Source organism: Molossus molossus, unplaced genomic scaffold (genome assembly GCF_014108415.1).
Source record: "Molossus molossus isolate mMolMol1 unplaced genomic scaffold, mMolMol1.p scaffold_m16_p_7, whole genome shotgun sequence".
NCBI classification, from domain to species: Eukaryota; Metazoa; Chordata; class Mammalia; order Chiroptera; family Molossidae; genus Molossus; species Molossus molossus.
The window spans coordinates 91,746,774-91,888,422 of NW_023425401.1; the positions used below are offsets into that span (position 1 = coordinate 91,746,774).

The 141,649-nt window shown below is 47.4% G+C and overlaps 3 protein-coding genes, 1 non-coding gene and 2 pseudogenes across 11 annotated transcripts; 2 read left to right on the top strand and 4 right to left on the bottom strand.

Annotated features, from left to right (window-relative positions):
- Positions 1-2,282: 2,282 nt before the first annotated feature.
- RBM28 (RNA binding motif protein 28) lies at positions 2,283-36,047 on the bottom strand. 3 transcript variants are annotated; one of them, XM_036247546.1, is made up of 19 exons: positions 35,839-36,047; positions 30,116-30,274; positions 29,697-29,791; positions 29,221-29,296; positions 28,651-28,743; positions 27,056-27,127; positions 26,063-26,255; positions 25,753-25,895; positions 24,795-24,867; positions 21,420-21,529; positions 17,763-17,836; positions 16,815-16,950; positions 15,526-15,590; positions 13,422-13,580; positions 11,165-11,314; positions 10,757-10,831; positions 6,910-7,163; positions 6,212-6,311; positions 2,283-3,690 (listed from the first exon to the last, which is right to left on the bottom strand). In XM_036247546.1, the coding sequence occupies exons 1-19, from the start codon at positions 35,954-35,956 to the stop codon at positions 3,556-3,558; spliced, it is 2,280 nt and encodes a 759-aa protein (XP_036103439.1). In that variant the 5' UTR covers positions 35,957-36,047; the 3' UTR covers positions 2,283-3,555. The 3 variants fall into 3 exon arrangements, with proteins under 3 accessions (XP_036103439.1, XP_036103440.1, XP_036103438.1); XM_036247545.1 differs by having other exon boundaries at positions 2,284-3,690; positions 6,910-7,166; XM_036247547.1 differs by lacking the exons at positions 30,116-30,274; positions 35,839-36,047 and having other exon boundaries at positions 6,910-7,166; positions 28,651-28,796; positions 29,697-29,726.
- Positions 36,048-40,683: 4,636 nt separating this feature from the next.
- On the bottom strand, positions 40,684-51,137 carry PRRT4 (proline rich transmembrane protein 4). Of its 3 annotated transcripts, none has more exons than XM_036247111.1 (5): positions 51,018-51,137; positions 49,086-49,809; positions 48,896-49,000; positions 48,423-48,542; positions 40,684-43,050 (listed from the first exon to the last, which is right to left on the bottom strand). In XM_036247111.1, the coding sequence occupies exons 2-5, from the start codon at positions 49,735-49,737 to the stop codon at positions 41,225-41,227; spliced, it is 2,703 nt and encodes a 900-aa protein (XP_036103004.1). In that variant the 5' UTR covers positions 49,738-49,809; positions 51,018-51,137; the 3' UTR covers positions 40,684-41,224. The 3 variants fall into 3 exon arrangements, with proteins under 3 accessions (XP_036103004.1, XP_036103005.1, XP_036103006.1); XM_036247113.1 differs by lacking the exon at positions 51,018-51,137 and having other exon boundaries at positions 41,454-41,789; positions 42,824-43,050; positions 49,086-49,738; XM_036247112.1 differs by lacking the exon at positions 51,018-51,137 and having other exon boundaries at positions 40,729-43,050; positions 48,417-48,542; positions 49,086-49,738.
- Positions 51,138-70,783: 19,646 nt separating this feature from the next.
- On the bottom strand, positions 70,784-88,779 carry IMPDH1 (inosine monophosphate dehydrogenase 1). Of its 4 annotated transcripts, none has more exons than XM_036246950.1 (16): positions 88,510-88,779; positions 84,451-84,549; positions 82,349-82,397; positions 78,299-78,400; positions 78,078-78,152; positions 77,570-77,776; positions 77,347-77,434; positions 76,327-76,526; positions 75,611-75,701; positions 75,278-75,373; positions 73,922-74,065; positions 73,665-73,809; positions 73,200-73,343; positions 72,735-72,818; positions 72,154-72,170; positions 70,784-71,520 (listed from the first exon to the last, which is right to left on the bottom strand). In XM_036246950.1, exons 1-16 carry the CDS (start codon positions 88,677-88,679, stop codon positions 71,408-71,410), a joined length of 1,824 nt encoding a protein of 607 aa, XP_036102843.1. In that variant the 5' UTR covers positions 88,680-88,779; the 3' UTR covers positions 70,784-71,407. The 4 variants fall into 4 exon arrangements, with proteins under 4 accessions (XP_036102843.1, XP_036102841.1, XP_036102845.1 ...); XM_036246948.1 differs by having other exon boundaries at positions 84,451-84,552; XM_036246952.1 differs by lacking the exon at positions 72,154-72,170 and having other exon boundaries at positions 71,429-71,520.
- Positions 88,780-99,533: 10,754 nt separating this feature from the next.
- LOC118620649 lies at positions 99,534-99,698 on the top strand. Its single transcript, XR_004957524.1, has one exon. It is a non-coding gene; the product is annotated as a U1 spliceosomal RNA (small nuclear RNA).
- Positions 99,699-100,823: 1,125 nt separating this feature from the next.
- On the top strand, positions 100,824-102,066 carry LOC118619561 (annotated as a pseudogene).
- A 14,567-nt stretch (positions 102,067-116,633) lies between these two features.
- LOC118619693 lies at positions 116,634-120,572 on the bottom strand (annotated as a pseudogene).
- Positions 120,573-141,649: the final 21,077 nt, after the last annotated feature.

Below are 141,649 nucleotides of genomic sequence, written 5' to 3' on the forward strand. Positions count from 1 at the left end.
TCAAGCCCACCCAAGCTGTTGCCACTTGCTTAACCATAGGATTGGCCTGTCTTGGATCCTGCTTCAGGTTTTTCCTAAATTCTTTCAAACGAGCAGCATCTAGTCTCAGCGAGCCCCATACCTCTGGTTAAGTAATACACTGAAACAAATGCAGGGAGGCAGCCAAAATGAGGAGACAAAGAACCAGGTCCCAAATGAAAGAACAGAACAAAACCCCAATAAAAGAACTAAGCGAAATGGAGATAAGCAACCTAACAGATGCTGAGTTCAAAATACTGCTTATAAGGATGCTCAATGAACTTAGTGAGAACCTCAGTGAACTTAGGGAGGGCCTCAAGAGCATAAAAAAGGACCAGTCAGAAATCATGGATACACAGTTAGAATTGAAGGAGGCATTAATTGAAATAAAGAATAATTTACACAGCTTCAATAATAGAGTACGTAAATCCAAGGAGCAAACCATCGATTTGGAATATAAGGAAGCAAAAAATGCCCAATCAGAACAGCAAAAAGAAAAAAGTATCCAAAAAAATGAGGATAGTGTAAGGAGCCTCTGGGACAACTTCAAGCATGCCAAAATTCGCATCTTGGGGGTGCCAGAAAGAGAAGAGTGAGAACAAGAAATCAAAAACCTGTTTGAAACAATAATGGCAGAAAATTTTCCTAACTTGGTGAAGGAAACAGACATACAAGTCCAGGAAGCACAGAGAGTCCCAAACAAGATGAACCCCAAGAGGCCCACACCAAGACACATCATCATCAAAATGCAAAAGGTTCAAGACAAAGAGAGAATCTTAAAAGCAGCAAGAGAAAGGCAGCTAGTTACCTACAAGGGAGTTCCCATTAGGCTGTCAGCTGATTTCTCAAAAGAAACTTTGCAGGCCAGAAGGGAGTGGCAAGAAATATTCAGAGTGATGAATAGCAAGAACCTACAACCAAGATTACTCTATCCTGCAAAGCTGTCATTTATAATCGATGCACATATAATAACTTTCCCAGACAAGAAAAAGTTAGAGGAGTTCATCACCACCAAACCGTTATTATATGAAATGATGAAGGGTCTTTTTGAAGAAAAAGATAAAATATATAAACAAACAAAATGGCAATGAATACATATCTATCAACAATGTAATCTACAAACAAAAGGAACAGGTAGAACAGAAACATTCTCATAGATACAGAGAACATTTTGTTGGTTGCCAGTTGGGAGGGGGGTTGGGGGAATGGGTGAAAAAGGTGAAGAGATTAAGAAGTACAAATTCATTGCTAGACTGACAAACCTCAAAGGGAAAGGGGTTGGGGGGGTGGGAAGAAATAAACCAAAGAAGTTATATGCATAACCAATGGACACAGACAATAGTGTGGGGAAAAGCAGGAGGGGGGGCGGGAGTGGGGAGGAGGGAGTCAATGGGGGAAAAATGTAGAACATCTGTAATACATTTTACATCCAACAATAAAGATTAAAAAATAATAATAATACAGGGTTCAACTATACGGCTATATTAGGTTGAATCCTAAGAAATTAATATTTGATGTTTTCAAAACACTGAACAAAAAAACTCAGGGATTTTTATGGAACATATTAAATAAAAATCTAAAAATAAAAACAAAAAACAGATTAGTGATTGTGGGGTGGGATGGGTGGGTCACAAAATGTGTGAAGTGAGTCAAAAGGTACAAACTTCCAGCAACAAAAGAAATAAGTTGTGGGGATGTAATACAGTAATGTATGTCAATTACACCTCAATTTTTTAAAAAGTGAGATGAGAAACCACTAGAAGGTTTAAACAGGAGCTAAACCATCTCAACCATGGCACAGACTTAATGAGGACCAAATATATGAAGTATACTACACAGAAAATGATCAGGTTTTCTCTTGAAAGGGGCCTCAGGGTCTGGGGTGAGACATGAGGCTTATTTTCTGTCATCATGGGGCTAAACACTAATGAGCTGACTGATCTTACCACCTCCTTTATCACCTCGACTGTTCCAGAGACGGGACTCATGCCCCACCTGCATTCAAGTTCTCCCTTACACGAGCCCAAATCTGATTCCTTGTGACTTACTCATCTGCCCCTTACGCCCTTCTGGGCTCTACCAACAGCTATCACACCACAAGAATTCTCTTCTCAAGCAGGTCAGTACCAGTTACTCATCTGACTTTTAACTTTTTATTACAGAAAACTTCAAATGTTCACAAATGCAGAGAGAATAGTATACTAAATCTTTATTTACCTATGACCAACTTCAACAACAACCAACTCATGATCAATTCAGTTTCCATCTGACATTTTGATTTCCTTGACTACCTTGATCATTACATTTGTCTTACAAGTGTAGTCTGGCCAGTTCAGAGAACTAGCAACCCACCTGAGACATCCATTTCCACTAACACAGCCACACTGTCTCTCCATCATGCAAAATTAGTTGCCTCAAACTCTCCTACCAGAACTTGTGCAGTATGGTTTTTGGACCCAAGTGGGGGAATTTATATTTGTTCCTGTGATTTTCATCTTATCAGATTTAGTCCATCCCTTCAGGCTATTTATAATCCTTTTGGACCTTGACTCTCTAACATTTACCATCCCTTCCCAGCTTTTGTGACACGTAAATCCTGAAAAATAACTAAAGTTATCTCTACCTTCTCTGAGGTTAAAAAGAAAGAATACAAACATGCATAAGAATGGATTAGAAAGAGTGTAGAATTGGGAAGGAGCACACACACACCTTAGTTAAACTCCTCATTCCACAGACTGTGTCTGGTTCAAGGCCATCATTCGGTAAAGCAGTGCGGCTGGAGCCTAGGTCTGGAGCTCAGTGCTCTGCCTGCCACCCCTAACCTCTAAGCCCTCAGCGGAGGCGCTCAATGACAGAAAATGTACATTACACCAGCTAGGCTAGTGTCTGTGGACCACTGCAAACTGATTTCTTGTCAACTACCAACAATAACCCACTCATTTGGCAAATAATCATCCCATGTTGCTCTCCACCAGACCCCACTGCCCTCAATTACTTTCCAAGTTTCTCCCACCCTCAGAGATTAGGTTGGAAATCATTTTCTCTGCTCTTTCTTAAACAATTCCTGCAGTACGTAGGACTCCGTAATGGAATTAGAGTTAGGAATGTCAAAAATGTTCATAAATAATAAATGGCTTATATATATTAGAAATGAGAGTCTGTTATTCAAAAAGCCACAAAATATCTTATTTGGAAAAAACACTTAAATATACACCTTAAAAATTCAGCACACTCAAGAATGCATTTTACAACTGTTTCCATTTGAGAAACAGAAAGTTAAAATGGGTAATAATTATAAACACAATTTCACGAGAATCTGGATAATGTGCAAGAAGCATCATGTTTTTTCTGATATTTATCTTTATGATTAACTAACCACACAAAGTCCAGATGTGTACAGCCCAGGGAGCCCCCCAAAAAAGTGGCAGTGCATCAGGGGGTTTCTTTCCCTCAGTAAACGACACTGGGGCGTGGGAAGGAGCCTGGGAGCTGTACAGGAGCGCACAGTCCAGCTTCCTATCCAGTCAGCAGGCATCATCAGCTGTCAAACCACTTGCTCCTCTTTGCAAGAGGCGCTCCTTTAGACGGTCCCAATAATTTCTGCTTATATTGTTCGACCAGCTGGTTGAAGCGAATTTCAGCCTTATTTCCCTTAGCTTTTTTCTTAGGTACCTACAAATGAAAGGTAAGGAAACAAAAGATAGTCAGTTTCAAACAGTAAATATCATCTTACCTTAAGGCCACCCAAGAGAGAAAATAAGTAGGTACAGAGATCTTGTCCACCACAAGAAGGGGACTTTTAGAGAGTGACCCTTGGAGAGAAAAACCCTTAAAAAATCATCCATTGGTAAGAAATCAGACCAGGAATGCAGAGAAGGGCTCCCTAAAACACTGCACAGGTGTTTCAGAGGCCACTCCCAAATGCTCACTTGAATCTCCTCACAGAAGAGTCAGCCCAGAATTGGGGTGTTTTCACTCGCCCTTTCCCTCGCCAAGAACACTGCTTATGGGGTTTCAGGAAGTTTTATAAGACAGTGTGTATAGGCCCAACACTTCCCAGGCACACAGATTTCTCAAGGATGATGGGAAAGTAATACTTCTTGTACCCTAAAAGAAAGCTTGACCTGAAATGTTCAAAATCTTAGGACCACTGTTTCCTCCTAAAAGGAACTAGGACCCCTCGGGAAAACGGCGAATGCCAGGGCCAGGGAGGAACAGATTTGTAAGATGAGCTGGGACATCTGGCTGTATTGAAAAGGACACTAATAAAGACAGAGTCATCTCACAAGGTCTCAGAAATCCACCTGACAGGGTTTCTGCTAGCCTAACATGGCATAATGACTGCATCTGATGGAAACACATCAAGTACATAAAAACTCAGGAATGATTTTATAATACTATAAAATCTTACTGGTCACTATAGGAAGTTGATAGGACACCAATGCATTATTCTGGAAATTGATGAAGAGAAAAAAATAAAATAAAACATTTATCCTGCCTTTCCTATACAAATGGTATTTCATGGTAGCCAAAGAGTTAAAAATATTCTTTTTTTTTTTCTAGAATTCTACTAAAAAAAAAAAAAGCAAATGGATTGATGAAATTAGAAAATCATCATTTTGCAACCCATATTAAAATAGAGGATCTAGACAGTAATCGTCAATGGTATTAAAACCATTTGGTGAGAGGTTGACGGGGGACTTTACAAATGGAGGAATAAGGTAGACAATCCGCTGAGCCAAACCGGCCAGGGCGACAATCCCTAAACCTACTGATGAATTTGAGTTATCACCAAAAATGGGGCAACCGGACATTAGGATGCCTTATGATACAATGCAACAGAAAGCACATAGCATTACCTAAGAAATACTTTTGCCAAGCCCTGGCTGGTTTGGCTCAGCGGTTAGAGCTTCGGCCTGTGGACCAGAGAGTCCCGGGTTCGGTTTCTGCTGGGGGTATGTGCCTCAGTTGCAGTTTGTCCCCGGCCCCGGATGGGGTCGTGTGGGTGGCAGCCTGTCGATGTGTCTCTCTCACGTCAATGTTTCTCTCTCACTCTCCCCCACCCCTCTCCCGTTCTATCTGAAGATAAATGCAAAAGTGTCTTCAGGTGAGGATTGAAAATAAGAAAGAGAGAAAGAGAGAGAGAGAGAGAGAGAGAGAAAGAAAGAAAGAAAGACTTTTGCCAAGAAAACTGAACTTGAGTCTAATCAAGCTCTAGATCAAGCTACCAGTATACAGGCAATATGGGCTGTTATAGAAATGAGTTAAATGACAACCCAAGGAAGCAAAGCAGCTAACTCAAAATGTAATACATTCTAAAAGGCAAATGACCTGGTTTCTCCAACAAATTAACAGCATGGGAAAAAGGGAGTGATGAGGAAGACTGGATATTATAGGGAAAAAAAAAAATTTAAGAGATATAAAAATCATATGTAATATGTGGACTTTGAATCCTGATTGATGCTAACCAATTATAAAAATTTTTTTTGAGGCAACTGGGGACATTTTATTTTTTTTTATTTTTTTATTTTATTTTTTATCCTCACCCGAGGATATTTTCCATTTTTTGTACAGATAGAGTGGGAGGGAGAGAGAGGAAGGAGAGAGAGAAACATCGACGTGAAGGGACACATCGAGTGGCTGCCACCCGCACGACCAACCAGGGCCGGGGACAAACTGCAACCGAAGTATGCGCCCTTAGCGGGAACCGAACCTGGGTCTCTCCGGACCGCAGGCCGACGCTCTAACCGCTGAGCCAAACCGGCCAGGGCAACTGGGGACATTTTAATATGGGCTGTGTATTAGATGACATTTAGGGCTTCTTACTAATTTCATTAGATGTGATCATGGCTCTGTGTGTGTGTGTGTGTGTGTGTGTGTGTGTAAGGCCTGAGCAATACACATTTCCACAAGGCACATTTAAAAATGAAGTATTTAATGTACTGGGGGCAGGGAGCGTGTATGGGGGATAGGTAAAACAGGGTAACTGTTGAGTCACAGTAACTGATATGTGGGGGTTATTTCCCTATTCTCCCCCCTTTAGGGCTGTGTACTTCAGTGTCCTCTGAACAGCTGAGTCCTGCATGCAGCCACAATCTAGCAGCCCTTTTTTGCTCAACTGATCAAGGCACAAAAGCAACTGCCAGCCCCAGCAGAGCCTGTCGTACCAACACCTCGTGCACTACGGACTCGCCTGCTTGGGAGATAACTTCTGCTTCTCTTGCTTCCACTGGTTCATCTGGGGCTTTGGCTTTTTAGGAGGGAGAGACTTCACTTTGCCTTTGTCCCGCAACCTGAAACAATATGGTCAAGTGTCACCTCCGCGTTCTTCCTCTAATTGGCACCCCTGAGGTTCTCTGAGGTAGGAAGATAAAATGCCTTTTCTTACACTGGCGTTTTCAAACCCATGATAAGTCATTTTAGAAAGGGATGCTGTAACAGAATGTCCTAAGGTTCAACATTTGTACATTTGTTTTTTTGTTTGGGTTTAAAACCTCAAGAGAATCTCAAAAAACTTTCATGTATTTAACAAATATTTTTTTAAAGATCAACTTTTATTCATAGCATATAGTCTGTTGCCCCAAACAGAACTGCAGGGGAACCTCAAGTAGGTAGGCTCAGTGGACAGACAGCCATCTGGACAGTTGGAAGCTTTCAAAAGAGGAGGAAAGGTCATGAAAGCCCAGCCTGGAAGGCTCCTCGGAGGCCCCTCTGCCAGTCCTGTTCTGCTTCCATGCAGTCCAGGAAGGACACGTCTGCTGTGCTCTGGGACTAGCACAACACTGAGCGTCCCTGTCGTACAAACAAAAGCCACAAAGAGGAAAAGAGCTGAGGAAAAACAAACCCTCTCAGAAACCATTCCCTGTCCTATGCCATTGTCCTGCATCTCACCTGATTTTGGGGCCTCGGTGTGAGGGTAGCGCCAGGACCTTTCTTCTCTTCTTTCCATCAGGCAACTCCACCTGCTCCACCTCGGCCTTGGTCTGGAATCCTGTCCATGAGATAGAGCCCGCCTTCCCCTTCTGCTCTGGGGGAGCCTGGCTTTGCTCCTGTGTGCGGTTTTGAGCTGCTTTCTGTTGTTGGTCTTTGCCAAGCTCTGGTTGCTCCTGCTGTGGCTCACCAGTTGTGGACTTGGATTTCATTTTCTGCTGCATAAAACAAGAAACCACATCTGGTTTCTGGATGAGTTTTATGTGCTTGAAACACTCAGCACAAGGTGTTATGTGTGCTTGGTTAAGAGAGAGGAATTCTTCCCATCAAAAGAGAGAGACTACAGGAAAGTGAACACAAGTGGTTCACAGGCCCCAATAGAGTCACAAATGGTTACTGGGTGGGGGCACAAAATAAACATTTCCCTTCCCACATGCGGAAATGGGGAGAGTACATGCATGCAGAAGACTTGAAAGCCAGTAGGAAAAAAAAGGCTTGGGAGAATTACTAAAGGTGTAACAAACATATAATGGAAATACCCGAAGAAAAAAAGTAACAGATGAAATATTTGAAGTAGTAAGAGCCAAGAATTTTCCAAAATTAAGACAGCCACTAAACCACAGATCCAGGGAGCTCAACAAATAACAAACAAGATAAATACCAAAAAATCTACACCTAATACTATATCAAACTGCAGAAAATCAAAGATAAGGAGAAACTCTTAAAAGCTGGGTGGTTGGGGGGAATCCCTTTACCTACAGATAGAAACAAAGATAATATTACATTGGATCTCTTTTCAGAAACCATGTAAACAAGAAGAGAACAGAGTGAAATATTTAAAATGGAGAGGAGGAATCACCAACCTAGAATTCTGTATTCAGTGTAATTATCCCTTAAAAGTGAAAGAAATGATTTCTCAGACAGCCCTGGCTAGGTGCTCAGTTGGCTGGAGTATTGTTCCATACACAGAAAAGGCTGCAGGTTCGATTCCGAGTCAGGGCACATACCTAGGTTTTGAGTTCAGCCCCGGTCAGGGCACATAGGGGAGCAACTGACCGGTATTTCTTTCTCTCTTCCTTCCTCTCTCTCTTTTTTTTAATCCTCACCTGAGGATATTTTTCCGTTTACCTTTAGTAGAGTGGAAGGAAGGAAGGGAGGGAAAAAGAGAGAGAGAGACATCGATGTGAGAGAGACATATCGATTGGTTGCCTCCCGCATGACCCTGACCAGGGCCAGGGACCAAACCACAACCAAGGTACATGCCCTTGACCGGAATTGAACCCATGACTCTTTGGTCTGAGGGCCGACACTCTAACTTAAGCCAAACCAGCCAGGGCTTCCTTCCTCTCTCTTTAAAATAATCAATAAAAACATTTCCTCAAGTAAGGACTAAAAAAAAAAAAATATTTCTCAAACAAAATTTAAATAAATCTGTCTCCAGTACATATGTCTTGCAGAAAATGCCAAACACATTTCTTCAGAAGAGGAAAATGACCTAGATCAGAAACTCAAATCTACATTAAAAAAAAAAAAGAACATAAGAGAAGGAATAAATAAAGATAAAAAAAGAAAAGATGCTGTGAGAAGAAAGGCATAAAGAATGGTACATATTTATGTTGCACTGAAGTGGAAAAAGAAAAAAAGATTCACATGAAATTAATGTGGTGTTATTTTGTCCTGTTCACCTTAAAAATCGAGATAGGCACACTGATACACAAAGATCTATCACATGCCTGCTATGTGCTAGTCTGTCACTAAGTGGTAGGGTACAGATGGAAAGAACAGTGTCTGCCTTTCAGGACTCACAGCCTAACGGAGCTAAGAGACACATACACAAATAAAGCAAAGTAAAAAACTAAAGGTGAGCAAGGCCAGTGTGGCTCAGTGGATTGAGCATCGTCCCATGGACTGAGAGGTCCCGGATCGAGTCCCGGTTGGGGCACAAGCCCGGGTTGTGGGCTTGATTTTCAGTAGGGGTGCAGGGGGCAGTCAATCCACATTTCCCTCTCACATCAGTATTTCTCTCTCTCGCTCCCTTCTTCTCTCTCTGAAAAAATCAATAAAAACATTAAACAAACAACAACAAAAAACTAAAGGTGAGTTTAAGGAAGTTCATGAAGGTACAAATAATGAGATCTTATCTCTTTTGAAAGAGGTGGGAAAATGCTACTTGAGGAAATACATCTGATATGAATGTGGAAACTGAGTCAGAGGACAGAGGCACTTTTACATAGAAAGAGCAGTACGTACATAAGTGTAGGGAACAACTAAAGCCATCCGAGTTTTTTTAAGTCAGTAGCTTCAGAATCACCTCCTGAAGCAATAGCTTAAAGCAGTAAATAAACCTAGGATAAAAAAAGTTGTCTTGAACCAAGAACCAGATCCCAGGTGTTCCAACCTAGGGCATTGTATTAGCCACTGAGCCTGCTCCTCTATTGGTCATGCTCACTATTGATCACAAAGACTGTAAATGTTTGGTATATATACAAGCTAAGGTATAATAGTAATGTCAGCTGTAAGAGCTTAGGTATCAAGAACAGTCTGGTCCCATATACCCTGGGGAAAAATGGGTAAGAGTATTGACTGTGTGCTGACCATTCACGTGCAAGACAATTTACATGTATTACCTCATTTAATCCTTATCAACTATGTGAAGCAGACACTATTTATCCCATTTTACAAACTAGAAAATAAAGCTGAGAGAGGTAGTAACTTGCCAAGGAACTCAGAAAGCAGCAGAGACTGAGTTTGAACAGAAGGATTCCCGTTTCCAAAGTCCCTGTTCTTTCCTCTACATTAGATTAAAAACAGTACTAAAACTATCAGGCATCACATTTCTGGAGCCACTGAATAAGAAAAAATAATTATGAAAGAGACAGATGAAATCTACAGGTAACGCAAAACTTTAACCTTGGCCATTCATTTTGACATGGACCATCACCAGGCACTGTACAAGAAATGCTGATTGGGAATACCATCAGTCTGCTTCTCTCCTCTCCTTCCTTTCCCTTCTGTGGAGCTATCGCAAGACAGGCCAGCAGAGGAGAAGGTAGCCTGGAGAGTTCTAGGGAACTAAGAATAAAGGGTAACAAAGAACCTACTAAAGTACAAACCTATTTCAAGGTGGCAGAACCACAAACTGAACAAAACAGAAGTTTAAACATGCCCTTTAAAAAGTACCTTAATTGGCCCTGGCCGGTTTGGCTCAGCGGTGGGAGCATCGGCCTGCGGTCCAGAGACCCGGGTTCGGTTCCTGTTAGGGGCTCGTACTTCGGTTATAGTTTGTCCCTGGCCCTGGTTGGGTTGTGCGGGTGGCAGCCACTCAATGTGTCCCTTTCGCGTCGATGTTTCTCTCTCTCTCCCTCTCTCTCTCTCCCGCTCTATCTGAGCAAAAGAATGAAAAAATGTCCTTGGGTGAGGATAAATAAATAAACAAACTTCTCTGTGCCTCAAGTTCCTCTCTAAAAAAAAAAAAAGTATCTTAATTGAACGCCGGTTTGGCTCAGTGGTTAAGGCATTGGCCTGCGGACCAAAGGATCTTGGATTCGATTTCCTGGTCAAGGGCGCATATCTGGGTTGCAGGTTCGGGCCCCAGTCAGGGTCATGCAGGGGCAACCAGACAATGTGTCTCTCTCACAATGATGTTTCTCTCTCTCTCTTTCTCTGCCCTCCTTTCCACTCTGTCTAAAAACCAATGGAAAAATATCCTTAGGTAACGATTAACAACAAAAACAGTTAAGTTGGATGTTATGTGTTATGAACAATAATTGAAAAAAACAAAAACAGAAAAGACATTTCAGTTCTGTACCTGGCTGCGCTGGATCCTCAGTTCCCTTATTTTAAGCTTCCTTCGATCTTCCAAAGAAAACTCCACTATTGGTCTCTGTGTCAGAAGGAGACAATGTCATTCATTAGATTTCTTAACCTCTGAGTGCAATAAACTGAGCTGTCCACCACCATCGCCCTCGTTCTTGCAAGTCAGAGGTGGCTGCTCACTTACTCTACTTAAAGGTAAGGGACCAGTTGTGCAAGTAGTCTATACAATTAGAGTTCCTGCCAGTCATCTTATTACCTGAATCACTGCTCATTGCCTCCACTGACTTGCTACTCTTTCCCATTACTCAAATGTCTGAGAGGGCACTGGACACGAAGGAGAAGAATGGTTTTCTGCAAACGGTCCTCAGAGGAACTGCTCTCCCAACAGGATGAGGCTCACCTTCTGAGGCCCAAAGATGTCTGGGTTGTTGTTGATGTGGCGCAGGGCTGTCAGAGCATGTTCATGCTCCTGGAACTCTGCAAAGGCGTAGCCCAGGGACTGACCCTTAATTTTCCCATGAACTCCTTTGAGGTCTCGCATCACCTTACACTATGACAAGAACAAGAGAAAAAAACAACCAATAATTACAGGATGAGGAGCCTTAACAGACTCAATTATTGGGACAGACTCTTCATCTAGATCAGCACTACAAGGGTTGTACTGAAATAACACTTGTGAATGTCTGCCTTATTAGTATACACCTACTCAGAGCACAGAACAAATTAGATCTTTTCATGCTTTCTAAGAGTTTATAGACCTCAATACAAACCTACAAATAAGCATGAATATAAAATAAACTTTCCAAGGAAAAATTATAATGCTAACTACTGACAATACATACAAGTTGAGAGGTCCATGGTACCTAAAGTTGTGCATTAAGTTATTAAGGAGGATAAAATGTAGTCTCTAGATCTCATCATTGTAGAAACCACTCAGAAAGAAAATTACTACAGAAGGGAAGGAAGAAGGCCGATGGCATTAGATAAGAAAGACATTTCAGGCTTGGGGAAGAGCCTGCCCAACATACAGTATCACAAATACAGGAAAAAGCTTTCGTTGTCTTTGCTTGGCACTGAGACCCTCTCTGACATTACCTTTCCCCAAACCTTAAGCTGACTGTAATAGGCATCCTGGGCACTGAGGTACAGTAAGGAATTTGGGGGAAATTGATCAATCACATGCTGTTATTCCTGAAGCTGAAGTTCTCATTTTGGAGAGGTCTAGGCATGAGGAACACTTGGATACTGCATTTGGTATACGTCCAGTATCTACTCTGTACCTAGAACTATGCCCTCTACTATAGGAAAATCAAGAAAAACATAAAATTCCCTGGCTGGTTTGGCTCAGCAGTTAGAGCGTCGGCCCGAAGACCAAAGAGTTGCAGGTCCAATTCCTGGTCAACGGTACATACCTCAGTTGCAGGTTCAATACCCAGCCCAGGTCGGGGTCATACAGAGGCCATCAATCAATGTGTCTCTCTGACATCAATGTTTCTCTCTCTCTCTCTCTCTCTTTCTCCCTCCCACTGTATCTAAAAAAAAAAAAAAAGTCAATGGAAAAGTATCCTCAGATGAGGATAAAAAAAAAAAAGAAAGTCATAAAATGAGGTTCCCGTCTCCAAGAGGCTTACTATTTGCTGAGACACTACTTACACATATGAAATAATTAAAGAGAAAATTCAATACAATACAAATATTGTAAAACATACATTTCTCTAAATAATGACACATTTTAAACGTGCAGACACTTATTAAGTGTTGTGGATGTTGATATGAGGAATTACACAACTGACTCCTTCACCAGTAACACTTGGAACGATTTTACCAAGAGTAGTGTCAGATACGTGCTGATATGTTCACATTCTCTCACTTAATTCCCCAAATACCAATACCGTACGTTTGGTGAGGCTTTCAAAGATTACGGTGATGAAACAGAGCAAAGCAGATTCACAATATTGGCTATGTTACTTTCTTAATAAATTCTGATCAACAGATTACTGTGTGCCAGGTACTAAGCCAAGCATTCGGAACAATGAGATGACACCTGTCCTCAAAGAGCTCAGTCTGGTTGGAGAAATGACTGACTGACAATTCCAGGACAGTGTAATAGTAAGTGCTATGACACAGGGATGCAAAGGGGCCATGGGGGAAACAGAAAGGTTTCTGTTCTCAGAGTCTAACCAAATCGTGGTATAAATCCAGCATTTGTCTGACACAGCTGCTGAAGACCTGTGCAGCTCCCTGTACTCACCACAGGGCACTGAGGACTCTTACCATAGGCTAAGAGCCTAAGTGGTAATAAAATGCTCTTCTAAAGAGCAAAGCACACAGATTATTTTCTCAGCAAGAAAACTGACATTACAGTACCTGGTAGGGTGCTGAGCACACAGCAGGCATTCAATAAATGTTTGCTGAAGTACTTCACTAGGGCAGAGACTTCCTCACATTCTATTGCAATTTGGTCAGATGTAAAAGCAATTCTAAGAAAAAAGGAGAAAAAAAAAAAAAAAGGCACGAAAACTGCCAAAGTCAGGCCTGTCTGCTGACAATGTGTCCAGAAGAAAATCTGTCCATCTGCTAGCACCACAACCTGAAAATAAATGCTCAATCTGACCCGGGACGAGTACCAGTTCTGAGCAAGCAGGGCCAACTCTCACCTCCTTGATGCGTACCCCCTTCTCCCCTCCAGTGGCATTCAGCAGCAGCTTTCTGAGCTGACTGTCATCCACGGCCTTGGGGAGATTATGCAGGCAGAGCCTGGTTCGGGAGACAAAGATATTCTGGTCCTTCAGTTTCTGATGCTTCAGTAGTTCAAACTGAAAGAAAAACAAATTGTTAACAATCCAATCCACCCTTTAAAAATGCAGGCTCATAGTTCTCCAAAAGGCAAGAACCATGACCCTGTCCAATAACTACACACATAGAAGAAAGGGGAAATCACCCACCCTGCAGTCTTACAATGCCTAGCACAGGGAAAGAAAGGTTCAGAGGCAAGATGGTGTGCAGGTGGTACAGTCATGGATGGGGCCAGACTAAATTAGAAATCTAGGCTTAACTAGAAAAGTTAGATGAAATCTTTTAGGTTGCATGTTTTTCTCACCTACAAAGTAGAACTGTAGATCAAAATATAATATCAATTTCCCAGTGGTGAGGTGAGGCCAAAACAAGAAGAGATACATAAAACCTTGACCTCAAAACTGGGCACAGGCTAAATAACAAACAATACTGTAACTAACATTTATTCCCAGTCTTGATCTAACCACCAACTCAAACTATCTAATCCTTCCAAAAGGAAATGGAATTTATTTAAAGAATACTAGAGAGGCCCATCGGTGTGGCTCAGTGGTTGAGCGTCGACCCATGCACCAGGGGGTCGCAGTTCAATTCCTGGTCAGGGCACATGCCCAGGTTGTGGGCCCAAGCCCCAGTGAGGGGCATGCAGGAGGCGGCCAATCAATGTTCTCTCTTATTGATGCTTCTATCTCTCCCTCTCCCGTCCTCTCTCTAACATCAGTAAAGAAAAAAAAAAAAATACTAGAGAGAATGTTGTCTCGTCTCTACTCTGCCACCTTGAGGCAAAGGAATGTCCACGACCACAGAAATGAATTCTGCTTCTAGAGCATCAGCCTCTATTATGCTGTACAAAACACTGACCCCAGGGCAACCTATCTCTAAAATGAAAGATGACATTCTTCTCCTTTTTTTAAAATTAAATTAGTAGAAAAAAGTTTTAAATTACATTTTCCCTTTCATCAAGTTTTCTCATTCCTACTGCTCCTTGTTTGGCAAAGGTACTAACAAATCACAAATAAACGGATATTCTGGAACTGAATAGTAAAGGGATAATGAAAGAGGCCTAAGTTCAACAGCGTGATTTTTCTTCCAGGAAAAGCTGTGCCTGCTGTGAATTACAACGCATATAATCTAGTGAGCTTTTCACTAGAAAAATTCAATCTAAGAGAAAATTAAATGTGTCACTATTGCAATGTGATCAGAAATGCCCCCAACTACCATAATTTCCAGATGCTCAATACCAAAAAAAGGTTGAGAACGCTAGTCTAGACAGGAAACTACACAGAAAAGACATGCTGCCTCTTATTGTTGCTATATTCTCATCTCAGTCCATCACCTTCTGCACTTTCAGGTCCCACAGCTAATACTAAGTGGGCTTAGCTTTTTAAAAGTAAGCTACATGGACAAAAGAAAAAGTTACTGGGAACTAACATTACCAAGCAGCAGAGAACTTAATGGCATCAGTTAGCAGTGGAAACTCCCAAAATACAGAGCTTTCCAAAAATGATTTTATAATCTGGAAACATCCTCCTCCTCCCCAAAATGGGCATCTTAACTATCTCAAGACCCACATCTACCTTCTTCCCTACTAATTCCAGCCTACTCCAAACTTCCTTTCTTACATTATCCTGCATTTATACTAATAACTAATTATACACAGCCCTAGCCTCTAAGTGTCTACTGCATGATCTCCAAACATACTATTCAGCACACATTTACTGCTGAGAATTAGAAAAAGAAACAATAAGATCCAGTTCTTATAATGGCATAAAGTGCTGAACTAATGTTATGTATGTTGGGTTACCTGCTGTTTCACCTGTGTGCTTCTTTTCTCTCTAACAACAGAGTAAGTATAGCCTGTCACCGATACTCAGCTTTTTGATAAGCACCTCTACCATTCAATAATTATGATTTATTTATTTATAATAAGTCACGCAGAACCTGAAGGCTGGTACCTAACCTACTCACACGTTCTCTTTTGGCCATATCAGCAGCGCTCACACCCTCTGCAGCCTTCGTCCCAGCACGAATCACTGCAGAAAGAGGGAAAAAGGCCAAGACATCAGCAAGGGAATTTTCACTGAGCAACAAGAGGAATGTAATGTGAATGATGCAAGCTCTTTGTACAGGGCCCAGAGGACTATGCTGGCCAGGACATAGAGGCATTTGGGTAGGGCCAGAAATAGGCTACAGGGCTAAGTTCTCAGCTCAGAGCTGCTCTCAAGGACTAACACTCTGAACATTTTGTAATTTTGTTCCTCTTCTCCTTCCCTCCCCTCAAAGAAGCTTCATCTACATGCCCAACATCAGATGGAAAGGCCTAGAGGAAGTTCTGAAAATAATTACATTTTAGGCATTTGGATTGCAAAAATGCTCCATCTATAACCTGCCCTTGAACTTTTGCTGCTCCTCATGTACTTGGGGCCATTACCAAGTGGTGGAATATGCCAGCCCAGAAAACAGCCATATCACCATATAGGGGCCTAGTATCAAAGGCTAATGACCTAACATTACGAGTGCAGGCTGTGCAGCTGTTCAACAGCTGGGCTGACAAATACTGTATGACCTAGAAGGAGGGATTCTCTTTCTTTTAATTAAAGTGAATTTCTGACTATCTTTCTGGCATTAAGGGAAAGGTACTTTGCACATTTTAAATCCAAAAGAGTAATTTTAGTCACAATTTTCACTCCTTCAGAAAACTTATTAAAAATGATGACAAGAAGCAAAGGTAATTGGAGTTTTTCCTCCCCCTTTTTCCTGCCAATCCTCTGATACAAGGGTCAAAAGGCAAGCAGGCAGAAAAGACGATGAGACTGGTTCATCTACAAATTGGGTGAAGGTTTTCTAACAGAAAGCCACATCTGCTAAAGTGGAATAATATAACACTGCTGCCCTAGCCAGTGTGGTTCAGCTGGTTGGAGCATTGCCCCATGTACCGGAAGGTCGCGGGTTCAATTCCCAGTCAGGGCACATATCTAGATTGTGGGTTCAATTCCTGGTCAGGGCATGTATGGAAGGCAACCGATCACTGTATGTCTCTTGTATTGATGCTTCTCTCTCTCCCTTCCTCCCTCTCTAAAATCAATAAAAAAAACACACACACATTAAAATAATAATGATAATAATAAAACACTACTAAAGAAGACATTTGGGGTTTTAATGTGAAACATGCCCTCAAATATAATATTGCTGGGTCACTGTCACAGTACAGGGCCAGCTACTCAGAAGCCTGGTTTGTGTCTCCCTTCCACACTCACAGCCTTCTCGGGCTAGGTAGAGGTTCCGAGTTCCAGTTGGCTTCTTCACCTTCTTTGTCCGGAGCTTTGCAGCCTCATCACGGGTCACTGCCAAGTCAACCTTGAGCTGCCGGCCATCCAGCTTCAGCCCACCACTCTGTAAAAGATTGCCACCCTCTCTCTTAAAACACGTTAACAAGTAAAAACTAAGCTGACAAGAACACTAAGGAAAGGGAAACAGCAAACCCAATTAAGCTATGGAACGCAATCCCAAGATGTTTTGGCCCAGCTAACAATATTTACTATAGTTATGCAAAAGGCCATGTGTGTACTTAGGACAGTCAACAGTAAATAATTTTAAATAATTTATTTTATGGCACATGATTAGGCCCCAAATAAGCCTAAATTGAGGAAAATGATCTGTAAACAGGCAAATATTTAGTAATCTAAAGGAAGCTAATGAAATGGTAGTGTTAACTCAAGAAAATTTAACAGACAATGGCAATACAAAATAACTATCACAAACCAATTTATCTTTGGTTATGGAACACACAGAAAATTCTCCATCATGCACTCACTTTCTCTCTCAAACACTTACTACACTTCACAGATGGCCTAATCCTGTCTTGTTCCAGTCTTTCATGTCATCGGCCTAAGAGAAGCTGACATACAGATAGTGATCAATAAATACCATGTCCATCTTTCTACCTGTTCTCACCTATAAGATAGGGATAATCATTGTACTAACCTTATACAGCCCTATAGGACTGATATAAGGATTAAATATGGCAATGCATGTGCCTATCTAATGAGAGTGCCTATGACACACTAAGTGCTCAATAAATGTTAACTTCACTACTATTACATTATTGACAATATAATAATAATAAAGCTTTGTGCGAACACCAGATATTGCTCCTAGGAGCCACTACTGCCTAAGTTACAGGATAAAGGAAATGTCTTCCTCACCTCGGTCTCTGGAGAAGCAGCTGCAAGGCATTTCTGAGCTGCCTCTTGAGTCATGAACTGAGCAAAGGCACAGCCTGCACAGAGAGACAAAATCAAGTGAAATGCAAAATTCCCATGGCCCACAAAGAAGCCAAAACCCACACACAAATAGTGGCAGCCTGACGCAAGTGGAAAGAGTGTTAGCATCCTTTTGTTAAATACCATTGACACAGACACTGTGTCAGTCACTGAAGGGTCAAAGACAGATAAAATAGCATATCTGCTCACAGTAAAATGTTACTACTTCCTTCACCTTTTCCAATGCTTCTCAAACTTTACTCTTATCATCTCTCTCCTTAATAACAAATATCCACAAGAAATGCTGGAGATATTCCAGTCTAATGTTTTATTCAGCATCATCTACTGCATGCCTATTAGAGGATTTTAAAAAAGAGGCAGAGCCCTGGCCAGTTTTGCTCAGTGGTTAGAGCGTCGGCCCACGGACCAAAGAGTCGCGGGTTCGATTCTGGTCAAGAGCACATACTTCAGTTGCGGTTCATCCCCAGCCCTGGTTGGGGTCATGCAGGAGGAAACCAGTCAATGTGTCCCTCTCACATCAATGTTTCTCTCTCCCTCCCTCCCACTCTATCTGAAGATAAATAGAAAAAAAAATCCTCAGGTGAGGATTAAAACTAACTAACTAACTAAATAAATAAATAAATAAACATAAAAATGAGGCAGCAACTACTTAACGCTGAAATTAATTACAGATCTCACTGTCACCACTGTTACTTGGGAGGCATTAGATAAGGGGACACCTGCCTCTTGGAGTAAAAGGCCCAGGCCCCTATCAAATGAATCTAGCAGTAAACCAGAAAGCCACGAGCTCAATTCTTAACTCACAGTCTAGAATTTCAACAGGTATACTGCCTTTCACTGGTTAGATGCAGGGTCAATCAACCCACACTAATTTCTGCTACTGATAAAAAAAAAAAAAAAAAAAACCTTTTATACGCAAAGAAAAAAGAAAGTTAACTTTATAGCAAACTCCACAAAAAAAAAAATATATAAGCTTCATAGGGCTACTGAGGCACTGATCTTTTGTCCCCTATAAGAACCCAAGTGTTGCCCTGGCCGGTTTGGCTCAGTGGTTAGAGTGTCCGCCTGCGGTCCGGAGAGACCCAGGTTCAGTTCCCGCTAAGGGCATGTACCTCGGTTGCAGTTTGTCCCCGGCCCTGGTTGGTCGTGCGGGTGGCAGCCACTCGATGTGTCCCTTTCACATCGATGTTTCCCTCTCTCTCTCTTCCTCTCTCTCCCTCCCACTCTGTCTGTACAAAAAATGGAAAAATGTCCTCGGATGAGGATTAAAAAAAAAAAAAAAAAAAGAACCCAAGTGTTGCCCTGGCCAGTTTTGCTCAGTGGTTAGAGCATCAGCCTGCGGTCCAGAGAGACACGGGTTCGGTTCTCGCTAAGGGCATGTACTTTGGTTGCAGTTTGCCCCCCGCCCTGGTTGGGTCGTGCAAGTGGCAACCACTCGATGTGTCCCTTTCATGTTGATGTTTCTCTCTCCCTCTCTCCTTCTCTCCCTCCCACTCTATCTGAACAAAAAAACGAAAAAAATGTCCTCGAGTGAGGATAAAAAAAAAAGAACCTAAGTGTTGCTCAGCCAGTGTGGCTCAGTGGATTGAGTGTCATCCCATGGACTGAGAGGTCACAGTTCGATTCCCGGTCAGGGCACGTGCCTGGGTTGCAGGCTTGATCCCCAGTAGGGGGCATGAAGGAGGCAGCTGATAGATGTATATCTCTCACACAGATGTTTCTCTTTCTTTCTCCCCTCCTCTCTCTCTAAAAAAAAAAAAAATCAATAAAAATATTTGAAAAAAAAAAGAACCCAAGGGTCACCATCTAGTGAGGTCTTTCCTGCCTCCTCTAGGCACAGCTGAGTGCCCGCCCTGCCAGTCCTTCACTCACATGTCCATTACAGCACCCTTCAGACAGCATCTTCCCAAAAAGACTGGATGTCTCAAGAATAAGGACCATGTTTCTTGGCTGTTTCTATATCCCTAGTACCTACCATAATGCCCAGCATTAATAAATACTCAATATGAAGAAACAATTTTTAAAAATGGGGAAAAATATTTCTAATAGGCACAGAATCCTATGTGTCCAATATGAAGAAATGGGTACTTCTCTCTGAATTGGAAAGAATTTTATCAATGGAATTTCCAGGGCCAGTACTGGGTTCAGTCTTAACACTTCCGTAAAAGTCTGCAGATAATATTTAGCTCTTCCAGGCTGTGAATAGCATGTTAACAGAGATAAACTGGAGGAGGAGGAGGCCAAGGCTGTATGAGTGAGTAGGCAGAAAAAGTGCCAGAAAAATTTAATATTATCTAGGAAAAGACATGCATTAAAAAAAAATAATGAGCCCTGGCCGGTTTGGCTCAGCAGTTGGAGCACTGGCCTACAGACCAGAGAGTCCCAGGTTCGGTTCCCACCAGGGGCACATATAAAAAAAAAACATTAAAAAAAATAAAAATAATAAAAACTATGCTTATTAAGATCATTAACTCTCAGCTAACATTAACAGACTAAGATAGAGATTGAAGCAAGTCAACTACAGACTATATTCTGAAAATATCAACCCAATACACCACTCACTCAAAAAGGGACAAAAGACATCACAGTAAAGCAAAATCCTACTTGAACTTGGAACATTCTATGCAATTCTAATTTCCCACTTTTAGAAAAACATACTGGAAATGGAGAATGTACAAGAAGTATAATTGAATAGCAGAGCTTAAGGCACCTTAAGTGATTACTCTAGTTGAACCCACTAATTTTACAGATAAGAAACTAAAGCCCACTGTGGTTAAATGATTTGCCAAAAATCACCCAGCTGGTCCATGGCTTAGCTGGGATTAGATCCCTAATCTCCAGGAAGCAGTTCCATTTTCTTTCCATCATAAGGCCTTATGTACATCTTTTTGAGCTAAGTAAAACCCCAAAATGCTCAGGTCTCATCAGTTTGGAAAATAAGAAGATTTAGAATGTAGGTTAATAATCCATGGATAGGCTCCAGAGAGCCCACAAACCCTCAGAAGTGGCATTTTTCTGAGGAGAGGTTTCATAGCTTTTGGCAAATAGCAAAGGAATCAAGAATCACAATGAATTAAGAATTCACTGCTTTAAGAGAACAACTGCTATTGATGAAAGCAAAGATTATGAATAATAATATACTGAAATGAGGAGTGGTCAACCCTGGAAGCTCAAAGGAAATAGCTTTAGGGGAAAAAAATGTAAGGCAGCACTCCTGTTACACAGTTTTCTTTCTGACTGTTACCACTGCAACGAAGTTCCTACCAGCTTCCATCTCTAACAAACACAACTAAAAAAGATCCCAGTAATGTCAAGCAATGTGGAATAATTAGTACCCATGAGATGCTATCACATTTGAAATTCAAAGAACAACAAACGGAATTCATTACCCTAAAGTAAATAAGTAAGGGCTTAAAAAGCTTATATAAAATGAATTTGACCTCATGGAAGGCAATCTCAGAACATCCTTGCTGCTCCTATGAACCACAGAAGCCTGGGCTGAATATGAACCCCTGAAGGAGTCAGTGCCCATGGCAGTAGCTTCACTTTTTTAGGAACTGACCAGCTGAGAGCAAATACCTTTAGAATGCTCTGTGTCTGGATGCAAGACAATGCAGACATATTTAAGATCTCCAAATTGCTGGAGGAGCTCCCCAAGTTCTTCTTCCTCTGAGTCAAAGGACAGGTTTCTGTGGAAGACAATTAGGTCACAAGAAAGGTCAATTACAAAAGTGAGATCCCGTGTTCTGTTTACAAAACGAGCAAGTCAGACACTAACTAGAGTGGTTCCCTTGCTCATGACTACCCTCCCTTGTTCAGGAACAGCACCAACAGGGGTGGCCTCCAGTGCCCAGATTTCGGATAGATGACTCTGCCCCTTGACTTTCCTATGTCAGTCAGATTCTACCCTCCCAGGAATTCAGAACTTGAACAAAGACCAGAAGTTGCAGATGCAGATTCACTTTGAAACAGCAGTGCCCCAGCCAAGAGAAACTTCCAGGGAGCTGAAAATGTTCTATTATCTTGATCTGGGTGGTGGGTTACATGGGATATATGTATACATCCATATACATAAACATGTATCTGTAAATGTATATATATGCTCATATATATAAATATTAAAAATTTCACTGAATTGTACACTTAGATTAACGCACCTACAGAGTTTATTATACTTTAAGAAGTTAAAAAAAAAATGGTAAGGTGTCCTCAGAGAAAAAACCCACAACCTCTTGCAGCGAAGGTCCCAGTACTGCCCAGAGTTTCATTCCCTCTTGAGGTTTGCTCTTGACAACTTTGACTCTGTGAGCCAACCTAACAAGAAATCTGCTTTTTCACTTAAATTGGACAAAGTTACTTTCCCTTATTACAAACAAAACACTCACAGAAGACTAATGAGAAAAGTAAAATATGTCTTTCTCTTCTTTCGATTAGCCATTTTCTCTTCCCTGTTGCTATGAAATCTAGGTTTCAGTTAAAATTTTACAAAAGTCATAAAATCCCTCAAGTGAAGAGATTAGAAAGTACAAATTGGTAGTTACAAAACAGTCATGTACAGCATAGAAATATTGTCAATAATATCGTAATAACTATGTAATGGTGCCAGGTGGGTACTAGACTTATTGAGCAGATAACTTCGTAAATTATATAATTCTCTAATCACTATGCTCTACACTTGAAACTAATATAAAATAATATTGAATGTCAACTGTAATTTTAAAAATATTTTAAAGAATTAAGAAACTTTGCCCCGGCCAGTGTGGCTCAGTGGATTGAGCATCATCCCATGGACTGAGAGGTGCCAGTTCAATTCCCAGTCAGGGCACATGCCTGGGTTGTAGGCTCAATCCCCAGTAGGGGGCGTGCAGGAGGCAGGCCATCGATGTTTCTCTCTCACATCAATGTTTCTATCTCTCTCTCCCTTCCTCTCTCTAAAAAAATCAATATAAACATATTTAACAACAACATTTTTTTAAAGAAAATCCTTCAAAATAACTCAAAGACAAACATGGTAAAGTTTGTGGCTAAGTGCAGAAAAAATAAAACTACATATTTCTCTCCATGGGATTAAAAAATGTTGGAAGGAGATTTTGTTCTACTAAATTTCAACACAGTGTGCAGTCCTCACTTCCCCGGCTCTGCACAGCCTTCCAGGGGTAAGAACAAGTCCCAAATAAAAATCTATAATTTTACTTCTTTTAAACTCAGTTAACAACCTCATAAATGAGTCTATCTTAAGGGGTAACTGAGGTCTTAGCTACATTACTTCTAATTTGCCTCATCATGTACATAAATTTTCTTTCTTCCTTTCCTTTACCTTCCTAAGTTCTTTGTTAATTTATTATGTTTTTAAATATATTGTATTGATTTTTTAGAGAGAGAGGAAGGGAGAGAGGGAGAAAGATCAATGTGAGAGAGTTACATCAATCAGCAGCCTCCTGCACGCCCCCTGCTGGGGATCGAGCCTGCAACCTGTGCATGTGCCCTGACCAGGAATCGAACCAGGACATCTCAGTCCATGGGATGATGCTCAATCCACCGAGCCACACTGGCTGGGCAGTTCTTTGTTAATTTAAAAGATGTAGCTCTGGCCGGTTTGGCTCTGTGGTTGGAACATCGGCCTGTGGATCAGAGTCCCGGGTTCAGTTCCCACTAGGGGCACATACCAAAAAAAAAAAAAAAAGATGTATAAGGGCCCTGGCCAGTTTTGCTCAGTGGTTAAAGCGTCGGCCCGTGGACCAGAGAGTCCTGGACTCAATTCCCGCTGGGGGCACATACCTTGGTTGCAGTTTGTCCCTGGCTCCGGTTGGGGTTGTGTGGGTGGCAACCACTCGATGTGTCTTTCTCACATCGATGTTTCTCTCTCTCCCTCCCACTCTATCTGAAGATAAATGCAAAAATGTCCTTGGGTGAGGATAAAAAATATATTTAAAAAAAGAGATGTATAAGGAATGGTATCTTTGGTATTGAGGTCACGGGCTTCTAAGTGTGATGTTTCTTCCTTCCTATTAGAATACTCCATGAGTACAAAATTACTTATATGGCAATTCCACATAACACAGTAAAAAGAAATTATGGAGACATGTTGTAAAAAAGGAAAATGGGTTACAGCACAGCATGTATAAGCTAAACTCATCTTCGTAAATATTTATGATGATGTGGGCATGTGTGTGGGTGTTCTCCGAGTAGTGATTAAGGTTAATGTTTTTGTGTCTTTCTGCACATTTATTTCCTACACTAAACATAAATTACTTGTATAATAAAAACAATAAAAACACCCTTAAAACATTGTACAGGAGGATAAAATACACTTCTCTCAAATAAGATTCAAATGGCCCTGCACTTTGGTACTTAAGAAAGAACAAGAAAGCATATTGGAGGTGTGCTGAAGAAATCCCAACCTTCTGAAAATGCTTATCTATTCCAGTCAGTAGGACTAAAATAGCAAAGGCAACATGAAATTAAACCCATCTTCACCCGACTCCCTCCCTCAGTATACCTAGAAACAGACAGAAAGTCTTACTTTATTGTGGACACTACTTTAGAAAATAAGCTAGACACGAAGAGAGAAATTATTTGGGACAAGTGGTTTTACCCCTCCCCAGCATTCCCCTTAAAACAAAGGCCAGCAAGCAAGATGTTTCTCATAGCTGAAGAACTGATTTGTTCCAAATGATGCCATCCCAATTATAAAGAATGAAATCTAAATGAGGACAATATAAGATGACCCCTGCTATTTACTTTATGTATATAGTTCTGATTCACCTATGTTTCTCATTGTTTAGTAAGTTCCTAGAGCCAGATATGCTAGTGGTCTTAGGGGCATCTACCTTTCTGGCCTAGCTAACAGAACTAGTGCAAAAAAGAAAAAAGAAAAAAAAAGGAACTGAGAAAGTTAAGAGAAACCTATGATGGCAACACAAATAGAGCAGTTCTTGAAGGGAAAAGGCATACCTTATAAATACAGTTTTCCCTTCATTCACATCGGAGGGTAATTTCCTCTTCTTTTTCTTTGAGACTTGTACATCTAAAGTAAAATGAAAAACAACATTCTTCATAAATGTAGCAATAGGGTTTAGTTCCAGTTTTACAAAATCCCCTAAGAGGTCCTTTGTCCCCATCTCAACTCAAAAGCTGAGTTTTGCCCTGACCGGTTTGACTCAGCGGTTGGAGTGTTGGCCCATGGACTGGAGGGTCCCGGGTTCGGTTCCTGCTAAGGGCATGTGCCTTGGTTGCGGTTTATCCCCGGCCCTGGTTGGGGTTGTGTGGGTGGCAACCAGTCGATGTGTCTCTCTCATGTTGATGTTCCTCTCTCTCTCTCCCTCCCACTCTATCTGAAGATAAATGCAAAAAATGTCCTCGAGTGAGGATAAAAAAAAAAAAAAAACCAAAAAGTTGAGTTTTGAGTTAAAAGACCTTGGTTTTAGATATAATATCCTGTTTATCCAGTTATTCATTCAACTTGATCGAGAGAGGGATAGGATCTCAGAATTAAGCTATGTTTTAAATTCCCTAGGAATCCGCCTGGTTAGTGTGGGTCAGTGGTTAAGTGTCAACTCATGCACCAAGAGGTCGCCAGTTCGATTCCCAGTCAGGGCACATGCCCAGGTTGTGGGTCTGATCCCCAGTGGGGGACATGCAGGAGGCAGCCAATCAGTGTTCTCTCTCATCGATGTGTCTATCTCTTTCTCCCTCTAAAAATCAATAAAGAAAAAAAATTAAATTCCCAGGAATCTTAACCCTCAAAAACAACTCCAAACTCATAAAAAAAAAAAAAAAAATTACAAGGTTTTCATCTTTAGCATTTCACCATAAATTTGACAGGATGCCATAGGGTCCTATTTAAAGAGGCTTGTGCTGCACTGATGCACATTTCTCGATATTAATTTAAATTTGAAGATCCCAGGCAAACCTTCATCCTCTTGCTCTTCAGTGTCGGCATCGCTCTGAGCCGGTTCCTCTCCACTGTCAACACTGTCACTTCCCTCCAGGCAGCTGTCCTCATCGGAATGATCCTCTTCACTGCTTTCTGTAGGCGCTGCTCTCTGGACTGCTCTGCAAAGGCACAGTTCAGAACTAAGGACCTGGGTGGACAGAGGGGGCTATCCAATTTCATATGCATGTCAATTCTGCAATTATGGGGGCAGAAAAAGTCCTTTTCCCCCCCCCAGAGACCATCCTGAATCTTCCTCTGTTGTCTCAGAACAAGCTGGGCTGCTTACCTCTTATAAATTTGCACAGGCTTGGTCACCTTTGGTTCTTTATTCTCCTCCTGCTCTTCTTCATCACTATCATCATTATCCTCTTCCTCTTCCATATCACCATCATCATCCTCTTCCTCTCCCATACCCTCTTCTTTCCTGCCATTCTCTTTACCTAATTTCTGATGTTTAGGTTCAGGTTGCTTCTCTTCACCTACACAGGGACATAAGAAAGTTAAAAATTAATTCAGTATCTAAAATGAGGTTATTTTAACAAGAGTAACTAATACCATCAAGGTCCTAATTCCTTTAGTTTTACAGAATCTCAAGTATTTTTCTTACTGTATGGAATAAAAGTAAGTATGAAGAAAAAAAATAACAAAAGCACCTCATCACTGAGAGTCTCTTGGAGTCTGTCCCATTAACTCATCGAAAGCCTGAAGGTTATCCGGCTCAGAGTAAGAGAAGCAGCAGCTGAGCCTCCACAAATAGCCCACCATCATGCACAGAGCCAACACAACGCACACTCTGGAGCCCAGCCATAAACTTTAAGCTTGGTAAGTTCTGTTCTCTGAGCTCCTGGTAGCCTAAAAGCCAACTGCTTTCTAAATAAAACACAAGTTTTAATTTTCCCTATTCTTAATGTTCCATCATTCCTTACTATGAAAAGCTGAGAAAAAATAGCAAGTAGAGGGAACAATGAACTTGGACCCACTCCTCACTCACATCCACACCCAGGAGTGGGCTTCAACTCAAAAGATCCTATGTTTTGGGACCAGATCACCAAACGGGACAATATGAATTGACAAACAGCTCTGGGTTTCTGAGCCAGCAGGAATTCAGAGTTTTTCTTGCTCCTCAGTCTCATTTTTTTTTTTTTTTTATAATCTTGGTGCTTTTGGTATCTCCAGCCCAATATCCTCACTGACAAGCAGGTTCCTTTCTACTTTTATTGAGTTGTTTCTACAATCACCCCAAAGCATACAATCCTTCCTTCCCAATACCACATCTTACCTGGGTCAGAGGCAGACTGTGTATTTTTATATTTATCCTTTGCCACGGCCCAATCCACAGCTACTGTCCGTCCTATCAGACAGAAAAGTAACATCTTTTAACACTTCTATCTCCTGTAAATGACTGTTTATTCATCAAAGACAATAAAGAACAAAAGGAGAAAAATTACCTGCCAATCCTAGTAGCTATCTATTTTTTTTTAAACCGTAACTTTTTATCAATGAACAGAAATTTTGCCTTTCTACACAGCCACCACACTGAGTTATACCTGGGATAAGGTATACTTTTTAAAAATAATTAAAACAGCCCTGGCCAGTTTGGCTCAGCGGTTAGAGCGTCGGCCTGCGGTCCGGAGAGACCCGGTTCCCGCTAAGGGCATGTACTTCGGTTGCAGTTTGTCCCCGGCCCTGGTCGTGCGGGTGGCAGCCACTCGATGTGTCCCTTCACGTCGATGTTTCTCTCTCTCTCTCTCTCTCTCCCTCCCACTCTATCTGTACAAAAAAATGGAAAAATATCCTCAGGTGAGGATTAAAAAAATAATAATAATTAAAACAGTGCTTCCAGTTAGACCAACAAGTTTCCAGTTAGACTAGCAAGAGAAAAAACAGGCATTCTAGAATAATTTACACCAAATTCAGAAGTTAGGAAGTCTCTAAGCCAATCCCTTTTTTTTTTAATCCTCACCGAGGATATTTTTCCATTTATCTTTAGATAGAGCGGGGAGGGGGGGGGGGGAGAGAGAGAGAAAGAGAGAGAGAGAGAGAGAGAGAAACATCGATGTGAAAGAGACACATTGATTGGCTGCCACCCACGTGACGCCATCCAGGGCTAGGGATGAACTGCAACTGAGGTACATGCCTTCGGCTGGAATCAAACCTGGGACTCTTAGGGCCAACGCTCTAACAGCTGAGCCAAACCAGCCAGGGTGCCAATCCCTTCTTTAGCACCTGGTAAACAATACCCACAGTAGCCTCATTGGTGGCTTAGTAGCCCACATATGCTGAATAATGCTTATAACCAAGAGGGAAAAACATGCAAACCCCACAACCCCTAGACAGAACTTGCATCTACCAGTGATTATTTCAGGGCCATTTTTTTCATTGGGAATTTAAAAGAACACTCATCCCCAAATAAAGAAAAGAGAATAATGCCCTGGCCAGTTTGGCTCAGTGGTTACAGCGTCAGCCTGCAGATCAGAGAGTCACAGGTACGATTCTGGTCAAGGGCACATACCTCAATTGCAGAATGGTCCCCAGCCCTGGTTGGGGTCGTGTGGGAGGCAACCAATCGATGTGTCTCTCTCACATCAATGTTTCTATCTATCTATCTATCTATCTATCTATCTATCTGAAGATAAAATGAAAAAAAGTATCCTCGGGTGAGGACTGAAAAAAAAATAGAGAATAATGAAATGGGTTCTTTTGAGGTCAATCCTAAGATCAAGTGTTAGGAATATTCAGCAAAAATAGCTTTTATGTTAGTAGTAAGACTCAACAATGCAAATACCTGTTGAAAATGTAGCAAGTGGGTTACTGTGCTAATTCAACCAAACACCAGAAATATCTGGGTCAACGGTATGGGTATAGAAAACTTACCCTTTATCTCTTTCATGTTCATGTTTTTGAGAGCTTTTCCTGCTTCTAGGAGGTTTTTGAACTGAACAAAAGCAAAACCACGCATCTTTCCATCTGTGTGCAAATGTACAAAGATGTTAGAAGCAGCAGGTGGGGAGCCAACAGACCTAAGAAGGAATATACAGCAACACAGGCTCGTAAGGTGGCCCAAATTCTGCTAACCAGCCAGCCTCTTGCCCAAAGCTTATGTCCTCCTGTTGAGTATACCCTGACTTGGGCTTAGAGAGCAGTGTGTTTCTAACTTGTCTTCTAAAACTAGTTCTGATCTCACTAAAAACACCATCAGGGGTTATCTAAACTAAAAATACATAACTAAATACCACCAGCACTATTACATGAGTGTTTATTACTTTCCAAGTACTGTGCCTAATACTTTATATATATATATCACATTATCAGGGGCTCACAAAGAGTATGACATGGACCTAGCATTTCTAGTTCTAATGATACTTAGTTCAAGGGTAATATGGAAAAAGACCATGTGTTAATTAATATTCATCTAATCCATACCAAATGAAGGTTTGCTAGTACCTGGCTTCCTAGGGATGTTAACTTCCAGGACAGCTCCATACTGAGCAAATATTGTCTTCAAGTCATCTTCCGAACACTGAAGACAAAAGTAAAGAAAAAAAAAAAGAGAGATCATCTCAGCAAATAAACATGAAAATTTAATTACTAAATTTGTTCATTAGGAAAAACCTGAGTATTTTTACTCCTTTTTTACTTTTGAAACTAGGACAAACATTTCTAAATAGAAAACATCTTGCTCTGTATCTAAGAAGTGGAAAGCACAGGTATCAGAGGGCTTTTCTTTCCCGCCCTTTCTCAGGAAGGCATCTTCCCTATTGTCTTAAGTTCTTGTTTATACAGGACCATTTTTTAAATTCAACGAGGCTAAGGTCCATTCCCAAAATGCATTATGTCCAATTTACCATCCTGGTGAGGAGCTCCACTCGTGAGCACCAACAGCTTTCAGAACAGCACTATTAGTGTTCTCTGTCACTCACCTTAAAGCTCAGATTCCGAATAATTAATCTGGCTTTCTTATCTACCACTTTGGCTTTTTTAGGCTTCTGCTCCTTCTTTGGAGACTCTGAATTTTCTAAAAAAAAAATAAAGAGGGAATGGAATAAGGCTGTGCTCCAAAACCACCCACCCTGAGGCCCAAAACATCACAGGAAAAAAGCTACTAGCAACAGATGGCATTTACCACAGGGGCCAGTATGGCAACACCCAGGGCCACCAGATTTTCCAGACTTAGAAGTAACCAAAAGACTAAAATGAATACCAAAATACACTGGATAATTTTGGATATCAAAACCAAATTCAGTAAGCTCTAAATTTAGAAGCTTCCCTCACCCTCACCCCGACATTCCACCTCCTCCTTACCCTGGGAGAAAACTCCCTTCAGTTACTAGACACTCACCATTTCCCCTCTTTTCCTTGGACCTGTTCCTCAGTTTTTTCTTGGCAACACTCACACTGATCTTGCAGCCTTCAAAGGTAGTAATCTCCTTGAGGGCCCTCTGAACATCTTCCAGCATAGAAAAAGTGACATAGCCAAAGCCTCGACATGCCTTGCTCCCTGAAGGTAAGGGGGCGGGGGAGAGATCATCATCAGCCAGGAGCCCTACCTACCCAGTAAATTCTCCAAGCCCGAAACTAGCAGACACACTGCCAAGCCACCCTATCATCAGTTTGCCAAAACCCTCGGGAGGAATAGAAACAAGGTTGACACCAGTGGCTCCTTTACTTTACTCAGAACTTGTTAGGTTTCACCCTGGCCGGTTTGGCTCAGTGGTAGAGTGTTGGCCCGCAGACCAATGAGTCGCGGGTTTGATTCCGGTCAAGGGCACATACCTCGGTGGCGTCATCCCCGGCCCTGGTCAGGGTCATGTAGGAGGCAACCAGTCCATGTGTCCCTCTCATGTTGATGTTTCTCTCTCTCCCTTTCTCTCCCTCTCTCTTCCTCCCACTCTATCTGAAGATACATAGAAAAAAAAATAACCTCGGGTGAGGATTAAAAAAAAAAGAACTTGTTAGGCTTCCTTTTCTAATTTGGTGTCTTTGGATGTTGGCTCCTCTTCTTCCTCCTTTGCTGATAATCTGAAGATTATGTAGGATCCATGATAAATATTATACCCCCAGCCCTGGCTGGTTTGGCTCAGCGGTTAGAGCATCAGCCTGCAGACCAAGGAATCCCAGGTTCGATTACAGCCAAGGGCACATACCTCAGTTGTGGTTAGTCCCCAGCCCTGGTTGAGGTCATGCGGGTGGCAACCAGTTGATGTTTCTCTCTCTCTCTCCCACTCTGTCTGAAGATTAATGTAAAAATATCCTTGGGCGAGGATTAAAAAAAAATATATATATATATATACCCCCAAAGAACTCAACATCGAATAGAAAGGAACATCACCAGAGAGGGTAAGAATGGTAAGCTTGGTAGCTTCAAAAATCACATGCAATAACGCAGCTCCTCTTCAGAACAGATCAGTAATGATGCCGGAGAGAAGCCCTGACAAAAGAATCTCAAACAATAAGCACTGCTTTGGGAGCTTGTAGATAACCATTATTACCAACCTTTAGTGATCAATACCAAATTAAACCTTTCCAAAGCAGCTGTAAATCTCTTATCTCACTTCATCTTCAGAACACACTAAGGTAATTAAAACAAATATTATCATCCCTTCTTTCCAAATGAATAATTTGAGACACAGAAAAGTAAGTGAATTGGTTAATGTCCCCCAGGGTATTAGTACCAGAATTAATTCTTCATTACCAGCTTCATGTTCTTTCCATGGGACTCCATCAATATAATGGCCACAGAGAAGAATATTAGGATCAAGCAAATTAATAGTTACAAAAAAAAAAAGAAAACCAAAAAACTCTAACCTGCCTCTGCCTTTTTAGGTATGCTTTTTTTTTTTAAGCTTTTATCTATTTATTTAGAGGAAGAGAGAGAGAGATAGAAACATCAATATGAGAAAGAAACATCAATCGGTTGCCTCCTGCACATCCCACACCAGGGATCAAGCCCACAACCAGGTTTGTGCCCTGACTGAGAATCGAACAGGGACCTCTCAGTCTATGGGACGACACTCAGTCCACTGAGCCACAGGGGCCAGGCAATGGTATGCGTTTGTTTGTTTTAACATTTTTTGCATAGTAAAATTTTAAGTAATTTACTGCACCAAAAAGGAAAAAGACAGACCAAGTAGTCTGCCTACTACCCAAAGAAGAAACACAGCTCACATGTTCTGCTTCTTTTTCCAAGTACAACTGAACCTGCTTCAGGTACAAGCCCTCAAACACAGGACACTGACCCACCTAAACTGGTTCAAGTTGACACTTAGCACTAGGAAAGCATACTGTGATGGGGAGATCAGTTTCTTTTCTCTTGCAACCATTTCTCACAAAGTCTGCCCACTCACTTTTCAGAAAATAAGACCAAGAAAAAGCAGGGCCCTTCCTGCTCAGTACAACCAAAAGCTGCTGAACATGAAGAAGTTCAGTGCCAAAATAAAAACATGTACCCACAACAAATGTCAGGCATGGTTTATGCCTGCACAAAGCACTCACATATTTACTTGAATTCTCAAAACAATCCTGAGAAATGATCCCCATCTTAAAGAGGTTAAGTGGCATGCCCGACGCAGAGTAAGACTTCATCCCACACCCTCCCTCCCATCCCACTAGGTGCAGCACTCTTTCCAATACATCAGGCTGTCTGCACAGAAAAGTATTGGTTTCTTAATAAGAAAATGAGAGCTTTCTTTAAAGATTTAAACCACATACACAAGGTAAAAGGTAAGGTTACATGTAGCCTATTTTCTAAGGACCCAAAGAACTCCCACTCAACGGCCTGTTCTTCCTTGAAATACACACTGTAGTTTTTCTTAAATTTTTTTGACAGCCCACAGTAATGAACGTAACTCATTATGTGAACCCAGACCATATATAAATATACATGTGTGTGTGTGTGTGCATACACACCTTATACACATTTTTTTTTCTTTATTGATTTTAGAGAGAGGAGGGAAGAGAGAGGGAGAGACAGAAACATCGATGAGAGAGAACATCAACTGGCCGCCTCCTGCATGGCCCCCATTGGGGATCTGGCCCTCAACCTGGGCCTGTACCCTGACCGGGAATCAAACCACTGACCTCTTGGTGCATGGGTGGACACTCAATCACTGAGCCACACCAGCCGAGCACTTATATAGATATATTTTTAAGTTTTATGAATACTTATGTTTTACCATATATGGATATACTCCTAGTTCATTTAAAAATTCTAGTCAAAACTCACTAATGGGCCGGTTTGGCTCAGCGGTTAGAGCATCGGCCTACAGTCCAGAGAGACCGGTTCAGTTCCCGCTAAGGACACGTACCTCGGTTGCAGTTTGTCCCCGGCCCTGGTTGGTCGTGCTGGTGGCAGCCACTTGTGTCCCTTTCACGTGGATGTTTCTCTCTCTCTCTCTTCCTCTCTCTCCCTCCCACTTTATCTGAACAAAAAATGGAAAAATGTCCTCGGGTGAGGATAAAAACAACAACTCACTAATGGGTAATGATCTGCAGCTTAAGAAACATTGCTGTATAGCACTCTCATTTTCTCATTCAGCCATATCTATACTTAAAATGACAAAAGAACCAGGCAGATGCAATGGTTCGTATAGCAATCAGAGCCACGTTGACAATCCTACTCTAATTTATTTTACTAACAAAATAGAAGCTAAGGATGGAGTCATTGTTAACACATCATCAGCCTGCCTACTCACATATTCAGACACCATGGGGTGGGGGTGCACAAGATGCCAGTTCCCACTACTTGTTCTGCTGAAAGGCAAAGAGGCAGCCACCCAGAGACAGCCCGATGACTTAAAAGGAAACTAAATGTATGTTCGGGTAACATCAGGTGCCTATCTTGAGTATCCCTTGAAGTCTAGGTAAGAGAAAGGAATGCTTCTACAATTAAAACCCTTACAATTCATCCTCATTCTCATACATGGCAACCCTTCCTCACAGTGATGTGATGAGCATCAAATAGAACATGAAGTATACAGCAGTATTCCACAAGTCAATAAGTATCTCCAGTGACTCAAGCCAAAAACCTTGGACTCAGACTTGACTCTTTGACTCCTCTTTTTCTCATACCCCACATCTGATCCATCAGCAAATCCTCTCAGCTCAATCTTTAAAAATATCCATATTCTGCCCTGGCCTGTGTGGCTCAGCTGGTTGAGTGTGGTTCGATTCCCAGTCAGGGCACACACCAGGTTGTGGGTTCGAGCCCCGGTCCAGGTGTGTACAGGAGGTAACCAATTGATGTTTCTCTCTAAAATGAATAAGAATGTATTTTAAAAGCTATCCATATTCTACCCATGGCTACCATCCTGGTCCAACACCATGATCTCTCACCTGGATTACTGCAAGAGGTCTCCCTGTTTCTATCCTGTTTTCCAACAGCCTATTCTCAACAAAACGGCCTGACAGAATCTTTCAAAATATAAGCCAGATCGCCCTGGCCGGTTTGGCTCAGCAGTTAGAGCGTCGGCCTGCGGTCCTGAGAGACCCGGGTTCGGTTCCCGCTAAGGGCGCGTACTTCGGTTGCAGTTTGTCCCCGGCCCTGGTCGGTTGTGCGGGTGGCAGCCATTCAATGTGTTCCTTTCACATCGATGTTTCTCTCTCTCTCTCTGTTCCTCTCTCTAGCCTCCCACTCTACCTGAACAAAAAATGGAAAAATGTCCTCAGGTGAGGATTAAAAATATATATATATATATATAAATATATAAGCCAGATCATACTTACTGTTCCTTGCTCAAAACCAGCAGTTTCCCATTTCAGGTAAAAGCCAAACTCCTTGCAATAGCCTATGAGCTTCTACCTGATCTGAACCTAGATTTCATCTCCTAATTCCTTCCTGTCACTCACTTCACTCCAGTCACCCTGCTCTCCATGCTATTCCTCCAATATCCCAGGCCAGTCCTCAGTATCCTTGAGTTGAAGTTTCTCTGCCTAGACTGTTCCTCCCCCATGACAGACACATGTTCACCCTCTCACCTCCAGGCTTTCCCTGGCTACTCTATCTGTAACTGGCAGTACTCTATACCTCTTATACATCCCCCACCCCCAGCAAAACACACACACAGACTCCCTATCCTTCTTTGCTGAGATATTTTTTCCCTTAGTATTTACCACCATTATTGCTATATATTTTGCTTATTTGATTATTGGCTGTCTTCCTCATCTTGAAGACATAAATAAGAGCAAGGTTTTAGGTTTGGTTTTGTGCACTGCTGTATCCCTAGGACCTATATCAGTGCCTGGCACATAGTAGGCATTCAATAAATATTTGTAGCCCTGGCCAGTTTGGCTCAGCGGTTAGAGCGTCGGCCTGCGGTCCAGAGAGACCCGGGTTCGGTTCCCGCTAAGGGCACGTACCTTGGTTGCAGTTTGTCCCCGGCCCTGGTTGGTCGTGCGGGTGGCAGCCACTCGATGTGTCCCTTCACGTCGATGTTTCTCACTCTCTCTCCCTTCCTCTCTCTCCCTCCCACTCTATCTGTACAAAAAATGGAAAAATATCCTCGGGTGAGGATAAAATAAATAAATAAATAAATAAATATTTGTAAATAACTGAGTAAATGATGGTTAAGTGCTCCAGATCTGGTGATCAAATTCTGGGTCTGCTAATTACCAGCTGTACAACCTTAAGCTGAAGTTATCAAATTCCCCTAAGCCCTAGATTCGTCAGTCAAAAGGGGTTAAGACTCTCCATTTAACAAGAACCATGGGAAAATTAAATGAGATAACACGTGTGGAACTCAGCACCAGACCTGGCAGTCAGCTGACTCTGAATAAGACTTACTGATGTTTTATTAAAGAGATTCTATTTTCATTGTTACCAAATAAGATTTTGTATGTGAGCGTGCATAATAAACGGAAAGCACTATTTAAACTTAAGGAAATGCTTTGACTTTCAGAAACAGACCCCTATGGGGCAGAGTCAGTTGGAAAAGAAACTCAATTCCCAGACCCTTCCCTTAGGGGCGGGTAAAGAATTCCGGCACGCTGAAGTTTGGGAGGGTGTCCTCATCCCCTATCCCGCTCCCAGGAACCCCAGCCAGATCCTCGACCGCCCCGCCCCCTCACCTTTCTCAGTCACCACGAAGCACTGCTTCACCGGCCCCACCTGACTGAACAGCTCCTCCAGCTGCTCACTGCGGGCTGAGGGAGGGAGGCGGCCCACAAACAGGGTGAGCCCGGCCATCGGGCCGGGAAACAGAGGCGCGCGAGGCCGCGAACGAAGCAGGCCGGACCACGAGAGTCAAAGACCCGGCTTTAGCCCGCAGCGCACGCCAAGTTGCTGGTAAGTTCCGGAAGTGTTCTCCACTCAAAAGAATCCGAAGGGAAACGTAGTGTGACAGTGAGAAAACGTTCCGGAAAGGGGGGGGGGGGGAGGTGACTCCTGGGGCGGAGCTTCGTGAACCGGGCTCCACCCCGCTTCGTTACTTTTTACCATGCTTAAAAATCTCACTTCCAGGAGATCGTTCCCAATTTACTAGGGCAGCAGAAGTCGTTTGGCTTGCGTCCTAACCCAAGATCTGACATATAATGAATATTTAATAAATAGTTTCTGAAGTGCCACTGCAGACTCCCAGATTACGTGTATAAAATGCAGCCAGAATGCACATAGACAAAGTACATGGCAAACATCATTCAAACAATTCTCATGTTCTCAGAGAATATGAGACATCTGTCATACTGTAACAGATAACTGTAATGTGCCTGCAACGGTTCCTAGACAAATTACAGCTGCTAAAGTACACATAGAAACAGATGGTACACAATTATTCTTTCAATAAATATTTACTGAGTTCCTACTGTGTGCCAGGAGAAGGGGAAAGAAGAAAGGAAGGTGGGAGGAAGGAAGGGAAGGAAGGAAGGAAGGAAAGAGAAAGAAAGAGAGAGAAAGCAAAAGAAAGAGGGAAAGAAGGAAAGAAAGAAAGAAAAGAGAGAGAGAAAGAAAGAAAGAAAGAAAGAAAGAAAGAAAGAAAGAAAGAAAAGAAAGAAAGAAAGAAAGAAAGAAAGAGGAAAAAGGACAGGGTCCTTGCCCTCATAGAGAATACAATTAGTCAGTTAGTGCCCTGGCCAGTTTGGCTCAGCGGTTAGAGCGTCAGCCTGCGGTCCAGAGAGTCCTGGGTTTGGTTCCCGCTAAGGGCAAGTACCTCGGTTGCAGTTTGTCCCTGGCCCTGGTTGGGTCATGTGGGTGGCAGCCACTTGATGTGTCCCTTTCACATCAATGTTTCTCTCTCTCTCTCCCTCCCACTCTATCTGAACAAAATATCAAGAAATGTCCTTGGGTGAGGATAAAAATGAGAGAGAGAGAATACAATTAGTGCGAGAAGACAGATGTTAATAAAAAAATTTTACAAATGAATCACAGCGTGCACACTGGACATGAGAACACGTCCAAAGCAGATGTAACATCCAGCTTATACACACAGACCTCTAACCCAGGTCCTCCCAGAGACAGCGAAAGATTTTCCCTCAGATCAGATGCAAGGTTAAGCAGATCTCACTAGTCAGAAATCTGGGTGCTCTTGGATCCTGAAACACAGAGAATGTTTGTCATCTCATCGGGCTCAAGAATAGAGCTGTGTGCAAAACTGCAGCACCCTACAGAACATCCAGCGAGAAAAGTACCCGATGCATTTTAATAATTGCTTTTCATTCGTATAACCTGAACACATGGTAGTAAAAGTTCAAAAAGTACAAATGGTTCAATGAAAAGTAAGTTTAGCCCTGGCCGGTTTGGCTCAGCGGTTAGAGCGTCGGCCTGCGGTCCAGAGAGACCCGGGTTTGGTTCCCGCTAAGGGCATGTACCTCGGTTGCAGTTTGTCCCCAGCCCTGGTCGGTTGTGCGGGTGGCAACCACTCGATGTGTCCCTTTCACATCGATGTTTCTCTCTCTCTCTGTTCCTCTCTCTCCCTCCCACTCTACCTGAACAAAAAGTGGGGGAAAAAAAAAAGAAAAGTAAGTTTACTTTTCTCTTCAAACCCCATTTACTTTCCTTAAATTCTGGATGGATGGATGGATGGATGGATGACTGATTGACAGTAATGGAGGAAAAGGGAGAACACAGCATCCAATTTATGAAACCCTAGCTCCAAGTAAGTAATAAATACATACTTAAAAGAAAATGCCACCGTTATTTTGAAACACATAACTCAGGAGAGAAAGTATTGAAATACCAAACAGATTTCTAAGGCTATGGGGTTAATCCTATTCAGGGTAAAGAGAGACAAATAGACAAAGGAAATGGGATGTGTTATTCAAATAAAGTTGGTTTGAGATTCCACATTCCTTCCTTTTTTCCTCCTCCTCTCCTGCCCCCTCACCACTTTAGCAATCAAATTTCCATCCCTAAAGATTCAGTTGCAGACGTTAGGGCCCCAGCGATGGGGAGGCCTTCCCAGTCCTGGCTGCAGTGTGTACAGAGAAAAGAACGGGAGGAAGAGGGCTCTTCCAACATTCCTTTGGGACATTCCCTACAATGCTAAGTTTTAAATATCTAGGACCCAAACCTTCCTTAAAGGACAAAATGAAACTGTGTCCCTGTGCCCATCAGGGGGCAGCAGCCACCAACAGTGCGAAGGAGTTTTGTGCCCTAGTAGAGGATGTTGATGCAGCTGACACTTTTAACGCTTCTTAAATTTCAGACCTGGCTCCCCTCAGCCCCATCCGCTCCTATCCATTCATATCAGGGACATGACATGGTTCTTTGATCAGGAATATTTGCTCATCCATCTACCCAGGACACATACAGAGTTCTTTATTAAATAGCAGCAGTCTTGGTATCCTGCACCACACCAGCAAAGAGTCTTCCAAAGGGAAATAAACTGCTGGCCTCTCTGTCATCCATCACTGTGCAGGAGCCAGGAAAGGAAGTGTGAGAAGCCTGGGCTGTTCTCAGCCAGCCTCTCTGAAAGCCCCATCCCTCTGGCTGCACTCCCTGTTACAAGCCAAACCTTCCTATATCACTGCACACGTCTTGTTCTTAGCACTTCTCACAACTGCTATTAGTTACTTGTTCTATTATAAGTAACTCTTTAATGTCTGCCTTCCCCAAAAGACCTTCAACTTTTTAAGTTTAGGGCTAGCTTTACCTTGTTCACCTCTCTGGCCCCAGCACCTAGCACATTGTAAGCATTCAATAAAATGTTTTAAATAAATTGAATGAATGAAGATGAGTTTGTCTCTCAGTCCCCTGTTGTACTAAGAATTGGAACTGAAGGGTGCATGCATTAGGATTACCTGGACTCCTCTAGAAAATTTGCTTTGGATAAGAGCTGTTATGCGACAAAAGGAAAGGTTGTCTCACCAAAGTCTCAGCCTCCTTGTAAAGTCAAAGGTAAATTCTTTGGAAAAAGTGTTGGAACTGGTGAACAACCAGCTGTTATTTCCTTGCCCCCCCCCCCTTCCAGTCTCACCAGTTCCATTCAGATCTTCCAGACAGAAAAGAGTCAGTCTGCGAGATGGGTGTATGAGGCTTGGACTGCTTTGTCAGATGTGTTCATGAACCCAAGAACCCTTGATGGAAAGAGTGAATGAGCAGCTGGCAAGGATTAGGGTGAGGAAGAGATGGCAGAGAGAAGCTGAGTGTGGGCAGAGGCAAACAGCAAGTGCTCCTTCCGTGACACAAAGCAGCTCTGATGCTGGGGCGCTAGGGCCACCAGGACACCAGTGAGAAATGCCTGTAATTAGGAGGCTGACAGTTCTCTGGGCCTCAGCCCAGAGTGACAATACAGCAAGAATTTCTGAGCCAAGCTGAGCCAGGTGATGGGGGAGATAGAGTTGGAACCACTCCAGTCCCACCCCTCAGCCATGCCTGCCCCACCCTCCTCTCATTTTCTTCCCTAATATGACCCCTCACTGCCCCCCAAACATGACTGACTCCCCTCTTCCTTCTGAGACCTTAGGGCCTGGACACTCCTCTCAGCTCAAACAGGTCTTCATGTGCAAGGAGAGCAGTACTCTAATTCTTCCACTAGTGCACTGGGCCTCATCTCCCTGCCTGCTTCCCTCTTGGCTCCCTCCCTTCCCTTCTCAAATCCCCACCAGCTGATGGACAGAGTTGGAAGAAAAACCACGCCAGTTTCTGTTTTTGCACTTCAAGCCTAGTATGTGTGCCCCTGTAGGTCTCCCTGTAATGTGCAGGACATCTGCCAAAACACTGTCAGATTTTTGTTTTTAAACCTAATTTATGAACCGGTTTTAGTGCCACTCTGAACTTCCTGCATTTTAGCCAAATGACAAATGCACACTACAGAGCTCAGAAACAAATGGTCTGGACAAGGGCGGTATTACAATGAGTGCTCGTGGTTTGGATGCATTCATGGGTCTCTGTATTCACTGATAGGTAGGATGCGGCAGGGGTTTGGGGAAGACAGGCTTTCTTCAGCGAGGGTCTGCACCTATGGGAGATAAGTGTTCCACGGGGGAAGAAGGGTTGTGAGTCCAACCTAGAAGGGGCCCTGTGGGTGGGTGGAGCATGTGTGAATTCCTCTGGGAATGTGGCAGGAAGATTGCTGGGGCTCCCAGCTCAGGGTGATCAAGCGCTTGATATGTGTATCAACATTTCCATGGAGAACTTTATTATGAACCAGCCCCTAGCCCCTTGCACTCCAGGACCTGAAGCCAGGTTCCTAGGAATGTAGACATTTCCACCAAAGACTATAGTTTCTGCCTCACCTCTCAGGGCCATATTTCATCTCTGAAAAAGCCACTTCCTAGAGAGTCAAAGGGTCTTCAAGGGGCTGCCCCCAGGACCCTTACTCATTCCAGCCAAAGGACAAAACTCCTTGCAGTTGGGAATGAAGTTCCCTGGGGTCTGAGATGGACCCACCCCACCCCAATGCTGTTTCTCTTCCAGTTCTGGCAGAACCACTGCTGCTGTTGCCTCATCTAAGCTTTTCCAAGAAGGTCAGACCTTTCTCCTCTGAAAATATTTTATTGATAAATTAACTCTGATAGCCCTCACCTACCACCCAACAGCTGTAGAGTCTCCTAGATGGGCCATGGACCCCTCTAGAGGGAAGGGTCATGTGGAGAACAGGGAGTCTCACTCACGCAGGGATGGGGTTCCTGGGCATGGCAGAGGTGGGTATGAGGACTGAGGACCATCCTAAGGTCTTCTGAAGATAGTCCCTCTCACTCAGCACCAGAGTGGGGAGTGGCATTCGGGAGTGGAGCACCTTGGAGCTTTATTGCTGGTGAAGGCCAAGGAAAGTGGGATCCCTGCCAGCCTAGAGTTGCAGCTGAGGGCATCAGCACACAGGGCTTCAGAGAAGGTGGCACTAATTCCCAATCAACAGAGCCTGGCCGCTGACCATCCACTCAGGACCCCTGGATAGGGAAGGAAACAGGGAGAGTTATCGGAGCCAGGCAGGACTGGGGAAGGGTTACAGTGTGCCGGTCTTGGGCAGAGCAGGCGCCAGAAAGGGGCCTACGGTCGGACACCGGGAGGGCTTTCTCTTCATAGGTCTATGGTGTCGCTGCCCATGCTCAGCTCGTCGATCTGTCTGCAGGCGTCCAGGAATTGCTCCTGCAGCAAGGCCTCTTCGGCCTGCAGCTCAGAAGCAGGCTCTGGGGAGTCGCGGGAGGATGGGGACAGGGCCTGGTAGGATCCTGAGGCTGGGAGGCTAAGGCTGCTTTCTGAGGGCCGTGGGGGGCTGAGGACGCAGACCAGCGGACAGCGCGGGGGCCTGTCTGGGCTGGAGCATAGCAGCATGGACGAGCTGTCCCGGGAGAGTCCGCACAGCGAGCCTGATGATGCGCTACTGCCAGTAGGCCAGGCCCCAGGAGAGGAAGGCTCCGGGAGCACGGGGGTGCCCCGGGCCTCCTCGGACCTCCCGCTGGGCCCAGACCCGGTCTTTGGCCCCAGCGAGGCGGTGCTGTAGAGGCCGAGCCCAGGCAGGGCTTCCCCGAAGGCAGGACCCTGGAAGAGGCCCGGGGTGAGCAGGGCCTCGCTGCAGAGGGCCTCCTCGATGCTGCGCCGCAAGTTGATTGGGGAGGGCGGGCGGAAGTCCACGGTGTAATCGCTGCAAGGGGAGGAGGCTGGGGAGGGGGCCGGGTTGGCTGCTGCCCCCTCGAAGCCCCGGCAGGCGCCTCCCTGGAGTAGGAGGTCGGGGCCAGGCCCAGCCAAGGCGCATAGCTGCAGCAGCTCCGCGTCTCTGCGCGCGATGGCGCTACCCAGAGGCTCCTTGTCCGGGAGCCCGGTGACCCAGCGTCCGGGCAGCAGCGGGGCCGCGTGGCCCGGGGACAAGCGGAAGAGTTTGGCCCAACAGCGCGGCGGCACGCGGGGGCTGCAGAGCGCGGGATAGAGGCCCAGCAGCGCCAACGGGAGAGCGACGCCCACCTCGCCCAGGCGCAGGCCTAGCTGGAAGGCCCACCAAGGCCAAGGCCCCTCCAGGCCAGGCTGGCCGCCGTAGCCCAGGGCGTGCAGCACCTCGTAGCCCTGCAGGGCTCCGCTCAGCAACCCGAAGGTTCCCGCCACCGGGGCCGTGCGCGCCGCGCGCCGCCAGGAATCCCGCGGGGCGAAGGGGCTGCGCGCCTGCGGCAGTGGGGTGGCGCCCTTGAAGCCGGACCCTCCCAGGGGCGCTCCGGCCCGCCGCCGCCGGCCCCCCCAGCAGGAAAGCGCCAGCAGGAGCCCGGACAGGAGGGCGGCGAGGAAGGCGTGCAGCCCGCGGGAGGCGAGCCGCAAGGGCCTGAGCGGGCGGTGGATGGCGCTCCCGAGGGCTGCGGCCGCCGCCAGCGCCAGGCCCAGGAGCAGCAGCGCAGCCAGGCCGGCGGGACACCGCGGCGGGCGCGGCCGGGCCAGCAGCAGGCAGGCCAGCCCCAGGCCGGCGGCCAGGCAAGGCAGCGGAAGGTCCTGCAGCAGCAGCCAGGCGAGCGCCGGCAGCCGGTCGCGGTGCCCATAGGCGTCGTAGAAGAGCGGGAAAGCCCTCGTGGTCCCAGCCGAGAGCAGGAGCACGTCCAGCAGCGCCAGGCAGGGGGCGCCAGGAGGGCAGCGCCAGGGCAGGAGGGCCAGGGCCAGCAGGGCCAGCAGGGCCACCAGGCCGAAGAGGGCGCCTACCCCATACACATGGGCCTCCCAGGCCAACCCCCAGCGAGCCCTGGCCTCTGCCCAGTCAGCCTCCAGGGTTAGGAAAAAGAGGGACAGCGGGGCCGCAGGAGGCTGCCCCTCGGGGTCAGGCAATTCTCCAACGCTGCAGGACCCTGGCCCACACTCCGGCTGCACAGAAGGGTTCCCAAGGCTGGCAGGAGAGGGCTCATCCGGACCAGAGGTGGGGCTGGTGGAGTCTGTGGGCAAAGAACATTTGTCTGAAGCAGTTGTGCAGCCCTCCCCCTGCCACTCCTGTTCTCTCCGCAGCCAGTAGCCTGTATGCCAGTCAGAGTCTTCACAGCATCCAGGACACATTTGTCTTAAACATGAGACATGACCTCTCACCTCTTGGCCACCAACACACCCCCCCCCCCAATCAAACTCCTCATGCAGTAGTTTCAGCTCCCATTGCTTTCCCCACCCCACCCCATCCCATTACTAGCTCCCTGCTTTGCTCATTTCCCTTCCTCACTTTGTGATCTTTAAGAAGTCCCAGAATCTTACAACTGGAAGGGACTGTGGAAGCCCTCTCTAGTTCAATTCTCCCACCTGAAAGGAAGCTTCATTAAAACAGAAATTTTCGGCCCTGGCCGGTTTGGCTCAGTGGTTGGAGCATCGGCCTGTGGACCAGAGAGTCCTGGGTTTGGTTCCTGCTAGAGGCACGTACCAAAAACAAAAAACAAAACAAAAAAAAAACACACAAGAATTTTTGTTTGCTTTGCTCACATCTGAATCCCTGTGCCTACAATGGTGCCTTGCACAGAGTTAGCACTGAGCAGATATACATTAAATAAATGAATCTTCTTATTTGGCAGATGAAGATATAAGGGTCTTCTAAGAGGCAAAATGACTTGTCCAAGGTTACAAATTTAGCAGAGCTGCCTCTAGAATTCATATCTGAGCCCCAGTCTGAGCTGCTTTCCATGATTCCAGAGCTTCTTCCTAATACTAGTTTGCTTATCTCTTGTTCTGCACCTCTGACTCCCAGCTCCCACTTTGGTGCTAGGAGAAACTCCCCCTGCCCTTTTTCAACTGCTTCCCTATCTCTTCCGGAAAACACACACGGGCACATACACACATGGGCACACACACGGGCACACACACACATGCAACAGGAGGATAGATGAGACATTCCTGTCCCCACCCAGCACTCTGAGAACACCTTTCCTATTCACTGGTCTTCCTGCTTGCTACACCCCCACCGTCAGCCTAGGCATGGCTGTGATCTCCATCCTGATTCAACCACAAAGCCATTGGTCTAAGCTCTTAATATAAATGCCCCCTGCCCTGGCTAGTTTGGCTCAGGGGATAAAGCATCCGCCCACAAGCCAAAGGGTCTCGGGTTCGATTCCTGATCAAGGGCACATACCTGGGTTGCAGGTTCAGTCCCTGGTCGAGGTTGTGAGAGAGGCAGCCAATCAATGTGTCTCTCTCACATTGATGTTTCTCTCTCTCTCCCTCCCTCCCTCCCTTCCACTCTATCTAAAAATTAATGGAAAGGTATCCTCGGGTGAGGATTAACAACAACAAAATATGTATATATAAATTCCCCTTTGGTTCTAGCTCCATTTTCTAGAAGGTAACATTGAGATGGACTCCCCTGGATCTCGAGACTACCCTTGAACTACTAGGAAGGAACAACTAGGGAGATTATAGTGGGATAAAATGCCATTTGAGTGAGTGAGACCCTCAGGGGTTACTCTGGGGTTTACTAACTCAGGACTCCCAGCCACATCCTGGGCTTCAACATCTTCCCCACATCTTGAGAGAAAAGGAAGTAAGAAAGGGTGAGGAGTAAGAGCCCTAATTCTACTCTCCTGAAGCAAGAGAGGAGCATGCTGGAAGCTGAACCTCTCCCTACTCCACTGAGCATGCTCAGCAGCACTGCAGCTGCAGGCAAGGATGGAGGGAGAAAGATGGTAGCGAAAGATGGGGACAGCCTGGTGAAGATGGGGAGGTGCACGGAAGGCAGCTGTAAAATGAGGGGGTAAGGGAGGGTCTCCTGACAGCCAGACTCCTACCCCAACTGCCTGGCCATGCCCAACCATGCCTCAGCTAGATAGTACAGGAAGACCCCAGGAGCACCCCCACCCCAGGCAGTGCCAGTTCATGCCAGGGAAGGCAAAACAGTAGTCCTAAGGACAAGGGAAAGGAGTGAGGAGGGCAGACAACTGTGGAGGGCAGAGAGGGAGGAGCCAAAAAATTAACTATCCACAGTTCACTGCCTGTTGCAAATGGCAGCATGTGCCCTGGTTCCCGTTCCATTGCATTCAGGTCTGAAATGGGGAAGAGTACCTGCTGCATAGGCCGCTATGAGGATAAATGGATGGTGTGTGCAAAGCTGGAGATCCTGGTGCATAATAAACATTCAATATATGACTGTCATTGGTGTCATCATTATTGGTTAATGTTTATCACCAATCATCAGTTTGTGTTTGTGTTAGTGTGACCATTTCTGGCCTCAAACTAGTTCTTGATTTAACTAACAAAAGACTGTTGCTCCTTAGCACATCCTAAATTTGCTTAGAAAATCAACAATTAGTCAAATGAGTGAACATCAACACATCCTTACTTTGTGAACCCTGTTTGAAGAACATTATTGGGATGGATGGACCTAATGAAGACAGTCATGAGTTAAAGACATAGCTAGAAAGAGACAGCTTGCTGATGAGGGGTGGGCATCAGTCTGACATTAGCAGGATCAAATACACATGCTGCCTTCCTCACACTCATTTCTTGGTTCCCCCAATGCCCTTGCCCAATTCATTTCTTCTGCAAAGTGAATTTGCCTGGTCTTCTCTTGGCCTTGGTTGGCTCTGCAGCAAGGCAGGGAGACTGTGCCCAGGAGCCCCACAGCCCGTGCCAGCTGCCACCCTGCATGCCTCCTCCTTGCTCACTGGGGCCACAGGAAGCCCCACCTCTCACCTCTATCCCAAAGCACATGGCAACCAGAGCAAGTTTCAACATTCCTAAGAAGCCAGAGAAGGAATAAAAACCAGAAAATAGGCAAAGTACAGGCACAGCTCAGATGTCAAAGGAGGGAGTTCTGAGTAGGTGCACTACTCCCTGGGGGCAGGGCATGCCCAGCGTGCCTGCACTGGGCCACATGTGGGTGGGGACAGATGAAGAAGACCCAGTTTCTGCCTTTAAAGGGTCTACTTGACCTCAGCCCCTTGTCTCACCTTCCAAGGCTTCCCCAGAAGGAGCCCTCAGTTTCCCCCAGAAGAACCCAGAAGATAGTGACTCCTAGGATCCCTCTCCTGAGCAGGCCTCCCTTACGAGATGGTCCCACTCTGGCCCCGAGGCCCTCTTGACCTCAGGGACAAGGGAGGGGATGGGATGTCAATGTGAGTAATTGGTGAGGTTGGAGCTAGCTGGGGAGGAGTAGGGGAGAGGGGCCAGCTAGATTTATGGAAAAGTCAGGCCTGATTATCTACCAGCTGCTCAGATCAAAGGGCAGGCTCCACTCTGGAGGCAGGAATGGGCAGCCTGGTCAGTGTCCTGGCCCCCATCCCTCTCCCACCCCCACCTCCAGGATTATGGAGGATTGATACTTTTGTGAGGGTGACATTTAAAATATTTAACAACTGGCCCTGGCCAGTTTGGCTCAGCGGTTAGAGCGTCAGCCTGAGGTCCAGAGAGACCCGGGTTCGGTTCCCACTAAGGGCACGTACCTCGGTTGCAGTTTGTCCCCAGCCCTGGTTGCCTCATGCAGGAGGCAGCCACTCGATGTGTCCCTTTCACATTGATGTTTCTCTCTCTCTCTCTTCCTATCTCTCCCTCCCACTCTATCTGAACAAAAAATGAAAAAACGTCCTCGGGTGAGAATAAAAAATAATAATAATAAAATAAAATATTTAACAACTAGAAATGGCACAGGTGCTGGCCAGGGTGGTCAGGGAATGGAGGGGCGTGCCCAGGGGGCTAAGGGCAATGGGTACTTATCAAATGGTATAAAAATCTTTCAATGTGTTAACAACTTACACAAGTGTGTCTACGTGTACTGACTGAATACAAGCCCTGTCCAAGGTGAAGGGGACCTAATGCAAGGGAACAGAAGCCCTAGAGGTTAACCACACCTAGGTTACAGAGGTCCTAGGGGAGACACAGAGAGACTCCCTTTGTCCCCTAACTAATTGACACTACCCCCACACATGCCACTGGCTCAAGCAAGGCCCGTTGGCCTTCTCTCCAAGAGGACTGTCACTCTCTGGGGTTTATCCAAGCGGAATAATCGGGAGGAGGCTGGGTTCCTGCAGCCATCAGTGAGGAGGGGGAAGAAGGGTGGGGCCGGTGAGCTGGGCTGCCTCTGATACTGTCCAGACTCATTAAACCTGTCTGGCCAGCACTGTCACCAAGGCTGACAGACTGCCAGGCAGCATCCTTCCCCTGTGGCCACAGAGCCTGCCCCCAACCCCACAGCAGATCCTGTCACTGCTACATGCCAGGCTGCACAGGGAGGAGATGGCAACCCCCTGACCCACATGCCCTGGAGTGCAGTGACCATGCAAGACTGAGCCAGAGTCAGGTGCTGTGTCAAGTCTGGAGCTGCAAGAAGCTGGGGGACCAGTTGTTTCCACTGTTGAGCTGGTTTCTAGTACCAGGTGGCTGAGAAGATTCACAGCCACAATAAACCCTTTGCAGAGCAAAGCTGGGCCTGGAGGCCCCTCTCCATGGCTCCCTTGGCCTCATCTACCAGAACCACTCCCCAACCAGTGTGCCTTCTGTCCTGTGGGTTATGTGCTATCCCATCACACCTTGGAGCCAGGGTTTGCATTGTCTAAGAGGTAGGGTCTGGAAGTGTATTTGAGATGCACTGGGGGAAGAAGCTAGGTTAACAGCTACTATTTAATGAGCTTCTACTTTGTGCCCAGCCTCATGCCAGAAGCTTAAATTATCTGGAAGCTTCATAATAACAAAATAGGTTCTATTACTAAACCCTAGATATGTAAGAAAATTTAGGTTCAGAGATGCTAAGTAACCCGCCCCAAGGTTATTTAGCCAGTTAGTAACTGGGATTCAAAGCCAAGTCTCAAGATTCTGGAGTCTGTGGTCTTTCCTCTGCACCACCAGCTGTCTATGTGCTTCCTTGAACAAGGACAGCATCTATTCGCTCAAAATCTTCAATGTCTTTCCACTGAGAGACCCAGCTCTGCCCATATCTGACAGCATGTCATGTCAGGTCAGGCAGCAAATGAGAGAGAGCCTCAAGGTTGGGGTTGGGGTGGGGAGTCAGGTCAAGCAAACTGGAGTGGAGGGTGGGGTTGGTGCTGAGGCTGAGGAATTCAAGAAGGAGTTCCTGTGTCTGTTTGCCCCTGATACATTTGTCTATATCCTGCTCTGCCTGTGATTGCAAAACTCCCGTAGGACCATTACTTAACTCTGGGACTGTCCCCAGCAACACTTGTTCTCAGAACATTAATATGTATCTCCATGGTGACAGTGAAGAGAATGGTGATTATGATTATGATGACAATGAAACAAAAGGGTCCCAGAATGCCAATTAATGGCTAGCATGTAGTAAGTGCTCAATAAATAACTGTCAAGTTCAAATGAATGGGACACTCACCTAGTGATGCTGTTGCAATCGAAGCAGAGCTTAGGGAAGCAGTTGGGTCTAGTGGGCCTGGGCTTGGGAGCTTTCTCTCCAGGGTGGATGGGGGTGGAGACAGAGTGGTGCCAAAGAGCCCTGCAAAGGGAGCACACGGGGTTTGAGCGCCATCTTGCCAGCCAGGCTTGGCCTCTGGGCTTTTAATGTAAAGCCTGTCTTTCCCCAGAACTTGCAAGCCCTAAGAGAGCCACTGTCCCCGGAATTATAGCCACGTGTCCACCAGGAGCTAAGCTCCAAGGACCAAACCAGACTTAGTATGGCAAAGAGGGGATTTCCTCCGGGAACAGTGGCCCATGTCCCAGGGCCTGGAGGAAGCAATGCAGACGTACCCTTGAATCAAGGAAGAAAGGGATGCTGGTTAAGCCCCTGGTACAGTGCTTGACATGTAGCAGTGTCCTGTAAATATTTGTTGCAAAGAAGCAAACACTCACCTGGAGAATCTGAGATTCTGGAGGCAGAGCGTAGGGGTGTAGTTGGACCTGTGGGGCTTGCATCTGAGAAGTTCCGAAGTGGGGACAAAGTAGTGCCAAAGAACCCTGCAAAAGGAGCCCGGACTGAAGCTTCCTCTTCCCTGCCAAGCAGCCCAGCAGGGACTCACTTCAGGATAGAGTGGGTACTCACCAAAGGGTCCCAGGCGTCCAGCAATCTCCGCCAGACTGGCCCGCAGGCTGGGCAGCAGGGGCAGAGTTCGATGCCCAAGTGTGGGGGCTGCGCCTGCTCTCAGCGCCATGTCAAACTTCAGCTCCAGCTCAGTCTGGGGGAGCCTGGAGGCACTGGATGGAGGTGCTGTAGCTGTCAGAGCAGTGTCCCAGGTCACAGTGCCCGTCCTGGGCTGATAGGGAGCAGTAGGCCGGTTGGTGGGCCCAGAGAGAGGGGATGTCGATTCTAGAGGCAGGGAGGAGGCCCAGGGGGTAGGGCTGCCTTCAGCAGAACCCCACTCTGGGGGGGAGTTCCCAAGGGAGCCCACCAGCAGTTCCCAAAGGGGATCAGTCCTCAGTCCACTGGCCACCTCTTCCTCCAGCTCCTGGCTCGGCCCAGGAGACAGTGGCCGAGTCTCCATGACAGGGCTCCCCCAGGCAGCAGCAGGTCCCCGAAGGTGGAATTTGAAGTTAAGTCCCAGGTTGAGAGAGAGCACAGAGGCCTCACTTTGAGGAGGTGGGGTCAAAGTAGTGAGAGGGGCGCCTGGGACTGAGGAAGCAGGCTGGGGGCCCACGGGAAGAGCAAGCAGGGCCCAGCAGAACAGCCCCAGCCCCAGACAGCCATGCCCTGCCATGGCTCCACTTGGTCTCAGGTAGCCTCAGTGGCAAGGGACTCAGTTCTTCCGCACCTTTTGAGCACGAAGGTCCTGGAGAAAGGAGAGGCACCATGAGCCCCGGCTGCCTGGGACGAATTGCCCCAGAGAGAGGCTTCTGATCACAGAGAATCTGATGGTGGGGCAGGATGCAAAGGGTTCTGCCTGAGGAGAGTTGGCAGCTCCTTCCTTCATTCAGGCCCCAGCAAATCTCTCCCCTACAGTTTCCCTAAGCCTCCTTCTCCCTAAACCCCTGCCTCCCCCACCTGCTCAATTTGGGGACTTGAGTGTGACCAAACCAGCTGCTCTCATCCTTGACTGGTAGTAGATGGGAAGGACTTAACTCCCAGCCTCAGACGCCTTTCCTCCCTCTCTTCTAGCCTCCCTTCCACTCTCAAATATTTATTGAGGCTACCAGGTGCCCAGCACCCTTCTGGTAATACAACTTGAACGAGCTAACCTTCATAGATGAGTCTCAACATCTTCCCACCCCTGCTTGGGGCCCCAACCTAAGATGTTGGCCCTCTACTCACTCTGACCAGAGAGTACAGGCCCTGGATGCGGCAAAGCACAGGGCCCAGTGATCTGGCAGAGATGGAGAGGCAGCCAAGCTCCAAGGTCTGGCAGAAGCTCTGTCCCTTCAGCCTTTCCCCTGTTTTTCTGGGGCTTGGCCTGCTCCCTTCCCCTTAACCCTAGGAGTATTGGGGGAGGGGCAGCTTGGCCATCTCTGGTTCCTGGGGAAGATGGCCATGCAGTGAAGCTGGGCAAGAAGCTGCTGCAGAAGTCCCTTACACCCTCCCCAGAACACCCCTCCCTGCACACACATCTGGTTGGAGAAGGGGAGGGTGGGCCAGGAACACACGTGTACCTGGCACCCTTACATCACACACACACAGCCACACAGAGCACCCATGACACACTCACCCACTCACCCTTCACACAGCCTTGCACACAAGGGCACGCACACACATTCAGTCCTCCGGAGCCCCCCTCCCTCCTACGTGGGTTCAGACCCAAGCTCTGTGAGCTCCCAGCCACCTCTCCTCTCTCTCTCTCTCTCTCTCTCTCACCTTCCTCACAGACACATTAAGTATATACAGTCACACGGAAAGGCACACGCCCCTCCACACATTCACACACTCCTTACAGACACACACACACATCATCATCATCCCTCTCCGCACACACCCCTCTGCAGGCACGCGCGGGCGCACACACACACACACACACACACACCCCTCCCCGGGCACGGACTGGCCGACCTGCTCCTCTCGGTCCCTCAGGGAGGCGGATCTCCTCTGCCCAGTCCCCGGAGAAGGGGCGGTCGCGGCGGCCCTGGCGCCCCACTGGGCAATGCTCCGCGGACTCTCGCCGGTTCTCTCGGTGGCGCCCGACGCCCCTCGGCTCGTCCCGGCAACCGCGACTCCGCCAACGCGCTGCCCCGGGTCTGGCCCGGCCCGGCCCGCGGCCCGCAGTGCTGTCCCCAGGAGGACGGCGCGGCCCGGCTCCGCGTTCCCTCCCGGTGGCGCCGCCTCCTGGCTGTGCTCCTCGCTCCCCAGCTGAGCCGCCCGCGCCGGGGCTCCGCGACAGCCGCGGTCGGACCGCCCTCCCACCCTCGTTCACTCGCTCCCGCCCTTCCCTCCCTCTCCCCTCCTCCTCCCACCTTCCCGCGGCCCGTGGTCTGCCGCCCACCCCGGCCAGCAGGCGGGCGCGCACGTCTGTGCCCGTCTCCCCCACGCGCGCTCATTCACCCGGAGCTGCCGACCAGCGGCGGGCGCGGGCGCCTCGTTCTCAGCCTGGCGCGGGCAGCCACGCACTCCCAGGGCGGCCCATCACACGCAGCCATCCACACGCACGCCCTTCCCGGGAAACCCACCGCGGGCCTGAGCGCCGCGCGCTCTCGTGCGCACACACACGCGCGCACACACACACACACACACACACGCACACACACGGCGGCTGGCCCCAGAATGGCACCCCACGAAAGAAGACCCACTACGTTTATTAAGCCGTGAGTAGAAGTGTGACAGACACTGCTACACCTTTTATCTCATGAGTCCTCACCACAACACTGTGGGTGTCCCCATTTCACAGATCGGTAAATTAAGGCTCAGACAAGTAATGCATTTGCCCAAGATTACACAGCTTGCAGAAACTTGAACCCAGTCTTTGTGTTGCCCTCTCCACCACCCGGAGGCTTTCAACAGCTGTGCAGCGACATGGGATTGTCGCCCATAGGCACAGGTGGACTGTTGAACGTGAATTCGTGTGTGTGACATTTCTTTTTTGCTAAAAGTGATTTCTCAAAAATACTTAGAATTTCAGAAATGTCTGCAAGAGAGAATGGTGAGCTAAGCAGTTTGTGAGAGGAGGCTTACAACTTGTTTCCCATCAGGGGCAGGAGGACAACAGTGAGGTCAAAGAAAGAGCACAGCCTCAGGAATATACGAGAGCCCAGGCCAAGGCTGCCACCCCGTTGAAGATGACGAAAGAGCTGGGTGGTCACTGTGAATACTTCATGGCCCTTGTTGTGCTGTCACAGTGACTGATTTAAGTAGGACTAACTCATTTATGTTGTCTTGAGTCTCTAAATCCCTTCAGGTGTTCCTCCAAAAAATGCTAGTGTTTATAAGTACCAGGAGGACATAACACATAGAAGACTCCTTGTACCACATAAAGCTGTCCTTCAAAATCCAGACATCCTACTGTGTGCCAAGAACCATGCTGGATATTTTAGGATTCCCCTCACTTATTCCTCATCACAAGCCACAGAGAGAGAGAAATTATTGTCACCATGTTACACCTTTGGATGTGACCCTGACCCCCCTTTCCATTTACCCCTTCCTAGTTGCTCTTCAAGGTTCTCAAAGGGGTGCTTAGAGAGTTACCTAGGGCAGGTTCTGTCTCAGTTACAGAGAGCTAGCATAGCAGTTTGCCCATGGTACATGCTCAGTGAATATTAAATAAGTAAATAACAAATAAGTGAATGATTCTGGGGCCCAAATGAGCGATAGATTGCATTTTAGAAAGGCATCCAATTTAACTCCGGGTGCAAAATACAGATGATGTATTATAGAATTATACACTTGAAACCTATATAATTGTATTAACCAATGTCACCGCAATACATTTAATACATTTTTTAAATTTAAAAAAAAAAAAAAAAGGCATCAAGGACTCAGTTTCTTATCACAGAATTCCCCCAATCGATATAAGATAAAATCAGTCCACCAACTGAGTCCTTCTCCAGGGAATGTCAACAGTGAAGCCTGAGACTTATTCTGGGTCATTAAGCAAAGGGCTTCCCCCCACACTTCACTATATGGTCTAGTCCTTTAGGGGCTGCCTGGAGGCTACATACCGGGATCCAGCCTCTGGTTTTCTCTCATATACTAAATAAAAGTTATCCCACTACAGACATTTTCCTTGAATCCTCCTCATAGAAAGGCTTATTTCCTGCTAGTCATGTTCACTTAAAGACTTCTAAATAGAAAAACAAAAATAAACAAACCCCAGTACATTAAAGTAGCAGTCCTCTATGACCAAGTAGGGTTATTTCCAGGAGTTATATTTTTTTAAATATATTGAAAAAGAGAAGTTAGGGCTCTGGGTTAAGATGGTGATTAAATGCTAATTTCACTCCCTCCCAAAACCCCACTAAAATGTCAATAAAGAAAATTTTAAACCTACAAGGATGGAACGAACAGAAAAGAAGCAACAGCCACAAAGTGTTTGAAGCAGGACGGCAGCGCCCATGCGGTTACTGACTTATCAGCCCTGAAGAGAAAGACTTGTCAGCTGGAGTGGGAGAAATTCAAAGTCAACATGATTTACATTGCAAGGTTTTCAGAGGCCACAGAAATCGGCAATCCAAGGTAGCTCTGGAACTGTGGGAGGGGTTGCTCATATGCGGACCATGAAGAGGAGTTAGAGTTCTAGATCTCTTCCCCAACTCCAAGTCACTGGGGAACAGCCCCTCCCCTATCCCAGCCAGAGTCTGGAGGATTCACCTGTGAAGAAGGTAAGATAGAGGGCATTGGGTTGAAGAAGCTTCAAGTACAGTTATGAACAGAAATACCATGCTGAAAATTGTGAAAGCAAGAAGATTATATTACCATGTCATATGGAATACTGAGTGCAGAGACCCTGAGCCTTTTCCCACCATCAGGCTCCCAAAGTGCTGGGAGCAGAACCTTTGTCATCTAGGCAGGAAACTGGAAGACTCTACTCTGGGGTATGTCACTAGCCCAAGAGGAAAGACCTAAAGATACTGACACAGGCGTTTCCCCGGCTAAATCACCCACCAGTGGCAAGCCCAACCTGTGAGCTCAGTCTTTGACTAGCCTCCCACCCCCGCAATCTTAATCATGGCCAAAGATTACCAGATGTCCAGGAAATTTTCTAATGCAGAAGAAAGAGACAAAACACACAATCAGAAAAACTAACTTGTAGTAAACAAGTTATACAGAGAAAAGTAAGTGTCTAAAAGACCATTGTTAATAGCCTTAGAGAGATAAGAGAAAATACAGCATCCATGAAACAAGAACAAGAGACTATACAAAGGAACATCCAGAGAATAGCAACAGCAACAATTATGTCTTGAAAAATAAAATCACAACAGCAGAAACAATAAGACCAATAGAAAGATAGGAAGATAAAGTTGATTAACTCTCCCTAGAAAGTAAAGCATACTAAGAGATGGAACACATAGGAGAGAAAAGATAAGAACATAACATTAGAGGACAATTCTAGGAATTCAACATCAAAATAATAGAAGTTTCAGCCAGGCTGGTGTGGCTCAGTGGATTGAGCATCGTTCCATGGACTGAGAGGTCCTGGTTCGATTCCCAGTCAGGGCACATGCCCAGGTTGCAGGTTCGATCTCCAGTAGGGGGTGTTCAGGAGGCAGCCAATCAATGTATCTCTCTCACATCGATCTTTCTCTCTCTCCCTTCTTCTCTCTCTAAAAAAATCAATAAAAACATTTTTTTAAAAAATAGAATTTTCAGAAAGAAAAAAACAGAGGAAAATAAAAGGGAAGAAATCACCAATAAACTAATTTGAGGAAATTTACCAGAACAGAAGAACATGAGATCATAAGGGTGGGTTCACTAAGACCCAAGATTGGGGATGAAAATCCACACCAAGGTAAATTAAAGAGAAGAGTCTAGAACAGAAAAAGAAAGAAAGAAAGAAAGAAAGAAGGGAGGGAGGGAGGGAGGGAGGGAGGGAGGGAGGGAGGGAGGGAGAGAAAATTAGATACCACAAAGGTTTTGGATTTCTCAACAGAACTCTAGTAATTAAAAGCAATGCTGAAGCCCTGGCTGGTTTGGCTCAGCGGTTAGAGCGTTGGCCTGTGGTCTGGAGAGACCCCGGTTCAGTTCCCGCTAAGGGCATGTACCTCGGTTGCAGTTTGTCCCCAGCCCTGGTTGGGTCGTGTGGGTGGCAACCACTCGATGTGTCCCTTTCACATCAATGTTTCTCTCTCTCTCTCTCCCCCCTCCCACTCTATCTGAACAAAATATAAAAAAAAAAAAGTAAAAGAAAAAAAAAGCAATGCTGACGAAAATTTACTTTCAACCTAGAATTTGTATCAATCAAGTAAAATGATAGAATATATACATTTTCAGACATATAAGATTTCTTTTGCCCTGGCCAGTTTGGTTCAGAGGTTGAGCGTCGGCCTGCGGACCAGAGTCCTGGGTTCGGTTCCCGCTAGGGGTATGTACCACCAAAAAAAAAAAGGTTTCTTTCTTTTTTTTTTAATCCGCACCCAAGGATATTTTTTTTCCTTTCTATTTCCTTTCTAGAGTGTGAGGGAGGGAGAGAGAGAGAGAGAAACACCAATGTGAGAGGAACACATCGACTGGTTGCCTCCCACACGACCCTGACCAGGGCTGGGGATGAACTGCAACTAAGGTCTGCCCTAGACCAGAATCAAACCCGAGGCTCATGGGTCTGCGGGCCGACGCTCTGACCCCTGAGCCAAACCAGCCAGGTGACATATAAGATTTCAAAAAGTTTACCTCCCATGCAGTTTCTGGAAAAGGTCCTAGAGAAAGCACTCCAACAAAACCAGAAAGTAAACCAAAAAAGAAAATGTGGGATGCGGAACACAGGAGATCCACCACAGGCAGGGGCAAAGAGAGCTCCACGGAGGACGGTGAAGGGGGGCACCAGAATGGCAGCTGTACACCACAAGTACACCAGTTCAGTTGGAAGCAGTCTGACTAACTCAGGAGATGTCGATGGCTGTCATCTCCAAGATCCTTGATGCCAGTGTACCATCTTTCAAACCTCAGGTCAGAATGTTCAGGTGAGTCTGCTTCAACTCTTATTTATACTTGGCTTGTCTTGACCAAGTTCTCCCCCCCCCCCCGTTCTCCCCTCTGTGCCCCGATGCCTGCTCAGGAATGCTCCCTTTGACCTGTTCCCGAGAGAAGGAGATAGAAGTGAGCTCAGAAGCAGAGAGCACAAAGCAGCCCGCTGCCCTGACAATTTTCCATCCAGTTATCCAAGGTCTGGTTGATACTACAGCCCTTGCTTCGGTGAGCTGTGTTTCCCAGGACTCCCGCGTGACCTTGCCTGCTGACAGTCCCAGAAAAGGTCCTTGTAAACTCTTAGAGGAGCCAGAGCCACACCAAGACCCAGAGGCTCTGTGGCATCTCTTCTCCCGGAGTCTTCATCTGGCACGAGGTCAGCTTCTCCTTTCACAGTTAGGATTATGCTTGCTTCTCAGCTTTGTTGGGGAATATACACTTATGTGGTGAAACCATAAACAAAAGCAAAAGGAGAGTTAACTTAAAAGTCAAGAGCCTCCTTCCCTGGGGTGGGGGAGGAAACACGAAAGTGGTTATGACTGGGGGAGGGAAAGTCAGGGTTTCTAAGATAGTGGTTATGTTCCATTTCTCACCCTAGGTGGTAGATACATGGGTGTTCATTTTATTATTTGTTTTCAAAGAATATATACTTTTTTTTTTTTCTTTTTTTTTTTATCCTCACCTGAGGACATTTTTCCATTTTTTGTTCAGATAAAGTGGGAGGGAGAGAGAGGAAGAGAGAGAGAGGGAAACATCGATGTGAAGGGACACATCGAGTGGTTGCCACCCGCACGACCGACCAACCAGGGCCGGGGACAAACTGCAACCGAGGTACATGCCCTTAGCGGGAACCGAACCCGGGTCTCACTGTACTGCAGGCCGACGCTCCAACCGCTGAGCCAAACCGGCCAGGGCTACTTTTTTCTTTTTTAACATATATTTTTATGTATTCTTCTGAATGATGATATATTTTTCAATTTCAATTTAAATACATTAAATAATATATCAATAGGCCAACTAAGAGAACTATAATCATATTCATAGATATTTAAAGGTATATTCAAAAATTAATAATGGAAGGATAGCTCCTAAATTGATAAACATTATATTTCAAAAGAATAGCTAACCTTATACTTAACAGTGAAATTTTGAAAATCCCTTAAAATTAAAAGTGAAGATTCTGCTATTAATGCTGACATTTAACTTTGATTTGAAACTGTTGCCAATGCAAAGAGATGAGAAGAAAAAGGAGGAAGAAGATATAAAGAAAGGAGGAGGAGGAGAAGTAATAAAGAAATGTTGGAAAACAGTAAAGGAAAAGCCAAAATATCATTATATTGTGAACATTTGGAAAACATTAGGAAAAAATGTAATTAGATTAAAGCCAAGTATCCCCATCAATGGCTTTCTACATAAAGATAAGAAGAAAAATCAGCCCTGGCCAGTTTGGCTCAGCGGTTAGAGCGTTGTTCTGCGGTCCAGAGAGACCTGGGTTCGGTTCCCGCTAAGGGCACGTACCTCCCTTGCAGATGTCCCCGGCCCTGGTTGGGTCGTGTGGGTTGGCAGCCACTCGATGTGCCCCTTTCACGTCGATGTCTCTCTCTCTCTCTCTTCCTCTCTCTCCCTCCCACTCTGTCTAAACAAAAAAAATGGAAAAATGTCCTCGGGTGAGGTTAAAAAAAAAAAGAAGAAGAAAAATCACATTCCACACAGGCAAAATACATTAGAGAAAGAAATTTCCTACAAAATGAAAAGAATCTATGTGAAGGAAACTACAAAACTTTACTGAGAGATACAAGAGGCTTCAATAAATCCTTTAATACTCTGTATGTATATCAAATCATCACATTTTACAGCTTGAATATATTATAATTTTATTTGTCAATTATGCCTCAGTAAAGCTGAAAAAAAGAAAAAGACCTTGATAAATGGAGAAACAAATCTTGTTTTTGAACCACTCCTCAATATTTTATAAGGCCATTAAATTCTTGATTTATATGTTGAGTACTACTCCAGTTAAAATAAAATATCAATGAAATTTTTAAAATTTGAAATAATTAGGCCTGGCCGGTTTGGCTCAGTGGTTGGAGCATTGGCCCATGGACTGAAGGGTCCCAGGTTCGATTCCTGGTCAAGGTCACGTGTCTGGGTTGTAGGTTCAATCCTCGGCCCTGGTCGAGGTTGTGAGGGAGGTAGCCAATCGATGTGTCTCTTTCACATCAATGTTTTTCTCTCTCTCCCTCTCTCCTGCCGTTCCATTCTATCTAAAAATCAATGGAAAAATATCCTTGGGTGGGGATGAACAACAACAAAAAATATTGAAATAATTATTCTAAAGCTTATCTGTAAGACAGGCAAAAATACTTAGCACCTTTGGGAAAAGAAGAGTGGCAAACAGTATATATGGCAAAAACTTGCTCCTTAGGGTAGTGTGCATTCATTTACATAAACATTCAGCTATATTACAAAGCCGCAATAATTTAAAAATCATTTACATAAATATTAAACTATGTTGCATAGCTACAATGGTTTTTACAAAACTGTGATTCTGGCACAAGAATCAACAGGAAGGTCAGAGCAGTATCAAACTGCTGCCCCATTTCTTTGCTCTTCACGGCAGACATTCTCCAGACTGGTCCATGCCATCGTCTCCATTTTCTTCCTCTCCACTCCTGTCTGGCACCCATCCAACTGCTCTACCAAAACAACTCTTGTCAAGTCACCATGGCCTCTAGATTGCCAAGTCCAAAGGCCCTGAATCTTCTTTGCCCTTCCTCAGACAGCAGACCCTTCGGTCGCTTCTTGCACACTCACTCCCCATGATTCTGGAGACCCTGCACCTGCCTGGCTCTCCTTTGCCCCTCTGCCTCCTCCATGCATAGTCTTTCTTTCCTAGGTAATCTCACTTGGTAATATGGCTTTAAATACCAACTCTGACCTCTAAGCTCCACACTGATGCTGTTCGACCACCTCCCTGACATCTCTACTTTGCTAAGAGATGCCTCAAACTTCTTTTGTCCAAAATATAATTCTTTTCTCAACTATTCTTCCCCAACACACACGAAAACAGTCACCAAAAGAACTTTTCCTTCAGCCTCCCCATTCTTTCCTGCTTAATAGTGCTGCCTTTCTCCGGTCAGTTGACTAACCGAAAACAGAGCTGTTGTGCCTCGTTCCTCTCGCTCTCACCCTCACATCTCACTCATCAGCAAACCCTGGCAGCTTTCTCTCCAAAACACTTCTCACATCAATGCCCCTGACCTCTCTCCATTCACCACCTCACCTAGATGACTACTTCCTCTCCCAGCTCCTTTTAATGACTCCAGAGTTTGGCCTTTTCCAGAATGTCATTTGGTTGGAACCATACAGCCTTTTCAGACTGGTTTCTTTCACGTAAGATCTAAGGTTCCTCCATGTCTTTTCACAGCTTGGCAGCTCATTTCTTTTTAGCGCTAAATAATATTCCATTGTCTGGATGAACCACAGTTTATCCATTCATCTACTAAAGAACGTCTTGGTTGCTTCCCAAGTTCGGGCAATGATGAAGAAAGCTACTGTAAACATTCATGCGCATGTTTTTGTGTGGACATAGGTTTTCAGTTGCATTGGGTAAATACCAAAGAGCTTGTTTGCACTGTATGGTAAGAGAGAGTTCCTACTGCTCCACCTCCTCGCCAGCATTTGGTGGTGTCACTGTTTTGGATCTTAGCCATACTAATAAATGCGTAGTGGGTATCTCATTGTTTTGGGGCTTTTTTCTATCCTCATCTGAGGACATTTTTCCATTTTTTGTTCAGATAAAGTGAGAGGAGAGAGAGAGAGAGAGAGAGAGAGAGAGAGAGAGAGAAACATCGACATGGAAGGGATACATCGAGTGGCTGCCTCCTGCACAACCCAACCAGGGTTGGGAACAAACTGCAACCGAACCCGGGTCTCTAGCGGGAACCGAACCCAGGTGTCTCTGGACCGCAGGCCGACGCTCTAACCACTGAGCAAAACCGGCCAGGACTCATTGTTTTTTAATCTACAATTCCCTAATAACATATGATGTTGAACATCATTTCATCTGCTTATTTACCACCTGTATGTCTTCTTTGGTGAGCTGTCTTTCAGATCTTTTGCCCATTTTTTAAACTGAGTCATTAACTTTCTTATTGTTGAGTTTTAAGAGTTCTTTATATATTTTGGATAACAGGCCTTTATTAGATATGTCTTTTGCAAATATTTTCTTCCAATCTGTGATTTGTCCATAGGTTACATTTAAAATTTTTTATTTAAAAGATTTTTTTATTGATTGATGAGAGAGAGAGAGAGAGATCAACTTGATGTTCCACTTTTTTATGCATTCATTGGTTGCTTCTTGTATGTGCCCTGACTGGAATCAACCCTGCAACCTTGGAGTATTGGGACAATGCTTTAACCAACTGAGCTACCTGGCCAGGGCCATAGATTACTTTTTTTTTTTAAGCATTTTTTTAAATTTATTGATTTAAGGGAGAGAGAGATAGAAACATTGATGAGAGAGAACATCAACTGGCCACCCTCTGCATGCGCCCCCACTGAGGACCTGGCCCACAACCTTGGCATGTGTCCTGACTGAGAATCAAAACGGCGACCTCTTGGTGCTTGGGTTGATGCTCAACCACTGAGCCACAATGGCCGGGCTAGATTACTTTTTAATCAACACAACACACATCACCCAGTGGGTGTCGCAACACCTTGAACCCTCCCATCATCCAAGAATCCTGTGCTCTTCCTGGATCCCAAGCTAGGATCCCCCTTACCTCCTCCCAGTGGCCTGGCTAACATCTTCCCTGCAGCTACTTCCTTGTCTGGATTCACTGTTCTCTCTCATCCCCTCTCCATCCATGCTAAAAGTATTTCTGCCCCTTCTCCAGGGACAGATGGTGCACATTCCAAGGACACTCCGAGGAGGGCACAGTGGACCAGGAGCAGCATGGGACTCGGGCACTAGCCATTTGAAAGTGGAGTTCGATTTGGTCCTGAGAAGCAGAGGGAGGAAGAGACAGGGTGAAAGGTCACAGCAGGAATCAGCACAGAGACAGGTGAAGGCTCCTTAGCCCAGCTCTGTGGGGCTACTATCTCCCAGGGGGTCAGAACACCTTTCTGGCACCCAGAAGGCCAGTGCCTGCAGGTAACTGCCTGCTCTCTCCAAGAGAGGTGAAGAAAAATGGGACGAATGAGAAGCAGAGTGGTGAAGGGAAGGAGGCTTGAGGAATAGAGATGGGAAGCCAGGACACCTACCCTGCTCTGGCCTGCACCCTCCTTCCCTCCTGCAGCTAGCTCCTTGGTTGGGGGGAGGGGGGGCTGGGGCAGGCTGGTAGAGGGTCCCTCCAGTGAGTCCCTGTGTTTCATCTCTTTGTGTCTTTAGCTCTTGGGGATTAGGGGTGGACAGGACAAAGGTCAGGGAGGTCTGCTGCACAATTTACTTTGAAATTTAAAATAACAAAACAATGCTTTAATCTTTTGACAAGGACAGCTGTTCCAAATGTCTATTTCATGGGTCTCTATATCCTTGTTTCTGCAGCCCTTAGACTTAACTCAACTTTATTGTTTTCCAGTGTGTCAGATTTCTCATTTGCAAAATGGGGATAATAATAGTCCTTCCTGCACAGAGTAACCAGGAATACTAAATGAATTAGTATATACGAAGTGCTTTGAACACATAGAAATGGCACAGAAAAATACTATGGACAGCCCTGGCCAGTTTGGCTCAGCGGCTGGAATGTCGGCCCTCGGACTGAATGGTCTCGGGTTCAATTCCCGGTCAAGGGCATGTACCTGGGTTGCAGGTTTGATCCCTGGCCCCGGTCAGGGTGGCTCAGGAGGCAATCAATCGATGTGTTTCTTACACATGTCTCTCTTACATTGATGTTTCTCTCTCACTTGCTCCCTCCTTCTCTTCCATTCTATACAAAAAAATCAATGGAAAAATATCCTCAGGTGAGGATTAACAACAACAAAATACTATGGACATGTTTGCTATTACTATGATGTCCTGGTTCTGGGAATGAACCGGCGGGGGAGGGGGTGGAGACGTTTGGGGGCAGTGAACAGAAGACATTGATGGGGAATAGGGGTACCAGGAGTGGGGTGGGGACTAGGAAGGAATGAAAGTGACTAACTAGGAGAGGATTCCTACCAGGAATGGCCTACAAGGTGCGCTCTAGCCAGCAGGTAAAGGTAATGAGATTGTGGCTGGTAGGAGCTGTGATGCCATCTGCAAAGTTGATCTGTTTAAGTTTTATAGGGCAGAGTAGGCCCCAGGGAAAAGTGTCCTGGTTCTCACATCCCTGTGAAAAAGCACAGTCCCTTCGTAGAGCAGAGGTCCCCTAATCTGCCCCTCCCATCCTGTAGCAGACCCACGGACCACCCAGGCACAGCACTGGGTGGGGGAGCTGATAGGTCAGTGGCTGCCATGGGGGCTCTGCTCCAAGCCCCTCCTCCCCCACAAACTGGAGCAGGAGCCAAGCTCAGCTGGGTTTTCCCTTCTGACAGCCTGAGGCCTTTCCACAAGTGCCTGAGGAGCTCAGCTGTTTCCACAGCAGGGGAATGGAGACCTACTGCCCTGAGATGCTTCTGCCTGTGACTCCCCCTCCCTGGTAATGTCCCCATCGTTCTGGTGCTTGGAGGACAGAGAGGAGCAGCTGAGGGGCCTGCAGGGCTGGGGGACGACAGCAGTTACCATGGCATCATCCATCGGAGGCCTGGTCAGGCTGTCTGGTGGAAGGCCGGGCCCTCTCCCTCTACCGCAGGGGAGAAGCCCGCAGCCCCACACAGGTCGGGCTCCCCGGCTCACCTGCGTAGGCCTCCCTCCGCCCTGTGGCAAGGGCTGGGAGGAATCTCAGCAATCTCTGGTCCTCATCTCAGCCCTCCTCCCCGTTGCCTGACACCTGAGGCCTACGTTATATAAATGGCAGAATTACTAAATGTCAAAGTTGATGCTGGGGACACTTAAACCTCACTACCAGAGGGCCTGGTCTGGACAGGAAATGAGGGAGGGGACATGCTCTACCTCTGGGGCTGCTGGTGAGAAGAGAGGAACCCTTCTGGATGCCCTCAGCTCCTTCCTCCCTCACCCCGCCCCCCTCTCCTGGGGAGTGAGTGGGAAGTTTGATAACTGGAGTGCAGGTTGTGGGTACAAGCAGCTTGTGATTACACGTTTCCTACTCCCACCACAGGTGTAGCAGCGGCTGGGGTTGTAGAAGGGGGCTGGAGGAACCCCTTTGTAAAACATTTCCAGCCCTGGCCAGTTTGGCTCAGCAGTTAGAGCGTTGGCCTGCGGGCCAAAGAGTCCCAGGTTTGATTCCGGCCAAGGGCACGTACCTGGGTTGTGGTTCATTCCCGGCCCCAGTTGGAGTCGTGCGGGTGGCGGCCAATTGATGTGTCTCTCTCACATCGATGTCTCCCCCCCACCCCCCATTCTGTCTGAAGATAAATGTAAAAAGATCCTCTGGTGAGGATTAAAAACACAACAACAACAAAAATAAAACCTTTCCAGGAAGAAGGGCAGGGGTAAAGGGGGCTAACTGGAAATACTAGTGCCTCTGGCTATTGGAACAGATTGCTTAAAACTTCTTGTTTTACAGGGTGAAATAAGCCATGCATCAGACTCTATCCCTAATTCTGAAAACAGAGAGTCTGAATCCGCCTTGCTTGGGAGGCCTGTGTTCCAGTCCTCTCTTGGGCAGAGCTGTGAAGAATGTCCTACTTCTCCTCTCGGGCTGGGCCCCTGCTGATAGGAAGGTGAAGTCACGTCTGTGAGGCAAGGACAGGAAGAGATTGGAGGGTGGGGACCTCTGGAGACTCGGCAGGCAGGAGCTTGGGAGCTCAGGGGACCCAGAGGCAGGCACTGCGAAGCGCGGTGAGGAGAGACTGCTTCCGGGCACCCAGGGCAAGCTGTGTACTTCCCCAATGGACCAAGCTCTGCCACCTGACGGGAAGTGGGTGCTGTTCCTGCCCCAGCCCCCACAGCCAGTGTGTGGGGGGGTGAGGGGTGACATATTGTGAGAGCTGAAAAAATATTGACTCATTGAATGAATGCAGGGAAGAGGGGGACGATGGTGGCTCTCTAGATGCGCTCTGTTCACAGTGAGCTCCGGAACCAGCACCTCCTCACAGCCTCCCCTGTCCTTGGCCCCTGGCCTTGGCCCTGGGCTGTGTGAACCTTGGGAAAAGGCTGGTTCAGAGAGGAGAGCCCAGGAAGGAGGAGATGGCAGACCCTAGAGCAGGTTTCTTGATCCTTGGAGGTGGAACCCCCTTCTGAGAATCTGGTAGAAGCTCTGCTCCCTCTGTCCAGACAAATGGACAGACACCCCACGGCAGGGGGCCAGAGATCCTCCAGAGTCCATCTACAAACCCCAGCCCACAGAGTTCTCTCCACTGCCTAAGCACCTACTCCGTGACCCAGCCAAGGCCTGGGGACTAACGCACGATACCTGCCCCAGACCAGACCAAGAGGCGAACCCAAAGGATTCAAAGCCAAGCTGAGGTGGCCCTAAGAAGTTTCCAGGAGGAACAGGTTCATTTCCAGTTGGAGGATCTCGGCAAGCCCATCGGCTCTGGAGTTGGCCAGGCTCTTCATCTTTACAGTGGGGACCGGTACCCACCTCCTAGGGATGGTGTGTGGGATAATGTCAATGGGGATAAACATGCCATGGATACTCCCTCCAGCTGTGGCGGAGGTGAGCATCCTAGCTAGGTGCCCTCGGGAAAAGTCCTGTTCTAGTCTCCAGAACCCGTGCGTGTCACCTCACGTGGCAAAAGGGACTTTGTAGATGTGACCATGTTAAGAGTTTGGAGGTGGGGAGATGGTTGTGGATTATGCGGGCGGGCCCAATGTAATCACAAGAGGCCTTGTAAGAGGAAGGCAGGAGGGTCAGATCAGTAGATGTGAAAACAAACGCAGAGGTCAGAAAGACAGGGAGGTTTGAAAATGGAGGACGGGGCCATAAGCCAAGGAATTCAAGTGGCCCGTAGGAGCTGGAAAAGGTAACATTAAGGATTCTCCTCAGAGTCTCTAGAAGGAGCACGCCCTGGAGGACCTATTTTAGCCTTCCGACCTCCAGAACAGTAAGATAGTGAATAACTACTGTTTTAAGCGTCTTAAGTTTGTTGTCATTTGTTACAGCAGCATCAGGAAACTAATACACTAGGCCTTGCCAGAAGAGGCCCAAGCCTGCTGGGGTGAAGCTGGGGTGCAGGAGGGAGGTGGGAGGGGAATTTTTGCAGCCAGGCAAGGCAAGGAGTAAACCTGTGAACAGAGGTCAGCGTGGAGTGGTCAGCCTGTGACCTCACCCTTGGCCAGCCACCGCTGTCCTGGCATCCAGACGCCTGTCAGCCTGGGGTTACATGCCTCACTGAGCCAGAAAGGGATCCCTGTGCAGCAGGCCCCAGGCAAGGGTGGGGGTGTGGCAAAGGCTGGTGCCAGGGGAGGAAGCCAATCCGGCCCAGGGCTACAGAGGCCACAAGAGCTGAGGGAGGAGGCTGGCAAGGTGCCAAGTCACCAGGGCCCTGCCAACTTAGTCCTGCACTACCTCTCTCGTGCTGGGCAGGAAGCACTCCCTTCCTCTCTCCTTTTTGCCTCTCCAACCTGGGCTCTCCCTGGAGAGTGGGAAGAGTATGTACTTTGGGGCTAGAGAGTGAGTGATGGGGTCTCTGTATCCTCTCAGTGTCTGAATGGCTGGGCAACCTTGGGCAAACCACTTTGCATCTCTGAGCCTGTTTTTTCCTCTGGAAATGAGGACGGCAACAGCCTCTATATATTCATATTATACACACACACATTTATAATATATCTCCTGTGGGTTTTGCTTCTCTGGAGAACGCAAGCGAATGGAGGGCGTCAGAAGAACAGGGTTGGCTGCACTGAGCATGAGATCCTGGTGGGGATGTGGAGTAATCAAGGCGATGTGATCACAGGGAGTGAGAGTAGATTAGATCTTTGAACTGAATTAGAATCCTCCAAAGCTGTCCCTTGACCCAGTTGAAGCTGGCGTTCTCCTCACACAACTGCTGAAACGGAATCCCTTCCTGCTTCTCCCAGACAGGGCTCCAGCGTCCTGTCCTTCTTGGAGAGCTCTCCTGTCCTTGCTTTCTCTAGGGTTCACATAAACTCCAGAACTCAAGTCCCCCCCCTCCAACTCAGTGGTCATGCGACAGAGGGGAGCCCCACCGCAAGGTCAGGGGCACCAGGGGCAGAGGGGCTCCCCAAGGAGGGGGGGGCTGGGCCGAAAGGGAAGGATTCGGTTTTGTCTCTTTTGATCCATGGCTGCAGCTCCCAGTCTTCCAACAGGCCTCGCCCTCTGCCCCTTGGCTTGGACACTTCGCACCCACCAGAAGGGCAGCGGAATGGACAGAAGGGAGGACGTGTAGGCAGGCCCAGCTTTCTCACTGGGACAACCTCTTACCAGCTGTGACCTGGGAAGTCACTCTTTCTCTCTGAGCCTCATCTTCCCATTCATAATAAAGGAATATTTCCCCCCCTTAATAAAGGAGTATGTGCTTCTGCCGCACAGGGCTGCTGAGGCTCAGCTGCACGCACCTGAGTGAGAGACTGGTGCTCAGGAACACACCACAGCAGAAAGCAGGCCTTTCAGACTCCTGTCCCTACCCCCAGCCAGCCTCTCTCCTTTCTGAGAGATTAGATTATTTTACCTCCATGCCTCCCCTGTTCTTCAGAATCCATATTTTGCTATGGAAGTGGGCAACCAGGGAATGGTTGCCAAGGGCAGGGCTTTCAGAAAGGCTGTCTGTTGCCTTGGAAACTGCCCCACACCCATTCCCTGAGGTCCCACAGGTCGATGGGTCCTGGCGCCACCTGCTGGATTCATGTCACACTGCTCCTAAAGGACCCAGACCTAGAAGTCCAGTGCCCCAGAGCAGGGAACACCCTCTGCCCCCGCCCCTGTTCTCCCCACATCTCCATCACAAAAGATCCTTCCTCCTTTTTGTCCCCAGATTTTCCCAGAGTCCAGAGGTACGGAAAGGAATTGGAAGCACCACGGACCACGGGGAGGGGGTGGGAGCAACGCCCTTCCCCATAGAAGGACCAGGGACAGAGGAGCAGGACTCACGGTAGTGTGGGGTTGGAAGTCCCTTCCCCCTGATTTCCCGAAGCTCGAAGTCCGCAGTGCAGACACTCATTTTGTTCCCCACTAGCGAGCTTTCCACAGGGAGGAGCAGTGGGGAGGAAGAGGTTAAAGTTGGGGGTGGTCCTTACACCGCATCCCCTCCTGGCTCCCTCCTCCCTCCCAGCTGCTCTGCCCCGCGGAGTCCCTAGTCCTGGTTTCCCTTTTCTTTTCTAGGGAGAACCTTCCCACCCACTTGACAGCTTGTCAGATCATCTGTGGGATTGCTGGCTGAGGCACCCAGAGCTCAGCTTGCCCTGAGAGGCGAAAGGTGAAGTGGAGCAGCTGATGTGCAGAATGTGCGGGTCAAAGACAGGAAGCTGTCCCTGGCGGGATAGCTCAGTTGCTCAGAGCGGTCTCCTGATACATCAAGGTTTCAGGCTCCATCCAGTCAGGGCACGTGGGGGAAGCAAGCAACCAATGAGTGCATGAATGGATGAATAGGTGGAACAATCTCTCCCTCTCTCTCTCTCTCTCTCTCTCTCTCTCTCCCTCCCCCCCCCTTCCCTCTCTAAAAATCAAATTTTAAAAAGACAGGAAGCTGTTGGGATGCCTGGGGCAGTGCTGTGGGGGGTTGCTCATCTTTCCTCTTTTAGGGTCACAGGTAGAGAAACTGAGGCACTTGGAGAGGGAAAGGCTGGACTCTTACCTGTCCCAGGCTATCACTGCTCTGTACCTTGTCAGTGACATGCCCTCTCCGGACTCTAGCTGGGCTGGAGTGGGGCATAGCTACTTGGGAGCCAGATACCCAGAGGCTGTTGTGGTCAATGGGCTTAAAGGGGATAGAGCAGGAAACTGGGGACCAAAGTCTCCTGGGTGCCTGACCCCACCTATCCTCTCTCCTGAGCTGAGGAGGATCCTGGTGGAGGTGACTCCAGCACCCTGCACTCAAGGGCCTTGTCCCAAGGACAGTGAGGGTGGGGAGCAGGGTTGTGGGGCTGGGGCCTGAGAGAAGTTACAGAGGGCTACGTGCTTTGACCCTGACAAAGCATGTACCCTCTGACCACGTGGCCTGCCTCCAAAGTCTCCTCAGCCGAAGGCAGAAGTGCTGCTGGGGTTGGAGTGGGGTGGAGAGTATTGGTCCCCCAACCCCCTAATAGGGGAGCCCTGTGTAAAGCAGGAGAGGACCCAGAGAGGCTGAGGTTGGGGCTCTGGCCCTTATAAGTCAGAAGAGATCCTGAAGGAACAAAAAGCTCAGGGTAAGGGTGGAGGGAGAAGCTGAAAGGGTCCTGCAAGGGCTAGTGCAGCCCTCCTGGTCTACCTAGCCAGACTACCCGAGAGCCCTGTTCTCAGCCTGAGGATATGAAAGAAAGGTGGGGGCTGGAGCTAAGGGCCACCCACTGATCTTCCTACATCTGTCCTCCAGAGTGCAACAGCCACGGCCCTCTCCCTCCATCCACCTGCACTGCGAGCCCGGCCTCCCTCGGCCCTCTGGGCTCCACGCTGCTCCTCCTGCTCCTGCAAGCCAAGTACCCGTAGCTCTGCCAGGCCTGCGACTTTGACGTGCTGGCGTGGAGAACGAACAGGCTGAGCCACTTCCTGGGGCAGGCTGACAGGTTCTGGAGTTGCTGCGGCCGGCAGGGGGCACTGGCTAGCTGCTGCAGGCCCTCTCCCCGGGTGGCTACACTTTTCATGAGCCAGGACCTGGGTGTAGACTGGGCGGTGCTGGGTGAGTGTGCCAGATGAGGGTAAGAAGGCACCTGGGCTGCACAAACCAGGCTCAACTCCAGGTGGACACGTTCTGCTCACCATGGGGTCTGCGATCTGCCTCTGTCCCAAATGTGGCTGTGGACCGCCTCTGAACGTCCACCTGATGTGGCTTTCCTACCCCTTGTCCCACCTGGGCCTCCCCAACTGCGGCTGAACTTACAACCCAGGATGAGCATGTTGTCTGGGTTCAGCCTGGCATGCATTCATCTCCAGCTTCCATTCTCTGGGAAAGGGGAGGCCAAACAGGACATGAGACCGAGCACCTAGAACCTTTATAAATTCTCTCCCATACCCCCACAATGGGCCACGAGGTGGGTGCTGTATTATCTGACATTCTTTTCTCAGGACACATGCTTTGGGAAGAGTCTCAGAACTCGTATGACCAGAGGCACGAATTTCCTCCAAGAGAAGAATTCTCAAATTTTGGTATGTATCAGAGTCACCTGAGGCTGAGTGACAGTTCAGAGGCCCCGACCCCATCCTGGGCCTCTGGGTTTGTTTGGGGACCACTATGTTTACACTGCCTCTGGAAGGGCCAAAGGAATGCTAACATACTCAAGTTACCGATTCATCGTTACCAGGTAAACCACCCTATTGGTTGGCTCTAATTGGCCTATTAGATCTAGTTTAAAAGGAAAATTCTCCCTTTGAATCACATCCTTGATGCAGAAAACCATAAGGGTTTCTCAAAAAAACCCTTAGATCTTCTCCATCTCAGCTGTTGGTCAAGCTGCTTCCCATATGGTTTTGGTAAACCAATGCCCCAAACAAACCATGAAACATGACCTCGTTTGGGCCCATCCCCTCACCTTTTACCACCCCCTGGTCTCCAGGCACACTTCTGCCGGCCAGCTGGGTCATGCTGGACTCTAGGAGCTCACGGAGGCACAGACTCCAGGGCACAAGGCCTCCGAGGACTCCGTGACCCAGTCACTTTGCAACAACTCCTGGAACAGTTCTTGAACCAGCTCTGAACCTGCCCAGCAGCCCTGCCACCATCAGCTCTTTCCTTCTCATCCCTGACAATGCCACAAAGCTGGGAAATGCCCCAGTGGAGGGCTGGCCCCAGGCCGAGTGGCCCTTTCAGGAAGGGCCTGGGAGAGGGCAGGTGCTGGCATGGCTACTCAGGCAACCCCTCCCTGTAGCCATGTGGGTGTTTCCAGCTCACTGTGAACAAGGGCCTTCTGCACCCTCTGCTCATTCCCAACACCAGAGTAACCCATCTTCTTTGCTTCTGCCCCGAGTGGTGTCTGTACTTCGGCAGGACAGTTGTGTAACCACTACCCAACTACAAGAGTCAGGACCCCCAGCTCGGGATATTCAGCAGCCCATGTGTCAAGGCTATCCCACCAGAAGGGGTTTGAGGCTGGGAGGTGGGTCCTGAGCTGCATATGGACGATGGGAGTTAACCCCTGCTACCTGGTATGCACAGGTGTGTCTCAGCTGATGAGACCAAGGCCCTAGGCCTGGTGGTCAGGGCCACAGCCTACTCTAATTCCACCTGTGCCGGGCTGCACCATTCAGCATTACAAGGTTGCGATGGGTACTTTCTGGCAGCCGATGAGGCCCCCAGTGCCAGTCTTCTATAGCCACTGCAATACTGCCTGCCCGCAGGAGCTGCTGGCCGTCTGGCAGCAGGCCTGGGAGACCTCTCGCCATGTGGCGTACCTGGACCAGCACCCCCTAGAGTACCACAATGCCCTCAGCACCTTCCTGGGGAGCTGGGCCTGCCCCCCACGCAGCCTGGCTCTGATGGGGCTCTGGGCTCCAGCTCACCAGCAGAATGGGGGCCGGCTGCCCACTGGACAAGGGACAAAGACAGGATGGCAAAGGCATTGCAATCTCATGATTTATTCAGATTTTTTAATATACAATGACATAACTATGACTCAAAATGTGCAAAGGTAAAGTCTTCAACTGTAGCTGGGAGGAGAGGGCGGGCATGGTACACCTGGGGATGGTGGTGGGTCAAGAATGATGGGCTGCTTCCTCCCCAGGGCAGGGAACAGGGGGAGGCCTGAGGAACAGGTAGCCTAGGGCCAGGGGAAGGGGGCAGAGACCTCCCTCTGGCCTAGGTCAGGAGCCCAGAAGTGCCCCATGGCTGACGGGGCAGCAGCCCAGGAAGGAGCCAGAGGCAGGGCCAGGAGAGCACCATTTCGGGGGGCGGGGGCGGGAAGAGTACCCTACAGGAGAAGCTAGGAGGGGCCACTGCCCCAGAGGAGGGAGCCAGGCCGGAGCAGGCTGCAGCAAAAAAGACCTGAGGCAGGCGCAGGGCCTGAGAGCCCAGGCTGGTGGGCTCAGAGGGGCTGAAGAAGGGGGAACCCAGGGTGGGGGCTCCCAGGGCAGCCAGGCCCCAGGAGCAGTCCTGACTCTGCGGGGGATGCCCAGCAAGGGGCCCCAGACCCTCAGGGCCTCCCCTCTTTTCTCCCTTGAAAGGAGCTGGGGAACCCATAGTGCAAATCTGTGGACTGCTCAGTTATGGAGGGAGGCTGTTCCTACAGGGGGACCCTGGGGCGTACCCCCTCTGCCACCTCGGCCTCCACCACCACCTCCACCACCGTCCTCAGTATAGCCGCTTCTCGTAACTGTGGGGACAAGGCAAGAGGGAAACTGAAAGTGGGTGGATGGACGCTGCTCCCTTGCCAGATCCCCCTGCCCAGGCCTGGGGGTGCCAGGCGGTCCCCAGATGAAGGAGAGGCAGTGAACTGCAGAAGTCCCTGCCTCTCAGCCATGGAGGGAAGGAAGGGGGGAAAGAGCAGGCCCTGTGACTGTCCTCTGAGGTCCGAGACAGCCACGCTCCTCCAGGCCACAGCCATGGCCGAGCGGACTGTCCTCAGTGCTGGGTGGAGAGAGCTCGGGAAGGCGTGGCCCATCCTAGCAGAGCAAGCTCAGACCAGGCTGCACCTCTGCTGCCCAAGTCTCCACTCCACCCGGGCACATACCATGGCCTAGCCGCTGTGGCCACTAGGTCAGTCCAAGACAGGGCAGCCTCAGGCCTAGGGTCAAGGACATGTCCCTGTACTCCAGAAGGGATGTTTCAGCTGGAGGAAGGGCCACTACTGGCTGCCCCTACCACGGCGCTAGTCCTAAGGTCTATGTCCCATGATTACACCCAGCGCCAGCCCCAGTGCAGTATCCCTCCCCCCACCCCAGCCCGGATCCCACCCAAAGTGCCCCTGCTCTACTCTACGCTTGGCCCGGGCAGCGCAGTTACTTACACGGCAGAAAGGTATAGCTACGGAGGATGGGGCAGAAAGAGACACAGGTTAGATGCCGCCGATGGCTGGGGGACAGGTCCTCTCGAGGTGGGGCCACATGCCTGCTACCACTGCTGCCGACTAGCACTACCCCCACCCATGGTCTCCCCAGCGCTGGCCCTGGCACCGGTCTCTCTGTGCCCTTTTCCCCGCCAGGGGACTCTTGCCCCCAGCCTATACCTGCCTGCCTGCGGCCACCACCAGCACGAGCCCAACACTGCCAGCTCCTGCCACCAGCCACCAAGCTTCTACAGAAGCAAGGGGCAGGAGCCTAGGAGGGACTATTGGCTAAATCTCTCATGCCCACTCAGAGGAGATGCCCAAGGAGAGCAGAGGGGCCTGCCTGCCTAGGAGCTAAGGGACAGGGTTCAAGGGTGGGGTGGGCCATGTAGAAGAGGGTGATGGGGACCTCCTGCAGCAGCATCCATCCCTGGTACAGACTGTCCATAGGGTCCCTGAAACCTCAGCTCAGCCTCTGAACCATGGCCCTACCCGCCCGACCCAGTGCCAGCCAGCTGGGGCAAGGAAGCCACCAGACTTACGAATGCAGGCCATGGACGCCACCCTCGATCTGAGCTGACATGGTCCTCTTCTCAAACTTGAGCTCTCCTGAGTACATCATGGACCTGCAGGCGGTCGATGGTGCAGGCCAGGGCACCAAGGGCACAGAGGGGTGAGAGAGAGAGAAAGGAAGTGGGGATAGGGGAGTCAAGATCCTCCCAGGTGCCCGGCCGGTGTGGCTCAGGGGCTGAGTGTTGACCCATGCACCAAGAGGTCGCAGGTTCAATTCCCAGTCAGGGCACATGCCCAAGTTGTGGGCCAAACCCCCAGGGCGGGGCATGCAGGAGGCAGCCAATCAATGTTCTCTCATCGATGTTTCTCTCTTTCCCTCTCCCTTTCTCTCTCTCTCAAAATGAATGAATGAATGAATGAATGAATGAATGAATGAATAAAAAGGATCCTTCCAGGTGCTCCCTACCTGCCCCCTCCCCAGTCACAGCACTCACCGTAGGACAGACAGGCTCCGGGCACCGATATCCTGGCAGCCATGCTGGATCCCCGCTATGAGGTAGGGCACAAACTTCTGAATGGAGCCTTTGTCCTGGATGGACCCTGATACGCCCTGTGCAATCTTCACCTTATCCCCCTCACTGTGTGGAGGGCAGAGAGACTGAGCCAGGCAGCCCATGGCTCAGGGGACCCCATCCCACCTCTCAAGGGCACCAACAGAGGGGATACCACCCAGAAGAACCCCCAAAGCAGCCACTCCCTGGGCTAAAGCATAAAAAAAGCATGGATTCTGAGTCAGGAGGCCCAGGTATTGTCCCAGGTCTGTTACTTGTGCCCAGTGACTCAGTTTCCAGAAATATAATGTGGAGATTCAGCACCACCTTAGGAAATCAAAAGCATGTGTGGACCCTTGACGGGTTGTGAGCTGATCTGCCTGGGGCCCGGGACCAGGGACAGGGTACCTGAAGTATCGTTTCTGGCTGCTGCTGCTCTTCTCCATGGCATCCAAGGAGCCCATGCCCCGGTACTTCTTGAGCCTCACTCCATCCGAGAAGAAGTACTCGCCAGGGGCCTCCGTGGTGGCAGCCAGCAGGGAGCCCATCATCACTGCGATGGGGGCAGGCGCCGGGTCAGTGGCTCTAGCCCACAGCCCTCCTGCTGCCCCCGCCCAGCTCCCAGCCCCACACTGGCCTGCCCAATCCCCAGCAGAACCCCTTACCTGTGGATGCTCCAAGGGCTAGGGCCTTGACCACGTGCCCCACGGTCTGGATGCCACCATCAGCTATGACTGGCACCCCAAAGCGCCGGGCATACTCAGCCACCTTATACACGGCAGTGCCCTGAGGCCGACCACAGGCCATCACTGCGGAAGGGGACATAAGACAGAGATGTCAATGACAACAGAGAGACAGGGCTGGATGATGTTTCTGAGGGACAAGATAGGTGGCAGCAAATAACACTAGGGTGATTGTCACTCCACAGACTCACCCCACCCCACCCACGACAGCACTATGGGGAACTGTGGTTGGGGAGGGGTCAGTACTGGTCTTCAGAGTATTGCACCCCCACACTGGCACACTCAGGCCTGGTGGTCCTCAGCCTCACTTCTCCTCACATACAAGTTCCCCTTCAAGGCTTTCATTTGCAAAACCTGTTACGCAGGCCTCCTTGGGGATAATGCCTTGCATTTGCTTAAGTCTCACTGTCCAAAGTCCTTAAGTGTACGGTCCTAACAGGATACCAAGGAAGCAGCACTTATGTAGGGATGGAGGCAAGGCCGGATAAAGTAGGGAAGAGGGCTCTCAGAAAGGTCTCTTGTCTTGTCCCTATTGCATCCCCAGGTTCAGAACAGTGCCGACACATAGCAGGTACTCAATTAGTATTTGTTAAGTGACTAAACAGAGGCCCATGTTTCACCACAGTGGTCAGCTAAGGTGAAGGGTAGACACTTAAAAGCAGAGGCTCTGAAGACCCGAAAGGGAGATGTTTCGAGCAGAGAAGCCCAAACCGATACTTGTGTTCTGGAGAAATGACCCTCACTAGAGGGGCCAGACCGATTCCCCTCAGGCCAAGCAAGGACCCATCAGTCAGGACACCTGGTCAGGGTCGCACGCTCCCCCTCTTCAAGTTCAAGAATCTACCCCACAAAAGGGCTTTGTGACTGAGCGGAACCCCCTCCCTCACTAGCACCACATGGTGATAAAGTGTATATCCTGAGACATTCAAGGACATGATATCTCCATGTCTTAAGTATCTGCCTTGTCACAAAGCTAATCCAAACCCTGTGCAAGCTTCTAACAAGCACTTCAGAGAAGGAGTCACACCAGCCTTGGGCCTCTAGGTTGGGTCTTTTTGACCAGAATTTGAGAAGCGACTGGCACACACCCAAAACTCTCGATAACCTCAGCAGACCAGACAGGCAGTCTGACCCGATTCACCCCTGAACCCACCATGCCAGGAAGGAGGCTGGAGAGCAAGCACTCAGCATGCATCCGTGGGACAAGAGCGAGGCCCGGGGCCTGTGGAAGACCATTGGGGTGTTCCAAGTGGCAGTCACTCTTCTCCTTACACCCACCTTCTTGGGTGATGCAGATGGAGCCACAGCCCATGCCCACACGCAGTCCGTCCACACCAGCATCAATCAGATTCTTGGCCTGAGCTGCTGTCACCACTGGGACGGGAGGTGGGATCAGTGGCAAGGAGAGGACAGTATGAGGATGAGATGCTCCCCGCCCTGGAGCTCTTTGGGACCCCTGTCTAACCCACCCCACCTGCAGTGACCAAAGCCCATGCATTCAGCCCTCTGGCCCCCACGGAGAGATGATGCTACCGCCTTGGGATGCTGAAGGTTGGGGAGTTACACAGAGAGAGGGCAAGGGCCAGAGGCGAGGGGGAGCTCCACACTCACCGTTTCCCCCAATCACCTGGAGGTGGGGGTACTTCTTCTTGATATAGTGCACCATGGCGATCTGATACTCAGAGTTCCCTTGGGATGAATCCTGAGAGGAGAGGACATGATGCTATGATGCCTGAGGATATTCCCTGAGGGAGGGGGCCCTTGAGTGGACAAACTCCTGAAATTGTTTTTAAAAATGTGGGAATGCTTTTTTTTTTTTCTTGGAAGACACTTGACAGCTCTCAGCTGATTTTCAAAAGAGCCTGCTTTTCCCCCCAAGGTGAGGACCATTCATGTATCTTTTCAGAGCAGACAAAGCCCTGTCACACCCACTGATCAACCGGTCCTCACAGCAAGGTTGCCCGGGCTCTCTCCTGTTCCCACCAATTCACTAACCAAATGAAAGTACTTAACCTCTTCAGCCTCCCTTCCTTCATCTGACAAAGGGCGTGGTTTACACCTCAGGGGGTTACTGGGAGGATTGAATGAGATGGAGGTCTCAGTGCAGGGCCTGGCAAGTGGGAGGTTCTCCAGGAAAGTGAGCTCTAACCATCAGGGTCAACTTATGAGCAGCCCAGAAGGCCCTCGGAGGGGCCCCCAGTTGGTCTTAGCTGTCGGGGTACCACTGACCCTTCTAATTCTGACTCCAGGCTTAATTAGAGGCGAACCTGGATCTTCCTAAGCCTCTACTCTACTGAACCACTCCGGCTTCAGGGCGGTGCCTGTACCAGCACTATGACATCGGTGCCCGCCTGGGTGAGCAGGTCCAGGCGGTATTTGTCGTCCTCGCGGGTGCCCACAGCCGCCCCGCACAGCAGTTGCTTGTGGGAATCCTTGGAGGCTAGAGGGTAGTCCCGGTTCTTCTTCAGGTCGGTGCGGGCAATGATGGCCACTAGCTCATCCTGATCATTGACAATGGGCAGTTTTCCTGAGGAGGAATGCAGAGGTGAGACGAAGGAGCAGCCTCTGGGAGCTGGACAGTGGGGTGGACCATGCCGGAGATCCCACTAAGTTCCCACACCAGCCACTAGGTGACAGCACCCACCCAGGAAGCACTCCTAGGGACCTGGAACTCTTCCCCAGGAACAGGAAGCAAAGAAACCTTGCAGCCAAGTGGGTTCCTGGAGCTCATCCTGCCCTGTGGCCTGGCCAGGCTGGGGTGGGCAGCCCCTGAGCACTGGCAGCCTTTCACCTGCTGGGCCACAGGCCACAGTGGTCGAAAACGCCTAGCCAGAGCACAGACGTGAGGCTGTCCTGCAGGGAGGAGCGTGTGCCCATACAATACTATCCCCAGAGAAACCAGTACTGGCCAGGGAAACAAGTCCCAGAGTCTCCCACAGGGACCTGATGAATATTATGTCAACAGCCCCAGTGTCAAATAAAATTAACTTCAGGACTTCTCAGAGCCTTTAACAAGCTAATGTACAATTCTTTATGCCAGATGGGGAATATAGAAAAGAATATTTTTCAGACATATAAGACCACAGAGCCCTTTTTTTCCTGATGAACATTTCAGAGGACTAGTTTTTTTGGGGAAACATACTGTGAAATGCTGAATAAGGGACAGGTTTTCCTAAGCCAAGAAAAGGATCTCAGGAATTATGCCCAGCCTGGGGTTGTTCAAACCTTCCCCAAGGCCCAGGCTAGTTGCTGGGACAACCTGCAAGGCTGGGAAGGAACAGGGGGAACTGAGGTACCAGAAGCCAGGCTGCAGAAAGGTCTTGCGTTTTCTGCCTACACCCTGGTACCTTTCTTGCTGCGCTGCAGGATCTCATTTGCCTCTTTCAATGTCACACCTGCTGGAGCCACCACCAGCTCATTCCGTGGTGTCATCACCTGTGGGACCAGGAACATTTGCCTGCAGGTTGGCAGGTGAGAGAGAAGGGAGCCAGACCTCCCTCTGGTCCCTGGTCACAGACACCTTGGGGCCCTCTCTCTGCCCCAGCCACGCTTTCCCTGCCTTACAGGTACCTCACTGAGGAGGGTGGTGTGGTCCTTCTCTGCAAGAAAGTCGATGTCTCGGGAAGTGACGATGCCCACCAGCTTGCTACCCATGGTGCCTGTCTCAGTGATGGGGATGCCAGAGAAGCCATGTCGAATCTTGGCCTCTAGCACGTCACCCACGGTGTGTGAGGGGCTCAGCACCACGGGGTCCGTGATAAAGCCCTGTTCAAATTTCTGTGGGCAGAGACAGGAGAAGGAAAAGGCTGGAAGAAAGCCTGAGGTGCTGTACAGCCTGGTCACAGGGGGCAGAGATTGTCCTGGTCATGCCAGAGGAGCCAGGGCCCTCAGTGGAGTGAAGGGCCAGTGGGAAGTGAGGGCTGGGTCCTGTGCCCCTATTGAGAAGGGCAGACAAGCCCCCACAGCCATCAGCAAGGGAACGCACCAGCCTGCGGAGTGGGCAAGAGAAGCTGAGGAGGTCTGTGAGTTGGGGGCCTCCAGGTGGCATTTTCTTTCTGGGGACGGGCCTGGTACTTGCCTTCACCTTCCGCACCTCATTGGCCTGGAACTCTGGAGTGCAGTTGTGGTGAATGAAACCAATACCGCCCATTAGCTGGGGTGGAAGGGAAGCATGGTCAGAGATAGGGGCCCACCCCTCCTCACTCTGAAAACCCCAGCTCTGATTCCAATTCCCCCTGATGCCAGCCACCCTATTCAGTCCCCTCGACCCTGGGGTCCCCACCCAGGTGCCCAACTCACAGCCATGGCGATGGCCATGTCAGCTTCTGTCACAGTGTCCATTGGGGAGGAGATCAGCGGCGTCTTCAGCGTAATCTTCCGAGTCAGAGCTGAAGTCAGGTCCTGAGGATGGAAGCACAGTCTATGTGAAGAGGTTTACCATTCATTCAGCAAACATTTACCGAGCTCCTATATGTACCCGACACCTAGAAATATAGCCGTGTGAAATTATTTCAGTCAGGATGAAGGCTCCAAAGAAAAGCAAGAAGGCAAAGTGGAAGAGGGATGTGGTGGTCAGAAATGCCTCATTCTTCGGGGATGACAAGTAGCAGCCAAAGTCTGAGGGACTATGGTTCCAGGAAGACAGAGCTGTTTGTGAAACCAACCTCTGACTCCAAGCCTTCCTGAGGTGTATTTAAGAAAGAAAAAGGCGGCCTGGACAGGGGTGGCTCAGTGGTTGAGCATCAAACCATGCACCAAGAGGTCGCCAGTTTGATTCCCGGTCAGAGCACACGCCCAAGTTGTGGACCTGATCCCCAGTGAGGGGCATGCAGGAGGCGGCCAGTCAATATTCTCTCTCATCAATGTTTCTATCTCTCTCTCTCTAAAATCAATAAAAAATATATTTTCTTTTAATAAAAGAGAAAGAAAAAGGCAAGTGGAGTTGAGGAAAGTGAGAAAGGCAGGGGCCCATGGGGTGATCGCTTGAGAGGCAGGTGGGCGCAAGGAAGTGTAGCCTTCAAAGCCAGAGGGATGAGAAACCACTGCCAGGGTCTCAGGCAGAGGAGAGACATGATTTTATTTTATTTTATTTTATTTCATTATTTTATTTTATTTTATTTTATTTGTTTTTGTTAATCCTCACTCAAGGATATTTTTCCGTTGATTTTTAGAGAGTGGAAGGGAAGAAGAAAGAGAGAGAAATATTGATGTGAGGGACACATTGATTGGTTGCCTCCCACATGACCCCAACAGGGGCTGGGGATCAAACCTACAACCTTGGTACATGCCCTTGACCAAGAATTTAACTAATGACCATTCAGTCTGCAGGCTGACGCTCTAACCACTGAGCAAACCAGCCAAGGCTGATGAAGTTTTAAAGCAGTCACTCAGACCTGACCAGTGTGGCTCAGTAGTTGGGCATCCACCCATGCACCAAGAGGTCACCAGTTTGATTCCTGGTCAAGGCACATACCCAGGTTGCAGGCTCTATCCCCAGCAGGGGGCATACAGGAGGCAGCCTATCAATGTTGATGTTTCTCTCTCACCAATATTTTTATCTCTCTCTCCGCTCCTCTCTCTCTAAAATCAATGTAGCCCTGGCCGGTTTCGCTCAGTGGTTAGAACATTGGCCCGGGGACCAATGAGTCTTTGGTTTCATTCTGGCCAAGGGCACGCACCTCAGGTGCAGTTCATCCTCAGCCCTGGTGGGCTGGGGTGGGAGACAACCAGTCGATGTGGCTCTATCACATCACTGTTTCTCTCTGTCTCTCCCTCCCTCCCACTCTATTTGATAATAAGTAGAAAAATATCCTCAGGTGAGGAATAAATAAATAAATAAATAAATAAATAAATAAATAAGAATTAAAATCGATGTAAATAACCCTGGCCAGTTTTCTCAGTGGTTAGAGCATCAGACCTCGGACCAAAGGGTCTCGGGTTCGTTCTGGTCAAGGTCAAGTACCTGGGTTGATCCCCAGGCTCTGGTCAGGGTTGTGCAGGAGGCAACCAATCCATGCGTCTCACACTGATGTTACTCTCACTCTCTCTGTCTCCCTCCCTCCCTTCCACTCTCTGTAAAAAGATCTATGGAAAAATTGCCCTGGCCAATTTGGCTCAGAGGTTAGAGTGTCGGCCTGTGGTCCAGAGAGACCCGGGTTCGGTTCCCGCTAAGGGCAGGTACCTCGGTTGCAGTTTGTCCCCAGCCCTGGTTGGGTCGTGTGGGTGGCAGCCACTCAAGGTGTCCCTTTCACGTCGATGTTTCTCCCTCTCTCTCTTCCTCTCTCTCCCTTCCACTCTATCTGAATAAAAAAATGGGAAAATGTCTTCGGGTGAGGATAAAAAAACAAACAAACAAAAGATCTATGGAAAAATATCCTTGGATAAGAATTAACAAACAATAAATAATAAATAAAATAAAATAAATAAAAATGTATTTGAAAAAAATAAAGAGGTCACTCAGGATCCAATGTGGAGAATGGATTCTAGGTGACAAAACCTGAGGCAGGGGACCACCAAGGAGACTGCTGACAGGTCCATGAGGAGATGCTGCTGACTGGGAGGGGGAAGGCATGGGAAGAAGTCTTTAGGCATCCAGGAAGGTAGGTGACTAAAGGACCGCAGCTCAAGGAAAGGTCAGGGCTGCAAGTATACATTCGGGAGGCTTCTGCGCATGAACGGTATGGATATGGGTAGGTCATGAGATTCAGGGCCAACAGCTAAGGATCCTAGGCCCCAAAACACTCAGACGGACTTTGGCATATAATTTTTGGAGATTCATAGGCCCCTGAAGTCCATCCACAGACCCCAGTTCAGAACCTTGGACCCGTGGTCTAGAAAACTCCTCCTCCTCTCCCATCACACCACAAAAGAGCCACAGCCTTCCTGACAGAGGCCACAGGACAGGAGACCCTCGCTGGCTGGGAGGGATCTTTTCTATCCTTCTCTTCCTAGCACCTGCCCAGGGTCTGGCACAAAGCTAGGATGCTTAGTAAACTTTGTTAAACTGAACAGCTGAGCTGTGAAGGCTTCCTTGTTGCTGTCATAGGCAAACATCCAGAATAGCACAAACTTCCCCTTAAAAATTTGTTTGTGTCAGCACTGGCTACACAGGCTGGACCTATGCTGTCCCAGTGTCTCAGGCCCTCTGGCCTTTCTTTCTTTTTTTTTTTTTTATCCTCACCTGAGGACATTTTCCCATTTTTTTGTTCAGGTAGAGTGGGAGGGAGAGAGAGGAACAGAGAGAGAGAGAGAAACATCAATGTGAAAGGGACACATCGAGTGGCTGCCACCTGCACGACCAACCAGGGCCGGGGACAAACTGCAACCTAGGTACGTGCCCTTAGCGGGAACCGAACCCGGGTCTCTCTGGACTGCAGGCCGACGCTCTAACCGCTGAGCCAAACCGGCCAGGGCCCTCTGGCCTTTCATGAGACTCAGACCAAAGTAAATATCAATGATAACAATGACAAGAGAAACAATTTTTTTCGTGTGTATGAATTCATGATAAAATATTCTAACTTTTCCGTGAAATGACTTATAACCATCGGCACTACCCACCCTGGATTCTGTGGGATCAACATATGTTAACTGCATTAAGACACTGTTCATTCACTTGGCTCACAGCTGAACCCCTCAGGCAAGAAGGCACTATGTTTCCTTATATTTGTCAGAAATCTAACTTCTTCAAACCTCCTTGCCAGTTTTTGTTATTGTTGTTGTTAATCCTCACCCAACGATATTTTTCCATTGATTTTAGAGTGGAAGGGAGGGAGGAAGAGAAAGAGAAACATCGATGTGAGAGAGATACATCAATTAGTTGCCTCCCACACAACCCTGACCAGGGCTGGGGATTAGACCTGCAACCCAGGTATGTGCCCTTGACCAGGAATCAAACCTGTGACCCACTGGTCCTCAGGCCTAGGCTCTAAGCGCTGAGCCAAACAGGCCAGGGCTCTTGCCAGTTCTTGTATATTTGGATCCATGAACAAGTCTGTCCATGCAATTCAGTCTCCATAATTTTACTGGCTTCTATCATGTCCTTGCTCAGCATTTCAGACAAAACCCGATCCTTCCGGTCTATGGTAATAAGACAGCCACAAGCATGCCTACCCCCGTCCCTTCTGAACCTCATGGAAGGCTCTGCCAGTGACAGAGAGCCCTCTGGCTCTGGGCCAGGCCCACCACTCAGGATACCCCTGATGCCCACAGCTGCCTCTGCCCCATTAAGTATAACCCACTGCACTATGCCAGCTTCTCTGGAAGCAATAAGGGCTACATCCACCACATTCCCAAGGAAAATCTCTCCTACATCCTGCCCTCAAGCAAGAAATCAGCAGAAGAGGTACTCACCACCTCATCAGCTATGAAGTCTATGAATCCTGGGAGAATCAGGAAATCGCTATGAAGAGAGAAAAGTGAGTGTTACTGGGTGAAAAGAGGTACCTAAAAGGGGCAGGGCCTGGCCATGCCAGGGGAGGCAGCCTGGGAGTAGGGAGAGGGACAGAGACTGGAGTCCTGTGGTCCCTGCTGCCCCTTCAGGGCTGAACCACTCTTGTGCCCTCCACTAGCATCTTGCTGATTCCAGCTCAGAGAGCTACAGACAAAGGCAGTGGAAGGTCTATGGACCTGGGGTGCCACCAAGGCAGTTGGCCCAAAATGCCCATTGCCTCCAGGGCTCAGAATTCATCAAGGAACATAGAAGTTCCCATAATGCCACATGAGGCAGATATACTGCCGGCCCTTGAAAACTACTCAATCTTGATGGAGGGAGACAATAAGTCAACAGGGAATGAACCTGAGAACAATTGAGAAGTGCAGCATGATATGAACACCACACAGCACCGGACTGGCTGCACACAGCCGAGTGTCTGGGCTGCTCAGTCACATAGGTTTCAGAACAGCTCAAGAGACCCCAGGGGGCTGAGTGCAGGCAGGGCATGTTCTCACAGAGCAGGCACTGGTACGTGTTTGCCCAGATGAACTGGAGCAACCAACAGGCATGGCCTGAGATGGGAAAGGGGAGGAAAGAGTCTTACAGTTAGGACCAGAACCCCAGGGCCCAGCCAAAGCATGGCCGCTGCTAATACTAGAGTGGGCCATGATCATAGCAAACCCCAGAAAGGGAGTGCAGGCCTACACAGGTATGGCAAAGTGCAGTGCCACAGCCTGGGGGCCCCATGGGCTCAATCCACGACGCTTCAGGAAAACTCCCAACCTGACTAAGCAAAGTAGTAGGCACCCTAGTATAGGAAGGAAAAGCAACAGGGTGAATGGGAGGGGTGGGATCTTTAACCTGCCCCTGAGGCCAAGCGCCACGCCTAGAAATTTCCCTAGGAAGTTTCTTTGGCAGACTTCAGTAAAAATATATCAAAGAGATACTCCCTCCTCCCTCATCAAAGACTGTCAAAGAAATAAAGAACCTTAACTGCCTCTGGACAGCGAAGAGGCTCTGTGGCTCACTTACAGGCTGGAGAACAAATGCAAAAGTCTGGGCCCCTTGGCATTTTCCAGGTATTATATACCTCCCTCACCTGGTCCACACTTCAGCTGTGGGCAGGCAGGAGGAGACACTTGGTGCCTAGGGAAACTGCCTGTCCAGCAAGAGCACTTACAGGCAAGGCCAGGGACTGGCAGGAGACAGGACAGGGGTGCTCTTAGCTGGCCAGCATCCCCACTCTGCCCGAGTCCCAAGGTTCTGATGCTCCTTCCTGGCATGGACACAGCCCTGCAGCCAAAAGAAGAGCTAGTGCCAGGCCTGCAGCCCGCAGGACAACTGGCCTAGGGCCCATGGAAAAGCAAACTAAGCCACAGGCAAATAGAAAGGTCTTGATCTCCTCCACAATCCCAAGTAGGGTGGCCTTGGGGGTAGCAGTCACAGAATACTCATTCCCAGGGGGGCACTAGTGCTAACCTGTGGGCCAGCAGGGGCACAAATGGAAGGAGGATTGAACGGTGTAAAAAAGAAGACATCTCAACTGTCCAACTGGGCCTCTCCTGGGGACAACATCCAAGCAGCTGCCTTAACTGATCTCCAGGCCCCCTCTGCCTTCCCAGTGACGCTGTGAGCGAGTGAGAGGATGTCCTGGACCAAGGTCTGGGAAAAGTCTCCATAACTCCCACATCTCACGTTCCCACACATCTCAAGGCCCCTTCATGCAGCTAATATGCCCATGAGAGGGGGAGGGGGGCCAGGCTGGACCTGGATCTTGTGAGAAACGGAGCATGGCACCTAGGGCCGCGATGTCGCTGTGCCACGTCCGTCTGCTCTCAGCACGGGCCGCCTTCCTTCCTTTGCCCAGCCCTCCCCACTCCCCCCTCCGCCCCAGTCGCTCTTATCCGGCCGGAAACGCGGCTGTCACCGAAGGGGGAGCGGTGCACGTGCAGGGCCGGAGTCGGGGGATCGCGGCGCGTGGGTACGCGCACTCAGGTGGGGCAGAGGCCCCCACGCTTACTTGTAGGTGAGACCGTCGGCGTTGGCGAAGAGCTGCTGCGCAGTGAGCCCATCCTCGGGCACGTAGCCGGTGCCGCCGCTGATCAGATAATCCGCCATGCTGCTGGGAGACACCGCGACCCGACATAAACACCAGCGCGGGCCGTCCCGCTGCTGCTGCTGCTGCTCCTGCTGCTCCTGCTGCTGCTGCTGCTGCTGCTGCTGACGCCGCGGCCACGCTGCCGCCGCGGTGCCGGGGGCCGGGCCGGCTGGGGGCGGGGGCTGCGGCAGCTGCGAGGCTGGCCCAGGGCGCCGCCCTCCCCTCCCGCCCCTCCCCCGGGAGCCCGCCGCCTCCGCCCAGCGCCGCACAATGGGACCCACAGAGCCCGGCCCCGTCGCTGCCGCGCGCGCGCGCGCGCACACACGACCTGGGCCTCCGACAGTGGCCCAGTGGTCCCGGGGGCGCGAGTCCGGTGAGGGGGGGGACTGAGGTAGACCGAGGCACGCCCCCCGCCCCCGCCTCCGGCCCCGCCTCCTAGGCCCCCTACAGCGCGTCCCCAGGCTCACTCCCTAACTGGGCCACCCCAGTCCACCTGGCCTCCACCGGCCCGAGTCTCCCTTGGGCCTACTCCCCACCCCCAAGGGTACCTCTTACACGGTTTGTCCTTCCCAAGACTAAGGCCCAGACTCTGACCTGAGTCCGGAGTCCTGAGAAACTGTCTGGGCCAACAGCTACCCAACACACAAGAGGTTGAGGCAGCACCCTCCCTGCAGTGTAGCCTGCCCCACCTTCCCCAACCCGACATCATTCCTAGAGGGCATTCTTAACTATGACACTCCCTGACCTTTGGGTGGCCTTGAAGCAGTTTACAAGGCATTTTTATTAATAATCACATTCACTCTACAATCTATTTAATTGGCAATTCAATTATTAGGTACCCCCACTTTACAGATGCAAAACCTACAGTCCAGAAAGCAAAGGGGTCGGGGACTCCTGTCCAAAGTTTCAGTCTGACTTCCCTGTCCCCAGCTCAGAAAGTGGTATGCATATCAGAAAGATAAATTCGTTTTCATTTGGGAGGATAGTGTGGTGGGAAGAAGAGGGAGGATCACAGGCCTGGTTTAGGCAGGTAAATATGCATACAAATTAGGACAAAGGCTAAAGAAGTTTTGAGAATTAGCCAAAGCAGAAGTTTGGTGGTCCTATGGGCTCAGAAAGACCCAGATGCCTACCTGGGGGTAGAAAGATTAGGTAGCAAATTGATTCAAATAGGAGGAGATGGGGAGGCAGGGGGAAGACCCTTCCTTATTAGGTGATTGCTAATGCTACTCCCTGACCAAAGCTAGAGAGTAGATTCCCCCACCCAAATTCCCTGGTTCCTCCCTTCTCTTCCTGTGGTCTCCATGGCTCACTTCTTGGTGAGGTGAAAGGCTGGGCAGGGATACAGTCCTCTCCCTGGGAAGGTGGCTGTCTGTGATGCTCCCTCCCTTCCTCCCCAGCCCTGGGAGGCTGGGTTTGTTTACCTCTCAGCTGTGGGGTGGCAGCCAGGCCCAGAGGAGGCTCCCTGGGATGCCCAGCCTCCCCCAGTGACGCCCCCCCACCTCCCCCAGGGGACCCTACCAGGAAAACACAGACTGTTCCATCTGTGTGCAAAGGGGAGGGGAGGCTTCTCACAGAGATAGGGCAGTAAGGCTGGGAATGCTGGAGGAGTTCACAGATTTTCAGTGTCCTCTTTCCTCTTACTGTGGAGTACTGGAAAATCACAGACCCTCCCCACCAGGGATCCCCAAGGAGGGCTCCTGCTGGGGGCCTCTGAAGGCCCTCTGGCTTTGGCAGGAAGAGAGCTGGCTTGCTGAGGTTCTCTGCTGAGGCTACCTTGCCATGGATGCCCGGGGAGCGCTTCTGATTTCTCCGCTCTTAAAAGCCCATCTAGAGGGCATGTGCCATATAGGGGAGGGAGTTATCCTGAGGGAACCAGCACTGGGACTCTTACTGATCACCTGGAAGCAGAATAGTGAGACCAACCAGAGAAAGCACTGTGGCATTCAGAGTAATAGCACCCCAGGTAATGGCATTGCAGCAGAGAGCATAGGCTGACCATGTGATCTCTCTGTGTCTCTGGGGAACCTGCTCTGGGTCACTATTCCCTATAGCATGGGTCAGAAATGGCTAGGGTACCATTCAGGGTTCCACCAGGGCTGGAGTCCAGGATAACAGCTGGGTTCTGCCATCTCTAGTGACCTGTGCCCCAGCCTAGAACTTGGACCAGGGGGAGGAGGCTGCTAGGCTGAGTTGTAGGAAGAGTCCCCTTCCTGATGACAACAGACCTCGCAGCTCTACTTCTCTTCTCCTGCTGCCCCACACTCCCTCCTGCTTTGATCAAAGTCAGGGCTCCTTATTACTCTAAGCTGCTGGATGACGCAGTTCTAGGTTAGGCTGTCCTTTTCCAGAGACTGTTAATCCACTCCCCCCTTCCTCCTCCCTCTTCCTGATCTTTCCTAGCTGCTTCCTCCATGGGGAGGAGACACCCAGGCAACAGTGGGCCGCCTCAGCCCAAGAAAGGGCTGTTGGGGGGGGGGGGGAGGCTGGTGTTCTAGCTGGACACCAAAGTCCATGCAGGGAGCCCAGAGGTCTTTATCTGGTCTGGGCTGTTTGAATGGACAAGACTTCAAAACATTTTTAGGGGAGTTGTGAGGTGGCTGGGGAGGGGGGTGCTGTAACAACATTGGTGTTGTTAAGCTGGGACAGTGGACATGACTTGCCCAAGTACAAGCCAGAAAACATAACTTTGACCTCAAACCCAGAACTTCTCATGGAACCTTGTCCTCTACCCATAGCGCTAAGCCAGTGACAGCAGATGGAGGTCTAGCCAGCAGGTTTTGAATCTCATTACACCACCTGCCTGGGGCTCAGGTTTTATACAGGTTCTTTGGAGCTTGGTGAGGGCTGGGGATGGCCACTAGGTGCAGAGAAGGGATGCTCCTATGTGGGCCTAGTCTGAGTTCTGATATGACACTTTTGCAATACCTGTTCTAGCCAAGGCACTGCCTCCATCAAACCCCAAGTGCTCCAGCCCACTCCCCCAAATCCTGTGGCCTCTCCCTACCATCCTGAGCCCCAGTAGCTGGATTTCTAGGGTGGGAGGAAGGTGGGAGTTGCCCAAACCTGAATCAATCCTAGTGAGACAGCCTACAGGGGCAGGCAGGGCTTCACCCAGCACTCCTTAAGCTGTTAAAAGTTCTTACATAATCAGCCAGCCCCTGGCAGGGCTGCAGGGCTAATTCCCTCAGAACGCCCCCCCCCCCCAACCGCCACCCAAACCCAGCTTCCAGGTCACCTCCCCAAGCTGCTGAGCACCAACAGATGGGGCAGAGAAAGAAGTCCAAATCCTCTGGACCGGAAGGACAGTGGGATTGCATTTCAAGCTGTGATACAATCCAGAGATTAGCTACTGTCTCCTTTTCAGCCATTCCCCTGGGGACCCAGCTCAACGCCCCCACTCTTCCTTCAATGACCCTTACAGACCCCAGCAGACTAAGGGTAGGAGTGGGTCCTGAATCCTAGGAGAGACCCTGAAGTGAGCTTCACTGGCAGCCTCAGTGAGGAGAGGACACTGTCCTCACATGGCTCTGAGAAGGCCATCCATCTGGACACCTACACCTGCCAGTAAGAGGACTCTGAAGATAGATCTAGGAGGAAACAGCTGAGGAGTAAGCAAACTTGAGCAGAAACTCCAACAAGCACTGTCTGAACCCCTGTAGTTGAAGCCACTCGGGCCAGGTGTCGTTAGCTGTATAGTCAAGATCTGATCCAGGGCTAAGATTTCAGGGAGCGTTTTTCCAATTCGCTCCCGGGTGCAACGCAGCCCCGAACCCTTTTGTACAGTGGCCGCCTGCATGCCCCAACCAAAGCTGGGTGCGCGGGGTCTGACCCCGATTTCGGGAAGTTAGAGGTTAAGGCGGTAAGAGGGCAAGCAAGGGTTTGGGGGTCTGCCCCTCCCCTCCCCCGCAGCGCCCCCAGGTTCCCCGGGCCGCCGCTCCCGCCCCGGGTGCGCCCCGCGCGCTCTGCCTTGGGCGTCACCTCTCCGGCTCGCAGCCGGCCTGCAGCAGGCGAGCGCTGTACCGCTGCGCCGCCGTCTCGTGTCCCGGGTGTTGCCGGGTTCCAGGCTCCGGAACAGAGGCGGCTCCGCCTCCCTGCAGCGGCGGCGGGAGCGGCCCCAACCCGGCTGGCAGAAGGAGCGGCCCCTCCATGCGGAGGTCACGGTTCGGGGCGGGCTGGAGCCTCTCAGCCTGGAGGCTCCCCGGCCCCGGCTGGGGAGTGAGCACAGCCTAGCTGCATCCCCCGAGGGAGCAGGGCCTCCGGGGCGGGGCCTGCGTGCCGGGGGCGGGGCTCGAGTGCCGGGGCGGGGCAGCTCGGGGTGGGGGTGAGGTCCGGAGTCCTCCCCGGCACTGAGCTCCTCGCTGCCCCTCCTCTCGGCTGCCAAGAACGGCTGGTCTCGACTATCCAGGAACCAACGAGGAGACCCCGGCCCTTCCCCGCCTTCTGGACCTGGACCTTCCAGGTTCTCCCGGTCCCTTCTGAGGAAAACCAGAGGGGGAAAGGGGCTCAGGGTGTCTTCAGAGACTAGGCTTTTCTTCGTGGTTTGTGCCGGTCCCTCTGCCTGTCAGCATGCTACTTCGGAGAGCCTCGGACCGGCCAGCCTCGGGCCTCCCTCGCCAGGCAAGACAAGCGGGGACCAGCCACCTACCTTCGCCTATGCCTTCTTCGCCTATTCAACAGACATCCTTTTTTTTAGAAAGAGAGGGGAAGGGGGAGAGAGAGAGAAACCTCAAACACCGATACCTCAATCGGCTGCCTCCTGCGCGCCCCCCACTGGGGGTCGAGCCCGCAACCCGGGCTTGTGCCCTTGCCCGGAATGGAACCAGGACCTCTCAGCCCATGAGAGGACATTCAACCCACTGAGCACAGCGGCTGGGCTCAGCAAACATCCTTAGACGGGGAGAGTAGCTTTTCCTCGGTTCTTACCTGCCACTGCCTGGGGAAGGAAGAGGAAGGAAGAGGAAGGAAGAGAGAAGGCTGCAGGCTCCTTAAGGAAAAGGTCCTTGACTGCCCTCGCTTGGGGTACCCCACAACCGGGGAGTGGGGCTGAGCGCGCTGGGGCTCAGACTTGTTCACCTGCTGACTGGAAAGCACACATTTTCCTGTCATCACTGTTATTGTTGACTAGTGATTGAGCACCTAGCAAAGGTGGCAAGGAAAAGCAAGAGTCCTTGCCCTCGGGCAATTCCTTTGAGAAGACAGTAGATAAGATAAAGCTAACAATTCTTATACCACATGCTTTTGAAAAGCTGACAATCTGAGGGAGCAAATGGTAAACACTGAATGATGGGGTGCATTTCAAATAAGCAGAGTTATGGGTCAGCAACTATTTCACAAAGCAAAATTGATGGAAAAATAAAATAAATGTTAGTGTCAAAAAAAAAAAAAAACCAAGGGAAAGTGAATTTACATAATGGTAAATTTTCATTTTGTTTTTAAACCCTAACCCGAGGATATTTTTTCATTTATCTTCAGATAGAGTGGGAGGGTGAGAGAGAAACATCAGTGTGAGAGGGTCGCATTGACTGGTTGCCTCCCACAGGACCCTGTCCAGAGCCAGGGACCGATTACGTGCCCTTGACCGGAATAGAATCCGTGACTCTTTGGTCCCCAGGCTGACATTCTAACCGCTGAGCTAAACAGGCCAGGGCACATAATGGTAAGTTTTTTACACTGAATTTTAGAGAAAGAGGAGGCAGAGTGAGAGGAGAGAAAGGTTTGTTGTTCCTCTTATGTGTGCATTCTGTATTCATTGATTGATTCTTGTATGTGCCCTCACCAGGGATCAGACCCACAACTTTGGCATATCTCTAACCAACTAAGCTACCTGGCCAGGGCCAATGACAAGATCTTAAATTTTATCCTGCCCAGTACCTTTTCCTATGTATACACCCACTGCCCAGATTCAGGATTAAAATGGTTTCTCTGACGCTGGGCCCCATGTGAAATCTTGTCACTGTAGTGCCATTCTAGACAAGATTTTTGCTACAAACTGAATGTTTGTGTTCCTTCACAATTGTATGTCGAAACCTAACTCCCAGTGTGTTGGTATTTGCAGGTAGGACCTTTGGGAAGTGCATAGGCCATGAGAATGGAGCCCTCATGAATGGGATGAGAATACTTACAAGAGACCTCAGAGAGCTCCTTTGTCCCTTCTGTCATGCAAGGACAGCATCTATGAACCAAGAAGTGAGCTCAAACCAGACATTGACTCTTGGACATGCTAGCCTCCAGAAGTGTGAGAAGTGAGTGTTGTTTACGCTAGCCTGTGGTATTTTTTGTTATACCAGCCTGAATGGACTGACACAATTTTGTATAACAAGATTATTTCCACGTCCCTGTAGATCTCTCAAAGAGGCAACGGTGGACAGATCAAAGTTGTACACAATGATAAAGTCATTTTTCTGATCCCTTTTTATGAACTGCTCATTCTATACACAAAAAGAGCCAAACCACAGGTTTCTGATTAAACAAGGGAGGTTCAGAACCTATCAAAGAGGACTAGGACTGGCAATTAGGTGAGCCTAAGTCCAAATCTGGCTTGCTACTTTAGTCCTCCGGACGACGCTCTAACTGCTGAGCTAAACCGGTCAGAGCTGGCTTGTTACTATATAATTACCTAAGTCATGACCCTCTCTGAGCTTCAGTTTCCTCATCTTTCAAATGGCGTTAATAATAACTGTCTCATAAGGTTGCTTTGCCATTAGCGAGATAACACATACATTTCTTGGCTCAAAATACAGACAAAAACAGGCACTCAGAAAATAATGTAGCAGAGGCGGTGGGGAGGGTGTCAATGGGGGAAAAAGGACTCCTGGCCAGTTTGGCTCAGAGGTTAGAGCGTTGGCCCCGTGGACCAGGGAGTCCCGGGTTCAGTTTCGGCTAAGGGCATGTACCTTGGTTGTTGTTCGGTCCCTGGCCCTGGTTGGATCGTGGGGGAGGCAGCCACTTGATGTGTCCCTTTCACGTGAATGTTTCCCTCTCTCTCCCTTCCTCTCTCTCCCTCCCACTCTATCTCAACAAAAAATGGAAAAATGTCCTCAAGTGAGGATTTAAAAAAAAAAGAAAGGAAAAGAAAAAGGAGAAACATCTGTAACAAAAATAAATTAATAAAAATAAGTAAATAGCTCTGGTTGGTTTGGTTCAGCGGTTAGAGCATCGGCCTGCAGTCCAGAGAGACCCGGGTTCGGTTCCCACTAAGGGCATGTACCTCATTTGCAGTTTGTCCCCGGCCCTGGTTGGGTCGTGCAGGTGGCAGCCACTCGATGTGTCACTTTTACATCGATGTTTCTCTGTCTCTCTTTCTCTCTCCCTCTCTCTCTCTCTCTCTCCCTCCCTCCCACTCTATCTGAACAAAAACTGAAAAAATGTCCTCAGGTGAGGGTAAAAAATAAATAAAAAGAAGATAATGTGGGAAGGGCTCTGATGAGGAGGACACCCCTCCATATAGCCCAGATTCATGAGTAACACAAAAAAATATGGTCAGTTGTTCTGAGAAAGGAATGAGTCATGTTCTACTTCCAAGGCCCTGGAAGTAGACAGAGATGATAAATAAATGATACACAATGAGTGGGCCTGAGTCCTGATTGAAACCCGGTGCTCATTGTAGAGTGGCTCTGCCTTTTCTCCAGAGCTCGTTGACTACAAATGAGATTTGCTAGCAAACTATTCATCAAAATAATCACATTTTGATGGGATAACCTGAGGGTTTCAGCATTTCATATGAAGGGATTTTACCTACTGTAATGTCTCACTGGGACATTTGGCAGTGTCTGGGGACGTTTTTTGATGTTTGTGACTAATGGGGTAGAAGGCATATGATTGGCATCTAGTGGGTAGAGTCCAGAAACGCCACTGAATATCCTGCAGTGCACAGGACAGTACTTCGAAACAGTTTTCCAGTCCCAAATGTCAGTGGTGCTGAGATCTAGAAACTGTGATCTAGAGGAACTATTTGAAGAAGCCAGACCTAAAGCAAAACTATATAATCTTCCTAGAGCCAGCAGGACAATAGACTGTTTCAGTTGTTTGTATATGAAAGACTTATGTATCCTCACTGGGCCTGTTTCATGGTCTGAGAAACGAGAGTATTGGATTACATCTTGTAGAAAGTCCTTTCCAGCTTGAACTAAAGTACATGAATCAATACATGTATAGGATTAGGATGCAATTACTACAGGGGCCATAAAATTGAGGTATAACCCTGGCTGGGTAGCTCAGTTGGTTAGAACTTCATCCCCATAAGCTAAGGTTGAGGGTTTGATCTCTGGTCAGGGCACATACAGAAGCAACCACTGAATACATAAATAAGTGAAACAACAAATGGATGTTTCTCTTTCTCAAAAATCAATCCATAAAAAAACTTTTTTAAATAAAATAAAATTGAGGGGTGGAGGTCAGTCCAGGTGCTAGTCTGTCTGTACACCTTCACCTTCCAGATTTTCTGGAGTCAAGTGCAGAGTCCATTCATCAAAAGTATATGGAAAAGCTTCTGTAGGTGCTTAAGTGTTAGAGGGGTGTAAAGAGGAAGTAGATACAGTTTTTGGCCTTGAGTCACCCACAATGTAGGAAGGAGGAAAAAGCAAGGATGACCATAATATTAGACTAAAACTAGTGGCAGGGAGACCAACATTGAGCATGTAAGTATCAGACACTAGGATAAGCATTCAGCATACTTTTTTCACGAATCCTCACTACTTCCCACTATTTATGCCCATTTCTCAGGTAAGGAAACTAAATTTCAGGAAGGTTAAGCAGTTTGTGCACAGTCAGAGAGTGATGATTAGTGGAGCCCAGGTAGGAATTATTTACTCCATGGCTTGAACTTTTAAAAATCTTCCTAGTAATTCTTATGTTCTCTCCCCTCGCAGGGAAGCTGGCACCATCCACAGAGAATAATACAAGGTACAGCCCATTGCAGTGGACTTCAAAGGATGGCTCAGATTATTTTGTAACTCAGATTTGGATCTGAATAAGTATCACTTGAAACACATGGAGTTTAGCTTGGAAATATTTTTGTTGTGGGTATCATTTATTGTAACAAAATTTCTGCAGTAGATATAGCAAAGTTTCTTGCTAAAAATTAACTGTTTCTAAGATTTGAGTGTGGTAAGAGAGCAGACTGACCTTTTAGGAGCAAATATGAATATCTCTACCCCAGTGTAGCATAGACCTAAAATTAGTTATAATATAACTTCTACTTGTACTTTTTTTCCCCTTTATTGATTTTTGGAGAGAGGAGAAGTGAAAGGGGGAGAGAGATAAAAACATCGATGAGAGAGAACATGGATTGGCTGCCTCCTGCATGCCCCCCATTGGGGGTCGGGCCCACAACCTGGGCATGTGTCCTGACCTGGAATTGAACCAGCAACCTCCTGGTGCATGGGTTGATGCTCAACCAGTGAGCCACACTGGCCGGGCTCTACTTGTACTTTTAATTTTGAAAAGCATGTGTTGATTTGTTTAACAGATAGCTATGAAGCACATGACATTACAGTGTGCTGGGGACATTAGGGCATACAAAAGAATCTAGCCAGAAAAATGAAATATTAAAAACTAAAGAGGCCCTGGCCGGTTTGGCTCAGCACCGACCTGCGGACCAGAGAGTCTTGGGTTCGGTTCCCTCTAGGGGCACATACCAAAAAACATTGAAAAATAAATAAATAAAAGCTAAAGAGTAAAAAAGGTAATAGTTCTCAACTGGGGTGATTTTATTTTATTTATTTACTTATTTTTTTAATCCTCACCCGAGGACATTTTTTGATATTTTATTCAGATAGAGTGGGAGGGAGAGAGAGAGAGAGAGAGAAACATCCACGTGAAAGGGACACATCGAGTGACTGCCACCCACACGACCCAACCAGGGCTGGGGACAAACTGCAACTGAGGTATGTGCCCTTAGCAGGAACCGAACCCGGGTCTCTCCAGACCGCAGGTGGATGCTCTAACCGCTGAGCAAGACCAACTGGGGCTCAACTGGGGCGATTTTATAGCGATGTCTGGAGGCATTTTTGGTCGTCACGGCTGGAGGGGTACTGCTGATGTCTAGCGGGTAGAGGCCAGGAATACTGCTGGAACCCTAAAATGCACGAGACAGCCCCTCACGACAAAGAATTATCCAGCTCAAAATGTCAGTGGTGCTGAGGTTGAGAACCCTTGATGTAATCACATGCAACTGGGTAATGCTCACTCTGAGAGTTATGGAAGTTGAAAGAAGAGACTAACAGCCATCAACCGGAATAATCCGGAAGGTTTCAGAGGAGAGGGGATGGACTTGGTCTTGAAGGAGTTAGGGTGGAGGACGGGAGGGGCCTGGAGGGGGCACTCCAAGGAGGGAAGGTCGCATGAGCCAAAGTGCTGAGGCAGAGCTGGGACGGTCCTGCCCCTGGAGAGAGCACTGTCTCCACACCTGCGGGGCGGGTCAGGAGAGCACATCTCCGGTGAAATCTGAGGAACCACAGCACAGAGGAGCTCCAGGGGGTCCCTGGGAGGGGAGTGGGAGCCTGTCCTCCTCTTGCCTGTGTCCTGGGCTTTCCCCACTGTAGTCCGCTTTACCTGGGCCAGGCCCCACGTCGCCCTGCTGTCTGCCACCAGGAGCCAAATGGAACCATCGAGGCATCACCCAAACAGAAGCTTCCTTCTGCCCTGAATCCAGCTGGCCTTCTCTGTCTTGATTTGAAAATACACCCTACAGAGACCTACACACACACACACACACACACACACACACACACACACACACTTCTCAGGCAAGAAATACAGAAAGAAACTGGTAGAAAAAGGAATCATATTCTCAAGAGCACAAACACACAGTTGATATGGAGCATCAGTCGACAGACTAGCTGGGCCGACAAGTCGCTGGGCAATATAAATAGCTTCTGGAGGCCAGGACACCATCACCGTGGGCGAAGAAGCCACAGCACAGGAGTAGCAGAATGAAGAGGCTGGGACAGGTGAGACAGTGTTGCCAGAGCAGTTGAAATGTGGAGAAAATGTCACCTGGTGGAGCGATAGGCACAACCGGGAGGACCCCATCAGACACTCTGAGGAGCAGGGCAAAGATACCAAGAGAACAAAGGCTGGTGTGCGTCTGAGGACGGAGGAGCCAGATCCCAGAGATCAGCACACAACTTCACTTTCTGGCTGGTATCTCTCCTCTTCAATCTGCATTTGGGGAAGAAGGGACTTGGAGCAGCATCAAGGAGAAGGGTCAGAAAGGAGAATGAAGGGCAGGAAAAAGAAAGTGAGGCAGGCCCTGGCCGGTTTGGCTCAGTGGTTAGAGCGTCGGCCTGCAGTCCTGAGAGACCCGGGTTCGGTTCCTGCTAAGGGCATGTACCTCGGTTGCAGTTTGTCCCCGGCTCTGATCAGTCGTGCAGGTGGCAGCCACTCGATGTGTTTCTTTCACATCGATGTTTCTCTCTCTCTCTCTGTTCCTCTCTCTCCCTCCCACTCTACATGAACAAAAAATGGAAAAATGTCCTCGGGTGAGGATAAAAAAAAAAGAAAGTGAGGCAGGGTTTTAGGCCAGAGGAGATGATGTGGGTCCTGGGATTTGGGGAAAGCACCAACTGGACTGCCAGGTGCTGCCACAGGCTCAGGACTCATCCACTTATGCCCAGACACTGGGGAGGTGAGTGAAGTCACGTGAGAAAGAACAACTGTGAAGATGAGAGATTAGAGGTCCTGCAGGAGGAGGAGCCCGAGCCTGGGTCTCAATCCCACCTCTGCCAGCCACCCATGTCCAAGCAGTGGGGTCAGTGGGAGGAAGCAGTACCCAGGCACCACCCCCAAGACTCTACTCCCTTACCCCTCCTCGTCCCAGCCTTGGCCTCCAGGGCTTTTGCGTCTCCAGGGAGGATGAGGCTGCGGTCATGAAGAGTTGGTGCATGGGTGCGGGTGGAGTGGAGCGGAGCCACAAGCGGGGGTCACCCATCCAGGAAAGATCTATACCAAGTCTATAGCTCCTCCTCGCACCCTTGACCAGAGCATCCTCTGCACTGAGATGCCCTTCCCCTCACCCCCAGGGGCACAGGAGGAACAAGAGCCTGTCTTTGAGGGTAGTCCACCCACCTGCCCTGGCCTTTATTTCCAACCATTTCCCAGCCTGGCCTCATAAGAAAAATGTAAGCCATGTGAAAAGCTCACTTTTCTCTTGCCTGGGAGGCCCTGATATTATCCCAGCCGCAGCAAGCCCCACCATCGCCCCACCATCGCCCCAGCCACCCTTGCCTCCTGCCCAGGGCTTGAAGGCAGAGGGATGCAGAGTGCTCGTGCTGCCAGTGTGGGCCCAGGCTGCCAGGGCAGACCCCACCTGGTCACTGCATCACCTGGCACAGGGAGTGGCTGCTGTGGGTACCTTTCAGTTTCCAGGGTGCCATGAGGGTTCTCAAGTTTGCAAAGAGCCCAGCCTCCCTCCTGTCTGCCTAAGCCGGTCTTCTCCTGCCTAAGGTCAGAGGAGGCAAGCAGGACAGAGGGCAGAAGGAGAGAGGTGAACAGGGGTCTCCACCTTAGGGAGAATGCCTGGATGTTGGGGGGAGGGCAGTCACAGGAGTAGTAGCTCCAGGCCCACCTCACTCCCCCAAGCCTCCCTCTGCTCCCAGGCATTGCCTCCCACTTGCCCAATCCATCAGAGGGCACTTAGGGGAGCATGACCTCCCCACCCTCCTGCCAGCCTTGAGACGCTGTTGGTTCCCACGTGCTGTTTCTCCCTCCTGTGACACACCGGAGCGGACCTGTGAGAGGAATGATCAGTTCTTCTGTTTCCATCTCCTCTCCCCAAGCTCACAGCTCAGACCTCAGCTCAGTCCTCAGGGCTGCCCAGGGTTTCCTGCTGCAGACTTGGGCCCCTTGGCTGGTCCCCAGGGCCATGAGCAGGCCTCAGCCCCACCTGGTTACCTGCAGGCTGGAGCTGTATCCACAGCACCGCTCTCCTCTCCCTTAGGTGTGTCTGCAGCTTGGCCTGCGCCACAGGGGAGGGCTGAGACACCAAAGTACCAGAAGGAGCAACCTGGGGCTGAAACGGAGGCAACATATCTTCCCAACTAAGTACAGAGGGGGCCTGATGAGGTCAGACCGGGTGAGACGTGGTGGGAAAACTGGCTGAGAAAGATTATCTTAAAATTACGCTTAAAGCCCTGGCCGGTTTGGCTCAGCGGTTAGAGCATCGGCCTGCGGTCCAGAGAGACCCGGGTTCGGTTCCCGCTAAGGGCACGTACCTCGGTTGCAGTTTGTCCCCGGCCCTGGTTGGGTTGTGTGGGTGGCAGCCACTCGATGTGTCCCTTTCACGTGGATGTCTCTCTCTCTCCTTCTCTCTCTCTCTTTCTCCCCCCCCCCCCTTCTCCCTCTCCCTCTCCCTCCCACTCTATCTGAACAAAAAATGGAAAAATGTCCTCTGGTGAGGATAAAAAAAAAAATTACTCTTAAAGCCCTGGCCAGTTTGGCTCAGCGGTTAGAGCGTCGGCCTGCGGTCCAGAGAGACCCGGGTTCGGTTCCCGCTAAGGGCATGTACCTCAGTTGCAGTTGCAGTTTGTCCCCGGCCTCAGTTGGGGTCATGTGGGTGGCAACCAGTAAATGCGTCTCTCTCACATCGATGTTTCTCTCTCTTTCTCCTTCTCTCCTTCTCTCCCTATCTGAAGATAAATGAAAAAGAAAAAAATTACTCTTGAAAATTGAGATAGAGAGGCCCAGAAGTGAGAGGTGCTGCATCAGGACTGAGAGATGAACTGTTCGTGGAGATTATTGCAAAAGATGCCTACTGCTGTGCTCAACAAGGAAAGAGGAAAACCCTCCAGAGGAGAGATTTGGATAATGCAATAGAAGCTGTGGATAAATTTGCTTTTCTGGGAGGTACTTTGGATTGGTTGCTGAGCGGGCCGTGTTTGTGAGCCTTCACCTGGACCTTCAGCTAGCCCTCTGCACGCCTCAGTTTTGAAGAACAGAGTCCTTGGAAAGTCACACTTACATGCTTTTCCTGTTCCAATGTCACCTAAGCCGAATAAACAGAGATCTCACCTGTTAGTTTTTCTCTACGGGGTCTTCTACTGCTGTCTTCCATTTCTGGCCTAGATACAGCTGCTGCTGCTGCTGCTGCTTGAGGCAGAGACAAAGAAGATGATTTGTGTTGGCTGCTTAATGAATGATGGGGACCAGAATAAAGGTCTCTGATCAACTTCAAAAAATAAAAATAAAAAATTGAGATATAATTCACATCTCACAAAACTCACCATTTTAAAGTGTACGGTTCAGCCCTGGCCAGTTTGGCTCAGCGGTTAGAGCATCGGCCTGCGGTCCAGAGAGACCCAGGTTCGGTTCCCGCTAAGGGCACGTACCTCGATTGCAGTTTGTCCCCGACCCTGGTTGGGTCATGTGGGTGGCAGCCACTCGATGTGTTCCTTTCACGTCGATGTTTCTCTCTCTCTCTCTGTTCCTCTCTCTCCCTCCCACTCTACCTGAACAAAGAATGGAAAAATGTCCTCGGGTGAGGATGATAAAAAAAATAAATAAAGTGTACGGTTCAATGCTTTTTAGTAATCACAAGATTTTACAACCATCAGCACTAATTCCAAAACATTTACATCACCCTAGAAAGGAGCCCAACACCCATTAGCTGTCACTCCCCATTCTTTCCTCCCTCCAGTTCTTGGCAACCACCAATCTACATCCTGTCTCTATATATTTGCCTATTCTGGGCTTTTCATACAAATGGGATCATACAATATGTGGCCTTTTGTGTCTGGCTTTTAATTTACTTTAAAAATTTTATTTAGCCCAGCCCCTGTGGCTCAGTGGTTGAGCGTTGGCCCATGAACCAAGAGGTCACTGGTTCAATTCCCGGTCAGCACACATGCCCAAGTTGTGGGCCAAATTCCCAGTGGGGGACATGCAGGAGGCAGCCAATCGATGTTCTCTCTCATCAATGTTTCTAACTCTCTCTCCCTCTCCCTTCCTTTTTCTCTAAAATCAATAAAGAAAAATATTTTTAAAAATGTCTTATAAATGTTATTTACATACCTACCTGGCAGGAGAGATACCATGATCACGAAGGTGGTTTTCCCAGGGCGAGGCTTATGCATTGCTCTTCGGATGTGCTGACCCCTGCGATTTCCCCAAATGTGGGGAACTCGACTGCACAATTTGTGGTAGTGGGGGGATTACATTCACGTTCTCCCTTGAAAATAAAATTTATTTACATACAGTAAAATTCACTTTGACATGCAGTTCTGAGTTTTGACAAGGTATAGAATCATGTAAGCACCAACACTATCAAGTTATCAAGCAGTTCCCATTACCTCACACTACCCTTTGTAGACAGTTGTCCCCCACCCACCACCCACCACCCCTGGCAGCCCTAATCTATTTTCCTATAAGTTTTCCTTTTCCAAAGTGTCCTATAAGTGTAATCAAATATGTAGATTTTCAAGTCTGACTTCTTTCACTTAGAATGGTGCATTGAAGATTCATCCATATTGTTACCTTTATCAGTAGTTTCTTTTTCTTTTCTTTCTTCGTTTCTTTCTTTTTGTTAATTCTCATGTGAGGATATTCTTTCATTGATTTTCAGATAGAGTGGAACGGAGAGGGGGTTGGGGGAAGAGAGAGAAACATCGATGCCAGAGAGACACATCAATTGGTTGCCTTCTGCACGGTTGGGGTCCGGGATCAAACCTGAAATTCCCTGTACCCTTGACTGGGAATTGAACCAACGATCCCTCAGTCCGAGGGCTGACGCTATAACCACTGAGCCAAACCAGCCAGGGTGTAGTTCTTTTTTCATTGTCAAGTGGTATTCCACTGTATGGTTATTTCACAGGTTACTTATCCACTCACCAGTTGAAGGACATTTGAGGTATTTTCAGTTTGGTGCAGTTATACATAAAGCCACTGTAGACATTCACATACAGGTTTTTGTGTAAACATAAGTTTGCATTTCTCTTGGGTAAATAGTGGGATTGATGGGGCATAGAGTAAGAGTATGTTTAATTTTATAAGACACTGCTAATCTGTTTCCCAAAGTATCCATACCATTTTTGCATTCTTAGTTCTAGTTGCTCTGCATTTGGTATGGTCTGTTTGTTCGTCTGTTTGCCATTCTAATAAGTGTTATAAAAAGAACTTCAAATTCGTTTGAAACCATACATATAGTGAGTAGCAGAGCTAATATTTTAGTTGTAATCTATTAGTCTCCAAAATCCATTCTTTTTTTTTTTTTTTTTCCTGCACATACTGCTCTTTAAATGACTTATTTACTCCAGTGGCCCAAAGCTAAAGCTTGGCTTCTCGCCTTCCTTCCCAACAGCATGAGTGTCAGTACCCGCTCCAGCATCTCCACCAACTATTGGACCCTGGGCTCCATGCAGTTGCCCAGCCACCAGGCCTGGCAAGCCAGCAGTGCAGCCAGCATCTGTGCCAGCTCAGCTCTCAGATCTGTGTCCCACACCACCAGCATCTGGGGCAGCTGGTGGTTCAGGGACCTGGCTGTGAGCATGGCCAGGGGTCTAGGGGGGCAGAGGGGGCATCCAGAGAGAACGAGACTATTCAACGCCTGAATGACCATCTATACCTCCTATCTGGAGAGGGTGAGGAGCCTGGAGGCTGATGATCAGAGACTGGAGAGCAAAATTCCAGAACACTTGGAGAAGTGACCCCAGGTCAGAGACTGGGGATATTACTTCACGACTATTGAGGACCCGAGTGCTCAGATCTTTGCAAGTTCTGTGGACAATGCCTACATCGTTCTGCAGATTGACAATGCACATCCTGCTGCTGGTGACCTCAGAGTCAAGTATGAGATGGAGCTGGCCATGTGCCAGTCTGTGGAGAGTAACATTAATGGGCTCTGAAGTGTCACCGAAGACATCGCTATTACTAGGCTCCAGCTGGAGACAGAGATCAAGGCTCTCAAGAATGAACTGTTCTTCATGAAGAAGAATCACAGGGAGGAAGAAAAAGGTCTACAAAACCAGATTGCCAACTCTGGGTTGGCTATCGAGTTGAATGCCCCCCAAATCAGCAAGACCATGGCAGGCATTCGTATGATGAGCAGGCTGGGAAGAAGCGACAAGAGTGAGAGAAGTACTGGTCCCAGCAGATTGAGGAGAGCATCACAGTGGTCCCCTCGCAGACCGCTGAGATAGGAGCTGCTGAGATGACACTCATGGGGCTGAGAGGAGAAGTGCAGACCAGTCCTTGGAGATCCGCCTGGACTAATGAGAAATCGAAGGCCAGCTTGGAGAACAGCCTGAGGGAGGTGGAGATGCGCTATGCCATGCAGATGGAACAGCTCAACGAGATCCTGCTGCACCTGGGGTCAGAGCCAGCCCAGACCTGGGCAGAGGGGCAGCACTAGGCCCAGGAGTATGAGGCCCTGCTGAACATCAAGGTCAGGTCGGAGACTGAGAGTGCCACCTGCTGGACTTCAATCTTGGTGACACCCTGGACAACTGCAACTCTAGTCAATCCGCCCAAAAGACCACCACCCACAGGAATGTGGAGGGCAAACTGGCATGTGTGGTCAGTGATACCAAGGTTCTGAGGCATTAAGGCAGCAGAAGTGGGGCATCCATTGCGGGGCAGGAGGTCAATAAAAAGTTCAGAGATCACTGAACTTTAAAAAAATAAAAACAATTAATTTACTCTACCTTGACTCATGGCACAGTGGTGGGTAACTGGTAAATACATTCCACCAGTAAGAACAGTCTAGGCTATGTCACAATAAGATCAACAACAACAATAAAACTGAACTCCCAGTGACTTCAAATACCAAAGATTTCTTTCTCATTTGTCCTGCATACCCATTGTGGGTCAGATGAGGCCCCTGCTCCATGTTCTCCACACTCCAAACTTCAGGCTGATACAGCCACTAGCTGGAGCATGACCACTTGCTGTGACAGAGGAGACAAGGATTCTGAAGGGCCACAACAGCAATTAAATGCTGCAGCCTGGAGGTAATGCTATCACTTCGCCTACATCTCCTGGCCATATCCAGTCTGCGGCCACACCCAATCACCAGCGACCAGGCAGTGCAATCCTAAATGGGCCAGAAGGTAGAAAGGAGGAAAACTTTGGAGAAAAGCTTTAAAACCTACCATATGTATTATAGATAATTTTTAATTCTTTAGAAGGGGCAGTGCAACACGAAGTGCAAAGGGGTTCGCATAAATCATTGCATTATTCTAAAGATTAGTCCTGTCCAGGATGTTCATCACCCTCTTCCCAGTAGCCACAGAAAGGCTTGGCTGGGCACAGAGGCCCTGCAACTACATAGACAGACCCTCTGGCTTTCCTCTTTTCTAGATTCAGGAAGAGCCCACACCACTTATAAACATAGTTTACTTTAAGGCCTTGCAACAGACTGAAAATGCAAGCCTTTGCCCCTTACTTCATTCCTTGGATTCATATTGTTATTCCAGCCCTGCCCTAGCTCCCTTTGATCTGTGACTGTTGCCCTTCTTTCTGGGAGTAGATACCAGGAATGCCCTGAGCCTCGGGGTCATAAAGCTCTAGGACAGCTTCTGCAGGATAAAGCAGGGAGCTGTGGGAAACGACACCTCCTCTCCACATCCTGCCTGAGGCCTTGGATGAGCCTTCAGAAAGTCTCCAAGCCAAAGCTCTTAGGACTAGAACAACTGATGGTATAGTGAGTTACTATGAGCCTGGCAGACAGAAAGCATAGCCTTCCAGTTCCTCCTATATCAGCTGTGTGACTGGGGGCAGAAATTCTCTGAGTTGTTTCTTCATCTGAAAAATAAGGATGGTTATGACCTCTGTTAATGTGCTGTGAGGAGTAGCAGTTTGTAAATGAAGCATCTGGCACATTGTCATGGCTTAATAAATGGTAGCGATCATGATACTCAGAGCTAAATAGAAGCCCTGTGTACTTTCATACAAACTCCGCAGAATTAGTTGTAGGGGCTTGGGACTTAATTTCCTTTGACCTTGGGCTATGTTTATTTATTTATTTATTTATTTTTTATCCTCACTCGAGGACATTTTTCCATTTTTTTATTTAGATAGAGTGGGAGGGAGAGAGAGAGAGAAACATCGACGTGAAAGGGACACATCGAGTGGCTGCCATCTGGACGACCCAACCAGAGCCGGGGACAAACTGCAACCGAGGTACATGCCCTTAGCGGGAACCGAACCCAGGCCCCTCCGGACCAGAGGTCGACGCTCTAACCGCTGAGCCAAACTAGCCAGGGCTGACCTTGTGCTATGTTTAGAGATAAAGGATGAAGTGTTCTTGTTAACTGGTTAAAACTAGTGCACTGTTACTGTTTTTATTACATGTGCACACCTAATTTACATGGACGAAATATAAGCCCAGTATAAATATGGATGTAATCATCAAAAATCCAAATGGTGATTAAAAAGAAATCTAGAAAAACTTTTTGCTAAGATCTACTGCCAAAAAGCCTTAAGCAAGTAAAAATTAGCTTTCATTTCTTTTACTTTTCACATTGCTGTTCTGGTATTATTTCTTGAGTTTCTAATTACTTTATGTATTATGGTACAGTGGCTAATAAAACAAAAAATCTGGAAACATTTAAGTACCCTTTTTCAAAACAGATTGGCTTGGATGGCTATACTTAAACCTATGTCTGGGACTGAAACAAGGCTGCCCCCTTCTGGGAGTTTCAAGTACTACAGTGACCCCATAACCCAGTCGGCCATTTGGCGAATACAGCCGAGAAGGGGCCTTAGGTGAACCCAGGCCCTCTCTTTCCATCTTCCTATCTGTGAGTCTGCAGGTCTCCCCATGCTGTGCAGACCAGATGACAGCAGTGGCCCTCAGATGTTCTGGACTTTTGTTACTCTTTGAGGAAAGAGATCACATCTTTTACTTCCCAACAATGCCTTACCTTGGTATGTAATTTAAAGAGCTGTTTTAGCTCCGCTGGTGTGGCTCAGCGGTTTGATCAGTCCTCCTATGGACTGATCAGTCCGAATCATTCTTGATCAGGGTACATCCCCAGTGGGGGCCAATGATGTTTCTATCTCTCTTTCCCTTCCTCTCTCTAAATAATCAATAAAAGCATTTTAAAAATAAGTAGAGAGCCGTTTCACACACATTATTTCACATGTCATGATAACCCTGTGAATTAAGACTGAACAGAAGTTATCCTCATTTTACATGGAAATACAGGTTATGAAACAGACCCTGGCCAGTTTGGCTCAGTGGTTAGAGTGTCGGCCTGCAGTCCAGAGAGACCCAGGTTCAGTTCCCACTAAGGGCACGTACCTGGGTTGCGGTTTGTCCCCGGCCCTTGTTGGTCCTGCGGTGGCTACTTGATGTGTCCCTTTTACGTCGATGTTTCTCTCTCCTCCCCCCCACTCTCTCTCTCTCTTCCTCTCTCTCCCTCCCACTCTATCTGAACAAGAAAAAGAAAATGGAAAACTGTCCTCCGGTGAGGATAAAAAAAAAGAAAGAAAGAAAGAAACATCAAGTGATTTGCCCAACATCAAACAGCCAGTAAATGGGGGGAAAGTTCTAGAATCCAGGTCTTTGGACACTTAGGCTTGTTCTTTCTACCTGACCATAATAAAACCCATTACTTTTATTTTTAAGCTAGCCTATTAACTGTCCTAAGTCAGTGATTTTTCAGTCCTGGGTACACATTAAAATCCCCTTGGGTACTTGGAAAAGTAACTCCCAAGCGGGGGCCCTACCCCAACAATTACACTGGAACCTGTGGGTAAGGTTTTAGGCATTTGGGATTTTTTATTGTTGTTGTTGTTGTTAATCCTCACCAGAGGATATTTTTCCATTGCTTTTTAGATAGAGAGGGAGGGAGAGAGAAACATCAATGTAAAAGAGACACATGGGTGGGTTGGTTGGTTGCCTCTCCCATGACCCCAACCCAGGGCAGGGATGGAACCTGCAACCCAGGCACGGACCCTTGACGAGGAATCAAACCCAAGACCCTTCTGTCCCCAGTCTGATGCTCTAACCGCTGAGCAAAACCAGCCAGGGCATGCATTTGGGATTTTTATTAATTCTCCCAGGTGATTCTAATGTATGGTGTCAAGTGGCGTTGTGTAGGTGCTTTGTAAACACCTCATTTAAACTTCATCACCATCCCGTCAGCTAGGTATTATTCACATGTTGCAGGTGAGCAAACCATGATGCAGGAAGGATAAGTAAATTTCCCAGCTGCTACCATAGTTCCCAAACTGTGTTCCAAGACGCTCTGAGTTGCCTGGAGTTCTGCAGGATATTTGAAACATTTTAGCGAAACAGCAATACTCGCCATTTGTGAACTTCTGGCTCAAGGGTGTTCACAGTTTCTACAGTAAATGGTGCTACAGTCTAATCCATGACATCATGACTGCAAAACTGGATTTTTCAACATGAGGTCAGTGTGGAACAGGAAATGAGCAGGTGGTATTCACTCTGATTCCAGAGTTAGAAAAAGAATGCAATGTCCAACTGTCACAGATACCCCATTAGTAACTGTAGTAACTTAATTGTGGTAACTTTAATTGAATTAAAATTTTTTCTTTCAATTTATGTGTATTGTTTTTTCAAATGGCTATGTTGTCAGGACATAATTCGTTAAGTTGTCTGGACCTGGTTATTTAATAAAGGGAAGTCGATGGCATTTTTAAAAAAAGACACCGAAGCACTAAGGGCACCACCCTAATGCCAAGGTCACAGAAAGGGGCAGAGGTAGGATTTGAATTTGGTCAGTCTGACCCCAGAGTCGGAACACGTAACCATTCCTCTTAACTGGGTTCGATCAGTGCTTTTCTTCTGTGTCCGGTTCTAGATGCCAAACCCTAAACGCTGAGTTAGGGGTCAACCTGAATCGATAGAGCAGACATAAAGTGAACATTACTATCAGGACCACAAATTATTATAATGTCTTCTGGCAAGTTAATATAGCATCCCTGAGTCTCAGTTTCCTCATCTGTAAAATAGGGATAGCAAACTCTACACTGCAGAGTTGTTGGGAGGATTACACAAGATAAAAATGGTAAAGTATTTGTAGGCAATAAGTGTTTGTTCTTTCCCTGTCTTTCCTCCTCACTTCCATGACAGATCTAAAAGCACAGGGACACACCAGTGTCCACGGAGGTGTGAGACACACACACACACTCCTACCATTGGTCCTTAGCAGCATCAGCCCCAGAACCAATGACCACCTCCCCCAGGTGTTATTTACAGGAGGAAGGCCCTACACCAGCCTAGGCGCCTGAGCTTTCATCTTTAGATAGATTTTTGGGAGACTTGAAGTCTTTTATAAAATAAACCTCTTTCAGCCCTGTCCATTTTGGCTCAGTGGTTGAAGTGTTGACCCATGGACCAAAGGGTCATGGGTTCAATTCCAGGTCAAGGGCATGTACCTGGGTTGCAGGTTCAATTACCAGACCCAGTTGGGTCATGGTCATGGGGGAGGCAACCAGTCGATGTGTCTCTCTCTTTCTTTTTTATCCTCACCCGAGGACATTTTTGCCTTTATCCTCAGATAGAGCGGGAGGGAGAGAGGGAGGAAGAGATAGAGAAAGAAACATGGATGTGAGAGAGACACATCAAGTGGCTGCCACTCACACAACCCCAACTGGGTTTGGGGACAAACTGCAACTGAGGTACGTGCCCTCGATGTGTCTCTCTTACATTGGTATTTCTCTCTCTCTCCCTCTCCCTCTCCCTTCCACTTTCTAAAAATCAATGGCAAAAATGTCCTCAGGCGAGGATTAATAAAATGCTCGATGATCACCTATTTTAAAAAACAGACCTCTTTCTGCAAGAGGTGACTCTGTGTCTCACCTGGCAGTCGAACTCAAGGTCAGCATCCGAGGAGGAAGAAAAAGAAGCAACAGTGTCCCTAATACATTCATCTCATAAATATCTAGTGAGCATCTACTATGTTCCAGACACAAAGGCATGGACATGAACAAAATGTAATCACTGCCCTCAAGAGTTAAGGTCTAATGAAGGACACAGGCAGTTACAGATCCTATGTGACATACGCTAATGCAGGAAGAAAGTATAGGCATTATGGGAGTACATAAGAGGAGCACAGAATCCAGACTTACAGGGTCAGCAAAGACTTCCTGGAAGAATGACATCTAGAGTGAAACTTAAAGGATGATGAAAAAGAATTCGCCAAGTTAAGAAGGCATGGAGCATTCTAGGTGGAGAAAACAGGTTCGCAGAGGAAAAGGTCCGAGGATGGAAAAGCAAAATGTATGAGAATTAGGTATATTTCATAACTGTGCAAAGGGCACACTTATGACTGCTTTTAGAGTCCAAAACATTAGTCAATTTTTTTCATTTAAAAACTATTTACCGCCCTGGCCGGTTTGGCTCAGCGGTTAGAGCATCGACCTGCAGTCCAGAGAGACCCGGGTTCGGTTCACACTAAGGGCACGTACCTTGGTTGCAGTTTGTCCCCGACCCTGGTTGGGTTGTGTGGGTGGCAGCCACTCGGTGTGTCCCTTTCACGTCAATGTTTCTCTCTCTCTCCCTCCTTACTCTATCTGAACAACAACAACAACAAAAATGAAAAAATGTCCTCAGGTGAGGATAAAAAAAAAATTATTATTTCATTTACAGATTCATGGGATTGTAATAAACACATTTAAAAAACAAGAAAACAAAAAACTATTTACGACTTCCGGTCAAGATGGCGGGTAGGTAAACGCGGTATCGCGTCCTCCCACAACCACATCAAAGTTACAACTAAACTACAGAACAACCATCATTCAAAACCACCTGAAATCAAGCTGACCAAAGAGTTGCAGGTTTGATTCCAGTCAAGGGCACGTACAGCATGATTAACAAGATTAGTGCTTTCTTGCGTGTGTGTACACCTGTGCACCACGACAGTGTGAGCCCAACACTAATCTTCCCTATCTTGCCACATACTGACACTACCTTCTTAAGACTCATGATCCCAGGAAGCACAGAGAGTCCCAAAGAAGGTGAACTCCAAGAGGCCCACACCAAGACACATCATCATCAAAATGCAAAAGGTTCAAGACAAAGAGAGAATCTTTTTTTTTTTTTTTTGACCCTCACCTGAGGACATTTGTTTTCCATTTTTTGTTCAGATAGAGGGAGAGGGAGAAAGAGAGAGAGAAACATCGACGTGAAAGGGACACATCGAGTGGCTGCCACCCGCACGACCAACCAGGGCCGGGGACAAACTGTAACCGAGGTACGCGCCCTTAGCGGGAACCAAACCCCTATCTCTCTGGACCACAGGCCGATGCTCTAACCGCTGAGCCAAACCAGCCACAGCCAAAGAGAGAATCTTAAAAGCAGCAAGAGAAAAGCAGTTAGTTACCTACAAGGGAGTTCCCATAAGACTGTCAGCTGGCCCTAGCCAGTTTGGCTCAGCGGTTAGAGCGTTGGCCTGCGGACCAGAGAGTCCTGAGTTTGGTTCCCGCTAAGGGCACGTACCTTGGTTGCAGTTTGTCCCTGGCCCCTGTTGGGGTCGTGTGGGTGGCAGCCAGTCGATGTATCTCTCTCACGTCGATGTTTCTCTCTCTCTTTCTCCCTCTCTCCCTCCTGATCTATCTGAAGATAAATGCAAAAACGAGGATAATAAAAAAATAAAATAAAATAAAAAAGACTGTCAGCTGATTTCTCAAAAGAAACTTTGCAGGCCAGAAGGGAGTGGCAAGAAATATTCAGAGTGATGAAACGCAAGAACCTACAACCAAGATTACTCTATCCTGCAAAGCTGTCATTTAGAATCGATGGCCATATAAAGAGTTTCCCAGACAAGGAAAAGCTAAAGGAGTTCATCACCACCAAACCATTATTATAAGAAATGTTGAAGGGTCTTCTTGAAGAAAAAGATAAAAAATATGAACAAACAAAATGGCAATGAATATATATCTATCGACAATTGAATCTACAAACAAAATGAACAAGCAGAACAGAAACATTCCCATAGATACAGAGAACATTTTGTTGGTTGCCAGATGAAAGGGGGTTTGGGGGAATGGGTGAAAAAGGTGAAGGGATTAAGAAGTACAAATTGGTTGCTAGACTGACAAACCTCAAAGGGAAGGGGGTTTAGGGGGTGGGAAGAAATAAACCAAAGAACTTACATGCAAAACCAATGGACACAGACAACAGTGTGGGGAAAGGCAGGAGGGGGGTGGGAGTGGGGAGGAGGGGGTCAATGGGGGAAAAATAAGAAACATCTGTAATACATTCAACAATAAATATAATAAATAAATAAATAAATAAATAAATAACTATTTACCAAACTCCTACCAGATGTAAATTCTCTTTGTTGTTGCTGGTGGTGGTGGTGGTGGTGGTGTGTGTGTGTACACCTGCACACCACCAGTGTGAGCCCAACACTAATCTTCCCTATCTTGCCACATACTGACACTACCTTAAGACTCATGATCCCAGGCTGGAGTCCTACATAGATGGCAAGCCTGGTTTGACTCTCTTTTTTTTTTTTGGAGGCTGCCCCGGAGCTGACTTTCCCTTCCGCCCTCCTCGTCCCCCTTCTGCTCCCACACCTGCTTTGACTCTTGGTTGTCATGTGAGGACATGCTTTGCATTTCAGCAGCCCTAATGAGAAAGTTCCAGTCTTATGTGGAACTTCTATTAACCTCTCAGCCACCAGGGGCAGTAGGTCAAAAGTGAGGAGACAGCAAGGTGATGCTGCTCCTATTCTGAATGTGGACGAAAAAGGGATTTGATGGAAAGAAACCTCACGTTGTGATTCGATCACAAATTCCTAACTGGGCAGGTAATGGTGGGTAGGTTTCATCACCCTAGTCACATAACATTTTAGTAAAAGATTTATCTTTTCCTTAAGCAAATCCTGTCATTGTTTCTGTGCATCTAGGTTAACATACTTTTGAAATGCCTCCTTTTAGACTCCTCCTTTTAAAGTGTGCCCACCCACGCCCTGGCCAGTTTGGCTCAGCGGTTGGAGTGTTGGCCTGCGGACCAGAGAGTCCGGGGTTTCATTCCCGCTAGGGGCACGTACCAAAATAATAATAATAATAATAATAATAATAATAATAATAATAATAAAAAACAACTGTGCCCACCCTCAAGAGAGCATTAATCATGTTAACCATGCTGTAATCCAATCCCCACCTTGCTTTCTCCCACCTCCATGTCATCTTCCTTACTTCCCACTTAGTTCCAAATGCACAAACTAAACTGCAAACTGTCATTTCTTGGAAGCATTTTTCTCAGTTGAGATTGTGCTTCTGGGGTATTCTCTGTTTGGCTCAAATAATTTTTATAAAAAATTTTTTGGGCCCTGGCCGATTTTGCTCAGCAGTTAGAGCATCAGCCTGCTAACCAAAGAGTCACAGGTTTGATTCCAGTCAAGGGCACGTACCTCACGTTGCAGTTTGTCTCCAGCCCTGGTGGCTCGTGCAGGAGGTAGCCAGTCGATGTGTCTCTCTTACATTGATGTTTCTCTCTCCCTCTCTCCTACTCTATCTGAAGATAAATAGAAAAATATCCTCGGGTGAGGATTACAAAAAAAAGTAAAAAAAATTTTTTTGGATGTTCTTATGTCAACATTGGTTTGAGAGACCTGGGAATGCCTCATTGCTCACATCAGGAATGTAAGCTTAGAGAAAGGTGGCAAATATGGTATTTACTTTATAGCTGAGGGTTGGACACCAGACTTTTTAACCATGGTTGAGGAAATGATTTGGCTTATTCTATTTAAATCTTTGGAGCTCCCAGGTTGTGCAAGATTGGAGACTGGGGTGGGTGAGGTTAGAACAGCCAACCTCAACATAGTTGCCCTATAATGTCCAAATATCTTCAGATAGAGTGGGAGGGGGAGAGAGAGAGATCGAGACATCGATTGGCTGCCTCCCACACTACCCTGACCAGGGCATACTGCAACCAAGATACGTGACCTTGACTGGAATCGAACCTGCGACTCTTTGGTCTGCAGACCGACACTCTAACCTCTAAGCCAAATTGGCCATGGCAGGACCATCTTTTTAAAAAAATTTATGATAGCTCTGGCTGGGTATCTCATTGGTTAGAACCTAGTCCCCATACACCAATTTTGCCGTTTGATCCCTGGTCATGTTTCTTGTTTGTTTGTTTTGTTAATCCTCACCTGAGGATATTTTCCCATTGATTTTTTTTTCAGATAGAGTGTGTGTGTGGGAGCATGGATGTGAGAGAGACGCATGGATTGGTTGCCTCCCACACAACTCTGACCAGGCGGGAATCAAACCTGAAACCCAGGTACATGCCCTTGACCAAGAATCAAACCTGTGACCCTTCGGTCCCACACTCTAACCACTGACCTAAACCGGCGAGAGCCCCAGTCATGTTTCTCTCTCTCTCTCTCTCTCTCTCTCTCTCTCTCTCTCTCTCTCAAATCAATTTAGAAATTATTATAAGCAAAATTAGCCAGGATAGAAATATCCCCAAGGAGACAACTCTTCTGAGAAGTCCCTGAAGCCCTGGCCGGTTTGGCTCAGCGGTTAGAGCGTCAGCCTGCGGTCCGGAGAGACCCGGGTTCGGTTCCCGCTCATGGCACCTACCTCATTTGCGGTTTGTCCCTGGCCCTGGTTGAGTCGGGCAGGAGGCAGTCACTCCATGTGTCCTTTTCACATCGATGTTTCTCTCTCTCTCTCTCTCTCCTCCTACTCTATCTGAACAAAATATGGAAAAATGAGGATTAAAAAAAAAAAAGAAATCCCTGAAGACTTCAAGCTGGCTGCTCAGCCCTTAACCTGCCTGTGACCAGGGCATGACCTGTGCCCTTCCCAGCTTTGGGGAAAGACTCAGTCACTCAGGCCCTCCCTGCCTAGCCCGGATCTGCTGACCTCATAGGGGGAGGTGGCGGCTTAGCTAGACAGGGACCTTTCACCTCCTTCCTGCCCACTCATTTCCCTGCTGCAGCGGCAGGTCCCTGGATGGCAGGCAGGCACCTGTTAACACAGCCTGACTCCTCTGGCGGCAGAAGCAGGAGTCGGACTGGACTCCGCCATCCTAAGGGGGTTTACGATTCTGGCCCAGGTTTGGGGGACTCTCTAGGGTTCCTCTTCAGGTTGCTATGTGGTCATCCTCAGGAAGGGGGAACACCTGCCTCACTGAGTTGTGGGGCCACGGCCTTCTGGAGGCCCCTCCACGCGGAGAGAGGCTAAGACAGTACCCGAAGTCACTCACAGACCCCTCTCCTAGGACCCGAGAAGAGGGTGGCTTCGGAGGTGACGGGGAGCTCCCGTCTAAGGGACGGGCCGACCTAGACTCCGAACCATGTGCAGACCTTCCCGCCCTGCCCCCGCCGGGCGAGCACCGATGCCCGGTCCCGCGGTCGGCGTCCGGTCCCGGGACTTGCCCGGCCCCGACGTCTCGGTTCAAGGGTGAAGGTGAGGGCAGACCCCTCCCTTCCCGCTACGTGCGGCCCGGGGCGGCTTCCGCTGAGTCAGCCCTGGGAAGAGGCCGCGGCCTGGGTCGGCTCGCCCGCTGGCTTCCTGCCCCGCGGGGCAGCCCCCGCCGCGGTGCGCGCCCGGTCGGTGGCCCGATGGCCCGACGGGTGGCCGGTGCCGCCGGGGCGGCGGGGGCGACCGCGCAGCCTGCTCTCCGGTCGTGGGGAGCCGGCGCTGTGGGTCCGAGAGGCACTCCTGACCCCAGCAGTCCAGCGCCTCGCTGGGGCTTCCCTTCCCTCCTGGGACACACACAGTGTCCTTCGGAAACCTGCATTAACGACTGGTTCCTCCCGGCTCAGAACTTCCCTGGTAAACTAGTCTGCTGCTAAGAGGGAGGAATGGTCTCTCCTGATGGCCCCGCCACCCCAGGAAGCCCCGGGGAAGGACAGATGCCCGTGCGGCTCAAGTACGAAAGGGAGTGTGAATCGTTCGGAGCGTGGGTTCCTCTTCTTTCTTCCTTCCTTTCTTTTTTAAAAAATATTATTATTTCTTTTTCTTTATTGATTTTAGAGAGAGAGGGAGAGAAAGATGGAAACATCCATGAGAGGGAACATCCACTGACCGCCTCCTGCAGGCCCCCCCACTGGGGATCTGGCCCACAACCTGGGCAAGTGCCCTGACTGGGAATGGAATTGGCGACCTCTTGGTGCAGGGTCCACGCTCAACCACTGAGCCACACGGCCCGCCCTGCCCTTCCTTCTTTTCTTTTCTTTTCTTTTCTTTTCTTTTCTTTTCTTTTCTTTTCTTTTCTTTTCTTTTCATCCTTCCTGCCTTCCTTTCCCCCCCCCCACCCCTCCTTTCTTTCTTAGTTTCATTCATTCAGAACTATGTCCCCAGCCCTGGCCAGTATGGCTCAGCGGTAAGAGCCTCGCCCATGGACCAAAAGAGTCACAGGTTTGATTCCAGCTCCGTTACCTGGGGGCCAGTTCCACCTGGGGGCCAACCAGGGTCGTGCAGGTGGCAACCAGTCCATGTGTCTCTCTCACATCTATGTCTCTCCCCCCACCCCCGCCAACTTTATCTGAAGATTAATGTAAAAAACATCTTCAGGTGAGGATTTAAAAACTAAAATAAAAAAACTATGTTCCTGTTGTTTGCCTGTTTGCCTGTCAGAGGCCAGTTTCCTCATCCGTGTATAAATAATAACTGTTATTGCACCTGTTTCTTAGCTCGGGATCTGGCACATAGTATGAACTCAGTACGCTGTAAAATGTGCCTGTCATGGGACAACACTTGATCTCAAAGCTGGATGTTTCACATAAAAAGGAAAATACGTCTGGGTAGGTGGGCTTTGTTTCACCACTCAAATCACACTCAGTGGACTATGATCAATTACTTCTGTTTCTCTTCTGGATAAAACAGACCCAGTTGAATGTAAGCTAGGAATTGGAATGCCAATGGTGCTTCCTAAAACTCCTAAAACATGACTTAATCTACCCTCCCATATGTATATCCCCCCCAACTCCCCCCCCCTCACACACACACACTCAAGGTTTTATCCTAGTTTCCAAAGCCACAGGCCAAAAAGCAACATGAATGCCTCCTTGTTGGTTTCATGTAATCGACTCTAGTGATTTTTTTAAATCATGGAGTATAGATTCTTCTCCTCCTCTTTGTCCTTGTTGATCTGTCCAAACTAGAGTCAGTTTCTGGAGGCACCAAGCATCTCAGCTGAGTCTGAAAAGAGGAATAAGAGTTCACAGGTAAAGAAAAAGAGAACAGGTCGTTTCAGGTGTTGAGAGGAGCACAGGCAAGACTCAGAGGCTCCACAGGACATGTTCTGTGGAACAATATGCAGCTCTGTGTAGAGGAACCTGGGTCCCAGCTGAGGCACAATGGCGTAATAGCTTAGCACTGGAACTCATGGGCCACACTGCCTGGGTTTGAATTCTAGCTCTATTTCTTACTAGAAAGTTATTTAATTTCTCTGTGCCTCAATACTAGAAAGTTATTTAATTTCTCTGTGCCTCAATTCTTTTTCTTTTTTTAATCCTCATCTGAGGATATTTTTCTATTTATCTTCTGATTGAGTGGGAGGGAGGGAGGGAGAGAGAAACATCGATGTGAGAGAGACACATCGACTGGTTGCCTCCCACATGACCCCAACCAGGGCTGGGGACGAACCGCAACTGAGGTACGTGCCCTTGACTGGAATCAAACTCAAGACTCACTGGTCCGCAGGCCGATGCTGTAACCGCTGAGCCAAACCGTGAGCCAAACCGGCCAGGGCTCAATTTTTTTTTTTTATCCTCACCGGAGGACACCCTTCCATTTTTTGTTCAGGTAGAGTGGGAGGGAGAGACAGGAACAGAGAGAGAGAGAGAAACATCGATGTGAAAGGAACACGTCGAGTGGCTGCCACCAGCACAACCGACCAGGGCCGGGGACAAACTGCAACCGAGGTACATGCCCCTAACGGGAACCGAACCCGGGTCTCTCAGGACCGCAGGCCGACGCTCTAACCGCTGAGCCAAACCGGCCAGGGCCAGGGCTCAATTCTTCATCTATAAAGTAAGATCATAAAAGTACCCGTCTCCTAGGTTGTTAGGAGAATTCAATAAATTAATAAATGGAGAGAATGTAGAACAGTAATGGTACATGGTAAGTGTTCCATAAATGTTACATATTTCTTTTCACAATTTGTATGTAAGCTTTGGAGCAGCCACATTTTTTTCACCATTCAGCTCCAAGTATACCCTCTACAAGAGGCTTTCTTCAACTAATCTGAAATGACTCTCCATTGCGTACAGCCCCAATGCACTTAATTTGTCTGCATCAGTGTTTTAATGGACTCCTCCAACAGTGGCCTGAGGGCTAGTCACATCAACAGAGAGGGAAGTTACTTCAACAAATCAAGGAGGTGTCTCATGACACAATGACTCAGTTAAGACATTCAACATTTAGCAAATATTTACTGAGCACTCACTATGTGCCAGTCACCATGTTTCACAGGTGACGGAGGGTAATTGATTGAAAGGTCTCAGAAAGACCAACCTTTGTCTCTAATATCTGTCTTCCTGACTACTGGAAAGATTTAGCACTGATTTCACTTCTTCAAAGCCCTGTTAAGGGTGATGCATTCTGATTGCGTCAAGGTTCTAGGTTACCCACAGTAGATCTGATAACTAACAGCAGTAGGAGTCCCATTATCTGATCAACTCATCTTCTGGGATCCATAAGGGTTTCAGTGGATCTGTGAACCCTGAAAATTATGTGTTTATTTGTTCACCCTTCCTCCATCCACCCCTACCCTCTATCCCCCAGGGAGTTCTATTTCAGGTACTATAAGAACTAGATAATGTGATAATCTTCCCAATTACAAAATACTTAAAATATAACAAAAAAAACATTTTTTTAAATGCATAACAGAGCTTGAAGGGAAATCTACAGGAGCAACAAACACACATGTGAAGACTCAAGGTCATGTGAAGATAGAGGTGGAGGTTGGAGGTATGTCAAGGAAGGTGTGGGGTTCCCAGAAGTGAGGAAAGATTCTTCCCTAGGACCCAGAGAAAGAAGGGCCTGCCAACATCTTTGGATGTTGAACTATAAGAGAATACATTTCTGTTGTTTAAGTCACCCAGTCTGTGGTACTTTGTTATGGCAGCCCTAGGAAACTAATACAGGTGGGTGTAGATAGGGAATGAAAAGGATTCCAACACGAAATTGATATCATTTACACACTTGCAGGAATATGTCAAATTCACTTATTTTTAGGACACCAGAAAGCTGTGTTGGATCATGGGGAAGGGGATGGGAACAAGGCAGTGGGGAGGGGAGAAGATGGTGCTGTGAGCCACCGTGGTGTAGGGCTCGAGGATATCTGGAGCCAGACCAGGGCTGAACTGCGAGTAGAGGTCCAGGGGAAGGCACAGGCCTTGGAAGAGAAGAATTCTCGTCAGTGTTATCCAAGAAGTGACTTTGGGGACAGGCCACACTTCTGGGTTCCCCAAAGGCAGAGGTTTTCACTCTTCTCTCACTAAGGACTTCATTAATTAGCCTGCATCCATAAATCTACGTTGTGATTTTGTCTCCAAACATTTTTGCCTATCAAGAGATTCTGGTTCACGAGTGAGAACTAATAAGTATTTATTCATTCACTTCAACATTTACTGGATGCCGGTTTTGTGCCACTGGGTGGTGACAAAACCTGAAGGAATTGCATTATCTATTTCTTTTTTTTTCTTTTTTTGGTAATCCTCACGGGAAGATATTTTTTTCATTGATTTTTAGAAAGAATGAAAGGGAGGGAGGGAAGGGGGGAGAGAGCGAGAAAGAGAGAGAGACATTGATGTGAGAGAGACACATCAATTTTTTGCCTCCCACATGCTCCCCAACCAGGGTGGAGGATCGAACCTGCAACCCAGGTACGTGCCCTTCACCAAGAATCAAACCCGCGACCCTTTGGTGCTCAAGTCAACACTAACCTCTGAGCCACACCAGCCAGGGCTCATTATCTATTACTAAACAGTCTAAACTTAATTGAAATAATTCTAGTCAAAATTAAATCACTTGATATTTCAGTTAGCCAGCGACCTTACTTTAGGGAGTGTATATGGGTTACACCAGGCTTTCTAAAATATTGGAAATAGCTCTAGGAACCTTTTTTTAAGTGTGAACAAGGCTAATTTTCTAATTCTGAAAGGTAAGCAGAGAGCAAAGTCTTTTGTTTTCCAACCCTGTGAGCCCTACACAAAGATCACAGACCCTACAATATAAATAAAATAAAAGCAAGATTTAATGCCACTTCCCATAGACTGTCAGACCCAGAGGCAATAACAAAACAAAGCAAAGCAAAAAAAGAGAATAACAAGGGTTGACAAGGATGTGGAGACACTGGAACCTTCATGAATGGCTGGAGGGCGTGTACATGGTGTTCCTGCTTTGGAGGAATGTTTGCTAGTTCCTCAAGGAGTTAAACACAGAGTTACTATATGACCCAGCAATTGTATACTAAAAGAGTGAATATTGTTGTACATGAATTGTACCTCAATAATAATAAAAAGAAAATCTTCTGCCCATCTTTGTGCTCTATCCACACACTGCCCATCTCCAAAGGCTACCACTTTTTTTTATTATTATTAATTTGTTTTTGTTTCTCCTTTTTCCCCCATTGACACCCCCTCCCCATCTTCCCCTGCCCCATCCCCAGCTTTGTTGTCTATGTCCATTGGTCATGCATACATGCATGTAAGTTCTGTGGTTTATCTCCCCACCACCACCACACACCCCCCTCTGGGGCTTGTCAGTCTGTACCCCACCTCTATGCCTCTGGGTCAATTTTGTTCATCAGTTTGTTTAATTCATTATATTTCACAAATAAGTGAGATCATGTGATATTTGTCTTTCTCTGAAGGCTACCACTTTTAACTGTCTCTGGAGAATCTTTCCAAAGAAAAGATACATATCTATAGATATATAGATACACAGATATTATTATCTTTTCTTTGCTTTTTCTTTATTGGTTTTAGAGAGAGGAAAGGAGAAAGAGATAGAAACATGATGAGAGAGAACATCAACTGGCTACCTCCTGCATGCCTCCCACTAGGGACTTGGCCCACAACCTGGGCATGTGCCCTGACTGGGAATCCAACCAGGACCTCTCAGTCCATGAGACGATGCTCAGTCCACTGAGCCACACCAGCTGGGGTAGCATAATACTTTCAAGGTTCATCCATGTGTGTCATTAAATAACAATTTCATTTTTTTATGTCCAAATATTTCATTGCATAGATGTACCACATTTTGTTCATCCATGCATCAATTGATGAACATTTGGGTTGTCTCCCCTCTTTGGCTTTTGTCAATAGTGCTGATATAAATATTGGTGTACAGGTTTTTATATGGATATACGTTTTCAATTCTCTTGGGCATATAAGAGTGGAATTGCTAGGTTAAATGGTAACTATATGTTTAATATTTCAAGGAAGAGCCAAACTGTTTTTGCAAAGTGGTTCCATTGTTTTACAATTCCACTAGCAATGTATAGGGTTCTAATTTTTCCACATTCTTGACAAATTTTTTATTGTCTTTTTTTTTTTTAATCCTCACCCGAGGATATTTTTCCATTTTTGTTCAGATAGAGTGGGAAGGAGAGAGAGGATGAGAGGGGAAGAGAGAGAAACATTGATGTGAGAGAGAAACATCAACTAGTTGCCTCCCGCATAACCTCAACCAAGGCCAGGGATGAACCGCAACAGAGGTACATGTCCTTGACTGGAATCGAACCCGGGTCTCATTGGTCCGTGGGCCGAAGCTCTAACCACTGAGCAAAACTATTCAGGACTTGTCTTTTTTATTTCAGCTCTCTTGGTGGGTATGAAGTGGTATCTCATCATGGTTTTGATTTATATTCCTGATGACTAACAATGCTGAGCATCTTTTCATAGGTATATTGGCTATTTGTATATATTTTTTTGCACGACGAAGAGTCTTTCCTTTTCAATGATTACCAGTACACCAAGTAATAACATATAACAAGTTCTTGAATTCTATCATCTAGTAATTTCTATTAAGAGATGCTGAAAGCAGCCCAAATAATTATACTAGTATTCATTGTCCTAACCCTTAGCCAGAAAGGCCTATTTTAAGGCTGGCTGCTGCTTTACACAGGTTACAAACAACTGTTTACTACTTTTTCATAGATAAAGCCTCTGACCTTCAAGAAAGCTTCAGGGAAAACTAATGAAAGAAAAGAAAGATATCTGGCTGGTGTAGCTTAGTGATTGAGCATCGACCCATGCACCAAGAGGTCACCGGTTCAATTCTGGGTCAGGACACATGTCCAGGTTGTGGGCCTGATTCCCTGTGTGGGGCATGCAGGAGGCAGCCAATCGATGTTCTCTCTCATCGATGTTTCTGTCTCTCTCTCCCTCTTCCTTTCTCTCTCTCTCAAATCAATAAAGGAAAAAAAAATTTTTTTAAAGAAAGAAAGAAAGCTTTAGAGAAAAAAATTTTAATCCTTTTTTTCTTTAAAAAAATGTTTCTTACTACATCTAAGAAAGAAAAAGTCAGTTTTATTATATATGTTGCTTGAGCTAAAAGGTATAGAAAAACAAACAATGTATACCCATTAAATTTGTAAGAAATATGAGGTAAAAAGATGAAATTTTTGAATAAACTCTAATTTGTACAAAGAAACTAGATTTGCTGTTCTCCACAATGTAAAAGAACCTGTTATATAACATACAGAAATAATTTAATGCCTTTTCACAAGAATATACCTCAAGCGTTGCAAAAGCTTCATAGTCCATGGAGGCATCTAAAATGCCAATCCATGGAACAGGCACTTCTTTCTTCTTCCCCCATCTAGTTAGGTGGTAGTTTTCATAGATTTCTGGCCTGATGTCGCAAAGGCCGCGAGTGTCTCCAGGACTTCATCCCTGTTCTGCCCGAAGTAGTTCTGGAGGATGGTCGTCTTCTCCTGGGTGTTCTCCACTTCAGTGTTGCAGCTGCCATGGGATCCCAGAACTGCCGGTTTCCTTGGCCTTGAACTTCTCCCTCTGCAGGTGGTACCGTTCAGTTTCAGGCTACGCCTCTTCTTTGGCCTGCTTCAGCCTCAGATTCTTTTGTTCACAGGCCTGGGACACCTTCTTGTTGGCCTGCTTCTCGGTCTGCAGCAGCTGCTGGATGACCTGCGGCTGACTGGCCATGGCAGCAGTTTGTATATCTGTTTCGAAGAAATGTCTATTCAACTCCTTTTCTCATTTTTAAATTGGGTTATTTGTCTTTTTATCGTTATGAGTGTTCCCTATATATTCTGGATACAAAGTCCTTTATCAGCTACATGGTTTGCAAATATTTTCTCCTATTCCATGAGTACTCTTACTTTTAAATGCTAGTGTGGCCAAGTATAAATTCTAGTTTGCTATTTATTTGCTTCTAGTCATTGAAAATATTATTCCTTTGACATCTAGCTTACATTAATAATAGAAGCTGAGAGTTGTCATTCAGTGCTTCTGGACAACTCTCAGCTACTATTTCTTAGAACTTTGCCTCTCGTTATTCCATTTTTCCTTTACAGAACACTAATTTGATGACCGTTAGTCTTACTCATTCTGTTAATTCTGTCTCTTATTTTTTTCTTCATATTTTTCATCTTCTGTCCCTGTCGCATTCTGTGTAATTTTTTAGATTTTTTTTAGTTCACCCATTCTGTCTTCCATTCTATCTGCTGTTTAACTTGCCCATTTAGTTTTTAATTTTGATTATTATGATTTTAATTTTTATTATTTGTTTTTTTAATCCTCATCCAAGGATATTTTTCCATTTATCTTCAGATAAAGTGAGAGGGAGGGAGGGTGGAAGAGAGAGAGAAACATCGATGTGAGAGAGACACATTGATTGGTTCCCTCCCACATGACCCCAACCAGGGCCCGGGACAAACCCCAAAAGAGGTACGTGCCTTTGGCCAAAATCAAATCCAGGACTCTTTGGTCCACAGGCCGACGCTCCATCTGCTGAGCCAAACCAATCAGGGCACTTTCATTTTTAAATGTTCAATTATACTTGTTTTTTAAAACTCCTTCATCTTTTCTGATAGTATATAGTTCTTTTCTCATGTTTTCAATTTCTTTTAATTTTTCTTTAAACATTTATTTATTTATTTATTTATTTATTTATTTATTTATTTATTGTCCTTACCCGAGGATATTTTTTGCATTTATCTTCAGATAGAGTGGGGGCTGGGGAGAGAAACATCGATGTGAGAGAGACACATCAACTGGTTGCCACCCACACGACCCCAACCGGGGCCAGGGGCAAACTGCAACCAAGGTACATGCCCTTAGTGGGAACCAAACCCAGGACTCTCTGGTCCGCGGACCAACGCTCTAACTGCTGAGCAAAACTGGCCAGAACTAAACATTTACTTTATTTTTTAAATTTATTTTTCTTTATTGATTTGAGAGAGAGAGGAAGGGAAAGGGAGAGATAGAAACATCGATGAGAGAGACATCATCGATTGGCCACCTCCTGCATGCCCCCCACTGGGGATCAGGCCCACAACCTGGACATGTGTCCTGACCCGGAATCAAACCGGTGACCTCTTGGTGCATGGGTTGATGCTCAACCAGTGAGCCACACCTGCTGGGCCAAAAGTATGTTATCTTAGATGCAAAAAAAAAAAAAGATGACAGACAGGCTCAGTTAAGGTAAAGATTGACCTTCGTTAGGGAAAAATACCACCCTAGGACATGACTATCTTCCCTGAACTGCTTTCAGTTAGAAAATTTTCATTTCAGGCCACCCTATGTGGTTAATTTAGGTTTCTGCGTTTGTAAGGCAGCCATGCAGGTTTCCCTGAGCTAGTCAAGTTTAGTATGTGGCCACTTTTTGTCAACACACTAGTGAGGTTCTTGTTTTGAAAGCAAAAGTGTAGGCCCATCCAGTGTGGCCCAGTGGACTGAGCGTCGTCCCATGGACTGAGAGGTCCTGGCTCGATTCCCAGTCAATTCCCGGTCAGGGCACATGCCTGGGTTGCAGTCTCCATCCCCAGTCAGGGGCGTGCAGGAGGCAGCCGATTGATGTTTCTCTCTCACATCTATGTTTCTATCTCTCTCTCTCCCTTCCTCTCTCTCTAAAAAATCAATACTCAAATCAATAAAAAAAAAATTAAAAGAAAAAAATATTTTAAAAAGGAAAGCAGAAGTGTGGCTTTACTGGGAAGTTCATAGAGGGTGAACCCACCCTCCGGGGAGGGAATACAACTCTGGTAGGTGGACAGCTGTCCTGGGAAATGGAAGGCAACATTGCATGGAGCAGACCAGCTACGTTCTGCTCTAACAGGTCAGGCAAGCCCCGTCTCAGGAGCAGAGCGAGTTGAAATGTGGGCTCCAATGATAGCAGCTACTTCTCAGTCCTGTCTGGCACGTGAACATGCCCTTTCCTTGGTGAACTATGTGATGTAAATTGGAGGTTTAGTAACTGCAGGGTTGGTTACTGAGCTTGGTTCTAGGCCCTTGAGTCCAGATTGTGGAATGATTTTGACTTGATGGCCTTTCCTCTAGAGGCCTCATAAATAAGGCTTCGTCCCCAGGTGATAGGGTTACTTTTATAGCCCCCCCCCCCCCCCACACACACACACCGTGGGAAAGGGCTGTTCAGGTGTGCTGGCCTGGGAGCTGGCGGGGGAGAGAAGATGACTTCCCTTCTTTCCCAGCTTGGAAGAAATAAGGGAGCTGCAGGAAGCCCATGTCTACTATTTACTAAGTGATTCAACCAAAGAACCTGAACTTCCTGAAGTGATGAGCCCAGTACACAAAAACACCAACAGTCACATGCCCCTTGACTAAGTGACTACATCGGAAGGCTATGAAAGCCGCATGTCCAGGCACTCTGGGGCCCCAGGAGTCACCCTGACAATGAGAACATCAACAGGCTCGGAGCCAATGACAGTGCCAAGGCTTTTAGTGTACACACACCTGCACTGATGTACACACACCTGCACTGATGTACACACACCAGTGCCAGAGTTCACACTCAGAGCCCCCTGGGCTCTACATATCCCATTACCTACCAAGCTCATTCTTTTGGGTAGCCCCCTTTTTTTTAAAAATCCTCACCTGAGGACATTTTTGCATTTACCTTCAGATAGAGTGGGAGGGAGAGAGGGAGGAAGAGAGAGAGAGAGAAACATCATGTGAGAGAGACACATCGACTGGCTGCCACCCACACGACCCCAGCCGAGGTCGGGGACAAACTGCAACCAAGGTACGTGCCCTTAGTGGGAACCAAACCCAGGACTCTCTGGTCTGCAGGTTGATGCTCTAACCGCTGAGCCAAACCGGCCAGGCCTGGGTAGCCCCTATTTTGAGTGAGTCCCAAAGTCCTTGGTTTTCTTTGCTATGAAAAAAAGATTCCTTGCCCTGACCAGTTTGGCTCAGCGGTTAGAGCGTCGGCCCACAGACCGGAGAGTCCTGGGTTCGGTTCCCGCTAAAGGCACGTACCTCTGTTGCAGTTTGTTCCCAGCCCCGGTTGGGGTCATGTGGGTGGCAGCCACTCAATGTGTCTCTCTCACATTGATGTTTCTCTCTCTCTCTTCCTCTCTGTCTCCCTCCCACTGTATCTGAAGATAAATGCAAAAGTGTCCTCAGTGAGGATAAAAAAATAAAAATAAATTTTTAAAAAAATTTTTTAAAAAAGAAAGAAGATTCCTCATATTCCTCTCTTCTTCTTCCTTCTTGACTTCTCCCTGTACTGCGGAGAGAAAGAAGAGGCAAAGGGGCAAGGGGTGACTATATAAGTTCATTACAGCAGCTGGAGAACAGGAGGCTGCCAGGATCCCATAAAGACACTAAGTCATAGCCCTGGCCAGTTTTCTCAGTGGTTAGAGCATTGGCCCACGGAACAAAGGGTCGCAGGTTCAAATTGCCTGTCAAGGGCACATACCTGGGTTGCAGGTTCAAAGCCCGACTCTGACTGGGTCATGTGGGAGGCAAACAATCGATGTGTCTCCTTCACATCGATGCTTCTCTCTCTCTCTCTCTTCCATCCTCCCCTTCCACTCTATCTAAAAATAAATGGAAAAATATCCTCAGGTGAGGATTAACAACAACAATAAAAAAGCACTGAGTTATGGAATCGAAGGAACGTTTGAGCATCATGGAGCTCAAGTCTGTTTTAACAGTGAGGAACTTGAGGCTGGGAAGAGGAAGAGATTTGCCTGTTGTTCTGGGCTGGGAGTGGTTGAACTTGAGTTTGGTGATGTGGGTGGGATGGTAGAGAGGGTTCAGGTTCTGTCTAGCTAAAGGTTTTAGCGAATTCAGGGGACTTACTGACCTTTAGTGCCTGTGAGTGACAAGAGAATGGTCAACAGATAACCACTGAGCGTCTGGTTTGTACAAGGTACAGACTAAGGGGATAATATATACATATTTGGGGGGCATAATATATTTTAAAATCTTAAAATAACTCTTCTTTTCAAAATGATTACAATCTAATGGTGGAAATAAGTGAATAAGTAAAATGTTTGCAATAATTTTAAGAACAGTACGGGGGGTTCTCTAGACAGAACATGTTCATCCATTGAGAGACTCAGGAAGTGATACTTCAATATGCAAAAGAACCATGAGTGGGGGACTGGGGTGGTTTCCAGCCCCAAATGTGAGAGCCGGAATGCTGAGATGCACAGTGGTTTTAGTTGCCTTTCAGGATCAGTATAGGAGGGGTTGATGGGGGCAGGGCTCAGGAGGTACCAGAGAGGGGAGGATTCTACTGAAGAGCTTTTCCTGGAAGCAGCTTCTGCCCTACTTGGCTGGGATCAGAGGGAGCAGGGCAGCCCCCTGCCCTCCATTAGCCAACTGGGAACACAGCCATGGAGTTAGTCAGCTGGCAGCTGAAATGTCTGGGCATCTGTGTCTGGGGAAAAGGTGCTTGCAGGCCAGGAAGAGGGAGACTGAACCCCTGTGCATATGTACATAAATATAGGGCATGTGTGTGTAGCCACACACAGAAGAAGAGGATGCAGGAGTTGTAATTATGAATGAAAACATCACAGAAATCAGGTGAACCCCACTGCCTCCTAAGACCTCTATACCATCTTTCATCTCCCTAAGAAAACGGCAAGACACCTGCCTCCTCCTATAGCTCCCACAGCCACGTGCCAAGCAGCACAAAGGTCACTGTAGGCCTGGCTTAGTCAGCTGGCCTTGAGAGAGGCCAGTCAGCCAGGATAAGTGGAACAGGGAAACTGAGACAGAGAGCCGAACAAATTGGCAGAGAAATTTACAACATATACAGAAGGTCACCTCCCTAGAGATGACATCTAGGCCTCAGTTATATTTAAGCTCCAGACCCAGAAAAGTAGCAAAACCAGGTGGGCACACCAGGACCAGCTGCAATGACTAATGACCCTCTGCCCTGATACTGACCAGTCAGTGGAGACCACAACCCTGAAAAAGTACACGTGGAAAACTGATTAATATTCCACTGAGCCCTGGCTGGTTTGGCTCGGCGGTTGGAGCGTTGGCCTGCAGTCCAGAGAGACCCGGGTTCGGTTCCCACTAAGGGCACGTACCTTGGTTGCAGTTTGTCCCTGGCCCTGGTTGGGTCGTGCAGGTGGCAACCACTCAATGTGTCCCTTTCACGTAGATGTTTCTTTCTCTCTCTCTCTCTCTCTCTCTCTCTCTCTCTCTCTCTCTCTCTCTCTCCCCCTCTCTCCTCTCCACTCTATCTGAACAAAAAATGGGAAAATGTCCTTGGGTGAGGATAAAAAAAAAAAAATTCCACTGAAACTCTTCCCTGAGACCTCCCCTAAGATTCCCACCTGCAAGAAAGAGAAAAATCCCCCAAATCCCAAGACAAGACTCAGCATGCGCTCTCCCTCTGGGGAGCAGCCCCCACCATTCTCTTTCCCTTCCTCTTCCCCCACAGGGAATGCATTCTCTAAACTCTAAATGATCCCAGGAGAGTTGCACCCAGGAGAGCAATGGGCAGTAGCAACTTGTCCCAGGCTAATCCCTTGAAGCTGTCCCCAAGGCCCCATTTTCTCTGACTTCCCAGAGAACTAAAGCAGCCCAACCTAGGCTCTCCTGTTGCATTTTCTGTGCTAAACCTTTCCTTGCTTCACTGTCCTCAGCTTTAATAAATGTTCCTTCATAGTCACCTAGACTCTTAATGTGAAATTTTTCCTGCACGAAGTTAAGTACACACTACCCACTGGCCCTAGGCAGACATGCTCAGGGCCCAACCCCCTGTCCAATAACATTTTCATGACCCAGATGGAACTTTCTGTCCTGAACCTATGCAGCCCAGTTAGCTTTCTTACAGTGACTCAGATTATCTTATCATGGTTTAGAATGCCAGGATTCCAGAGAGTAGCCAACCGAGGACCATCTCACAGACCATGACCATGCTAGGTATCAGTAGAGGCCCCCTCCATTTGCATCAGGTGAGCTTGGGTGAGTTTCCTTGGAATTCCAGACACCACCCCCCCACCCCCGTTTTTATAAGGTAAATGCCTGAAGTTTTTGATCTGTCTTCTTTTAAAATCCTCAAGGTAAAGCTAAAGGTTAAGGTTGTGAGAAAATCCAGACTAAGGCAGGACAGGAGGAGAAAAATGGATGGCTGATTTTTAACTTTGGCTTTTCAATTGAAGTTGCTTTCTGGGAGTCTGAACAAAATATTTTACCACTTAAAAGTGAGCCTAGGCTTGTTCAGCTTCAAGGATGCGGGGGGCTTACTCCCTCGGGCTAGAATCTCAGGTATTCTTAGGTGACTGAGAATCTTTGTAGAGGGGTGAGGGGAGGCCAAAACATGTGGGAGGATTTAGGATTACTTGGATCTCAGCACACTTTAACCTAGTACACAGTATGTCTGGAGGTTTGTTCTGACTTTGCAGATCTCAAAATAAAACAAATCAACATAGAAAATTGTGCTTCCAAGGCCAGAAACTCCCAGCCCTCAACCCCCATTAACATCCTGACTTACAGAATGAAAGGTCGGCTGAAGGAGGAACACACCTGGGTTCAGGCAAGAGAACTTTATTGGGGAGTTACCTGCTGGGCTGACTCCTAAGGCAGGGTCAACACTGGTATCTCTAACAGGCAGGGTTATATAGGGGATTTATGGGTGAGGGGCTGGCAGCCCTTAGAGGGAGAGGTTAAATGTCATTTGGCTATTTGTGTAGGTATAACCGCAAGGAGACCAAGGAGGGGTCTCCACTCCCAGGGTGATTCAACCTGGATACCTGGGGTAGTAATCTGGGACATCTTGTTTCTCAGAATTCTTTTCATATATATATATAGGGAGGAAGGAGTTGGAGACCTTGGCATATATCAAGAGAGGAGGGAGTTGGAGACCTTGGCTACAACCCAATCACAGAAATGGGAAGATTTAACTAGAACTGATCAACTTAACGTGGCCAAAATGTAGCTCTTTCAATGCCTACATTAATTTTAGCATGCAAAATTTTTAAAATCGCCCTGGCCGGTTTGGCTCAGCGGTTAGAGCATCAGCCTGCGGTCCACAGAGACCCGGGTTCAGTTCCCGCTAAGGGCATGTACCTTGGCTGCAGTTTGTCCCTGGCCCTGGTTGGGTCGTGTGGGTGGCGGCCACTCGATGTGTCCCTTTCACATCGATGTTTCTCTCTCTTCCTCTCTCTCCTTCCCGCTCTATCTGAGTAAAAAATGGAAAAATGTCCTCGGGTGAGGATAAAAAAAAAAAAAAAATTTTTTAAATCTAGCTCTAGAATTAAAACTATATCAATGGGAAGCTTATATTGGTTGCAAATTAGAAGCTCCAAGAGGAGCATAGGTCAATTACATAAAAAACCAGTAAGGCTGATCCTAGACAGAGGGAAAACAAATTATATGCATTCCTTGTACTAAATCAAGAATTAAGGAATCTGCCAGGCCAGGGTGGCTCAGTAGTTGAGCATCGAGACATGCACCAGGAGGTTGCCAATTCGATTCCCGGTCAGGGCACATACCCAGGTTGTGGGCCCGTTCCCCGGTGGGGGACATTCAGGAGGTGGCCAATCCATGTTCTCTCTCATCGATGTTTTTATCTCTCTCTCCCTAAAAATCAATAAAGAAAAAAAAAAAAAAAGAATATAGTGCTGGCTTTTCTGACCTATTCCAATTAATATACCTACTAGTTTCTGGGAACAAGGTAACAGAATTGCTAAATGAGGTCTACTGGGAAATTGTAGAGGAATCTGTTTCTATTGTAGAGATCCAGGTCACCTTAAAAAGAATTGTAGAGCCCTGGCCGGTTTGGCTCAGCGGTTGGAGCGTCGGCCTGAGGTCCAGAGAGACCCGGGTTCGGTTCCTGCTAAGGGCATGTACCTCGGTTGCAGTTTGTCCCCGGTCCTGGTTGGACGTGCGGGTGGCAGCCACTCGATGTGTCCCTTCACATCGATGTTTCTCTCTCTCTCCCTCCCGCTCTATCTGAACAAAAAAATGGAAAAATGTCTTCGGGTGAGGATAAAAAAAAAAAAAAAGAATTGTAGAAAACTGAAATGGGACTTAGAAAGAGAAAAGAAACCAGAAAAAAAACATAGGGTTGCTCCAAGGGTGTTTCCCCTTCTCAGTGACAGTTTAGGAGAAGTTGAAATAATCATAGAAAAGGGACACCACCAAGGCCCCTGTAGATACTGGGGCTACTTTATCTGTTCTTAACCACACCCAGCTAATTGCGTTCTCCTCCAGAGTAAAGCTTCTGTACAAATGGCAGGGATATCTAATCAACGTCTGTCTTTAAATCAGAGCCTGTTATAGTCCAACTAGAAAATGTTATGGGGAATACACACACACACAGACACACACACACACACACACGTGTGTGTGTGTGTTTTATTGATTTGAAAGAGAGAGGGAGAGAAACATTGATGTGAGAGAAAAACATCCATCGGTTGCCTCCCACATGCACATGGACTGGGGATGGAGCCCACAACCTGGATATGTGCCCTGACCAGGAACAACTGAACTGGTGACCTTTCAGTGCACAGAACAACACTCAGCCAACTGAACCACACTGGCCAAGGCAATATATGTATACTGTTTCTATTTCTATATATATAATTTATTTATTTTACCAACCAAATTTTCCCTGTTAACCTAGTAGGGTGAGACTTTTATGGAAACCAATAATGCTCAAATAGCTTTTTCCAGAAAGGTGAAATGTATTTAGAACTAAATGAATTAGATACTGAACCAAAAAGTAAAATAGTGATTTTATTTATTTTTTTAATCCTCATCCAAGGATATTTTTCCATTTTTGTTCAGATAGTGTGGGAGGAAGAGAGAGCAAGACAGAGAGAGAGAGAGAAATATTGACGTGAGAGGGACACATCGACTGGTTGCCTCTCTCACAAACCAGACCAGGGCCGGGGACCAAACCACAACCGAGGTATGTGCCCTTGACCGGAATCAAACCCACAACTCACTGGTCTGCAGGCCAATGCTCTAACCACTGACCCAAACTGGCCAGAGCTAAAATAGTGATTTTAAAGTAACCTCCCAAGAAGAAGGTTGAGACGGACTGAACATTTGCTAACCACATCTTCTTCATTAACTTCCACGAGAGCCTGAGGGATAGCTTAACAGGGTGCCCACCATATTCAAACTCTCTCTGTGGAGGGGTGACCACCCGTCCACAGTGCCTCAAGAGTCCCCTTTTGGGGTACATATTCACCAACTAAAAGAATGTTGACCCTGAGCCCCTCAAGGAAAAGACTAATAATTTGTAACACAACCTGACCCCAATATAAAGTGGACAATGGGCCCTGGCCAGTTTGGCTCAGCGGTTAGAGTGTCAGCCCACAGACCAGAGAGTCCCGGGTTTGGTTCCCGCTAAGTGTTACAGTTTGTCCCCAGCCCTGGTTGGGGTCGTGTGGGTGGCAACCAGTCGTGTCTCTCTCACTTCGATGTTTCTCTCTGTCTCTCTTCTTCCCTCTCTCCCTCCCACTCTATCTGAAGATGAATGCAAAAATGTCCTCAGGTGAGGATAAAATAAATAAATAAATAAAGTGGACAATTGAAAGTTTCCACTAATTTTAATACTGTCTTGCAACTTGGATCTATTTTGCCATTCCCAAGTTAAATGGACAGAGGTTCCATATAGCAAAGTCTTTTTTTTTTTTTATCCTCACCTGAGGACATTTTTTTCGATATTTTGTTCAGATAGAGTGGGAGGGAGGGAGAGAGAGAGAAACATCGACGTGAAAGGGACACATCGAGTGGTTGCCACCCACATGACCCAACCAGGGCCGGGGACAAACTGCAACCGAGGTACGTGCCCTTAGCGGAAACCGAACCCGGGTCTCTCTGGAGCACAGGTCAACGCTCTAACCTCTGAGCCAAGCTGGCCAGGGCTAGAAAAATGTACCCAAATAAAAAGAAACATTCCAAAAATAGGTGAATAGATTGTCAGTCCATTGCCAACATTTGGGTGGCAACCCAATTGTTGATATATTAAAAAAAACACAACTGTCACCCTGGCTGGTTTTGCTCAGTGGTTGGAGCATTGGCCTGTGGACCAGAGAGTCCCGGGTTCGGATCCCACTAGGGACACATACGAAAAAAAAAAAAAAAAAAAAGCCCGGCTGTCCTTGTTTTACAACTTAAGTCTTTACAGGGCCAGAAGTCTGGTTCCAGAAACAATACAAAGCCTACCAAATCCTTTTACCTTCCCAAACCTCCCCTAGTCATCTCCAAAGGCCAAAGATAATTGGCTTTATGAAACCAAAGTCCTAGGACCTTTTTTTAAAAAAAAATTTTTTTTAATTGATTTTAGAGAGAGAGGAAAGGAGAGGGAGAGAGAAATAGAAACATCAGTGAGTCCAGCTGGTTGTGGCTCAGTGGTTGAGCATTGACCCATGCACCAAGAGGTCGCATGTTCGATTTCCAGTCAGGGCATATGCCCAGGTTGTGGGCCCAATCCCCAGTGGGGGGCATGCAGGAGGTAGCTAATCTATGTTCTCTCTCCTTCTCCCTTCCTCTCTAAAAATCAATGCAGAAAAAAATATTTAAAAACAAAAGAAATATCGATTGGCCACCTCCTGCATGTCCCCCACTGGGGATGGGGCCCACAACCTGGGCATGTGCCCTGACCAAAAATCGAACCAGCGACCTCCCGCTGCATGGGTCAATACTCAACCACTGAGCCACATCATCCGGGCTGTTCTCTTTGTAATAGGACACATACAACCAGTTTCCAATTGTGGTTTTACTAACCAAGTATTTGACTGAAATATCATGATTAAGAGAGACATACCTAGACTCTGGATGTCACCAGAAAGCACTAAGGAATGAAGATTGACTCTGAAGCTGGTAAGAACCCCTTGGACAAACGATCTGGTGCCTTGCTTATTCACATGGTTCATGGCAGTCTTTCCAGGTAAGGAAGGAAGTTTGCTTTCCTGAAAGATGGCAAGGAAAGACTCGCAAGACATTTTGGAAACCTCAAAAACTTGAACGATCTACCCAAACCTATCATTATTGCAGGCAAAGCCAGTTGGAAACTGTGTGGGTTGGCTTCTGTGCCCTGAGGGGCTGACTCAAGGTCAATCTGAAGATTTCTTGTGAGTAAAGTTCCAGCAAAGCGTATTTGAAAAAGCCTATATGATCATTTACTATTCTTGTGTGTTTATGCAAATAATCAGGCCAAGTTAATTTTTTTCTCTTTTTCCTTTATTGTTATTAGAGAGAGAGAGGGGAAAGGAGAGAGAGTGAGAGATAGAAACATTGATGAGAGAGAACATCAATTGGCCACTCCTGCATGCACCCCACTGGGGATCAGGCCCACATCCTGGGCATATGCCCTGACTGGGAATCGAACTGGTGAACTCTTGGTGCATGGGTCAACATTCAACCACTAAGCCACACCGGCCGGGCTAATCAGGCCACGTTAAAACTGGACTTAATACAGTCTCTTTAATGAAAATGATGGTAATTTTAGGGAGAAAAATTACATTTCAATGGAAATCACAATGCCCAATTGTGGATATTAGACTCTAATGCAATTGATTGTCTTCAATGTTTAAAGTTTTGCTTTTACCTGTGAACTAAACTGGTTCCTGAATTCTTTCAGTTGTATTCAACCCTGCAAGCTAATGTTTTATGTTTTTTTTCTTCCATCTTTGGACTAGGAATTATTGGGAAGTACGCATTTTTCCCTAAGGCTGTGTCTGTGTTTGCCGTACAGAATTTACCTCCACACTTGATGACATCACCAGAAATGTTCAAACTGTAGACAAATGGGATCTATAAATTGTCACTGCTGGGAGGGGAGGCAGGAAGAGATGAACCAAAGAACTTATATGCATTTATCCAAAACCAATGGACACAGACAATAGAGTGGGGAAGGCAGGAGTGGAGTGGGCACAGGGAGGAGGGGTTCAATAGGGGGGAAAGGAGGGACATCTGTAATTCATTCAACAAAAAGATAAGTTTAAAAAAATTATCACTGTTTAATTTCATTCCACCAAAAAAGCCTTACATCTAGAAGTCTCCTCGGACTCAGAAACTGGTTTATGACTGGCTGTGTTGACTAACTTTTGTGTTCTTTCTACTTTCTTTCTTTTTTTTTTTTATCCTCACCCGAGGACATTTTTCCATTTTTTGTACAGATAGAGTGGGAGGGAGAGAGAGGAAGAGATAGAGAGAGAGAAACATCAATGTGAAAGGGACACATCGAGTGGCTGCCACCGCACGACCAACCAGGGCCGGGGACAAACTGCAACCGAAGTACGTGCCCTTAGCAGGAACCGAACCCGGGTCTCTCCGGACCGCAGGCCGACGCTCTAACCGCTGAGCCAAACCGGCCAGGGCTGTTCTTTCTACTTTCATAGGGTGTGTGCCTATGACCCTATTAAATACCTGATTGCTTGTTTACACAATATAGGTCTTACTTTGGAAGCCCATCTGCATTGCCACCTCCTGAAGTGAGACTCAACAATTTAACTAAACTGACTTATTTGCAGGACTGAACAATTGGGTCATTAAAATATGGAGCAATCTGCCCTGGCCGGTTTGGCTCAGCAGTTAGAGCATCAGCCTGCAGTCCAGAGAGACCCGGGTTCAGTTCCCGCTAGGGGCATGTACCTCGGTTGCAGTTTGTCCCCGGCCCTGGTTGGGTCGTGTGGGAGGCAGTCACTCAATGTGTCCCTTTCACGTTGATGTTTCTCTCTCTCTCTCTACCTCCTACTCTATCTGAACAAAAAAAATAAAAATGTCCTCAGGTGAGGATAAAAAATAAATAAATGAAATAAAATATGGAGCAATCTACCAACTTCTCTTCTGGGATGAGACAACAATTCCATATCAAGATGATGATGCTTCAGGAATTCCCACCCATCCTTTAAAAAAATATTATTTTCCTTATTGATTTTAGAGAGAAAGGAAGGGAGAGGGAGAGAGTGATAGAAACATTGGTGATGACAGAACATCAATGCCCCACACTGGGGATCAGGCCCACAACTTGGGCATATGGCCTGACTGGGAAATGAACCAGCGACCTCTTGGTGCATGGGTCGACGTTTAACCACTGAGCCACACTGGCCAGAAGGGCCCATCCTTACTTTAGAAGAATTAGCTAACATCCTCTCTATTCCAGTGCCAGATCCAATTTGAGATTTTCATAAGTATGTAGGCAGGACCACAGCCCTTGTCAGCAGGAAGCAGTTACTGAAGATAGACTGTTCTGCCCCATCACTCCCAAAAGATTTTAGAAATAAAAGTCTCTGGTGGGGGGAATGAGAGAGGCCAGTAAACCAGGACAAGTGGAATAGGGAAACTGAGACAGATAGCTGAACAAATTGGCAGAGAAATTTACAGCAGATACAGAAGGTCACCTCCCTAGAAATGACATCTAGGCCTCAGTTGTATTTCAGCTCCAGACCCAGAAAAGCAGCAAAACCAGGTGGGCAACACCAAGACCAACTGCAGTGACTAATGACCCTCTGCCCTGATACTGACCAGTCAGTGGAGACCACAACCCTGAAAAAGCACATGTGGAAAACTGATTAATATTCTGCTGAAACCCTCCCCTGAGACCTCCACTAAGATTCCCACCTGCAAGAAAGAGAGAAAAATCTTAAGACAAAGGACCCAGCACACACTCTCCCTCTGGGGAGCAGCCCCCACCATTCCCTTTCCCTTCTTCTTCCCCCACAGGCATTCATTTACTAAACTCTAAAGGACCCCACAAGCCCTGGCTGGTTTGGCTCACCAGTTAGAGCATCGGCCTGCGGTCCAGAGAGACCAGGGTTCGGTTCCCGCTAAGGGCGTCTACCTGGGTTGCAGTTTGTCCCTGGCCCTGGTTGGTCGTGCGGGTGGCAGCCACTCGATGTGTCCCTTTCACGTCAATGTTTCTCTCTCTCTCTCTTCCTCTTTACCTGAACAAAAAATGGAAAAATGTCCTTGGGTAAGGATAAAAAAATAAATAAATTAATAAATAAATAAAGGACCCCACAAGGCTTTCAACCAAGGGAGCAATGGGCGGTGGCGGAGCAATGGGCCGTGGCAGCTTGTTCCAGGATAATCCCGTGAACCTGTCCCCAAGGCCACATATGCTCTGACTTCCCAAAGAGCTAAAGCAGCCAAGCTTCGGCTTCCCTGTTGCTTCTTCTATGCTAAACCCTTTCTTGTTTCACTGTCCCCGGCTTTGATAAATATTTCCTCATGGTCAGGACTCATTGTGAAATTTTTCCTGCACAAAGTCAAGAGAATCCACACACCACCAGCTGGCACTAGGCAGATGCGCTCAGGGCCACGTCCCTTGTTCAGTAACAGCCTGGGCTCCCCAGTTCTGAGAGCACACTGTATTCTAGGACAAGAGGGCCTAAAAGATTTTTCTCCTTAAAATTACCATCATCTTCATTAAAGGATTTCTATAGGTCTTAGCAATGAATAGTTTATGATTCCATGAAGGAGAGAGAGCAGCGTCAACACACGGGTTGATCTTAAATTGTTAGATGGGCACATGCCCAGGTTGTGGGCCTGATCCCCAGTGGGGGGCATGCAGGAGGCAGCCAATCAGTGTTCTTTCTCATTGACATTTCTATCTCTTTCTCCCTCTCCCTTCCTTTCTCTCTAAAATCAGTAAAGAAAAAAAATAAAAAATTGTTAGATGGACATGACTTGGCTGCCATCATAGAAAGAGAAAACTCTCTTAAATACATGTTTTTGTTTGTTTGTTTTTTGTTTTGTTTTTATCCTCACCTGAGGACATTTTTGCATTTATCTTCAGATAAAGCAGGAGGGAGAGAGGGAGGAAGAGAAAGGGAGAAACATCCACGTGAGAGAGACACATTGACTGGTTGCCACTGACACAACCCCAACTGGGGATCAGGACAAACTGCAACCGAGGTACGTGCCCTTAGTAGGAACCGAACCTGGGACTCTCTGGTCCAAAAACCGACGCTCTAACCTCTGAGCCAAACCACCAGGGCTTAAATACATGTCTTAAGTGAATTTCCCTTTTGATTCTTATCACTTACAGAAGACAGGACTTATTTGTTATTCCTTACAAAAGTCCACAAGCTCCCTCTCACTCCAAGCAGCATGTGCTTGTAGTTTCATTGCGTTGCACTGAACCCGGCAAGCCGAGAAATGGCATAAACCTTTCCCAAGCTTTTTTGTTAACATGCTTTTTCAGAACATTCATTGAGTATTTTTTCTTCTTCTTACAATACATGCTCATAATAAAAAATTTAAAATTATCAGAAACTGTAAGACTAATCTATAGTCCACCACCCACCTTTAGAACTTCCACAGGCTTAGACCCTGGCCAGAGTCAGTTAGAATATCATCCGCATATGCCATGGTTGCTGGTTCAATCTCTGGTCAGGGCACATACAAGAAGCAACCAATGAATGCATAAATAAATGGAACATGCCCTGGCCGGTTTGGCTCAGCGGTTGGAGCATCCACCTGCGGTCCGGAGAGACCCGGGTTCGGTTCCCGCTAGGGGCATGTACCTCGGTTGCAGTTTGTCCCCGGCCCTGGTTGGTCCTGTGGGTGGCAGCCACTCGATGTGTCCCTTTCACATCGATGTTTCCCTCTCTCTCTCTCTTCCTCTCTCTCCCTCCCACTCTATCTGTGCAAAAAATGGAAAAGTGTCCTCGGGTGAGGATTAATAAATAAATAAATAAATAAATAAATAAATAAATAAATGGAACAAAAAAAATGATGTTTCTTTCTCTCTCTTTCTCTCCCTTCCTCTATCTTTCTCAAGTCAATAATAGCTCTAGCCAGTGTTTCACAGTGGTTAGAGTATCAGCCCAAGCACTTAAGGATTGCCAATTTGATTCCCAGTCAAGAGCACGTATTTGGGTTACAGGTTTGATCCCTGATCCAGTCGGGGCACATGCAGGAAGCAACCAGTGTGAGAAAGAGTATATCCGCCTCTCTCTCTCTCTCTCTCCCTCCATCCCTCTCTTCTACTCTCTAAAAATCAATGGAAAAAATATCGTAGGGTGAGAATCAACAAAAAATAAAAATAACATAAAATAAATAATTTAAAAATTTTTTATTTTCTTTATTGATTTTAGACAGAGAGGAAGTGAGAGGGAGAGAGAGATAGAAACATCGATGAGAGAAAACATCAATTGGCCGCCTCCTGCATGCTCCCACTGGGGATTTGGCCCACAACCTGGGCATGTGCCCCTACCAAGAATCTAACTGACGACCTCTTGGTACATGGGTCAATGCTCAACCACTGAACCACACTGGCCAGGCAAAACAAATTATTTAAGAAAAGAACTTCAACAGTCTCCAGGCATACATTCCTACTATAGGATGCCCCATCACATTAAAATATTCCCACATCCTATATTAAAAATTATCAAGTTGGCCCTGGCCGGTTTGGCTCAGCGGTTAGAGCGTCGGCCTGCGGTCCTGAGAGACCCGGGTTTGGTTCTCGCTAAGGGCACGTACCTCGGTTGCAGTTTGTCCCCGGCCCTGGTTGGTTGTGCGGGTGGCAGCCACTCGATGTGTTCCTTTCACATCGATGTTTCTCTCTCTCTCTGTTCCTCTCTCTCCCTCCCACTCTACCTGAACAAAAAATGGAAAAATGTCCTCTGGTGAGGATAAAAAAAAAAAAAATTATCAAATTGAACCCTGGCCAGTTTGGCTCAGCAGTTAGAGCGTCAGCCGGCAGACCAGAGAGACCTAGGTTTGGTTCCCATTAAGGGCATGTACCTTGGTTGCAGTTTGTCCCCGGCCCCATCTGAAAAAAAATTACCAAGTTGAGTTTGTCTAGTTGCTATAATGTCATATTTTGTAGAGCTTTTAATAAATGTTTATTTGTTTTAATTTTTCCTTTAGAAAAATTTTGAAGACAATAAATTTTGTTTTCCATATCACAAATATATTTGAGAGTCATTAAAAGTCTGTAAGCCCCAGGCATTGGTGCCTATTGTGACTAATGAATAAAAGGGTTCTGCCTAGTGAAAAGTAATGTTAATATTAATATTACTATTTCAGAGTATATCCTGCCTCTCTCTTTCTCTCTGTTAACTTTTATGGCCCATATAATTTTGAATGCTGTTTTTTCTTTTTCTTTTTTTTGTTAATCCTCACCTGGGGATTTTTTTTCCATTGATTTTTAGAGAGGGAGAGAGAGAAAGACATCCATGTGAGTGAGACACATTAATTGGTTGCCTCCCACACCACACTGACCAGGGCTGGGGATCAAACCTACAACCCAGGTACACACATGCCCTTGACTGGGAATCAAACCTGAGACCCTATGGTGCACAGACCAATGCTCTAACCACTGATCCACACTGGCCAGGGCATGAATACTGTTATTTCTATTTTGCATTGTTCATCCAGCATTTCCTAAATGGAGAGGTCAGACACACACACACACCACACTAGCTACAGCTTCTTCTTTTTTTAAAAAAAAAAATCCTCACCTGAGCATATTTTTCTATTTATCTTCAGATAAAGTGGGAGGGAAAGAGAACATCAACGCAAGAGAAACACTTTGACTGTTGCCTCCTGCCCGACCCCAACCAGGGCCAGGAACAAACCACAACCGAGGTATGTGCCCTTGACCGGAATCAAACCTGCGTCTCTTTTAGAGAGGACCAACGCTCTAATAGCTGAGCAAAACCACCCAGGGCTATCTATAGCTTCTTAATGGAGGTCTGGAAACACACCCCTCTGAGGAAGAAGGGTTTAGCACTAGCTCATTTCCCTCAGCCCTGCATTTCGCAGAGAGGAAAATTGAGGCCTGGAGAAGTGACCTTCCTAGGTCAGTGTTAGTTATTACCAGAACCAAACTCAGAATTAAGGCCCCTAGCTCAGGTATGGGGTGAAGAAGACACCATTTGCCTTGGTTGCCCTCTGCTCATCTTGCAGGGCTGGTTCTGCCTTCCATGGGCATCTTCCTCGGGAGTTCTACGCTGCCACAGCCCTCCCCTCCACGTCCACCTCCCCCAGCTGCCACCGCTCTTGACCCAATTTCCCCATCCAAATGCACTTGGCTGTTTTCCCTTCATTGCGCATCTGTTGTTCTAACAATGTTGCACAAGCAATTAATTTTTTTTATTTTTTTTTATTTTTTATCTTCACCCAAGGACATTTTTTTAGTTTTGTTCAGATAGAGTGGAAGGGAGGAGAGAAAGAGAGAGAGAGAGAAACATTGATGTGAAAAGGACACGTCAAGTGGCTGCTTCCCGCATGACCCCAACCAGGGCCGGGGACAAACAACAACCCTTAACCGGAATCGAACCCGTGACTCATTGGTCCACAGGTCGATGCTCTAACCGCTGAGCCAAACCAGCTAGGGCAGCAATTAATTTTTGAAACTTCAGTAAATTTTCTTTTTTGCTCTCTGATTGTAAAGTTAACAGATGTGCACAGAAGAAAATTTGGGTGAAAAAAAGAAACTCATAATCACATGACCATATGAGATGACCATTGTTAAATGTTGCAAAACAAATAAAAGCAAAATAGAATCAATCATTGAGTTTTTATTTTTTTTATTTTTTATTATTTTTAATTTATTATTTTTTCTTTTTAAATCTTTATTGTTGAATGTATTACAGATGTTCCTCATTTTCCCCCCATTGACCCCCTCCTCCCCACTCCCGTCCCCCTCCTGCCTTTCTCCACACTGCTGTCTGTGTCCATTGGTTATGCATATAAGTTCTTTGGTTTATTTCTTCCCACCCCCCAAACCCTCCTTCCCTTTGAGGTTTGTCAGTCTAGCAACCAATTTGTTCTTCTTAATCCCTTCACCTTTTTCACCCATTCCTCCAATCCCTCTTCCATCTGGCAACCAACAAAATGTTCTCTGTATCTATGAGAATGTTTCTGTTCTGCCTGTTCATTTTGTTTGTAGATTCCATTGTCGGTATATATGTATTCATTGCCATTTTGTTTGTTCATATATTTTATCTTTTTCTTCAAAAAGACCCTTCATCATTTCATATAATAATGGTTTGGTGGTGACGAACTCCTTTAACTTTTTCTTGTCTGGGAAAGTCTTTATATGGCCATCGATTCTAAATGACAGCTTTGCAGGATAGAGTAATCTTGGTTGTAGGTTCTCACTTTTTATCACTCTGAATATTTCTTGCCACTCCCTTCTGGCCTGCAAAGTTTCTTTTGAGAAATCAGCTGACAGCCTAATGGGAACTCCCTTGTAGGTAACTAGCTGCCTTTCTCTTGCTGCTTTTAAGATTGTCTCTTTGTCTTGAACCTTTTGCATTTTGATGATGATGTGTCTTGGTGTGGGCCTCTTGGGGTTCATCTTGTTTGGGACTCTCTGTGCTTCCTGGACTTGTATGTCTGTTTCCTTCACCAAGTTAGAAAAGTTTTCTGCCATTATTGTTTCAAATAGGTTTTTGATTTCTTGTTCTCTCTCTTCTCCTTCTGGCACCCCCAAGATGCAAGTGTTGGCACGCTTAAAGTTGTCCCAGAGGCTCCTTACCCTATCCTCATTTTTTTTTTTGGATTCTTTCTTTTTGCTGTTCTGATTGGGTGTTTTTTGCTTCCTTATATTCCAAATCGATGGTTTACTTCTTGGCTTTACCTACTCTACTATTGAATCTGTGTAACTTATTCTTTATTTCAGTTAGTGCCTCCTTCATTTCTGACTGGTCCATTTTTATGCTCTTAGACCCTCACTAAGTTCGCTGAGGTTCTCACTAAGTTCATTGAGCATCTTTATAAGCAGTATTTTGAACTCAGCATCTGTTGGGTTTCTTATCTCCATTTTGCTTAGTTCTTTTCCTGGAGATTTTTCTGTTCTTTCATTTGGGACCTGTTTCTTTGTCTCCTCATTTTGGCTGCCTCTCTGTGTTTGTTTCTATGTATTACTTAACGGGAGGTATGGGGCTAGCTGAGACCAGATGCTGCTCGTTTGAAAGAATGTAGGAAAACCTGAAGTAGGATCCAAGACAGGCCAATCCTATGGTTAAGCAAGTGCCAACAGCTTGGGTGGGCCTGAAAATTGGGTGGGGCGGGGCCTCAGGGAGTCAGCAGGGCGGGGCTACCAGTGTGAGCCAGGTTGCTGGAGTCCCAGATATGGCGGCTGTCTGCTGCCCCAGGGAAGGGCTCACCAAAGGAACAAAGGCCTCTGACTGCACATCTGTCCCGGAGAAAGGCCCCTCTGCAGCCCTTGCTCCAGTGCCAAACAGCTCAGTTCTTCCCTGTATGTCTCTGGTGCCCCTCGAGCTGCCTCCCCTCCAAGCTTAGAGGGAGTGAGTCCGATAAGTCCGTGTGCGGGCCCTTTAAGGTGCTGCCTGGGGCTCCAGCCGCCTCAGCTTCCCTGAGCCTCAGTTCCCGCTGGTTTTCCAGCCAGAAGTGATGGGGATTCTCTTCCTGGCACTGGAACCCTGAGCGGGGCGCCTGGTGTGGGACGGGGACCCCTCAGTCCTCAGGAAGGACCTTCCCAGCCGAGGTGTCCTCCTGATTTTCATCAGCCACACGTGGGTGTGGGACCAGTCCCTCTGCCTCCGCCCCTCCTACCAGTCTCCATGCAGCTTCTTCTTTAATTCTGTAGTTGTAGGACTTCCATTCAGCTTGATTTCAGGCGGTTTTGAATGATGGTCATTCTGTAGAATAGTTGTAACTTTGATGTGGTTGTGGGAGGACACTATACTGCGTTTACCTACACCGCCATCTTGACTGAAAGTCCGAGTTCTTTTTTAAAAAATAGAAAATATCTCATCAAAATTTAGTATTTAATACTGAGCATCTACCATATGCCAAGTACTGCTCTGGGATTAGGTATACAGTAATTGGACAAATAGTCCAAGTCCTTGTCCTCAAGG

What these genes read in the sequence shown, in the direction of transcription:
- RBM28 (XM_036247545.1), bottom strand. Translation starts at nt 35,956, where the DNA reads ATGGCCGGGCTCACCCTGTTTGTGGGCCGCCTCCCTCCCTCAGCCCGC. An exon ending in CCTGTGCAAATTTATAAGAG is followed by an intron (nt 25,896 to 26,062) that starts GTAAGCAGCCCA and finishes GTGCCTTTGCAG; the next exon opens with AGCAGTCCAGAGAGCAGCGC. An exon ending in GGGAAAACTGTATTTATAAG is followed by an intron (nt 21,530 to 24,794) that starts GTATGCCTTTTC and finishes TGTCTTCCACAG; the next exon opens with AAACCTGTCCTTTGACTCAG.
- IMPDH1 (XM_036246948.1), bottom strand. Translation starts at nt 88,679, where the DNA reads ATGGAGGGGCCGCTCCTTCTGCCAGCCGGGTTGGGGCCGCTCCCGCCG. An exon ending in GCCGACGGTCTCACCTACAA is followed by an intron (nt 82,398 to 84,450) that starts GTAAGCGTGGGG and finishes CTCTCTTCATAG; the next exon opens with CGATTTCCTGATTCTCCCAG. An exon ending in CATCTGCATCACCCAAGAAG is followed by an intron (nt 74,066 to 75,277) that starts GTGGGTGTAAGG and finishes CCCCTTCCGCAG; the next exon opens with TGATGGCCTGTGGTCGGCCT.
- PRRT4 (XM_036247112.1), bottom strand. Translation starts at nt 49,737, where the DNA reads ATGGCAGGGCATGGCTGTCTGGGGCTGGGGCTGTTCTGCTGGGCCCTG. An exon ending in TGGACGCCTGGGACCCTTTG is followed by an intron (nt 49,001 to 49,085) that starts GTGAGTACCCAC and finishes CTCCTTTTGCAG; the next exon opens with GGTTCTTTGGCACTACTTTG. An exon ending in AACAGCATCACTAGGTGAGT is followed by an intron (nt 43,051 to 48,416) that starts GTCCCATTCATT and finishes CTTTGCCCACAG; the next exon opens with ACTCCACCAGCCCCACCTCT.